Source organism: Scomber scombrus, chromosome 10 (assembly GCF_963691925.1).
Source record: "Scomber scombrus chromosome 10, fScoSco1.1, whole genome shotgun sequence".
Lineage (NCBI taxonomy): Eukaryota > Metazoa > Chordata > Actinopteri > Scombriformes > Scombridae > Scomber > Scomber scombrus.
Window position 1 is genome coordinate 5983145 of NC_084979.1, and position 144179 is coordinate 6127323.

The 144179-nt window shown below is 39.2% G+C and overlaps 3 protein-coding genes across 4 annotated transcripts; 2 read left to right on the top strand and 1 right to left on the bottom strand.

The window, feature by feature from the left end:
• The first annotated feature begins 3184 nt into the window (after positions 1-3184).
• LOC133987393 (Krueppel-like factor 15) lies at positions 3185-15850 on the top strand. Its single transcript, XM_062426744.1, has 3 exons — positions 3185-3341; positions 5419-7049; positions 12792-15850. The coding sequence occupies exons 2-3, from the start codon at positions 5515-5517 to the stop codon at positions 12958-12960; spliced, it is 1704 nt and encodes a 567-aa protein (XP_062282728.1). The 5' UTR covers positions 3185-3341; positions 5419-5514; the 3' UTR covers positions 12961-15850.
• Positions 15851-30547: 14697 nt separating this feature from the next.
• On the top strand, positions 30548-113026 carry LOC133987822 (solute carrier family 41 member 1-like). 2 transcript variants are annotated; one of them, XM_062427283.1, is made up of 11 exons: positions 30548-30608; positions 80499-80854; positions 92644-92751; positions 94487-94558; positions 95946-96090; positions 97831-97977; positions 98801-98945; positions 99337-99416; positions 104304-104438; positions 105864-106012; positions 108850-113026. In XM_062427283.1, the coding sequence occupies exons 2-11, from the start codon at positions 80543-80545 to the stop codon at positions 109021-109023; spliced, it is 1467 nt and encodes a 488-aa protein (XP_062283267.1). In that variant the 5' UTR covers positions 30548-30608; positions 80499-80542; the 3' UTR covers positions 109024-113026. The 2 variants fall into 2 exon arrangements, with proteins under 2 accessions (XP_062283267.1, XP_062283266.1); XM_062427282.1 differs by lacking the exon at positions 30548-30608 and adding an exon at positions 78695-78830.
• Positions 113027-116376: 3350 nt separating this feature from the next.
• On the bottom strand, positions 116377-134531 carry LOC133988049 (carbohydrate sulfotransferase 11-like). The gene is made up of 4 exons (XM_062427576.1): positions 133979-134531; positions 119013-119089; positions 117484-117648; positions 116377-117309 (listed from the first exon to the last, which is right to left on the bottom strand). The coding sequence occupies exons 1-4, from the start codon at positions 134070-134072 to the stop codon at positions 116629-116631; spliced, it is 1017 nt and encodes a 338-aa protein (XP_062283560.1). The 5' UTR covers positions 134073-134531; the 3' UTR covers positions 116377-116628.
• Between the last annotated feature and the right edge of the window lie 9648 nt (positions 134532-144179).

Here is a 144179-nt window from a genome sequence, read left to right on the forward strand (position 1 = left end):
TTACAAATATTTCACGTTGTTGTTGGTACTGTGAGTGTCCCAGGAGAGACTAAAAATAGATTTGTGTGTATCTTCGCTGGGTACTTGTGAAAAACAGTAACTTTAGGCAAAGGGTAAAGTGCACTGTAATTCATTTAATCCCCCAGAAAAACACTTTTCTTGGAAAACTTTTTTTAGCATCTCCGAGGCAAAAAAAGAAACACAACAGGTCAAAGATCTGCTTATTTTCTACTGCTGTGGCCAACTTCTGATCATTTCACAACTACCAACACATGAAAACCTGATTTACTGCTGTTTATATGTCAATATCAGGCGAGAGGAAATAACCAGCTCTGACACTACAGTGTTAATTAGGCCATAGACCTGCTCCAATCACCCAGTGAACGATGGTTCCCAGCTTCCTGTTTACATGAAAGGGTTTAAAGATGCAAGGGTGTGTATCAGCTGGTGGGGCCAAAGCTGGTTACAGCTCCATTGACGATACCAAACAGTTTTGAAAAGATAAACAAAATGTGTAATCCAAAATGTCCGGTCAGGGATGGGCCACAGTACCATCACCTCACCAAAATCTAAAAATGTACATATATGTTTACGTGGTTTTGATATAACATTTTCTCAAAATGGTTTTAGATACATACAGTATCACCTCCCCGGTGTTTCTAAGAGAGGCCTGCCAGCCTTGTTGAGGGTATCGTCTGTGATCATCCCAACATTGAAAAATGCACCCAAGAAGCACACATTTTCCCCATTTCACTTTTGGCGTGTTATATGCAATACAAGAGGAAATAAATCAGTTTGATTCATTAAGTCCATCTGGAGCTTACATAATATGCATATGAGTAGGTGTTTGTGAGTTTGAATAGAGCAGCCGAAACCAATTAGTTTATGGGGCAAGGAAAAAAAGCCTCTGAAGATTTCTCATGACTATATTACTGAGTAAACATTTTAAGCGCTGCATTTCCTCAAATATATCATCAAATTGGACTTGAAAATATGTCTTCGGAGCTCAAATTGGTCAGCAAGATACCGGGACTTCCCAATATATATTTTAACAAGCCGACTGTTGATATGAACAAAGATAGAATCTGTGTGGGAAAACAAAGAGGTGTTTACTGGATCCAGCTAACAGCGGCGGCCCTGCTTCTCTTTAAGCACTTTCTAACCTAATAGGGCCTCTGTCCAATTTCAGAGTGAGGTATCAACTGAGAAGGGCTGCGACTGTAGTAAATGAGCCATGGTCCATTTCATTTGGGGAGTAATTTAAACTCAAAATGTTCTCACCGACAGAATCGTGTTAGACATTTATGTAGTAGCTGCAGTGGGAATGATTTTATAAACCTTTCTCACAGCAGACAGTTCATATCATAGCAGAAGCACAGGTGTTCCTAATAACATTAATGATGTCTCTCTTCAAGTAAGTCCGAAGCTGAAGCAGTCAAATGGAATTCACCAATCATTTGTCTTAAATAAGTATTTGCACCTGTGTTGTGCCTAATGTAACACATCAAAACGTTTTCTGGGGAAAAAAGCCTACTTGTGGTAGGAAGTGGTTATACCTGCAGTCTTTGTGGCTTTGGCAATATTGTATTTTTTTAGCAGTAGCAGAAGTGTTGTTAGTAATAGCAATATGTACGTAGCAATTTTGGGAACAGTAGCTGTATTGGCAGCAGTAGTTGTACCAATATTAGTAGCAGTGGTATATCGGGCCTGGTAATGGTAGCATAAGAAGTAATAGCAGTAAAGCAATAGGAGCAGTAGCAGTAGCTTCAGTATCATTAGTAGCAGTAGTAGTACCAGTGTCAGTAGTTGTAGCAGTAGTAGTGGCAGTGTTAGCAGCAGTTGTATTAGGAATAGCAGTATCGGCTAATATTCAATGGGTCTTATATATGCAAAACAGACCTCCTCAGTGTGATCTATGTGTATCCTTTTACACACCATAATAGCCACTGACTCAGTACTGTATACAAATACACATTGAAGCACTCCTAGTGTTTACAAGCAGGCTGAAAGTGGATCATTTATCCAAACACACCGAAGGTAATCTTAACCTACGCAAGCAAATCAAATTAGCTTGGAGCCAGTAAAGTTACTTCGGCCCAGCGGAGGTGTTTATATGAGGTCTGCTCAGTTGGAGTGAAAGCAAAAGTTCTATTACTGATGTTATTAGGCAGCATGTAAACACACTCACTTACTCACTCAATAGCCCCCTCAGTCACTCAGTCACTCAGACTCTTATTCAGTCATGGTCATCTGCAACAGGCTAAAGCTCAGTGTGCTTTCTAGGCAGCAGAGAGGACGCCTGTGAACTAAAAGGCGGATATGTGTGCCTTTATTTGTTCCTCCAGATCCTAGCAGATAAAATATCGTAATGCGTGATGAATATAAGTTGAGATACTAATTGTAAGTGTCAAATACAGTAACATATGGTAATAATATGGGCTTATTATGGTGAATTTTCTGAAAGAGGGCAAACCTTTAACTTATTTCCCCCGGATAAAAACTCTCATCCCACAGAGCTATTACATGACTCAGTCACACTACAACAGAAACAACTGGAAGCCTTACAGACAATATTATTATATGATGTCACAATGCATTGCAATACTGTGTGACACATAAAACAGGTGTAACACAGTCAAAAAGCCCTCTTGGGAATAGTGTAACAATGTAAATAAAGCATGACAACACACTATATAAGTCCCCTGTTGTCATTATATGTACTTATATGTACATTATATATGTGGCCCACATACACACACACACACACACACACACACACACACACACACACACACACACACACACACACACACACACACACACACACACACACACAAACAATCCCTCTCTCCATTGACGGCCGGCCTCCTTACGACGACAGCCAATGCAGGCGCACCAAGCAGGCGAGCCTTCATAAGCCGACCCCCTATTTTAACTGGTATAACATACCCAGCTCTGATCATGTGACGGTTAAGCGAACTACCAGCCCTCTGGAGAGAGAGAGAGAGAGAGAGAGAGAGAGAGAGAGAGAGAGAGAGAGAGAGAGATAGGGGGAGAGAGATTTTGAGAGAGAGAGAGAGAGAGAGAGAGAGATTGTGTGCATGTGTGTGCATGTGTGTATTTGTATGAGAGAGAGAGAGAGAGAGAGAGAGAGAGAGAGAGAGAGAGAGAGAGAGAGAGAGAGAGAGAGAGAGAGAGAGAGAGCGTGGTGGAGTAAAGCTATGCAAAGACCGTGTCTTGGAGTTATATTGCCATTACGCACGATTACGCACTGACAGCTACTTTCAGGTGGAGAGCGCTTAGCGGTAAGAAGCGCAATCTTGGATTCCTCACATATACAGGTGAGTGCAGAAGCAGTCGGCAGGCTTGGTGTGATTTGAACAGTGGACTGAAAAGCGCTTGTTTATATATATATGTGTGTGTGTGTGTGTGTGTGTGCGTGTGTTTCTGTCTGTCGCTGTCAAGTACAGTCAAGCATGGCTTCGCTGGAGGCATCTGCTCGCTATACTGCATGTGAAGCTTTCAAGCTTATGGCGATGCAGTGATATTATACTGTATGTGCAGCTGCTGTTTTCACACTAATAACTCATATAAATCGAAAATGCAGCGCATGACATATCTGATTGAATATTTTATTTTTAATTCATCTTTTATTTGTATTTTTCTTACTTGATATCGGGGTTTATTTTCTCCCTGTGGCTTGACAGTCACTGTCACGGTCCGCAGTGTTAAATAGGCCATAAATAAGTTCCGAGCTTAACCTTAACTTAACCTCGTACAGCGTGGAGGAGCGCATCATGCTGTCGAACTCTTCAGATATTTCGGTGCGACAGGGTTACTGTGATCAAATGACTTAAGACTTGGCCAAGCTGATGTGTTTCCAAAACTTTTTTTCCATGATCTATCGCGTAGGTACAGCAGCAAAACACCTCAGCCGCTCGATGTCATATGACTTTATCACATAAATCATATCTGAGTCGCATATTGGATTTACATCTCTAAATAACAAAGAAGGTGAGAAACAACAGCTTCTAAAGCATCATAAGAAGGATAATCTTTAACCTTGTGTGATTGCGATCACATAACTCAAAGTTTCTAAAATTATGATGACATTAAACTATTTACTGAGGCACCTGGAATCTGTTTGAGGACCCCTGGAGGTCCCTAGACTGACTTTGGAAAAAACTGACTGCTTTTTCGCTCTACAGAAGAGGGCGCACATTCATTTTGTTGAGTGCATTCAATACACATGTAGCCTTTTAAAGCTTTAAAAAGGGGATTTTAACGTCATGTTTAATCATCATAAGCTACTCATTGCATTTAAAGCCATTTGATAATGTTTTGCATTTTAATCCATGTAAATGTAGACATGGTGCATTGTTTGAACTATTTGGATAAAAATAGATATTAAATCCTTCACTCATCATTTCAGTGAAATCTGCTGATCTTACACTCATGAAATATCACCACGGGCATGTCAACCGCCTGGACTGCATTATTTTGCTGTAACTGGTGGAACTTTGCGGTTTTATTGTATTCCAAGTGCATATAGCCCCCCTATATGTCATTTTAGCATTGCAATTGTTTTTCTTTAAGTGATAAATACTTACCTTGTGGCCCTTAGCAAGCAATGATAAGGGCCACAAGGGAGAAATAAATAGAAGCACACCATTAAATGACAGGAGAACTGTGCGGCTTTATCTTAGAAGGTGAGATGGTGAGAAATGGGAACCCCTGATTCTACATGGTCAGCTTGTAGCACCAGCAGCTGCAGCACACACACACACACACATACACACACACACACACACACACACACACACACACACACACACACACACACACACACACACACACACACACACACACACACACACACACAGAGAGTCTTCAAATTCCACTTCTTTCACACGTGGTTGACTTTCCTTTTGGAGCGCCATCAGACCTCTTGAACAAGCAACAGGTAGTGCATAGAAACCAAATGGTAAAATTCCATCTGTATACTGGTTTACACATTTTTATATAAACCTGCAGAACTATCTTGTAAAACATTAACCTCACAGTTTAAAGTCAGACTGGCCACATAGTGCAGTCAGTCTGTCTAAACTGAGCAGGCTGAGTCAAGACAGTCTGCTGGACCCCCTTCTCTCAGCAGGTCTTCCTCACCACCTCATGAAGCTATAACACCAGTTATCTTCCTCTCTGTCCCCATCCTCCTCCTCATCCTTTTCTGACTAACTGTGTTGTCGTGCTAGTTTGTAGAATTGGATGGGTTACATTAGTGCACAAAACTGTTGACTGTAAAGTAAAATTTAACTTTGATTCAGATTTACTTAAAAGTGGTTTTAGACTCATGTACAATATCAAAGACATTTTTTTCATTGTTATAACTGATGAACAATCATTTGTCTTCTGCAGGAGGAAGAACACAGTTTTTTATCAACATTCAGCCAATCTTCAGCAGAACAGCTTGATCTTCACAGCAGAGTCCAGCTGCCATTCATCCGCACAGGAATGGTGGATCACTTGCCGCTTGGTGAGGAGACCTTCCTGTATTACACCCGCTCCCCGGGGTCTGACTATAAATGCCCATGCTGCCACGCCAATGGTAGCGTGTCACCGGGTATCATGGTAACTGATGCATGTATCTACCACCACCACCACCACCACCACCACCCCTACCAAGGGGTGACACTCTCGTCTTCGCCTCACCAGTCTGAGGATGACCTCAGCGACTCCTCCAGCCCTCGTTCCTCCCTCTGCTCCAGCCCCGAGTCCTCGTCGCAGACATCGCAGCACCTTCTCAGCTCAAGCTACGAGAGCAGGAGCAGCAGGAGCAGTGGGAGCTCTTCAGGAGGAGAGAGTCAAGACAGCCTGCTGGACCTCCTTCTCTCACAGGCATCCCTCACCACCTCAATAAACTATAATGCCAGCAGCAGCTCTCTCTCCTCTCCTGCATCTTCATCTCTGTCCCTATCCTCCCCACCTTCCTCTTCCTCCTCGTCTCCCACTGCTCCCCTTTTACCCATGGGCCTGGCCTGGGAGTCCAAGAGGGAGCAACGGCTGAGTGTCCTCCAGCAGCAGGCCAAAGACGACAGCTACGAGTTCCCCGTCTTCTTAGACGAGCTGCAGGATCCTGCAGCGCTCCTCTTTCAGCCCACCCTGGAGGAGATTGAGGAGTTCCTGGAGGAGAACATGGTGGTGGCGATGGAGAAAGAAGAGGAGGGGAGTGATGAAGAGATGTCACAGATGCCAGAGGACGTTGAGGCGGAAAGTACAAGGACAATAGCGGGAGAAGTCATATCAGCGTTGCAGAACTCAGATCAGACTGTGCCTGTGGCTCATTCTCCACTGTCCTCCTACACAGAGACCAAACATACACCATGTGCCTCTGACATGGACAGCTCACCATCAACAGTGGATGCTAGTTGTATAGCTGGCACTAGTTCTTCTTTTAGTGGAGTTGATGGGATCAAACAGGAGGACTGTGGATCACCGTCAGCCTCATCAGATGGTACCAATGCTGCCTCCAGTGTGCCTGTCATCTTACAAATCCAGCCCATACAGATCAAACAAGAGCCCAGCCCCAGTGCCATATCAGATGCTGTCACCCAGCAAGCCCAACCCCAGAAAACCCAATCCCAGGCAACACAGGCCCAATCGGATATCAAAATCGCCCAGCTCCTGGTTAACATCCAGGGGCAAACCTTTGCCTTGGTGCCTCAGCTGCTTTCCCCAGCAAACATTGCTAATGCAGGCAAAAATGGAGGCGCTTGTTCGTCCAAATTTGTCCGTATCGCGCCGGTTCCCATTGCCGCCAAACCCATGGGGCTCGGGGAAGGCGGGTTGGGCGGAGGTTCGGCTGCGGGTGTGCTCGCCGGCGGCCAGAGGTACCAGAAGAGTGCTGTAGCAGACCTTATTAAAATGCACAAGTGCTCTTTTCCCGGCTGCAACAAGATGTACACCAAGAGCAGCCACCTTAAAGCTCACCTGAGGAGGCACACGGGGGAGAAGCCCTTCGCCTGCACATGGCCCGGCTGTGGATGGAGGTGAGCGGGACCAGATATCATAGAAAGCATATATACACATTTGCAGCTTGAAGTGATCAAAGATTGGATGAGTGGATGGAGATGACTGATTGATAGATGGGTGGATAAATTGTACAGTGTAACGCAACTGCAGTGTGGACTGATCTATATGTTTATCTACACTACACAGATTACAGTAACCAGGGTTATCAACTTCCGCTGTTGATAATTGACATTTCCCAATCTGTGTTGACTTTGAAGAGACCTAGAAAGTGTTGCACATTAGAGACGAGAGCAGTCATGGATATACTCTTTACTCTGGGGTTGTTACAACTAAGAAGAGAATGTGACACTCTTTAAGAAAGTACAGATCTTAATCCATCAAGTGCAGTAGCAGGAAGATGGTTTATTATCTTGTTTTAGTGCTTTCTGGGGGATGAAACATGATGGAAGGTTTTCATCCTTTTTACAGAAACAGGCAATGGTTCAAAGTCCCCATTTTGTTTAAAAAAAACAAGATATTGTTTTACACTAGAGATAATGGTTTTATGGGGGAATAAATACTATATTATAAGGATTCAGGAGGAGGAGGAAGGAAAGTAGAAGGGGAAATGGCCTGTCTTCGGCATATATGACTTCAAATGTGTTTAAGAGAGTTATAATTTGTTAGATTCTACATGCTGGCTGTGTGTTCTCGCTATCTGTGTGTTTTTGTACCATGGTAAAGTTGTAGATTAGATAACAGTACCTTTTGAAGTTGTCTGCATGCAGACTTTGCCCTCTGCTAGTTATTGCACTTGTTTGCTTACTGTCTGCAACCACTTCACACACGCATATTCATGCATCAGAGATGTACTGAATTATTGCAGAATTAAAAGTTCAAAGTTTTTCATTCAGACAGACTCTCATGGTGCAAGCAATTCATTTTCAATCCATTGTGCATTCTTTAAAAGACTCCAAGACAGCAAACTGCCCCATGTCTCCTTTCTGTCTTTTAATCATTGCCTTCATCTGAGTAAGAATAAAAATTAAACTCTTCTATCCAAAGTTATCAGTGACCAGGCTTCACCCTGCAACAGCACACTGTGCAGAGTCTGTACTGCACTTGCAGCCATTTCAAATCCTCCAGATCTGACACTTTGTTTACACAATATCCATCATGTCTGGGTTATTCAAGTATTTAAAAAAGAAGGATATTATGTAATATCAAGATATCCTGGACAAAATAGAAAATGTTCTTGCATCTTGAAAAGATTTGTCAACTTGGCAACTCACAGTCCAGAATTGCAGCAAGATGTTCCGCTTAAAAGATATTTATACAATAATTTAGAAACTTTGATACACGTGACATCAGTACAAGTCAAGAACAGTATTTGGCAAACATGGTGAACCATGTCTTGTACTCTGGACAATGAGGATTTTCTATTTTCTAATGTAACATCGCTTATTGTTTGGCTGACACATGGACACACTGCTGTTTCCAGTTTGAAATTTGCTTTACAGATGGAAGCACAAAAAACATGGAATGATGAAATATAATACATAGCATTAGCTGCACTGCGGTGGTCTAATTTTAGTTTCGAGTCCAGGATATGACAATAGTAATAGAAACTGTTTAACTAGTGGCTTATCTCTCTAAGGCAGCAGTTATATTTTCTACATAATCGTATGAAGCAATCATATAGTTTAGAGCTTCTGTCTGTCTCTTACAGTGCATAGGTACCACTGGAAATATATCCCTAAAGCTGTACTATATCCTAAACATACTGCTCAAATGATACTGTAACTTTAGGTAAAGTTTAACATAAATTTGCAGATGTTTTCCAGCTGTCAGGTAGGAAACCAGCACATAAGACATTTGTTTTAACCTTAAGGAATGTGTATTTTTCAGAGTTTGAAAGGGTTTCACTGCTTCTTTAATGCACTGTAGGCACTCAGACTCAGGACGATGCATATCTTTATCTGACCTTAAAACATAATACCCCCAGCGCTCCCAAAACTACATTTCCAAAATATTTTACATGACAGCAGCAATATACTGTATTATACAGTTGCCCTTTCCCTGCTCCTCTCCCTCTGGGCCAGGAAATGGAAACGAATTGGGGAGTCAGGCACCTTTTCCCCTTTGTAACCTTCGAATAGATCCATGTGTTGGATCCTCTGAAGTAGGGAGAAGTGGTATTTCATCAGTCGGACAACTACATATACCAAGTCGTATTTTATCTTTGCAGAGTTTCTTTTCTCCCTCTCTTTCTCTCTGGCTGTTAGGTTTATGTTATGTTCATGTGCAGATCCGGATGTATAGGGAGAGTCACATGTCAACACTTAAAAAAACACATGCAGGCAATGCATACAGGAGCATGAAGTATGCTCAACTCAGACCTGCATGGAGACTCTAATGTGAGGTTTGTGTTGGATGGCTGGGCTCAAAACCAAACAGTTTGCTGTAATAACACTTTGACGTGTGTGTGTGTGTGTGTGTGTGTGTGTGTGTGTGTGTGTGTGTGTATGTGTGTGTGTGTGTGTGTGTGTTTGCATGCGTGCATGCTCGACATCTGTCATCGGGGCAGCGGCTTGTTGTCCTTGTCAGCTGATGCATACATCCTTACAACGAAACAATGTTGTCAGGCGGTGACACACTTTGATTTATCTTTAGATGTATTTATTTTTGCACAATGAAGAGGCATTAAGAGAGGAAAGAGAGGCATATCTTACTATCTGTCAGGAAGATGGTGATTTCTATCTATCTATACATATCATAGCTATCCTGCTGACCTCTGCAGGGAGGTCGGTGAGGTTGAAAGACTTTGCAGCTTTGCAAAAAAGGAGGAATTGAATCTGGCTTTTCTGGTTAAAAGATAAAATCCGCTCAGGAAAAGCAGTCAAAAGAGTTTTCATGGTTGGCTGTATATACGATTGCATGTAGGAGGCGGACTTCTGTCATTGATTAGTGCAGTCATGCATTAATGCGATATCCCTTTGAGTTTACATTGACTTTAAACTGACTTTCACAATGACAAGAGACACAAAGAACTATAAGCTGACCGGATAAAATAAACAAAAGGGACAGAAGAAACACAAAGATGACAAATAAAAATTTTGTATTGTATGTCTGCATGCCTGTATCTTTGTTACTGTAATTTTCCAGGTGTGTAACAAACCTGACTGCCCCACCTGTTTTCACTACGCTCTGTTGGCTGCAAAGCTGAGTGTAGGGACAAGCTAGAACAAAGCCTGCGAACGTGTTTCCCACAGCGCCCACGCTAATATGTATACTATGTTTTGCTGGGACCGTGCCAAGCCGCCCGGAGGACTTAAGGTGCAAAAACCATGCACCTCCACCCTTGGAGTTAAGAGTTCAATGAACTCCCATCCCAGGATCATGTTGAGCTGAAAAACCTTACACAATGTAGCTTAGGAAAGAAAGAGTGGAAGATATATCAAGAGAGGGAATGAGTTTGAGAGAGAGAGAGACAGATGGTATGGCTGCAAGAGACAGAGAGAGAACGAGAGTGTGAGAGAGAGAGAGAGAACTGGCACATAATCAGTCGTCCCAAAAAAACATGGATTTAAAGAACAATCAGGCTGTCTATTTGCATAAGTCTTAAATGCATGTTCTGTTGAAAGATCCTCCCCGGTACAGTATGTTATAGTTGGGCTCAGGCCCAGTTTGAGTCAGGAAATACATGGTTTCTATCATGCCCCAGCTTGAAGTTGATATAGTACAGCTTTATAGAGTGTAATGTGTGTGCCCGTCACATTACTTTAAGCAACAAATGTCCAGCCACATTTAAGTACAGAGACTGATCTCATTTCAGATTTTTATCTTAATAATGCTATGCCTCTTGGTGCTCTGGATTAAGAGGCCCAGTTAATCTCTTTAACATCTGCGAAAGCTGTCAAATGGCAGATGAGTCATCACAGTCATTTTAGCCTCGAGGTCTTTGTCACCTGCAGTAGTTTGCATTTCTTTATCAAAAATAAATCAAACATAGTGCTCATAGAGCTCATAGTGACGAAACTAAGGAGAATTATCGCTTGGCTGCACATCAATAGGCATTGGAGTGTCTCTCAAGCTCTGATAAAAGCACTGTATGCTACCTGAACAGCAAAGTTAGCAGCTAGTTGGTGAACATAGTGGAGGAGAGGCAGTAGTGGATTTATATTTGACAGGCTCCAAACATGGCTCCAAATGAATGCTAATGGTAACAGGACTGTATTTGTATGGGGTCTTTCTAGTTTTCCGACCACTCAAAGTGTGTGAGTGGTCACATTCAAGCCACATTCACCTATTCACACACATGTTCATACACTGATGGCAGGCTGCCATGCAATGTGCCTGCTCATCAGGAGGAGCTAATCTTTCCCACACACCGATAGCACAGTGTTCAGGAGCAATTTGGGGTTCAGTATCTTGTCTAAGGGAACCTCGACATGTGGACTGAAGGAGCCTGGAATCAAACTGCTGATCTTCAGATTAGTGTCACATTTAAGCCACAGATGCTAATGTTACCATGAGTCTGCTGGATGTGATAATAGGCAACTGTGTGCTAACACATCCACCCTAACAACTTAATAAGGTGATAATATGGCAATGGTTTGGGTGGGTAAGGGTTTTTTCAGTAGCTGTGCTGCTCCCCCCAGTGCCCAAAAATGATTAAATAATGCAGATTTAACTTAACACCATCATAAAGTTTGTTGTTAATTATTTATTCACTATACATTGCAGAGTGTATCATCTCCCTACACTGTTTTTGTGCTTTTGTGCGTCTACAAGGTTGAGTTTCATCTCAATGACTTGAAGTTTTTCGAAGACCTTTTTAGGAATCTCAAAACCACGTGGCATCCTTGAAGCCAGTACAATACATTTAACCATCAATTAAAATCTATGCCAAATATTCCAAGCTAGATAGGCCAAGCCAACACTCAATGCAGACTTTTAGGTGAAATACCACATCAGTCCACAGGTTTGATGATTTGTCTCGCGGTTATTGGCTTTTGAAACATCCACAGCTTAACTTTATAAGCTCTGTCAGTTATCTTCTTTTTACTGCTGGGCCATTAAAATGATGAATAGACTGGTTGTGTAATCCATGTCTAGGGTGGAAATGGTTTGTAATAACTGTGAGGGATGTCTTTACATCTCTAAGTTATCGCCTGCTGCTACTGGAAACACGCCGGGAAATCAATCCGTGTTACAGATTAATCTGATTTTAACAGCTTTGCTAATACATACAGTTACACACAAAGACATATACAAGAGGCACTACGCTATCATCCACTTAAACCTTCACTGTCACGGTATCCAAGCTGTCCGGGGCCCATAGAGACCACAGCGGAGCAAGCCAGGAATAGACCAGCTCATGTGTTGAGCTAAATATGGGACACCTCTTAAACTTCACAGAGAAGATGCAGGGCAACGCACATGTGTAGCGTCACACTTCTCAGATTACCCTCATATAAAACAGCTTGACATAGCTTTTATGTTATTTGGCAGCTTGAAGCTTGACTGGGTCCATTATTTCTACATAGGAGATTCTGTATACAAACAGATTGGTTCATTTATTTTAAAAAGTTGGACAATTTAAAAAGAACAGACGTATTTTCCTTAGACATGTCAGTTTTTTAAACTACTGACTCTTCATTTGCAATTGTGATTAAAGAATAAAACACAAAATTGGAGCTTTTTAGTGGAGAATTTTGGTTTAAAAGATATTCGGAAAACATATTTCATAAATCACATCCTGGGTTTCCTTCCGGCAGGTTCTCCCGATCGGATGAGCTGTCCCGACACCGGCGCTCCCACTCCGGAGTGAAACCATACCAGTGCATCGTCTGCGAGAAGAAGTTTGCCCGCAGTGATCACCTGTCGAAACACCTCAAAGTCCACCGCTTTCCACGAAGCAGCAGGACAGGACGCTCTGCAAACTGACCCCCCTAACCCCGCTCTGACAGACTGACGTTAAGCAGAGGAGGGTGGAGGAGGGGGGGCAATGGAGGGCTGGAGAGAGAGAGTTCGGGGTGGGGGGGGGTTCCTGTATGTGTGCGTGTTTGTGACGAAAGACAGAGAGGGAGGGGGGTGAAAGTCCAAACACCCTTTAAAAGGAGTCCGTGCAGGACTCTTTTGCTCGTGTGTGTTTATGTTCAAATATGTACGCGTGACGTACATTCATGGTACTGTGATAATTTATTGGGTGGCGAGGAAAAGACTGTAAAAAAACTAAACTAAAAACAGAAAACTGTTACTTGACACAACAGCCTCACAGGTGGAATAAGCTTCTTGTATACTTTTTTTGTCTCACTCAAATCTATTCTAATTTGAAGAAAGAGTATTTTTTCACTTTGAGGTGTGTGGTATTGTTCATGTTGGAGTCAAAAGCCTTATATCAGTAAAAGGGGTCTGCTACTATTTAAAACCCCCAGTGATTTTTTTTTACCTTCCTGGAGCCAAATGTTGTTGAAAGATAATGCTGTTAGCAAAAACTAATTTCTTAATGTCTTGAAATGTATTTGTTGCCCAGCAACAAGAACTTACTGGACATTGTATTAAGAAGTATTGGGAACTATCGAGGGGCCTTGGTTTAATTCTTTCTTCATAGACGATGTGTCAACATTCCTTTAGCTTTGAATGAATCTCTTTGTTTCCTTTGAGTTTAATTACAGGGAATAAACACACTGTAGTAATCTCAAACTGAAAAACAAAGCTCAAATTCATGTTGAATTACTGCTCACCACCAAGATCATATCACGACGTAATTTACACTGACACAAATTTCTGGTCATCTGCCCATACTGCGTAGAATTTTACAACATTGTGAATTATTGTTCTTCAAAAAACACCTTGTTTGTATCAACTGGTCAAAAGACTTCATCCAATAATGAAGCACAACTATTTTCAACTCATGATATGGTGCTACTTTGCATCATATCATGAAAGTATAGATAGAGACAAACATTTGTCTCTTGGTTTTGTCATGTTCTCTTAAGATGTTAACCATATCATTTGTTACTTCATACCACTGCTGTCAAAGTAATATTAAAATAATAGAGCATGGTAAACTACAAAGAGAAACAAGAAAAAGCTTCAAATCACTCTTCTTCCCACATAGTAATTTCAATACAGACTGACATTTTATACATCATGGGAAATGAATGAAAAGATGAACATCTGGAATTTTTGTGCTTGTTGCTCTTTAGTTGAAACTGGAATTGTGTACAGCAACATCATCAATAACAAATTCACCCAGACCATAAAAATAAATGTCTTGTGCGAGGTTATGTAACTTCATAATCTTAAAATTAAGATTATGCAATGGTGTCCACTGTTTCCACAAGTGGCAATTATAGGATAATGATAACTAATAAATTTGACTTAGTGATGTCAGCTACGCAGCAATATCTATGTAAAGTTTGTTAACCTTAGCCAATGTTAGCCCCAATAAGCTACTTGTCATACCAGAGGTTGCAGCGGGAAAACCTCTGAGTGTATTGGATTAAGAAAGGGAGTGTCTGAATTAAACTTTTCATTTGTAAGATAATGAATGTGCTATGTCTTCTTTCAAAAGTTACATAGACTCGCTTAAATATTTGGAATGTTTTAGGTGTCAGTTGAGAAAAAAAGAGTTTTCAGTTTGCGCCCATAAGAGCCTCTTCTCTTACCAAATCAAGTTTTAGCTTTTTCTGCTTCTCCCAACACATTAATTTCAATAGAGATTAAAATATTTACATATCAGATGAAATGAAAAGATTTACATATCAAATTTAACAGTTTTTTTGTTTGTTTTTTTGTACTTGTTACTCTAGAAAAGAAATGTATGCAGCTACAGCATCAAATAACAAATTCATAGGAAATCTTTAGCAATCTCTTTCATTTACTCTGGTCTACTTGTTAGCAGTGAAAAGCACCCAGAAAACACTATTATCTGTCATTTTGAACATATGAAATCTCTTGCCTTTGTCTTTGTACTGTAAGGGAACAGTGACTCTTTTGCTTTTCATTACATTACATGTACATGTATAGATTTCTTTATTCTGTTTTTTGCATCTCAGTTGAATTAAACCAAATGAATCATGGGGGGGAAGGGGGGGAACACAAAATGCCTACTGCACAGAGTCCAGAGATGGATTGTTGTGCCATAAGGTCGAAGCTAAGGATCAGTTGACAACATTAAGTATTGAAATGGTTTGAAGATAGGAATGTATCAGTTTAAACCGGCTGTTTTTGGATATGTTTGATTCGCTGAAACCTACAATGTTTGACAAACCCTTTGGGTGTTTAGTGCACAGCACGTGAATAAGACGCTGTATGGGGAAAGTGTATTATCTCTGCCAGGCATTCCTTCCATAGCTACAATCAGAAAAGACACTTTTCTGAGTGGGTGTTTTATGTGAACCCATGAATGTATGTAAATACTGAATGTGCATTTGGAAGGAGAACGGAAATATTCTTCTAATGATTTCTGTGATTGTGAACATTTTTTAAAAATATGTAAAGAAAGTGTACATAACATGATAATTCAAATATATATAGTGTAAAAAAAATATGGCAACTTTTTTGTCAGGTGTTTACGTGACACATTATTAAAACAGCTCATAAAATGTTTCATGATTCATCCATGGATCCGCATTTGAATGCATTTATGTAACAGTTTTGTGACTTGCACATATTTTGACAGGTGCAAAATGCAGTACAATATAATGTATTGTGACAGTCTGTTTTAAATGTGCTTGATTAACACTTAAATACAAAAAGAGTTGCTACAAATGTTATATTTTTGCTTTTGTTCTTCTATGTAAAACACATTTACAATAAAAATCCCAAAACCAAAGACCAGTCTCAATTTTTATCTTGGTCTCTTTCTTTACATCGCTGTCCTGATGTTTCCTTTAGTAGAATTCAATGACTTGGTTTGCCCAGTAAATAAGTCAAATTGAGGCTTAAGTTTGGGCAATTTATCTAAGCGCTAGAAATTATAACTAGCAACATATAATTAGCTTTTACTGAGTCTGAATATGATGTTACCATAAAAAGGTGACTGCTGCCACAAGTAGGATAATGCTAACTGCTAAAAGTGACACAGTAATCTTAGTTACACTGCTAAAGTTTGCTATTGTCAGCTTACATTGGCCACCATAAGCTACCTGTCCAAGTAAAGCGTTAGCAGTAGCATTGGCTTACTTAGTCTTGAAAAGAACAAGGGTGTGTTTTATTGCTTATAAAATACATGTATCACTTGTAAGATAATGAATGTGTCTTTTTTCAAAAGTTACTTGATTTAATATGATATTTGGTATTTTTATTAAAAGAGACATGCCGTGAAATATGACTTTCAATTAGCTCTCATTGGAACTGAATGATACTGACAGATCTCTGGCCCCACAAATAATAATGAGGACATTTCACAATAGGGAGGGACAATTAGATAATTAGAAGAGAGATTTACATAAACCACAATGATTCATGACCATGATCTGTTTCTTACCAGGCAAGCACAAACCAACTAAGCCACAGTGGCAAAATGTAGTGTAGACTGCATTTTGATTTATGTGTCAGTGCTAATTATATGGTGAACACTGACTGCAAAGAGAGTCTCCTTTTGAAATTGAGAAATACAAAATGTTTTAATTATTATGTTTGGAATACATATCTAAACCACTGACTGCAATTTACTTAAATTTAAGTGAGCTGGAGAGACGTTCGCACCGATTAAATGAGCAATAATATGTTAACGCAGCAGTAGAAGTGCTGGTATATAGATGTTGTTATCTTTGGACAAAGTTAGATTAGCTAAGCAAACTAGCTGCTGGCTGTAACTTCATATGTTGCAGTCAGATATGAACATCTTATCATCTAACTCTAGAAATAAAGTGAATACGTTTTCCTCCCAAAATGTTATACTATTCTTTAGAGCTAAGTGTTTTGGTTTTATGGCCCATATCTGTTAGACTGCTATAAAACCCGCTGTATGCTACCTGCTAGCCACAGACAAAAACCTAGCACTTAGCTGGTGAACACAGTGGGGCTTTCAACAGCTAAAGAGTCACAAATTTTCCATAAGAGTTGGAGTGAATATTTGGCATTTATCAGGTTGCCAGAAATAAACTCCAAATGAATGCTAATGTTTGTCTGTATCTACTGGATGTTGCAACAATTTTGTAACAACTTAGCAATATCCACTTCATAAGGTGATAATACATCAGTGTTGCCAGCTTATTGCACTGCCTCCAAGTCAAACAAATTATTGCAGATTTCATCTTCCATGGCAGATATTACTTTTTGGCTTTCAACACATTACCATCTTTCATTTACACAAGTCAGGAAACTGTATTCATTCTCATAAATGTAGAGATGTTTATTCCTAAAATCTCATAACATCCTGTGCTGCCATTTCAACAGCTATCAAGTGCCACTCCAAGTCATATTTCTTCTGCTTTTTACCCACATGTAGCTCAGGGAGAAAGACCAAAAAAAAGTGTTTCCCGTAAAGTTGCATAAGGAACATAAAGCTGGGAAACGTGAGGAATGTCAATGTAAGATTTGTACCACATGGCCAATTTGCATGGAAATTATACCCCCATTCTCTGCTCTTCATCCAGACTCTCCCCACCACTTATCGTAACCGTCTTCCCTCCGCCTCCTTGCAACATTTTAAATAACGCCTGGCTGTTTTCTGGCGCTGAGCGTGTTTGCTGAGTCATTGTGTATAAAGCACAGAGGTTGCAAGCTAAGAAAGTGGTAGCAGCTAACAGCGAAAGCAAGCTGTGTCTGTCTGTGTGATGTCTGTTCTGGATATAGATCATGTTGATTTATGAGCCAGTGCAGTCTGAGAGGCATTCTGGGAGGCAATGGGAGGATTTAATTCAACACATCTGGATCTGAACTACACTCTACTGGCTTCTCGTCTCAGGTTTAGCATTGAGGCTCCCTTTTCTGTTGATGTCCGTGAGTCTAAGTTTTTCTGAAAGGGAAAAAAGTCACCGGTTACTTATGTTACTGGACACCAAATACCTAAGCATACTCAAACACTGATTGCTTGGAAATGCCAAAGTCAGCATGTATGAACACGCAACAGGAGAATTAAATCAGTCTAATACCATTCTATTAACTTACATGCATGTTAACACAATATCCTATATCTTATACTTTTTAAATTCCATTGGCCCTGAAACAACTTGACTTAATTTAACTTAAAAAATAGATGAGCTTGTGACAGACATATTTAACCCCACTTTTATTGGCATGTCAATTTATTTCAGTTAGTGCTCAATGAGAAGTGGAGGTACATGGCAGCAGTTCAAAGAAAAGTATAGGGTTGACCTGAAAGGATATACATTAGGTGATACAGTCATGTAACACAAATGACTTGACGTGTTTTGACTTGAAATAAGTTGAATGACTGCTGAGAGTTCACTCAACTCATCAGTGATCTAAATGACCTTTCCAAAAAAAAAAGGTCACTGAGATCAACATTGTACAGCACATTATTTTTGTACTGACTCTATAGCAGCAACTAAAGTTCTAAGTCACTATCTAAATCCAGAAAAAACAAGGGGGTTATATTAAGTCAAGATAACATTTGGTTGTGTTAGAACTGTTTGTATTTGTTGACTTTACTTAAAATTTTAAGGCAGACCTTTCACTCACATTAGTAACAGACTGCCTGAGGATCTGAGAACAGCTGAAAGTGTTGAAATATTTATAAGTAAAGTCAAAACCTACCTGTTAAGCCTGGCTTTTGATTAAGAATTGTTTATAGTCTTTTTATTCTATTTTTCTTTTATTTGTTTTGTAATTTTTGCAAGTTTGTCCTACTTAATTTTATGTTGTTTTATTATTAGTTTGATTTTTTTTATCAATTTTATTTGTCTTTCTTTCGTCTTTTTAATCTCTTTTTTAGCCTAGTTTTAGTCTAACTTTGCTTAAACTTTCTATTTCATTTAACAATTTCTATTTTAACCTAGTTTATTTACTCTAATTTAACTTTTAATAAACCTTTTCTCTTGTTCTTATTTTTTATTTCCTCCTATTTATTTTACTTTATTTAAACATTCTTATTTTCTCTCATGTGCATTGGTCTAAATTTTTTATTATTTTATCATTATTTCCTTCATCGTTTTTTGTTACTTTTCTTAATGTTGTCCTTTGTCTACACTTGTTCTGTCTTATCGGCTTGTCAATTACCTGTGCACTTTGAACTACATCAACCTGTATGAAAGCTGCTATATAAATCAAGTTAAATTGCTTGATTTATGAGTTGAAACAAGTTTAATAGTGGCTTTTCCTAGTTTCCTGCTATGTTTGTTTACAGAGCCAGAGAGTGAAACTGTGGTTGCATCTCAGCCAATTCCATCATGCCCTATAGGCATTTACAGAAAAGAAACTCAAATTAACCCTTTAAGATCCTCTTGCTTGGTTTTCACTCCCTTCAATTACAGGTTTATGTCTGAGCCAGGCAAGTCATATATGTCATTATATTTTCACGATGAGTTAGGCTTCTCCAAAATGCTGACATTTTGCATGTCAGTGGTATTGCATGTGCACCAAGACAGTTTTTTGTTTTGTTTTGTGTTTTTTTGCATGGATAGGGTGTCAGTGTCCCAGGTATATAAAACCATGTTGATGAGAAATTCTATGCCATGTTGCCGTAGTAATGTATTGATTATGTAATAAAATAAAACATATGCATTACAAATTAATTTGAAAAAATTAACAGCACAGGAGTGGTGAAAGGTATAGCTGAGTTTTGGCACTTCAATTCCCATCATGCAAACAGAAAGCACTGTATAATGTTGCCATGGACACCACAGGTCTGTGCTTATAGCTTTAAGTTGATTATATTTGAGCTGATCTGCACTAATCTACTGTTTGCTCTGTAACCAATATGCAGACAACACTCAACTGTATACTAAAGTATAAATTTGATTAAAAGGCAAGATCTAAAGTTATAAAGAGCATATATTATTTCTCAACAGTTTAATAGATAGTTATCCTTATCGGGCATTAGAGGAACAACTAGTACTGTAAAAAGAAGGTCTCAGTGATTCCAGCAACATGTGTAGCACCAAAACGTGACAAAGCAAACAAGTGGCTGCTGAAAATGGGGCATCTAGCAGCTGAATAATCAGGCATTTTTCTCAGGGGTTATTGGAGACTAAACAGGTAGAGGCGTCAATGTTCATCTGATGGGATGATTATGTCTCTCTCTGTGTCTGCTGAAGTAAAAAGTGGTGTTGTTTACTGGCATATTAACCATAATAACTGCATAATGTTTTTGTTTATTTGTTCATTTATTGCAGGTAAAGAAAAAAAACACATAATACAAGAAAAGTAAAACATACACTGCTTTTGAGATGTGAAAAGAAAACAATAACTAACAAAATATAAATTTGCAGAAGGAGACAACCAAACCCATAATGGCTTGTTGGGTGGACCTCCTATGATGAGACATACAACATAAAAACTTAAGAGTAAAGAAATACAGACAAATACAAACAAAAGCCAAACAATAACATAAAGAACTATGGTAAAATAACTGAATAAACTGTGAAATAGTCATACTTTTGTATCTATATGATTGATTTGGTGATATTATGCCCCCTAGTGGCCAAAACTTTATTTAAGCAGCTTTAATGCCTAACATTTAAAAAAATAAATAAATAAATATATATTTTTTAATGTGAACAGGCATATTTCTTTATATATATACATAGAACGTTTTTATTTAGCATTTTAAAACAACTTTTTAAATCTATAGCGTGGGGATATGGTAAATAAAAAACATAGGAAAAGGGTTTTCCAGTTCCTGAAAAGTTGCAGACAGCTGTGTGTACTCTTCACAGCATGTCAGTGTTTGAGGGAGCAGGAGAAACAGATACTGTACACAAATCTGAAGGTCAGAGGCAAGTTACCCTGCAGCAAACTACAACAGCCCATGTGCTGATTTGACATGTGGGATCAGATGATAACTGTTATGCAATTGCCTGTAACCCTCAGCCAAGTTCAGAACTCTGTGTGTGTGTGTGTGTGTGTGTGTGTGTGTGTGTGTGTGTGTGTGTGTGTGTGTGTGTGTGTGTGTGTGTGTGTGTGTGCGTGTGTGCGTGTGTGTGTGTGGGTGGGTGTGAGCTCTTGAGTGTGTGTTTTAGACAGGGAAAGAATGGAGAAATATGCTAATGAAAGAACCCAAGCAAATACACATCTAACATGTTGCAACATCAGAAAAATCAGACTGTGTGTGTGTGTGTGTGTGTGTGTGTGTGTGTGTGTGTGTGTGTGTGTGTGTGTGTGTGTGTGCATGCGTGTGTGCATATGAGTTGGAGTGTGTTACCTTTACAGTAATGTACTTTCACATGTTGTGACAGGTTTCCCTTCAAGACAATTATGACTTATTGCATGTGTTGTCTGCACTACAACGCTTTTTTGTAGCAGTGCAGTACTGAGACTGAGTTGTGCATGTGGGTTTTAAATTAGTTTATTTAACATCACATTTAGTGATGTCACCTAATGGATCCTGTCATTACGTAATGTGCACAAATGATAGAGAGTCAGGCTAGTCGTCAGTCTCTGTTTCCTTCAGCTTAGTTTCATTATTGTTTTTCTTATAATTTTTTTATGGTGAACTATGTACTACAATATATACCACATACAGATGTTACATTACGTATCATCTGTCTCAACGCTGAAAATGGGAACCATCTTTATTATTGTTGTACTTGTTTCAGCTTCTCCAATGAGAGGTGGGTGTAGCATGCTAATAAAGGCTTATAGATATTACCCCAAATATGGATTTAATTCAATATATAATGTAGATCTGTCTCTTTTTTTAAATATCCACTTTCGGCACCATTTCCCACATTATTTAACTAGGGAGGCCGTTGTTCAACATTTGGGGCACATTTTTAAGAAACATTTTTTTAGACTGCTCAACAAACAAGATACAACGTATTAATTAGTTAATTAATTAATAGTGAGATTTAGTGAGTAGTCACCTTTATGTATGTGTAAGTACATGTAAGTCACCTGGTTGTAGCCTCATATTTAAAGGTAAGATAGAAGAATGGTGTGGATTTTCTCAGCTTATTTAAAAGATGTAAGCATATTTCTTTGTAGCATAAAATGTTCTATGCCCTTTAATATTTGTTTTTAGCATATTTGTCCTTTTTACAGCTCAATCATGTCTGATGTGTTCCTTTTGTTGTTTTAAACTGAAGCAGAAATGCAAAAAGCACACAATGTTCTTCTCCTCTGCTTGGCTAGGCAGCTCATTAAAAAGGTCCAAACTGAACTGATACAACCATACAGTGTGCTGAGATGGGTCTCTAGAGTCCAACGAAATGCCAGCACAGTTCTTTTCATCTGACTAATACAATATGGATTGGTAAACAGTACATCAGTTAGACACAGTGAGTAGGAGCAGGAGAAACCACTTTGACACACACGACACATCCATATGTGAAAAAACACTGATTGCACACCAGGCGTACAAAATAGACATGTCGGCACTCACATGTAGGAGAGAGGAATTCTCCTGTATGTCAACAACTGTAGGCTACGCAGCCAACTGAGAGCCAAGTTTATGACAACAAGACAGGATGGAGTCCTCTCTCTGGCAATTGTATTTCAGAGAGCCCACATGTCTTAAATAACTCCCACAGGACACTATGCAATTGGGTGCACGCAAAGTAGCTTCCAGAGGATGGAGTCACTGTACAGTAGCCTCAAACGAGCCACTATGTTTATCCTCCTCACTAAAGGAAAACTTTCCTGCACACGGGTTTGGCTCGGTTGGTAAAGCACAGGTTTGCCCTAGTGAATCAATTTAGCATCAAACTAGTCACAGTTTATCACACGTGTTTGTTTATGTACAAAATGATCTCAATCAGAAACATGCCTGTGTATTACTGCATTACAATTCATGCAGTTAAGACATGGAAAATTGCCTGAGGGGAGAGTGTTTGAGCCATTTTCAGGAGCCACATAACCATCAGTAAAAGTTTTGGCTCGCTTCCTTGAGGGAAAAAATAATATAAAGTTTCCATTGGGACTATTGGCAACTTCAATAGAAAGTAGTCTCAAATGAAAACTGTTGACAGAATTCACATCCTTTAAAAAAAAGAAGCAATACCACAATGTGAAAATACTTTATTAAAAATGAAAGCCCCACTTTCTAACTGTTACTAAAGTAGAAGTATGGTAGTGTTGCATCACAAGTAAGAGTATATGTCATCATGTCGTGTGTGTGAGGAGGCTTAGCCAAGGAAGGTGATGGGAGGCAGACTCAGACTGGTTCAATGACTTAAGAAACAGGATTTATAAACACCAGGGGTGTCAAACATATGGCCCGTGGGCCAGAACTGGCCTGACAACGGGTCCAATCTGGCCCACTGGATACTTACTAATTCCTTACTTAATTACTTGCTATTCTTGCTTATTTTTGCTCGCCATTCACAGTTAGGAACTCTGGTCTTCCAACGAACGTCCAACTTGAGACAACTGACTTGCAATGTGATTCAGATATGAAGGACAAATTTGCCTTGTGGACTTGGACACATATTATCAGTTTCTCATACCAGGATATCCCCAAAATTGAAAGGCGTGGCTGCAAAACATTTGTGCATGTTTGGGATGACTTGTCTTTGTGAACAAGCTTTTTCTGTGATAAGCATCAAAAAAATAAGACTGTGACCCAGACTGAGACATAATATTGTTGAAATTTGTTTTTGAATCGTTTATTATAGTACGTTTATTATTTATAGGTTATTATGCCATGGTTATAGTGTTCTGGCCCACATAAGATCATATTGGGCTGTAGCCTATGTGGCCCTTGAACCAAAAATGAGTTTGACACCCCTGATGTATGATAAGTAACACAACAAGCTAATAACTCACAAAAGACCAGACTTAATAACAAAACAGTAAGTGGACAGTAAGTACAGTATTTGAGTAAATTGATTTAGTTAAGTACTTCCACCGCTGTTTTAAATATCATTATTCAGTCCTGATAGCAATACAAATTCAATTCCATCCCTCAACTGTATTGATGGGGCAGCAAAAGTTTCATGGTAGACATAAAAAATCAGTAAATCAACAGAAACAGCATCTCTTGATACCACTTGAGACATTAAAGATGCGTCACTGAAAGATATTTCAGTTATAAACTCTGAAAATGATTTTATTTCCAGGCCCTTTGCCTCCTTTTCAATACAAGAGCTTACTGTCTAAACAATAAAAGCATGGCAGAATCTGTGTTGATTTTGGACTACATGCAGTTTATCTACAGTCGTCCCCTTCAGTCTAGGCAGCAGTGTTTTTGCGTACAACCCAAAAGTATTGGAACTATCAGTCACTTGTGTATTTTCCTAAGCAAAAGAGAAAGAAGGACATTCCTACTCCCTTTCATCCCCTTCTTATTCACTTTCCATCTCATAATTCTTTCAGGGCTGCAGTGACAAGCTTAAAAAAACCCTGCAAATTCATGTTTTTTGCCTGACTGATCCAACATAAACTCTTGGTGAATAGTGACGATCTGTCTGAGATGACTGACGCCAACCTGCTGGCAGAGAAGTGAAGTGAGTGAAACTTACGGTTAAACGTCAAAGGAGTAGAAAACAGTGTGGTATGCAAAAGAGGGGGGCTCTGACTTTATCATCGCCCTCAGGTCACATGCTGCACCCTCAACTCACCTTGTAGATATGCTGTCTTCCATCCCTTAAACCATCATGTCATACAAACTAAGAAACCCATGTAGACTAAGGTTACTAAAACTATACAAACACCAACTAAATGGTAAATTCTTAGTTATAATGTACAGTATCATGGCCTCAACTTAATATTCTATCATTTTAATAACATCTGTCACTACTATCACTCTCTCCTTTATATTTCCCTGTCCTTCCCTCTCCTCTCTGTCCACATCAACATATGTTTTACATTTTAGGCATTTACCAGTGACTTACAATGAAGGCAGAGTACAGAGGAGAAATCAATCATTTTTCTTCCTTCCCTTCTTTTCCCATTTCTCTCTCTTACAGACTAGAGGTGATTTTAATGAAGCAGAACAAACTGGCAAAGAGTTGGTGGGCAGAGGGCCAGAGAGGCCAGGCACTCATGGGGTTGGGATTGGAGCGTGACCGCCAGACCCAAGCTAAAGACTTTCAAAGCATTTTTAACTGGTGTGACATACTCGAGTGGTATCACTTGGGAGCATAAATCGTAGATTTGCTTTAAACTGGTGAAAGGTAGCCCAAAGCTGGTAACCTGCTTAGCAGCTGTTAGTGTGAAATGATGAAAAATGCCAAAAGTGAAAGCTGAAAAAACTGATTTGGCCACTTAGGGGCAGAGGAAACAATCTGTAAACACAACACTGACATAGAAAACTTGTTACTGTAGCAAACATAGACTGTATATAAGAAATGGAAGTAACATCCGTGACGTCACCCATTGGTTTGTGGACTGCTGCTCGGAGGCCAATAGTTTCGGATCAGAGCAATCTTGAATCAATCAACCTGTCAATCACGACGTAGCCACGCCCTAATGCATACCCTGCTTTATCGTCAAATATAAAATCAGGGAGGCCAAAATTTCACAAATGAACATCATACTGCATTGAAGAAGGCTTTAAACTAGCGATTGAGACTATAAACACATTTTGAAAACGTTTACTGATGTTAGAAATCAAGTGAGATGTAGGTGAATTCTCCATTGACTTGTATAGAGACAGAAGTCCTTTTGACACCAAAACTGTTGCCCCCTGGTGGCCTTTTGATAGAATGCAGTTTTAAGTTACTTCCACGTTGGCCTCATTTCAGAAGACCGGAACTCCCCGCCTGGTAGCAAACAGCTAAGGGCTTAGTAATTACCTGCTTTATTAGCGTCTGTGTTTATAGTCAAACCGCACCTACCAGTAACTATTTTGAGCTATGAATGAATGACACCCAACACTTTACTGCAGTAATAGCAATATTGTGCAAGAAAATATTAGTGAAAAAGCTTTAAATTTAGGCTAACATTGGCTAGCTAGTTAGCAAGACAGCTAACTAGCACTGTGTTAATGATTAAACCAAACTCTTACCAGTAACTATCTTGAACTATAAATGAATGACCCCCAACACTATGTTGCATTTAATAGCAATAATGAGCAAGAAAATCAGTCTGTCTAATAAGCAGCAACACAGAGCTATAAGGACGCTTTGCTCTCACATGCGCTGCATTGATAGTCACACAAACACACGCGCGCGCAGTCACTCTGTAGCGCGCACTCTTGCTCGTTCGCTCCAGATTCTGTGAAACTGGATCTCATTTACGGGCGTCAGGGAGTCGCTATCAATATAAGGGAAAGTTGGGATGTATGGATTACATTCTGTATATAATATATTAATTTCTGTGCAGTGGGATCTATCACTTCTCAGCGTGAGAAATGATAGGTGTGGCGTGTAAGCGTGTGAACTGCTTGAAATGTGTGTGTCTCACGGTCAATGCGTGAGACTTGAGAGGTCTGGGTTATTCATTCCTCTGCAACATTACTAGCCTTGCTACTACTACTACTATACTGCTTTCCAGGAGAAGAGTCGCATTTGTTATTTATAAATTTATATTATTAATTAAAAACACTTATTGTCAAAATAGAATTTAGCTATTTCAATTATTTGAGGGGACATGTGCCATTGCTTCTATACATCCAGCAGATATGGAGCAACATTAGCATTCATCTGTCACATTTATGTTGACCTAGCATGTCTGTCCAATATTCTTTTAGCTCGGTTTTTGGTCACCGGTAATTTCTGAGGGAAATATCTGAATCTTTAGTTCCTAAAAGCTCAACTATGTGCTAACTAATCATAAACTTTGCCTGTCTACTGTTTGTGTCTGAGCAGGTAGCGTGCAGTGGGCTTCACAAAAACCCAAACACTGAAAAACCCACTGCTTAGAAATCCCACTGTATAAAAACAGCTTCCTGCTGCGGCTGTAATCAATGATATGACAGTGGTAAGAATGATTGTAATTAAAGACAGAGAGGCAAAGAACCTTGGGGAAGGATTCAATCAGTTATGAGAGCAACATGTTGGAACACATATGTCTAAAGTTACAGTAGCAAGTTGCTGTGCAGGTTAGTGGTTTGACAGGAGCGGTGTAAACCGGTTTCATGATCCTTCCTCACCGGCTATTATCCTTGACTTTTACGCTAAGCCTGTTGTTATTCTAAGACTCTGAAAGAATGTGTTATTTAAAAAATGACACAGCTTATCCTGTGATGTTGATGAACAACGGAAATGCAGAAATGTCAAAAACATTTTCAGGAGATCACAAAAAATATGAAATGGGTAAATGTTATTTTATTTTATTTACAGCAAAAAGAAAAAAGAATCAGATGTTCTTTATTTTCCATGTTTGACTTTCTTTAGGTCTCAATCATAAGCATGGATCAGAGCCAGTTCAGTGTCAAGTGTAAGTGTTTGAAGTACAGTCAGAGTTTGGTCCATATCAGTCTTCAGAACACACAGCTGTCTAGTGTAACAGGCTGTGATGTAAAGTGTTAATGTGAGCGTTGGCTTCATTATGTGTTTATCTAGTGAGTCATGTTCCCTGGGGAGAGGCGATGAAGACCATAATCTACCCTCAACAGCAACTGCAAAAGATACACATTATGCCTGGGAGCAATGTGTGTCTTTGTGCACTTGAGTGTGTATTTCGTCATCTTTCTTTGAGATCTTTTGAGTGTCCTTAAATGTAAATGTAAATTTAAAGGCCTATAAAGTATCATCAGTTCTTGTGTAAAACACACACACACAGACACACACACACACACACACATAAAGCGTCACTATCACCAGCGGAGCAGATATCCTCACCTCCAATCTGAACCTCTTTTAAAACATTACGTATGTGTCTGCAGTAATTAAGCCTCAATTGGCACTTTAACACTGGCACTTTTTAATGAGTTTCTGATCCAGTGTGTTTTTAACAGTCTCCCTCTCTTTGCTTTTCCACTTATTCATACACATAAATCTAGCGAAGCAGTTTTATATAAAAGTACTCCTGAGGATTCTAATTCAGGAGTTCCAAACGTGCAAATTTCATGGTCATCGCAGCATACAGAAATGGTGAGGAAAAGAAGAAGTGAGAATACCCATCCTGTTCCTCCTTCTCAAGCAGGAGTTACATTCTTATTGGATGATTCTGCAGCTTACAATTTACCCCCCCCCCCCCCCCCCCCCCCCCCCCCCCCCATGCCAAGGTTCAGTGCCAGGGGAGGAAATAGCCTGGCCTTTATTTACCATAGCGTGAGAATGTAGTGAGTGTATGGAAGTCAAAGTTGTGCAAATTTCACATCACAGATCTTTTTTTTTTTTTTTAAACCTTAAATCACCCTTAACCATACTGTAGTTACCATTTGAGAATATTGTAGAGTTTTATGTTTTTTTTTTTTTTTTTTTTTAAATACATTGGCTTTGAATGTAATCTGTGTTTTTCCAAAAAGATAGGTTATTTCTGTCTTGCAATATAGTTGGCCAACCCAGTATCCATAGGAACTATTGAATCTTCTCTAGTTCCAATGCTCAGTGCCAATACAGGAGGTAGTGTGGCCACAACTATGCTCTCTGTCCAACCCTCACCACAATACAGACACCATGTGCAAATATTGCATGGACGTATAGTTATATATCTCCTTGATATAAGCAATAAATCACATATAACTACAGTATAGGAAAAAGTCATTACATGTGAGCAAGCAGGCACAAACTTTACAAGTCTAATGTTTAAAGTTAAATATTATAAATGATTCTCCTTAATGGAGGCAGAAATATGAAAAAATATTATTTTAGAATTGAAGCTGAGTGATTGCTCATAAGAAGACAATAAATCACTATTGGTTCTTATGAATGGAACAGTTAGAAAATGACGTTTCTGGAAAACAAACTCTCCACTGAACAAATGAAAGGCTGTTAACTGGCAGCACATCAGGGGAACCAGGTGAATGCACAGACACAGCAGAGACAGGTGTAAAGTTCCCTAGAGCTAGTTCAGTGTCCCTTTTTATTAGCTTCATTTTGACTTACAACACACTTACATATTGTCTAATTTTATTTTTTATTTGTTTATTTGCTGTTGTTTTATTGTATTGAACTTTTCTTTTTCTATGTAAAGCACTTTGAGCTACATCCCCTGTATGAAAGGTGCTCTATAAATAAAGTTTCTTCTAAAGTATTCTTATTCTTATTCTTAGCAAGCATCAGACCAGAGGAAGCTTGGGAAAGGGCCAGGAAGGTCCAGAGGATGGGAGCTGTGAGGAGGTGTGGGTAGAATCAGAATCCTGGACAGAGGAGTGTCCGTGCAGGTCAAACAGGGCAGAGCTGAGCAAATGAGTACAGGCTAAGTCCAGGGAGACAGGGGTTGGACAGCAGAGCAGAACAAGGTTAACAAAAGCACAAGGTTACGAATAGCAAAAATCTGGTGGCTGGAAGCATAACCTAGTACTGGCTGAAGAGTGGCTACAGTGTGGCAGTGCTGAGGTTCAGTAAGCAGGGTTGCAGGAGAGGATGCAGCTGCTGGAACGTCGTTCTGCTCCAGCACACCTGTCTCAAATCAGATAATCACACACAGGGAGAGGGAGAGTGATAACCGTTATGCTGTGGTAGTGGAAGGTGTGTCAGAAGTAGGGGCTGATGTAACAGAATGATCCTTTCTCCTGATTTAAGGTGAAATATTACTTTTAAAGTTGGTATTCATTTAGAAGAATCTATCTAAAAAGCACAGAGCCTTCCTGGGGTCACAGGGTAGAAAAAAAACACTTGATGTGCAAATGTGGTCGCACAGATTTCTAAACCATGCTGTCAGAGTCACAGTCCATGCACACATACTCCACGGTTCAAAACCAGAAAAACTGACATTTATTTCTGACTTATAGACTTTGACTGGTTCCTCTTTTGGACTTTCTGTTTTGGGAGGAGCAATCTGCTGTTAAATCTACATAAAATTGAATGTACTGGGCGGATGAGGTCACCGCAAGGCAGGTCCACAGTTTACAAATATGTTTGCACAGATTTACACATGCAATTTTTTTCCCTTAACCAAACCCCCCCCCCCCCCCCCCCCACATAGTATTCAAAGTCGAAGGAATAAAAACAAAAGCTACTGAGTATCAGGATATATAATGCCATGCTGGTATCTAATATCATTCTTCTGATACGCAATTTACATTTTTCATAAACAGACCAAATGATCACTCATGAACCCTTCGAAGGAAAAAACTGAATTATTTGGAGAGCTGACTTTGACCTGAGGGCTATGGATTGAGGAGTGGAATTAAACCAGTGATGTGTAGAAAAGAATCTGATGCTAAATGTAAGTTGAAGCCTGGACCTGTTTCCAGAAGTAATTGGATGCCTTCAAATTTAGACTATCACAAAAAAAAAAAAAGCAGTGGGGAGAGAGAGAGAAAAATAGATTTTTGTATTTTAGTCACAGTCAATTAAACAAAACAAAATCATCTCTAACCATAGCATGTTTTCTCTGATGTCTCAACAGATGGATGTATGTATTTTCAAAGAATCACGACTGTTAACCGATTGGCCAGGTGTGCAGAGGTGAGAAAGTCTTAGTCTAACTCTCATTTTTTATTCTCCTCACAACTATTTCTGTCACTTTGTGTGTACAGCCAAGTGCAACACCATGAATTCCTTCAAGGAGAAACTGTCTCAAATGTCTCACTCCTTTTTTAACAGCAGGCTTTTTGCCCACTTTCAGGTTTGTCCATTTGGAACCTGTAGGTTGCACTCAGGCCAAAGGGACACTACATTGTCAAATTCTTTTTCTTTTTTTAAAATTTATTCCATCAAGTCGGCACTATAGTTTGCTCTAACTGTGTAATTAGGCTATTTTACCAGCGCATCAATCTTAAATACTTCGTACTCAATGTACACTCAATTTACTCTCAATGCTAAATTAATTTATGTTTAAGCACACAGATTTTTTGTTGTGCTCTATTTCATATCCAAACTGCCTAAGAGGAAGTGGGAGGGTCCAAAGGGTTTTATAGTCGGGGGAACCCAGAATGTACCATGTTGGTTGGACTACACAGGGGGGTAATTCATTATTTTATGGGAATTTGTCCTTTAAAGTACAGTTACAACACTTCATTTGGACATTTTGAATAACATGTAGATATTGTCCATCTGTCTTCTTTAAATTAGAAAGGTTATTCAGATTACTTTTTTAATAATTGGTTGTTGTCTAACTTTGTGTGAAAGGAGGGGTTAACATTATGAAAGGCAGGCATAGAAGCTCCTCAGGATGTTTTCCCAATTCAGGTGCAGACCTGCTGCAAACAGCATGTGGTAACTACCCTCAACCATGAACCCAGCTTAGGTTTTCTTTTGGTTTACTGATGAGTTTCCTCCACTTTTTGAAGCTTGAGCTTCTGTTTATCTAGTGTCTTCAAAAAAATAAAATGCATAAATAAATAAACATACACTGGGTGAACACTCCTGCCTCTACTTATCCTTCCTCCATCACTCGGCCAGGCCTTACACAACCACTAAGAACAACTTTGCATTCTAAACTGTTTGAATGATACTTTGTACAAAAAGAGTTAGAACATACTAAACCTGTTACTTCAGATCAGTTGTTGCTGCCTTAGCTGGGAAGTGAAATGACTTCAACCCAGTGGCAATTTTCACTTTGAAGATTCAGTGACGGACTTAAGTAGCATTTTTATTTGTTTGTTTTGTGTGTGCGGTGTGTGTGTGTGTGTGTGTGTGTGCGTGTGCGTGTTGTAGATACTTGGCAGTCAAAGAGAATACGCATCAGTGTAACATTAAAAACTGAGCTCATGACGACAGTGTTGTGAACCAAACAAACATGGAAACAGAAGTTTCAATTTCAAAGTTGGTTTTCATTTAAAGAGGGCAACAAAACATAACTACTGAAAAATGAGGCTAACATAACAGACGTTAACTAAAAGATCTAACAGAATGAGAGATGAGGCAAACATGCCAATAAACACACACAGGGGAGGACAACATGGACAATAACTAAAAGTCAACACAGAAACCCTGATAACCCCCCCCCCCCCCCCCCCCCCCCCCTGATAACCCCTCCCCCCTCCCTGCTGCTGTCTCATCTGTTCTTGAGGAATAACAACTGATTCTGCTCTGATACAGAGCAATTTACCAGCAGGAGGGTTGTTGTTTGTTTTTTTTTTACTTTAGGGATTAAGTGGATTTATCTTCGAACTTGCTTCTCAGCAAGATGAGTTAAGTTAACACTAAGTCACACCACCTCCGCTGCTCTCATAATAATGAACAACTTAAAGGTGCTACATGTAAGAATCAGAAATTCCCTCATTAGTGACACCGGTGGCTGTTAAGTGAGCTGCGGTCAGCATCCTGGTGCTTATGCATGTGCTTGCACTCATCAACACGTTTGAACAGCAGCCCGAGACTACTGTAGGCGATGACTTTTACCCAATTACACTTATCGTAATAACATAATATCTCTGTTTTTGCATTGTCAGGGTTTTGTGTGTGTGTGTGTGTGTGTGTGTGTGTGTGTGTGTTTTTGTGTGTGTGTGTGTGTGTGTGTGTGTGTGTGTGTGTGTGTGTGTGTGTGTGTGTGTGTGTGTGTGTTTTAATGTAGTTATTTTAGCATCCATTTGATCCACTTATTGCATTTGAAATCACAGCAAAATCAAAGTTTATTTTGGGTTCCTTCAGGGTGAACTTTAGTAACATCATTACCGCCGCTGGTTAGAGACTAGTCGGTGCCTGCCGTTGCTGGCTGGCTCTTTGGGGCAAATAAACACAAATTATCCCACGGTCAAAGTCAGGCAAGTAACGTGAAGTGTTTGGCCCAGCTATCTTTTCTCTGGCAGCCATGTTTCTCCAGGGTTCCAAGCTTGCCATGGTAGCGGCACACCACGCGGAACAGGGACTCAAACTGGCCGTTCTGAACAGGACTATTTAGACAGGGTGAGAAGGGCTGCTGTGGTGATTGATCCTTATGGTATTTTGACCAAAGCATGTCAGATATATTTTACTAAGACCCCAGGGAACTGTGTTAACTTGTGGAAAAGGGGGTATAATATGGCCCCTCTTGTGACAAACGAAAGTACCTGAACATGTGGTAATGGTGTGAGTGAAACTTTAGAACTCTTTAATTGTGCGGTTGCGGCTACAGCCTTCACACACGCAGGAGCATAAAATTGAAAGTCCACACACATGTTCCATCACCTGAGAATATGAAATGCACTGCAGAGTCAGTTACTTCTTAATAATAGAAATACACACACTGGCATACAGATGCACATGTGTGTCAGTGTCAATAATAGATCATCTCTTCAATAGAATGATCATTTAGGAAAGACTGGAGTAGAGACGCCAGGAGTCTGAGAGAGAAAGAGAGCGAAACAAACAAGTCGTGTGTTAGAAAAACTCGGAAACTTGTTTGAGCGGAGCGGGGGGGGGGGGGGGGGGGGGGGGGGTCATTTTGTCAGCATGTCCCTGCACTGACTCAAGTTGCTAAAATCTGCAGTGAGAGCAAGCACCCTGAATCTAAACACACACTCTGTCTTATGTAATCGTCTGTGTGTGTGTAGTGCAAGTGTGTGTGGCTTGGCTTACATGTACATGTGCATATTCCTGCACATGGGAGCCATATAAAAAGCAATACATTCACGGCCCTCCCACCCTCGCCACCTTTTACCACACATGATTTACAACAGCGGAGGAGCTCTGTGGCTACATTATGCTTATTTACACTCGCTCCAACAGCACTTTAAGAAAAGAAGCCATGAATTAGAGGCAGGCACACTTTTGAAAGGTGCAGGAGAGCGCTGTAAAAGGGAAAAAAAAGGAGTGCAGGGGATACATAACACACTCGGGCTGTGCGCTCTCATTCTGAGTTGCCCTCAGGTCTTGTGAATGTAAGGAATTCACAGCGAGGGGTGGAGAAAAAAGGCTGTTTGCCAAGCGCTGCGTCTTCTGTTGTACAGATCAACGTGTGACACACATTCAGTCACACACACACACACACACACACACATACACATACACATACACATACACATACATACATACATGCACCCACCAGGAGGATTTTTAACCAACTTCACACACAGGAACAAACATATTTATGATACGCACACATACACACAGACAAAACTGTGCACACACACCTCCACATGAGACCTTTAAAAAAACAAAAAACATAATAGCTTTCATTGTCTGGTTGTGTCTAACATGTTTTAACACTAACGTTTCACAGGCCAAGTGTACAATCTCCTCCTCGGGACAAAATCAGTCTGATAATGGCTTAAAGATGTAACAAGACTTGGACACTTTGGAAAAAAACAAACAAACATTTATTTAATTATCATATTAAAAACAAAAAAATCCCACTCTCTTAAATTTGGGATATTAAATGGTCCCCTTTAAAAAACGGTATGTTTGCAGTGTTGACCCATAACCACATTTTATGCCTTTTTAATGAGTTTGTACATTCGGGTCAGGAGTTGCAACATCCTTTACCTCACCTGAGTTGCAAAAGCATGTTGTTGTTTTTTTTTTAAATCTCACTTTAACCACATTAAAGAGGTAATGTATCCTGAAGGGGAATAGCAGATTTATTTCCTATTAAACCGCTTTATCTCCAGATTAATTAAACTACAGATGACAAGACACAGTGTGTGAGATTCTGACCTTTTTTCAAACTGGAATGACATGAAAAACCTCAAACAAGCCTGAAATGAGTCAACTTCCCATCCACTGGCAATGGTGCAACATCAAAAGATTGTCGCCAGTGTAGCTTTAACTGCTCCATATCTTCCTTCGTGAGACTTGTGAATGAGATTGAGCGGTCACAGAGTCTGAGTCGATGCGCAAGACACTTCCCCAACAAACGTCTGCGGCTGACCTCTGATGTCTGTTTGGAGGGGGACAAGAGAGAAGATCATTTTCCTCCGAGGATCAATAAAAGTATTGCGAAATCAGGTTTTTGGGGGAGTTGAATTTTCAATTTCAAGTTTTGTGGCGTACATGTTTCCATGAGTGCTGGCTTGTGTTCACTGCGCAAGAGAGTGGTGGAAAATAAAGTCAAAACACAAGCCTCTTTCATAGAACACCTTGGGAAGTTTACTTTTCTTGTGTGTGTGTGTGTGTGTGTGTGTGTGTGTGTGTGTGTGTGTGTGTGTGTGTGTGTGTGTGTGTGTTCGTGTGTGTGTGTGTGTGTGTGTGTTCATGTGTGTGTGTGTGTGTGTGTGTGTGTGTGTGTTCATGTGTGTTTGTGTGTGCGGGACAAAAAGTGAGAGCTGTGTCTGTGGTGGTGGTGGGGGGAAATTCTCAGTAGGCAGTACACACACACATAGGGGGTAATAGGAAGGGAACATTTTACCTAATAAATCTCATCTGGTTGACTTTGTTACACTGTTTAAATTACCTCGCAGTCATTAACTGTAACTCTGTGTTACATTTGAAATCTAGCACAGGTTTCCTGATCAGAATCAAAGGAGAGCTAACCAGCTACATACACTTGAGACCACTCAGCTAGCTCTTTTGTGTAGAGGATACAAGAGCTAAATATGTTATTGCCTAAATCTGCAATATATGACTTCATTTATTCTGGTGTATCATAGAGAGCTGCTGCTGCTTACAGTGATTCCCACTGATGCCCCACGCCAAATTCAGCAAAGCACTAAGAGATGAAAGAAATGGAAACTCTGCGAAATGGTCCGCCGCTATGTAATGTAATGTTCTGTAATGTTCTGGCTCCAAATGATGCCATTTGGGAAGCAGCATGAAGCTAATTGAAGCGCTTAAATGAAGACTGTCTTATATCACTGATGCTCTCTTCTTCCTTCTCTGTGAAAGCATTGCAAAAAACACTTTTTCATGTCTTAACTCTAAAGGAAGAATTACATGCATCACTGCGGATTGGAGGGGGGGGTGGGTGAATACAGTGTGGATGCTTTCATAGTTCCCGACTAAGTTGACATTTAAGATTTGGTTCTACCCAGCAGCCACAATATAATAACTAGCATGGCAGAAGAGACAGAAAAAGCTACCAAAGCAAAATACCATGCTGACTTGTACATTATTATACACGCTAACAGATGCTTGGCAATTAATAAAGTCTGCTCGCTTTTTGTAAAGACACGTGTGAAACAGCCTGTGGCGACAACAACATATGAGTGAGTCACGCTGATGAGCAGAAGCAAAGCTGCCTCTGACCAAACACATTCTAACATCTCATTCCTATCAATCCAACATTATCACCACCTCAACATCAAAGACATATCATCTTTTGAAAGCCTCTTTCATACTTTTAATTACTTGTGCGTTTATCATTTTATTTCAATCTTGCTGTCTCCTCTGGATGGGGCTCAAATTCTTGACTTAAAAAAAAAAAAGTGTTCTTCATACTGTTACTGAATTCCCATTGCTGTGGTTTTGGAACTGCATATTGTAGATATTACTGCTCCAAAATGATTCAAGTTTGAATTTCTGTAGCTGCTTGCTGCTAACCACATCCATGTATTCACAAACTGCTGCAGAAACAAATCATCTCTTACACAGTATAGCTTGGTATAGGTTGAATTGCTACATGAAATGTGTTAAACCTGCAGTAACTGGAAGAGGGGGGGGGGTCATCATTTGAGCACAGTGGAAACAAGCTATAATACAGTATTTTATCATCTTTCGCAAACCTGTTACCTATCTATGCTTCCAGCAGATACAGAGCAACGTTAGTATTCATTTGGAGTCCTTTTCTTGTCACATGGTGAATGTAAGTCTATATCTGTTTTTTAGCTGCTAAATGTCTAAATGTGTCACTATGTTCACTAACTACTGTAATTGTTGGCTTGGTCTGTATACTGTTTGGTGCTGGTCAGGAAGTACAGCTTTTTCTTTTTAGAGCTTTTCTTAAACAGCTGTCTTCATTGGATTTGAAAGAAAATAAAACCTGATGAGGTGCAGTAAAAGATTTCAGACCTAATAACCAACATGATGAGCTGAAAGAGGCTAACAAGCTCAACAAAACTTAAGGTAACTGCAGAGTCAAGTAACAGTTCTCTTGAGGTTCGTTAGCTACTCATATGATCCAGTGATAAAATAGAAATATTTATTGTAGAATCTTTAAATGATTCATTTTTGAACATCCCTGGTATGGAGAAAGTTCCACAAACACCTCACTAAAATTCAACACTTGTTTTTCTAAAGTACATTTCCCCTGGCATGCCCTCCTCCTACAGAAAAGTAAGGATGAGATCAAATGTTCCTATCAGCGATAATCCTACAATATCTCTCTACATTCCAAATAGTTGACTGTTACATGACACAGCTTCAACTTTCTGAGATTTCAACCAATAGAAAGTGAAAGAAGTTAAGGCTTCAATCTGTCTCTGAACCACCTTGTAAAGTGCCCGACCACACCCGAAGAACCAACGACAGAATTGTATTGAGTTTGCTGTGCCCATGGGTGGAAAAGCCATAATTGAGGTGTTTATTGGTAGTCATTTGGCCCAAAATGGAGGAGAATTATTTCAAATTACAATAATGGTGCTCATTATTCGGATATCCAGTTCGGTCAGTTTTCATAACCTTGAGCTGGCTGAAAGCACACATACAGTAGTAATCTAAATATACAGACTTGGTACAGTATATATGTTCAAATCCATGCAGCAAAACACAGTGTGACTGTGGAAGGCACATTAATGCTAGCACGTGCCTCTAATATTTGAAGTGAATAAATGAGGAAGTCATTCATCTCTGGTAGACTGAGTCAATACACCCCACCCTCACCACAGGAATCAGTGTAATTACTCAGAAACTAATTTCTTTGACCAGTAAGCTACTGTAAGATCTATATATTCCTGTTCCGGACATCATGAATCCACCCATCCATCTATTTTAGGGGGTTGCAGTGAGAGCATGTCCAAGACACCTCCTTGTCCAAGGCCATGTCCTCCAGCTGTTCCCGGGGGATCCAGAGGCATTCCTTGACGGCATGGGATATGAAATCCTGGTATACTTGGAATACCTCTAGGAGGGATGCAGGAGGAGGAACAGTGGTTTTACCCCAAGCTCTTTGGTAAATGGTAAATGAACTGTGCTTATATAGCACTTGTCTAGTCTTATGACCACTCAAACTTAAACTATATGTCACATTCACACATTCTCGCACACATTCATAAACTGATGGCAGGGGCTACCACGCAGGGTTCCAACCTGTTCATCAGGGGGTAGCTAACACACATTCATACACCACGGGAGCAATTTGGGGTTAAGTATCTTGCCCAAGGACACATTGACATGTGGCTGGAGGAGCCAGGAACCGAATTGCTGATCTGCCAAATAGTGGATGACCCACTTTACCTCCTGAGCCACAGCCACCCCATCTTTCAGGATGTTTGAGCCCCTCACCCTATCTGAAGGTGAATCCAACATTGTTTTGAAAGAATCTCATTCTAGTTGCTAGTATAGTTGAAATGAGGCTGAGGTACTTGCCAGAAAAATCTGTGGTCACAATCCAGAGTGACCACCTGTTTTCTGAGTTTCTGCCCTAAGTGAAGCAACTCAAGTACTTCTAGGTACTTCTTGATCACGAGTGGGAGTGAAATGGAGCATGAGTTTATCAAGTGGATTGGTGCGGCATCTGCAATTATGTGGGCATTGTCTCAAACTGTCATGGGCCTGAGCATGCAACTCCCGATCTACTGGTCTATCATTTGACATTCTAACCCTCACCTATCGTCATGACCTTCAGGTAGTGCCAAAAGACCAAGATTGTGCATCTGAAATGAGTTTCCTTTGTGAGACATGAGGGAAGGAGCTCAGACATTCCGTGGGGAGCTTGGAATAGAACCGCTGCTCCTTTCCATCAAAGGGGTCAGTTGAGATGGTTCAGGCATCTGATAAAGATGCTTCATGGATGCCTCCCTTAAGAGTTTTTCTGGGCAAGTATAACAGGAGGAGATCAAGAACATGCTGGATGGATTATGTATCCCTTTGGCATGCAAACATCTTCCCTCAGGAGGAGCTGTAGAAGGTGACTTCGGACACCCTGCTATGCCCGTTGCCACCCTGACCTAAATGAGGATGCTTATACGTATATTGCTTATTCATTTGTCTACTACCCAAGGCCTTGTTTCCTGATAAGGATCAATCTTAGAAGTTAAGAGTGTTTCTACAAATGTTCTTTAACTTTAAAAAAGACTCCCAAAGCGGTACTTAGGAGCAAGTGTATGCACATGCCATTAAGTGCTTCTTAGCGTTGGTTGTCTGTGGTGCTGAAGTTGATGACAAATTTTAGAGTAACTTTGCATATTTAACTGTCAGTACTGTTTGTAGGAGGAAGCTAGTTTAAAAAATTACATTTCAATTTATTAATGAATGATGTTACTCTAAAGATCAGATTCAAACTAAAATGAAACAGTGGCTCTTTCAAGTTTCATGAATATGCATCATTCTGTCATCTTTCTCATCCGCTTAAGAAGGTTTTGTAAAAATGGATTTCACAATCTTAGTGTTAAGATGCTTTTGGGAGATAAGGTCAGATCTCTGTAACATAGATTGACCAGTAAACCAACAGCTTCATTCGCAGGTTCATCTCAGTCTTCACCACAACATTCTGGTAAAAACACTGCATCACTCTGGCTGCTGCACCAATCTACCTGTCAATCTGACACTCCAGCTTAGTGTCACTCATGAGATGTTTTAACTCTTTCTCTCAGGACAGCAATTCGTTCTTATCCTGAAGAGGAAAATCCAAAATGTTCTCTGGCAGAGTACCAGGGCCTCAGACCTGACAGTTCAAATCATAAATCGAAATAAACATATTACTGTTCATCTTATTTTTCACATACATAGTGTACATGTAGACAGTATTTCAGCAGAAACTGATTTCTGTATCAGTAAGAGTATATTGATTGTATTCATTCTTCTTTTTTTTCTTCAGATTTCAGCCCATAACATTAAAATATTAAAATATGCATGCTTTGTAGTAAACGGGTTATAACAAGAAGAAACACATATGATCCTTTAATTGATCTGTGTGAATTCATTAGTAGTAAAAAAAACAAAAATAAATAAATACAATTCCAAAAATTGAATGGAATGGTTTACATAATAATTCATAATGTATTAGCTCATAATACTTAGCCTTAGGCAAAAGGGTCTTTTTAAAATTTTTGATTTAACAAAACAGTTGGCTTCATCGAACAGGAGGGTCTATTCCAGTGTGGAGTGTCCATCATGTAGTGTGTTGGATCGTTGAGTATGACCTGACAGAGCGCTGGCCAAGATACTGACAGTCATCTGATTAAACGTGATCTGTGTGCGTATGAGAGAGAGAGAGTGTGTGTGCTTGTGCAAACTGGGCATACAGTTGTGTCTTAGTATCTGTGTGCTGTGTGTGCATGATCTGTAATAGGCTACTTTTGGGGACGGCTTATCCAATTGTGTCCTCAATTTGTAAAGAGCTGACTTTTGGGTCAGAGGTTAGGGCTAAGCAAGTAGAGTGGTTAGGGTAAATCTCCAGGAAATGAATGTACGTCAATGTAATGTCCCCAAAAGTGACCATGATCTGATATGTGTGTGTGTGGTCTGGCTGGCAGGTTCAGCGGTGTTTTCCACTAGGTCAGTGACTTTGTCATCCAGCCAGGAACAGAGCAGGACTCGGGCCAGGGGAGATACAGCCAATGACTGATGAAACAAAGACAACACATTCACATTTCCATTATAAAAAGTGTTTCAATACTCACAACGAACATATTAATCCAATTTAAATATGTTACAGGAAGTTTCATGCCACATAAAAGTGAATGGTTTTTTTTTTTCATCACTTTTCAGATCTGCATCTTACCTCATCTAAATTCAAAAAATGATCCCAGTAAATCTCACTTTGCTTACGTCATAACATTTCCTTCATCTAAAAAAATGAATGAATCTAAATCAACTGCATTTAAATCATCACATTATTTTTGTATTCCTGATAAAACATCTCATCTCAGCAAATCATTTCATAAATATGCTCATTCTCTTTCTCCCCACTTTGACATTATTTCATCCACATTTTCTTCCCACTTTTGGCTTTCATGAGAATTTATATTCAACACCATAATTTGATTTAACAGTGCAATTTTAACTGTTTAGTCTGATAACTGAGCCTCAAAATAAATGAAAATGTTCTCTTCTGTGTTTCAATCACACTGCTTACATCCAAACAGGAAACCCAGTACAGCAGGAGCCTGGTGTTCAGTGACACAGTAGTTTAGTTTAGGAAGAAAACTGTCACGACACAAGGAGAACAATGAAATCTTTGAGTAACAAACAACAAATGTTTTAGGCTAATTAGCCTTGGGTTTTTTGTTGTTGTTCTACTTCTTTTTTGCCATGAGAGAACTCTGCTGTCATTGTTGGCATCTCATATAGGATATCTGAGCTCTGGTTAATGTGTGCATCTGTACTTCTTTAGTGTGTGCATGTGGAGTTATATATTCTATATGCACTGTGTACTGTCTTCAAACAGGGGCCTGACTAACAAACTAGCCTCACTGTATTTACAGTTCTAGTTTAACGGCATTATCTGACTGCTACAGTGAGTAATGCATGTGTGCTAAAGTGCAAGATTCCTATAAAAACAAGTTCTTGAGGAGAATATGGCCAACACAAGGTTAAGATGAATGAGACAGTAAATAGACAGCAGCACTGGATAACATTTTACACCGAGGCTCTGTAGCTTTGGGTCCATTATCATAGGTTTTATTACAGCTGGGGGAGACTCAAGGGTCTACTGGAAAACTCAAAGGTATACTCATTTATGATTAGTGTCAAGTCTTTTTTTTATCAAGCGGTTTGAACCGACAAGCATTGTGGCATGACCTTCAGAGATCTTAATTGTCTGTTTTAAACAAAATAATGTTCTGTTTACATACATTAAGTACCTTGCAACTGAGATGGATCATCTTGGTCTACAGTTCGGAAATTACTCTATGCATAAACAAGCCTGGAGAAATGGTGTAGAAAACAGTGGAAGCAATCGAGGTAGTTAGTTATCGGCGCCACAGTGTGTTCCACTGCGTTGTGGTTATTTGGCTGTATCTGTAAACACACAAAGCTACACACTGTATACAACATTACCTCCAACCATGTTATTGCACCCAAATCATTACAACACACACACAGCCTGTGGTATGTGGCACATTAAGTCGTAGTACTTTTTGGATTTCTGCAAGCTTGTAACATTGTGTGTGTGCTCAGGGTTATAGCCCGAATCATTTACCCCCTTGCAAGGGTCCAGCTCCCACAGTGTGTGTCGCCAATGTCCCGCCGTGTCCCATAAATCCCTAAACAGGATTTGGACTCTTTTCTCTACTTCAAGTTAATAGTTGACTTTTTTTCCGGTTTACAGCAGAGGGCCTCCTAGGTCCTTGAGGGCCCCTCTGATTTTAATAGATTGAATTTGATGTTTTAGGCCAACAGCTCCACCCTGTAGTGTGAGGTGTTAAAGCTGCCTTACCACACATCACGGCCTGAGGAAAGATGTGCACTTTTGTGGTTGGATGGTGCCTTTCCAAATAAAGTTAATTACACTTTACTTAGTCCATTATATGTGTTCTGTCATCACGGGTGCAATTTTCTCCACCAACCACTCCCTCTCCAACCACACTCATCATTAATCGTGAAGAAAACATCAAGAAAAAAGTTGTGGCAGCGTCTTGCTTTCCGGGTGCTAAGGTGACTGATATTAGATATAAAAGATTCCCAGCATCCTGGAAAAGCCACTCCCTTACCCAGAAGGTTGTCAGTTGCAATGACACTTCCAGTCAGACTTTGAAAACTCTTAACTTTAGCAACAAGACTCCCTCACGACTCCCCATAAGTCCCTCGTGGTCCACGGTAAGCAGATCTTTATCTCCGGTCTCACTCCTCCACTCAACCATGGTGTGGGTGGTTTTAGACGTTTTAGCCTCCACAACGGCTGCAGTCAACCTGTGCAGTCAACAACGTAGCTTTTATTGACAATTTTAACCTATTCTGGAAACACTTAGCCTTCCATCATGACAGTATCTACCTCAATGGCACAGTCTCACATTTTAACTGACAATTTATTCTACACAAATTGCAACTCTCACTAAATCTGACTATCTCTCGTTCTCATCTTCATCCACTCCCGGTCACCACAAGGAAACTTCTCCCTCCCCTAAAAAAACACACTAGCTCCCTTCTACTACCACCTCCCTAAGCTCATGTAACTCTTCACAACCTCACCAGTTCCTATACACAATCATTTGCAGAGAATTTTGCCAGAAAACTCATATACATACTTGCTATTCTGGCCTTTTTGCCTATGTACTCATCAACTCCAAGGAATCACTCTGTAGAATCAGTCGGCATTATCCATATTTAATACATGCTTTATTAACAACAAGGGCACGTTTGATGGTATCTTAGACAGCGCAGGAGTCCACAGTCCTACCCCAAGAAGCGCTCCTCCTGTAGCTCCTCGACCAATTCCTTCGCTTCAACTGTCATCGGCTGTCACCCAGTGTAGCCAAGCCAGTTACCACCTCAGCTGCTATCAGTTGGCCTCCAGCTGAAAGGATCACTGCTCTCTGTCAAGTGCCACTGCCTCGCTGAAGTCAACTACTTCCTACACCCTTCCAAACTTCCACTTTACACCGACAGGTGTAACTCTGTGACTGAAATCTTGATGTTGGGCAACTCAATCATAAGATTTGTTAAACTCCTGTACCATCAAATATTTTCTTGGCTTTGGAAAGGTTGAGGATGTCATTGAACTTGCTCCAATGATTATCGACCTTCACCCCTCAGTCCACACTGTAATAGTACAAGCTGGAACTAATTACATCATGTCTAGATGATCAGCCAAGTTGCACCAGGACACAGGGCATGATGGAGAGTCTGGGAATAAGCTGTGTCATGTCTGGTGCCATCCTTACTCTATCAAAGAGAGTTGAATGTTTTAGTCTTGTTTTTTCAGTCTCCCCCAGAGGCTGCCGAATTTCTGTTTGGCAGCAGGATATCATTTTAAAAGCCGTTTTGATTATGTGATCATTTCTGAACTATGCAAGGCTTCTACAAAATGGGCGGCCTATGGCTAAATAACAAAGGAACCAAGCCACTAGGTTCTAATTTTATCCTTTTTACAGCTTTTTAATTCCCTGTGACACACTCCTCAGCATGACCCTTTCCGCACTTTAACTTCCTCAGAAAAGGGTCCTGCTGGCCCATTCTGTGAAATTCAAAAGTATCGTTCCTGTTGTGACAATACAACAGAAAAAACAGGTGTTCAGCAAGCTATTTCTCTCCCTGCGTATGGTGCCACCATCTAATTCCATTCACATTCCCTGCCGTACTTTGTCTCCTCCACTGCCAAATACTTAAGTTTTTGTATCCTTGTCTGTTGGTGCTTTGGGTCAAAACAAGTGATTTCCAAATAAAATGCATTATTATTATTATACAGTTTAAAGCACTGAAAGGTGGATTAATAAAAATCATCTGGAGAGTTCCGTATCAGTTCTGTAATCTGATGAGTGTTATGTGTGGACTGTAATTTAAATGTGACCATCACGATCACCTTTAGGGCTGCATTAATCAATCAATATTTTTGAATTAACAAATTGATCAAATTGCTTGTGGTGTCATACCCACAGAGAATTATCACCACACTGTGCAGTTCCTCCCAGCTCTATAAGGCTTCTTTCGCATTTTTTCCTACAACATTATTGTTTTGGCTGATTCTCGTCTCTCTTATCAGCTTTGTTTCCACGTGCAGGCAGTTGTTTTCAGAGAAAACACTCTGATAAACACACAACATACAAGGGCAGCAGCTAGCTGGCAAACATAGTGGAACATTTAGCAACTCGAAATCCAGATTTCCCTCAAGAGAGTGAATATTGGCCATCATTTTTTGAAGTAGCCACAAGCAAGACTCTAAATGAATGCTGATGTTGCTTTGTCTGTTAAATGAGTATGTGAGCAATTGTATGCTAACAACTTTATAAGGAGATACTATGGCAATGATGTGTTTCAGGTATGGGGCACTGCCTCCAAAAAAAACAACAAAAAAACAAGAAAATCAGTTCATGCTTTACTGTATGGACAATACTATTCAATTACATTATATGCACTCTTCTCATGAGTGTACATTTAACATGTGGAATGATGCATTTCAGAACCAGCTTTTAAACTTGGCATCACAAGCAGTCTTTGACCCAATAGCAGCTGGAAATAAGAGTGCCGATGTCAGTAGTATGTTCCAGATGTCAGTTCATCCATCCGTCTAACACTTCCAGAGCTTCCAGAGCTTTCAGAACTTACAGATGATGATGATTGTTGCCGTCATACACTTGATTGCCGGATCTCCGTGTAGGTTGCTGTTGACCTCAAATGTTTTTTTTTCACCCTTGACATTTCTCTTAGTGCTGCCATGAATCAAAGAAATCCCTCTTGTGTGCAAGAAATATCACAATCTAATGGGCAGACTGCCATGAAACTCACTGAGTGTATTCCTGCTCCTCTTAGAATGAACTCTCTCAATGTTTGAAACTCTTGAGCTCTCCTCTTGTGCCATCTTCAAGCCAAAATTTCAATTTTACACACAATACATCTCATAATCTAGTAGGCCAAAAAATGGCTGTAACCTTTTTTTTAATTTCAGTAATCCCATGATCATTCCTCTTGAACCTCTTGCGGAACGAACTTTTCACTTTTAGCCTATTACCCGCAAGGCAGCGAAATGTCAAGCTGCAAAATTTTCTTACCACTAAACACTTTCATGTTGTTGGATGTGGTGAACACTGCATTGATTCAGCACATAATGTCTTGGTTCCTGCCTCAGTCCTGTGTCTCCATACCTGTTGCCACTTCTTCCGTGGCTCTCTCCTTTTCTTTCTTTGCATGTTTGATTGTGGGATTAGAGACAAGTGTGCTGGAGTCACAGTGGAGCCCCACCAGCTGCAACCCGTTCCATAATCAAGAACTCTACTTATACCCAACACAGCCAGATCTTAGCCTTTGCTCAGTTGATGCTTCAAGCCATTTCTTCTGCATTTATCCAGTTATTTTGTTGTGGTCTGTCTCCTGGAGTGCCATCTTCTCTGTGTCCTGTTCCTCATCTCACCAGCCCTGCTTCCCTACCCTGGACCCTTGATCTACTTTGCTTCCCCCACCATGGATTCAGCTGTGGACCTGCTTCCTTCAGCCCCAGGTTCTCATTTACCAGCCCAAGCCTCAGCCTCATGGTTTCCAGCTCTAGTTTCCCAGGCCTACATCCCATTCCATAACCTCCTTGAAATGAATACTTGTGTCCCTGTATCCTCACCTCTTAGTGTGTGCACTTCGGTTCACCTGTTCCACCTCCATGAAACGCATAAATATCCAGGCAGCAAACTCATATGCAGCTCGAATTAAAGTGCTGACTGGGACTGATTAGAATGTCATCACCTCCTTGTTCTAGGCACAGTTTGAGCTCAAAGGCGACCGCACACAAGCCCAGTTATTCCAGTCTTTTAAAAGAAAGCAACAGTAAATCACATCCTGAATAGCTGCAACAAACATTGCACTCTGTCTGTCTTTTTTTTTTTTATACAGAGCCATTATTATACCATATACATTCAGCATCTGGTTTCCATTTGTTTTGTATGGAGAAAATGGTGATTGTGGTTCTTGTCAGCCAAGTTTTTTTTCTCCCCCTCCTTTTGTTTCTGTATTTCTATTCAATCCACGACACAGCAGGATGAAGTGCGTGAGTCTATGTGTGTGTGAGTGTGTGTCTTGAACGGAAGAAAAATGACAACACTGTAATGCCTCTCTGCCTCTATCCTCTCTCTGTTGTATCCACCACAGAGAAGAAGAAGAAAAAGCTGAGGAAATTGTGGCTAATTAATTCAGCAGAGAACAAAAGCTACTTTTCATTATTAGGTTTCTCTGCTTTTCTGTCTCCATCTGCCGATCCGTGCCGCTCTGCTTTTGCCATATGAACCCTAACAGACACTCAGCTGTGAGAGCATATTTCAAGGCTCTAACACAAACATGAGAGAGAGAGAGAAACAAATAATAAAGCAAAACATGAATCGTGAAGGAAAAAGGGGGGAATAAAAGACAGGTTTGCTTAGAGATTTATACAATAATTATGTGTCTTATGTAACTGTCCCACCTTTAATTACCTGTCCATGGTCATTTTACCCCAAATTGTTTTGCAGAGGAAGCAGAGAAAGAAGATAACAGTCCAATAGTTGATCCCTTCTGGCCAACCTTGGATTATGAGGGCAGTCTGGTTGATTTCAACAGTCGCCTGTATCTGTTACAGTTTAACAGACCACGTGTGCAGTGAAGCATACAATCATATAGGTCTGCATGAGTAACTATACAAGGGTTAGGGTTACTGTTTCAGAGCTGCATTAGACTGATATTAAAATGACTGTTCTTCCAACCAGATAATGTACTTTTAAATACATTCGGAACATGCTGTCCTCACAGTTGAGGTTTTAATATCTGTTTTTTTTTAAGTGAAATGTTTCTCTGGGCAAGTGATCCATCCCAGTCAATGGATAATATTGTCCACCAGCGTTTGTCACATGTTCAAACAGCTGAAAATGACCCGTGTTTCCATTCAACCGTGTCCTTTTTTTAGAAGTTAATTTTTATATGCTTCAAATTTTCAGCAAATATGTTTTGTTTGAAACGTAATGTGGCCCAGATTAAGTTTTCCGTGGTGTTTTCATGCTTTTATTACATACTGTAGCTGTTATGTGAGGAGAAAATCAAGGGAGAGAGGGAGAGACGGGGAATGTCATGCAACTAACGGATGTTAGTTTATATTTAACTCCGTAGCCACCTTACCACTTATCTCAACATAATGAGATAAGTGTTATTAATTAACATATCTGCTGCAAAAGGGTTGATATCTGCTCTGTTCATTAACACTATATATTATTAGTTCTCCCTTGTCTTGCACTTACAGCATGAGTTCACATTTTATAGTTAGGTACTCAAAGTACTTGGTTAAGGTTTTGGAAAGATGATGGCATCTGTTAAAAAATTCAATAAAGGTAAATAGTGACTTGAAGTTTGAAATGGGTCAATGAGACAAGTTTCCTTTCACTTACATGTAATCAAAACAACATTTTTTTTCTATAATCTTTACCGAATTGCTTATGATGCCTTAATCAAATCACATGCAACACTCAGGATGGAAACACAGCCCTCTGATGTTAAAGTTCAACCCATCCATCCTGACCACCTCCCCATACCTTGAGTGGGGTACAAAAATGCACGTCTTCCTTTGCTGTGTAATGTAATCAATATGTAATTAGTTTATTATTTTGCTATAGTTATTACTAATATGCAATGTATTTCATCGACAGTGGAGATGCTGTTAAATTTTATGGTGAGGCATGTAGCAATAGCATTGTTGTGAAGTGAGTCTAACCCTCCTTTCACCTTATATTTTCAATATAGAGCTCGGTGGCATACTCACAACCTGCTAAGTAAGCCATAGCTGCACACACTCAAGTTTTCAAGAGGCAGCATATCATCCATTAATCACAGGATCATTGGTTCAATCCCAAGCTTTTGCTGTCCGTATATCAAAGTGTCCCTGGGCAAGATAATGAACCCCAAATTGAAACTGATGGACAGTTGTCTCTTGTTGTTCTGACTCCAGTGACGATATCAGTGTAAAATAATCCACACTGAGTCAGCTGTCACTCCAGGGATAAAATCAACTTTGCACAATTAAGATGCAGCTAAAATCATATTGATGTGTTTAGTGTCATAAATGATCTGGGTTTTTCTAGAAGCTCTGTTTTAAATAGAGTGTGGAAATAGAAAGCCTCATACAATCAAATGTTTCTACTGACCTATAAAAATATATATATATAAGTGGGGATGTTTGTCCATTGACCCTGTGGGAAATGACCCTGTGGGAATGATGACTCATTTTATCCAGTAATCTAATTGGTCAGTGTTCGGAGTGTTGACTGGTTGCTCCGGAGCAGGTTCAGCATCAGTTACCATGGTGTTGTACCCTGGTAAAAAAGTGAACCACAATCATAGGACTAAAAACCTGAAGTTACCTCACTAACCCTAAATCCTGCTTCATAGTACAGGCCCCTGGTGAATGAAGCTGACAATGTAATCACAACACCATGATTTCAATCCACCTGCAGACCTTTTTGTTATGTCATTCCACTTCGGTCTCTTTCCCCTCATTTCCTACTTATCAATATGCCTATCTTATAAAGGGCAAAACTCCCCCTAAAAATACTCTAAAAATACTGGAGATTGGTCAATTGGGGGATTAGATTAGAAAATATTATGCTTGTGTGCATTCTGATGTAGTGTGTAGTTTCCTTTATGCGGCTTTATGGGATAGTTATATATAATGCATCTCTTTCTACACTTTTTCGCATGTACATTCTAAACTCTTGTGCATTTGGGGTTAAAACAGCATTGCAAAAGAAGGTCAGGATGGACAAGTGGGGGAACAAAGTATCTTAGAGAGTAGTGTGTCTTTGTCACACTTCACTTCCCGCTTCTTTGTACCATATCTTACATAATAAAAGTGAAAAAAATGGCTCCCAAAATATTCCCATCAGTCAGCAAATCACTCATGTGGGCTGATTTTTAAATGCATGAAAAATAACTACTGCTCATCTATTGAACTTGTATATTTTGAGAGGGATTCCTTTGCTATTTTAATCAGCTGATTTACTGAAAACCTGTTTCTGCTTCCAATTTTCCCCAACAAACAATATAACTTCTTCCTCCTATTTATATAACTAAAGCTCAAATCCGTAAGCAGTATGTCATGTTGACAGTGTTTGTCTAGACACGGCCTATCCAGAATGCTCAGTGGCATTAATTGCTCTGAGCCATGTTTCGAAATGCAGTCCGTTGGTTACTTTCTTTTGGTTTGCTTTTGTTTGTTCATGCTGGGCCTGCGAGAATGAGATTTTATGCTTCACTTGTCGGGGTTTCATCAATCATTCATCAGCTCTGTATTTTGTAACAGACACCATAAACGCAATATCATGGCTGAGAGGAAATCAGAGTCAGAGAATCATTTGTCCGCCGTCCACCGATGACAGAGGAATGACGGTAACGACATGTTAACAAATAGTCTCCACATCCAATTTCTATTTGTCACATACACACACAGTTAAGTTTCAATTTAGGTTTTTCCTTTTCTAATCTTACCGAGCACTAGATCATTTGTGCTGGAATCTGAAAATTGGACCTCTGAACATGTCTGACTCCTCTGAAGAGTAAACAGGCTTTTATTGTGGCGGTGGAGGAATGGCCGGAGGAGGAGGAGGCTAAACAAACAAAAGAAACAGCAAAGGGGGAAAAAAAACAACCCATCGTCTTCAGAGCGAGTGCTCATAAAGAAGAGCTTATATCAAACTGCTGAGGAAACACTTTCATAAGGCTGGCTTCTGTTTGTTTTTTGTATTCTCTGTGTGTGTGATGTGCGTTTCTTTTTATGCATCTACCTTTTTTTATTATTATTTTGGTGGAAATGCTTTGGGCAGTGATGGCATCTGCAGAATGTCCTGCAGGAAGTGAGAGTGACTTCGGACAAGGGAAGGTCAATAAGTACCACAGAGACTCACAGGAATGAAATAAGGAATGAGAGAGTGTATTTCTACAGGTGCATTCACAATTATTATATTAGGTTACTGTTCATTGCACGTCTTTCTGTACTTAATATTATGATTATACCTCCTACGCATCCAGTGGAAATTATACATTTAGTTTCTTCCTCCCATTACTCCTGTCGTTTTTATGTGTAAAAACATTCATTTCATTCTGTGCATTTTCAATTAAAACGTATTACAACCAGGGGTTTATTTTTCTTTATTTCTTTTCTCATTTTACTATGTTTTCATTTTATCTTCCAAAGAAACCTTTTGTAGTTCCCCCATTGGACCTATTTTAAGCAATGTTGCCATGTTCTGCAATCTCAGTAATTACTTTACTTTGGACAGTATTATACTCCAATAAACAATGGTTTTCCTTTACTTTCAGATGTTATTTCATTCAGATGTTATTTCATACCCCCCCCTTTAAAAAAAAGAAAAAAAGAAGAAGTTTATCAGGAAATTTAACATAAGATGTTGAGAATTTATTAGAAGATAAATGTGGCAATATTTTACACTTTTCTTATTGAGAACATAAAACACCAAACACATACAGACAAATATTGTGTGTCTGAGTGTGTGTGTGTGTGTGTATTCAAAATCTGATGGTATTCCTTTGAGCCATAGAGCAGTGGCGGTTCTAGCTTGTACGGCACCCTGAGCGAACCCCCCTTCACCCCCCTTCAAATGTACACAAACAATCATAAATACCAAAGATAAAAGTAAATTGCACAAATCCTATATTCCACAAATACACAAATAGAACAGCACACTTACCCACTACCCATCCTCCAGCAGTGTCAACCAATCGTTTTATATTATCTTTAATGATTTCACACACAACCCCAAAAAAACAAGAATGTGTCTATGAAACTATATTCACAGTATGAATTGTGGTTTATTTAGTAGCATTTCATAGTGTGACTGGTTTTACTTTTTGCATCAGTAGGCTACAATAAAAAATGAGGTGCCCTAAATTCCCCCACTCCTTCTACCTCAGACTTTCAGTGGAGAGACCTGAAGTCAACCTACCAACCCCCACTGTCCCCATCTCCCACTTCTGACTATGAGATCTTAGGTTGCCCACTCCAACAAGGTTAATCGACCCACATGGTGACATTATATCATTGACGTGAAGTGCAAAAGCAAGTTCCAATTCATTTATTGGTTCCATACTTTATCTGTGCTGTACTGGTATGTACTGCCCCCTGGAAGTAACCGTATACTGGCACTCTAAAGTACAACACGAACAAAAACCCTCGCTTTCTCCCAAATACTTCATTTTATGTCACCAAACTGGTCGCCAGCGATAAAAATAGAGGCATTATAACCTTAAACCACCTTAAAAACTTGTGAAAGCAGCAGATGGTGACTGATTGACACTTTGTCACTCAGGTATTACATAGCTAAATGTGCTTGACTCACTGCTGTGCTGAGACTATTCAGTAAAAACCTTGAGTTCTATACTAGACTTGACTCAACAGCTGATAGTGATACCAGTGGTACCATCTTGTACAGTCTCGCTGCTCTCAACACATCCTGTACATGCAGATCTAATGCCCGAAGAATATAGGACACCTAAGGGACTCGCCGGATTCGTTTATGTCCCAAGAGACGTAGTTTGTTAGCTTATTAGTCTATAGACAGTAGACAGTATAGACTCAGCGCTTATCAGCCTGTCGATACTTGGCTGCTTTCAGGCTTTGGAGATATTCTCTGCTGCAGTTTGGTTGATACAATAGTTACACTACTTTACTTGGTCATGATACAAATACAAGTTGGTAATTTTCTTTATTTACTGTAAAAATCAAACATATGTTGCACCAACACAATTATCACTGTAAGTAAATAAGTAACATATTTGATTTAGCTCAGTATCAGCAGTATTTGAGAAAACATAAACTTGAAATATACAAAAAAATTTTTAAACACTTCCAAGTCGGCACTCAAGTTTACTGAGACAAATCAAACACTGGAACCTCCCAGCACTATAAAAAACACACTGATGAGCCATACTGCAAGGTATTATATTCTTTTTTTAAATGTTATGATTTAGTAAAGCATTGTTAGTTTCAAGTCTTTTCATGTGATTTGTGGACAATAAAAAAAAGGTCCCTGTTGTTCTTGGTCAATAAAGATAAAGTGTAGATAACATCATTATAAGTGAATACACATAAAATCACAAGCATGAGGTAGACGTAACCAAATCTAATCTAATAGAAACCTTTGCGTCATCATCGTCTCATTTGTCAGGAACATCTGTGGAAAATCTTGTTAGTGTCTATCTTTTTTTGTTGTTATTTCAGCGTGTTCCATAAAATAGCGGCCCTCAAACATACTGTACAATCAAATATAAAGTTTCTGATTGTTTCCACCATTTTGACATATATAAATTGCTTTATTATATCACTGAGATATATTTTCTCTCCGAGTAACAAGTTCTACGATGCCCTGCTGTGCTTTTCGGATTTACTTTTCACAGAACCTGCTCTCAGGATATTTTCAAACATATCTTATTATACATTTGTGATTGCCTCTGCTCTCTTGCTGGTAGAGGCACCCTGTAGGGTATGTCTGAGGGTGTCTGGGACCAAGTGGTTGACCACAGCAGAGTCCTGCCAAGCCATTGTAATGTTAAAACAACCACTGCATTCCTTGCACTGCAGTATAAGCACTGAGCCAGGCTTGGAAAGTTACCGACTTGGGGCCCAAAAGCTTCTTGGAACTCAGATAATAGCTGTTCTGTTGTAAGACTAATAGATAAAGATTATCTTTGAGTGAAAAGGACTTTGTGAACCCAGAGTTTTGTTTTGGTGCAGAAATAGTATATCATAACACTGGCATGCATCAGATTTAGATGTAAAATCCAGTTTTGACACTTGGATGTGACTCCGCACTGACTGATTTTTAGACATTGTTTGCCAAAATCTCCATGCATTCTAGGAATGAGCATGCACGTCCAAATACCTAGTGTTCAATCATCTACTGTGCCAGTGTGCCAAGGCTGGGAAATCAAAAACCAACAAGTCAGAGTTAGAAAAACCATCAGGTCAAAGCCATTTTCTAATTTTTCTCTAACCCAAGACTAGAAAAATGAAATGAATGCAGTCACATGGGGCAAAATTGGACATACAATGTGTGAAAAGAAGCCTGTACTTCATCATTCTCACAATTACTTTCAAGTGTAAGCAAAGTCTGTTAAGTTTGCGTGGCAGAATTTCACATCATTGCAATGTTACACTGGATCGTTCCCATCCATCCTGACTCCTGGTGTGTGTTTCAACAAAAATCAAGTTTTTGTCAGTGAGACAGCACTCTCTTCCCACGAGAAGTGATTTTGATGAGTTTCATTGTGACTTACGTCGGCCAACTCACGAGGAATAGATTATTATTGAGGGTAGAATATGTTCAGTTTCATTGTTTAACATCTAGGCACTGACCTCGTCACTCCCCACATGTAATCCCCAAGCTCAACACAGCAGGGAGTGGGGAGCGACGATAAATCTACAGGTGGATGCTTAAGCTACTTTATCATACTTTTATCATATGTCAACGTATCTGTAAAGAAAAATAATGGGGACTGTTACATCCACTGACTTTTCTCCTGGTCTCATTTTTTCCTTTTTGGAAGAGAGCTGTCTGTGTTTAAGGTCTGCTGGGATCACCACACCTCAATCTCATCTCGTCAGTTGACCTACATATCAACCCCTGAAACCAGTGCTCCCAGCCATTTGGCCACTGAGCTGCCAGTTGAGATGCTGTTGACACTTAGCTCAGATTAGTTTATAGAAAACCTTAAAGGAAGCCTTGTAGGGGTTCTCTGCCATTTTATTTTCTTCCCCTTTTTTCCTGTTTTGTGGTCAGTCAGGGAGTCCAGTATTCTCATTTTCTCTGTATTATTGGTGATCCATTTTTTTCTAGTTAGTGTAGGGTTTCTTCTTTACTTTGCCCCCCTTTCATTCTGTTAATCACTGTCTACTTATAAATGCAATATTGGTATATTTGAAGGTGTTACAGCTGGCTTATTTATTTAGAGGTCATTTTCCTTGTGATGTAGTGAACTTATCAAACTTAATATGTTACTCCCTGTGTTCCCCTAGACAGTAAAGGTTGAACAGGAACTATAAATTGAATATGACTGCTGTCATCAGTGTGTGACAGTCTATTACTGCCCAAATATTTTCTCACAGACTTGTTTACTCAAACTTTTCAAATCTTTTTCAAATGATATATATTTCAGTTATTATACATATGTACTCATTAGCTCTGGATACCAGATTATTCTGGTTTTTAATGAGAAAGTTGAAGAGATCTTGGAAATACTGAATGATCTGGTATTCATTTTGATGTTATTATGAAAACTATGCTGTTATTACATGAAAAAGATCTTGTCAGAATTATGCTGCTGTTTATATATGGGGCCACTAATGCTGTTTAGAGAACAAGAGAAAACTCAGTGCAAAATGGTTATTCCATCACAAAAATGGTCTGAAAATGATTTAAACGGGTTGGGAACCTTTTTTAAAGGAAGCTAAAGTTGATAAACTATGCTATTGAGCCAGATGGCTTCTGTACCTTTTGCCAGTGTGTCATTTTTAAATTGAAGGGGTGAAAAAACAGAAACACTGGCAGAGGAAAAACCTTCCTGGTTGGCTATGTAACTTTGTGTGCGTGTGTGTTCTCCATCATACAAGTACCTCATTAACCTGAGATCTGAACCTGTGACCTCTTCAGTCACATTTCCAACCAGCTCTGCCAACCCTCTCAGGTCAGTGCCCAGTTGACTAACAAACTCAAAGCCAATTCATTATTCCTGCTGTTGGCAGAGGCTCTGTACCACGCAGGACCTGGAAACTAAATATCTCAACCTGAAGCTGTTTTACGTATATAGCAGCATTTATAAGCCACTGGTGGAGCTTTTACTGTAGCTTTTCTATTCTGTTTTGAATCACATTTTCTGTAGTGGGCGATGTATTTTCCTGTAGTAAAAAAAAAAAGGTCTTTGTCAGGCCAGTGTGAATGTGCTCTGGTGTAATACTTTTTTATGTACATTTTATCTCCATATAGTCATATGCAAACACTCATAATCACACACATTTGATTTGCATATAGCATGATCTGTAAACACATGATTTGAATGACTTCCTTTGGATTTTTAGATTGCACCAATCTTAGACTGTAATTGGACTTAATTTCCTGCACGTTGTCCAAATCAGATACTGCAAGTTTGACATTACACACACAGTCAGAAATCTTGGCAAACACACAGTGGTACTTTGTGGCGGCTGTAAGCCTGGTACAAATCCCACTTCAGATATCAGTTTGGGGGCTCCTGCTGTGTCAAACAGTACATCTTTCAGGTGAACAGAAAAAAAAGAGGATAAACCTATCTGTATCTGATCTCCTGACACATAAACAGAACACGCAGTCATCCCTCTCTTATTTTATCTCATTTCCCCCCTTTTTTTTTTTTGCAGCCATTATCTTCCCATCTATCTGGCGTGTTTAGCCGAGCCCTTCAGACCGGCCACACACTCGCACACTCGGCCCATTCACCGGATCAAATTGAATCTTTTTCATGTAATTGCGGCAGCGTTGTGTACTGCCAAGTGTTTGTTTGAATTGGAGGGGCTTTTGGTGTGTTCACTGTAACAGATAGGAAATCTCATCATGTCTCCCCTTCTCCCATGAGCCTCCCTGCACCTCCTCCAAAAAGCTCCAATCCCCAACCCACTCTGATCTACAATGTAATATAAATAACAAAAATTACTTAAGTTGTGCCATTAAAAACAAACTGAAAAGTGAGCTTACCGATGAAAAAAATTTAAATTGTGTCATCAACTGCACAAACAGTCATTAATATCCATAAATACATGAAGGGGATTGGTGAAGATAAAAATACTGGGTGCTGAGTGTTAATAGAGGCTTTAGGGTTCTTTCCTCAGGGTGAAGTGACTGGTTGTTCTCTTGTAGGGTTTGGCTTTTGGGAAAATCAGCCTGATTAAAGGGAGCAGGAAAGAGTAGCCATACTGCCTCTCCTCCCTGCCTGCCTGCCTTCAAGCAGGGCTTTGAGAGCTTTGTCTGGACCATCAATCTGGGTCCATTAGCTGTTCCATCCTGCAGACAGACTGTTATTTAACTTTACTGGATGTCCATTTAAGAAAAAGAAAGAAAGAGTGTAGAGTTCTAAAACCTTTCCACAGCCTGGAGCCCGGATGAAAAATAGTCTATTTTCTTAGCCTTGGACTTAAATATTTCACTTCTCTTTTCATTGTTGGGTTTTCACCAGAAACAGGCCTGCAACCCATCTTGTATTCTGGGCAACAACAGCAAGGATTTCAGCTGGTTTGAAAGAGTGTCACTCAGCCAGAAAAGCTGGAGTCAAGCTGCAGTATCAGGAAACATTCACTCCGTTGACATTAGCATAATACTTCAAATTGCAGGGACATGTAAATTTGCACTGATTTTTGGAATCAAGTTTAATTTTGGTGAACTTTAATTTGTGATTTTGCGCCATTGACCAATAGTAAACAGTCCTGCCAGTGCTGACGTTTGACAGGATGGAGAGCCAAAGAATCCAAAATAGAAGAAGCTTTATTTCTTTTTTTCTCAACTTTAATTCTCAGTACTGACGATGCATTTTCCAAAACAACTCATTCTGTACGTGCAGCAAAACACTAACCCTGCAAAAGGCTGACTCACCCAAAACACCAATCAACAAGTACAGTTTAATTAATAAATTATAGTACAAATGTGTTAATGGTGACAAATGGTATGATCTCACCTACTTTGTCACACATATCATTGCAAAATCAAATCAATCAAACTGCTTGATGATATATGCTGGCAAAGACTCTCAAGAGTGGTTCCAACATGGTATGAGTGTCTTAGCACCATTCTTGGTGTATTTTGGGGGGCCAGGTGTTATCTTTTGTGTGGTGTTCATTTTGTAGCCTAAATGACTTTTTTGGTTTTTTTTATTACATCTTTACATTGAGCAGGTATAGAGAAGATGGTAACTGAGGTTAAAATGATAGGCCTATTTTTGTTTACTTTACATCATGGTTAGATAAAGTGGAACAGTTGCTTATCCCTTGCAAAATCTTTGGCCCCGTTGCTGCTTTCTTGGGTGTTAATTTGAAGTCATTTTTCGCCACTGGTAGACTTGATTCTATACCAGTATAGGATTCACTATTGAGTTCTGACAAAGATCAATATTTTTACCAAATGTTTGTCAGTCCATTTCAAAATTGCCTCCAGAATCAGCAAAAAATGTGGAAAGAGTGTCAAATAGTTCACTTTAAAAAAAAAAAAAAGTGTCAAATAGTTCACCTTTAAAAAAAAAAAAAAAAAAAAAAAAAAAAAACACATTGTAATTGAAAAAATGGTGCTAATGGCTTTTTAGACCATACTGTATAAAACGCCCTGTTCAAAGGGTTTGAAACTCTAGTAGCGGAGGGGACAGATTTGATACACAGAAGCAGGAGAGGAAGGTTTCAACACTTCTGCTCCTGTGTATCACAGAATGTGTTAGTTTGCATAAGTATTTGCCTGCCATGCAGACGGCTCTTGCATCTGGGTTTATGTGGCTTTTTTACTGGGAGCGGGTGCTTTAATATCGATGCCTGGGATAGTGTTTGTTATAAAACAGTACCTCTCCTGGGATATCTGCTTTCTCTGTTACACAGGAATGTACAGAAATTGAGACCTTGCGAAGACTTGCGGGGTAGGGCATCTAAGAGAGAAGAGAGAGGTTGAAACACACAGAGAAAGAGAGAGAGAGAGAGAGAGAGAGAGAGGGAGGGAGCTGTGTGAGTGTGCCTGAGCTTTGTCTCGAAGACAGAGCTTTAAACACTACCATATGCTACGAATCCTGCAGCGAGAGAGAGACACACTGTGTGTTTGTGTACCATGCACACCATGTACACACGGTTGCATCTGTGCATGGCAGAAGGTGTGTTTGTGTGTTTTATACTCACTTATCTGCGTGTGTGTGTGTTTGTGTGTGTATTAGAGAGTGAGAGAGAGAACGAAAGAGTGGACTGTAGTTTTATTATCCACTGTTGACAGCTCAGACCAATTATAAGACTGATTAGGTTGTACTTGGCAGAAGACCATGTGCTTGCAAAGCTTAAAGTCAATAAGAAATGCAGCCAAAGAGTTAAAGCGTTGTTTGACTCAGTCACTCGCACACTCAATATGATGCCTATTACAATGCACAATAGTTCTGTTGGTGAATTATGTAAGAGGATGCATGGCCAGTCAGAAAATGTGTTTTCCAGAAACTGTCATCATCGTCCCAACATTTCCTGGTTAGTGTTACAGTTTCTTCTGTGGTCAAACTATTTTTTGCCCCTCGTGTGCGTTTGTGTATGTGGGAGCGTGTATTATCCGCTTACATTTTACCCGCTTTTTATATGAAAGTCAGGCCAGCCCTGGACATTTCCAAGAGAAACTTTTCAATCAGTGAAACCATCTCACATCACGCTCCAGAACCACAATGAGATGAGACGATCGCATCCAGCACATCTCACAGGCAGATTTTGTCCAGTACAGTCAATAGAGAGTCCTTTATGTAAATGGGGTAAGAGTCTGTGTGTGTTTTATGTGTGTGTTTGTGTGTATGTGAAGGGTCCCTCATGTGTTGTATTTTACCCTTACAGAACCTCCTATTAAAACCAGCTGAAGATCTGATTTGTGGGGCAAGTTTACACACACCAACATACTTAAATCCTTTCTTGTAAACTGTATCATAAGGCCATTGTAGATTAGTTTTAAAGCAGCCTTTATATTTTTTATTATTATATCTTAGTCCAGTAAAAATCATTCTTTCAAATCTCAAAATGGTCCAGAATTATTTTCTCTCTACAGCCAAACTTGGCTTTATGCTTCTTGACCATGTGTTTCAGTCACGCAGCATGGAAGTAAATTTCAATTAAGAATATATGGCTTTTCTTTTTCTCCGTGCCTGGTCTATTTCGGCCGTAAGTGTAATGTGGAAGGGGTCGCTTGTGGTGTCAAAAACCACAGAGAGAATTATCACCCGACTCTGAAGTTCACCTCAGCTCTACGGAGCGTTTTAGTGCTGCGACTTTACTGCTTTTGGTTCATTCTCACCGCTCTGATAGGGTTGTTTCCAGATGTAGCAGGCAGCTGTTTTCAGCAGAAAAAAAGCTTAGTTAAACCCACTCTGCACTATCTGCCCACCACAACAGCAGACTGACAAAGTTAGCGATTAGCTCGTGAGCATAGTGGAACATTTAGCAGTTTAAAAGTCAGATAATCAGGAGTTGATGGTAGAGACCAAAAATAGAGCTATAAGGAGAGGGAATATTGCAAAATTAAATTGGTCAGGTGTCCACAAACACAGCTGTCAAACTTGGCCAATTTATAGCTTATTTTTCCGTTGCCCCAAAGTGGCCAAAAGATGGCCACTAGTTAGATATTGACAAATATTATAGTTGAACATTTATCAGTTCAAAGGCCAGATCATCAGGAGATGATGGTGGAGACCAGAAACAGAGCTAGAATGAGAGGGAATAAGGTGTCCAGAAACACAACTGTCAAACTCAACCAATTTTTCAGGTGTCACCAAGTGCCAAAAAGATAGGTATAGGTAGATACTGACAAATATTACTGTTGGATTAGCTTTGCAGTTAAGGGTACTAAGTTTGAAGGGTCAATTTTTGGTGGTAAATCTTAATCAGCAAACTTTAATGTGCTCCCACTGACTTGGTTTTAGTGGATATCAACCCAACCAATAATTCATGGTTAGCATTATTTTCATTATTTTATGACGTGAGCTTGAAACTAGATGAAAGAAGGCTCTTAGGGAGTTTTATGCATGCTGGTAAGTTTTACAATAAAAAAAAAGACAATTTGATTTCACGAAATCCCACAAAAATGTTTTACAGTGCAGTTAACATTTAAGTAGTCAGTTTGCATAAATTAGAAGAAAAAAAACAAACCAAACATTTCCCACATCTGGACAGTTTTAATTTCATGCTATGTTAATAGACCAATATTATAGTATTGAAAAACCAAATCGTACCACTGTTATACAGTATAGGTCATTGGCTGATGCAAGATGACAATTAGAAATGACATTTTTGTGAGTAAAGTATTTAATCTACTGCACAAATCTGGTTTTACTGTCTGAATAAGAGAAAGCATCTATGCAGCTTTTCTTTGTCGGTGATTATATCAAGCAAGCAGCCTTAAGGTCCTGCTGGCACTCTGAACGCTACTTGGCGAAGGAAAGAGGAAGTTTCTCTCTTTATACTCACAATAAATGGCTCTCTTTCTTTTCTCCACATCGGACACGTTCACTTTGATGGCTTCCCAACGTGTGAGTCACCGCAGACAGAAAATAAAAAGTGGTTCAGTGACAGTTCTTTTGCGTCATCTTGTGTACTTACGCTTGGACTCAAACATGCAGATTTCCAAACAGAAACACCAGACGTGGTCAGCAAACCTCATTCAAGGTTGCACACACAGGATACATTCACAAACAGCACTTATTCCTCACAGTTGGTAGTTTTTGGGCCCTTTAGAGAGCTGAGATATGCTGAAGCCAGGCCCCCCTCGGCTCACCCTACTTCCTGGTGGTCTGAGAGTTGGTGAGCTTGCTTGGCAAACTTGGTTTTGTCTATGTTTTGAATACACAAATGCTTCATGTAGTTGGTCAGACTTTATGGTGAGCTAATGTGGAAGTGAGTTCAAGATGATGGTGTTAGAAAGACCTCCAATAATATCAGTAAGTATGGGTAGTTAAATATTGTAATACTCACATTCCAACACACTACTAATTGATGTGCAGCTGTTGCACTGGATTGTTTTGTTAGGCCTCAGTTGACAGCACAGAGTCACAGAAGGCTGGTTGTAAATGTTTTTTCCTCTGGTCTGTTTTACAACCTTCCCTGCTCTCTGGCCTACGTCCCTTTGCTCACAGCAGGCCGTTGGGTCTGTGGGAGGAATCAAAGACTCTGCTCACTTCATTATATAAGAGCACTGCTGCTTGTTATCGTCATCTCTGAACTGTCTTTCGGTCTCATTAGACTCCACGAACTGTCAAGTGCCAGCTATAGTCAACAGCATACAGATTGACCTTTTTATTATAAGTATTATTAGTAGTGGTAGGAGTAGTAGTTGTGATGTTGTTAGCAGTGTTGGAAGTAGAAGTAGTAGCATTAGCTTCACTATTAGAAGCAAGGTTGTTGTATTAACACCAGTGTTAATTTTGAGCCTAAAAATGTTCACTCGTAACCTTTTTTTTGTGTTGAAAATGAAACTAAAACTACATTTTAACACTTAAAATCTAAATAACGTTAATACTGAAGAATGCACGAATGAACTAAGCGCTGTCTTATTTACCTCATGCATTTGCAAAATCGTGACCTGACTCCTGTCTGTTAAATCAGTATCCTCTGCCGCCTAAATCGCTTTCCAGAAATCGATTTAGCTGCTTGACCGGCTGCGCTATTAAGCAGCATCTTGCATATCAGAAACTTTACGTCTCTGCCAGCAATGTTCGCATAGTTCACAGTTCTTGGAGGAGAAAGTAATAGATTTATAGGCTAAACTTATGATCCCACTGACAGCAAACAAACAAAAAAAGACAGAAAAAACAGGCAGTCCAGCACCCAAAAAAATGAGAAGGTGAGCTAATATTAACCCTTACACACTGTTCGTATTTAGTCTATATACATATTTTGGGACCACAAATCATCATCAGTCTTTAATAAATGTGAATAAATGTGCACAAACATTTATAGAAAGTTGAAATATTTCCATTTGATGCATATTCTGGGTCACTTTAGTATAAGACATAACATTTCTGGCTAAAAGAAAAAGTTTTTGAAGTGATTTTTTTAATTCTCAGATGTGAAAATAAAAGTGTGTAAGGGTTAATGCAAATTATCAAGGGCTGGTATCAGAAGGAAGTGGTGCAGGATTAATGTAGGCTGGCAACCATCTGATGTTTGCTTATCACTGTGTAAATATCTATTTTAGCTGCCCATCTCAAGCTTAAACCCAGGCAGATTAATGGCAGTAGTAGTAATAATGGCACTAAACAGTGAAATCTAAAAACTAATATGAGCAACATGAGCTGGTGTCCCTGCAGCTGTGTGCTTATGGCAGAGTTAACATCTGGATGAGCTACTGATATTTACAGTGACAGTAGTGTAGAAACAAATGACTGAGACATTACTGCATAGTATGATCTCACTGTGTTATTCAAACAAGAGGCTTAAACACGATCTCCAATGAAACGTGATGACACAATACAATCAATACTGTCTTTTTTAAAGCGTGTTTTGGCCGTCGTCAAAACAAATGACAAACAGGAACCAGCAATTGGGGTGTTTTTAAGCGAACCTTTTTAGTTCCAGGAATATTCTGAGTAATGCTCATTAGACCTTTAGAAAGAACAGAAAAGGAACAAGTAAGATCCTTTATGTTTTGTTCATTGAGAGTAAAAGAGAAAAGGTGGTTATATATCTTGTGAAGAGGGCACTGGAGAAATGAAGTAAAAATAGTGGAGGACATAATGAGTCAATTTTTGGAAAGGTACAGAGAGGAAGCAAATGAGTAGCAAAAGAGGAGTGAGTCAGCAACTGAGTCAAACCTGTGTGTGTGTGTGTGTGTGTGTGTGTGTGTGTGTGTGTGTGTGTGTGTGTGTGTGTGTGTGTGTGTTTATGGGTGGGCAGAGTTACCCTGATAAACTACCCGACACCGGCCGCTTCCCAACAAGCAGGACAAGTCAGTTGACCCTTCTCATACAACCCGGCTGACCCCGACACTTTGAGCCTCTCCACAGATGTGGGTGCACCGAGCACCTCAAGACCCTTTTTACTCTTTCACGAGTTCCCAAAATGCCGAGCACAAGACACTTTGACCCTGACGCTTGAACCCAACAACTTTTAGAGTACAGAGTTACGTCACTTGAACCCCCTTTGCAGGAGAATAGTTTCGGGAGGGGGGTAGAATTATGTCTCTATTGCCATTAGCTCATTCAAATCAATTGGCCCTCCACTGTAAACTTTGAATCGTACAAACCTTTTGTTAAAAATTAAATGTCTTTCTTTTTGTTAACTGGGAAGTGATTCAATCTCTACGTGACTATTGAATTCTTACATATTTTTTGCTCCAAACTATCCAGGAAAAACTCACTAATAATTGTCTGAAATGAAAAGAGTGCTCAGGACAAAAACTAATTATTATATTATATAAATAAGTTATTTAATACTTATTAATAAGGAGTGCTTTGGTAGCCAAGTGGTTACTGCACATGCAGCATAATGGCAGCGTCCCTGGTTTGATTCTGGCAAGGGACATTTGCTGCAGGTCATTTCCCTCTGTCCTCTCTGCCACTTACTGTCAAATAAAGGCAAAAATGACCAAAATAAATCTTGAAAAAATGAAAAAGTATTAATAAACCCCATCAAGTAAAAGGTGAAAGATTGATTCTGTGTTCTGAGAGATATTTTCTTTTATTTAACATGACATTGACTTTTTTCTCAAATAACTATTTATAATAAACTTTATTTTTGCTCCAATCCGTGACAGTTTAAGTTTGAGCTTCCCTTGATTCTGAAGTACCAAAACTTCCAAAGCACATTTTGAGCTCCTCAGAAAATTGGAGGAGTGTGTGATGGAAGAATATTTTTGAGCAAAGGGTGTTGGCACATATAGCAACTGTGCAAGGCGCTCCAGTCATCCATCATACTGTAAACTTCAGACGCATTATGCAACATGTGCCTCCTAACAGCGTAGACCAACAGATGGTTCATCTCAACTCATTGAGTGAAAGCTGACATACACATGCCCACTACACATGCAAGTACATACTGATGCACCCTCAGGCAGCCACATTGAGACAAGGACTACTATGTCATGTCACTGATAGCCATGTGACAGCTGTTTCTAGGGGGGAGTTTGACAAAGTATAAATGAGTCTTGGAATAGTGGAAGAATGCTGAGGCAGTTACCAGGAATCAGCTTGTTTTGCTGATAATAAATGAATTGGCATCAAATACAGTGGCTGACAATGTCCCATTGGCCAAAATGGGGCATTTTTGGGGGCAAAAGTTTGTTCTTGATCCCCTATTGGCCCCCACTTTTACCTACCACCCTGTGTGCAGAGTGCATGAACCCTGTCACCCCCGAGTTCCTTTGGAAATAAGAAGTCAGAATCAGAAACAAGTTTATTACAAAGCAGGTTTGAACTTACAAAGAATTGGCCTTGTAAAATATAATCATGTAAAATATATTGAAAGTGAAACGAGCACACAACACATGCTGTTATATATGGCAGCTTTATTATGGGCCCATATACCAGCAGTACTCCTCTGCTGAAATAACACCATACCTTGCCCCAAGGTTTCAGTCTGTCAAAGTGTTTGCAGTAACCTGATTAAACTTTTCTATTCAGGAATGTGCACCATGTGAGAACAACTTCTACTACAGTAATAAAGGGGTTTAAATCTAAATTTTGACTCAGGGCTGCTCTAGAAGACTGGGCCACAAGATTGGCAAATGTTGAAGATCTTGCCTTATTGCACATTATATGGGGGTATTACTGTACCAATATTATATGCAAATGTGCATGGAGAGTTGTAAAACTGTGTCTCAGTCCATGTGTGAATAATCATATTTGTCAGTGTGTAAAAATTGGTACATTTGTGCTGAAATCTGTGAATGTGTACAAGATTATGCAAGTGTGTATTCAGATTTGGAAGTGTATTGAGACTTGTGAATGTGTATGCATTGTACCCATTCAACTATTATAATATTAGAGATTAGATGGCTTTAGACGTTTGTGTGACATAAGATAAAGGGGCACAGTCGCCATATTGAAATGAGCGCGTTCTATCAGCCTGTGTCTCTGCCCACAGAACCACCCGTCTGTCACGTCAATGGATGTTCAAAATGCTTGATCGCCACGTGAGTCACGTTGACATCAATATAACACACACACACACACACACACACATATATGTATGTAATTACATCAGTATGTTTTTTAAAAGAGGATTAGTGTGACATATTATTGACCTTTGTTAAAGAGTGTGTTCTTGTTTATTGATCTTACCTATTATGTTCTTCAACTTGTATGGAAGTCAAGTGCAATCACATCTTAATTGTAACTGATATTAAAAGGAGGTTAAGGGAAGGAATGTTTCAAAATGTAGATTAGTTTTCCAGCGTTTCTTTAATTCATGGTGGTTTCAGTAATACCATCTTAACTATGTAATCTTACTGATCTATACAGTCTTTATAACATTCAGACGGGACAGAAGGAGACCAACAGGTGACTATCAATGATTGTCGCCTTTCAGCACAATAGGTCCATGAACTAGCAGCTGCAGCAGCAGCACGATAGTCACATTAGCACACATGTCCAGACAGGATACATTAAAGCACATATATTTCATAGATGTTCAATCATATATTTAATATATCTTTTGTCTTTTTACTATGCACTTATTTACAAAAGAAAAAAAGTGGTTGGCTCAAGTCAACAGCAATATTACAATCAGTGAGATTACAATAACAAAAAACTATGAGAGGCATACATAATCAGACACTGTATTTGCACTTTTTCACAAATACACCATTTGGGAGCTTAATGTTTGGTTTATTAAAAATAATAAACCAGGAAAGGGCTTTCAGAAACCAGGGAGTTGAGACTGCGGGTGCAGGGTGCTGTCTTATTGCAGGGAGTCTTTAGGATCCCCCTGTGGTTCTTGTGCTGAAACAGAGAAAAAGAGAGATAGTGGGAGAAAAAGAAAGGGGGGAAAAGGGTTGGACACACCTATAGGCTTGGATGGGAAATTGCCCTCGGGAGATAAGGTGTGGTCTTTGTTCAATAGATTAATTTATGGAGCTTCATTAGTTGTCATCATCAACAGGTTTTACTGCTGACAGTATGTACAGTCTGACAAGTGGCATCAAGAAGATTACTTATATAATACATCAGTATAATACCTAACCGTACCTGAACTTACCTTGTGTTTTTTGTCTTAAAGGTACTTCCCTGTTTAATCCAAAATCAGCCATTAATCCAATATTAACTGCAACATAATGCTGACAGGTAATGTCAACAGATTCACATAGCCTGAAAAACCTCAACCCATGAGTAATGTTTTTTACCACTTTACAATCACACGCCTCAATGTTATTTTTGAATAATACTTAACTCACCCAACCCAGCAAAAGATCACGTTTGGAAGCATTTTCTCTAATTCCACAACACTGGATGAAATTGCATTAAGAGAAAGGAATTTACAATGAATACGTTTTTTGTTGCTAATGTTATGTGGTGCTAACAGTATTCACTATCCTATCCTAATCTGTTAACGTTACCTAAATCTACTAATTTAGCAGTTAATATTTTAATATGCTTTCATGTACACATTGATTCAGAAGTGCTGATAATATGCAGTCTAGATCTTTAAATGTCGTTCTTTTTTAAAGGTGCATCATAAACTATTCTACTCTAGTTTATTCTGCTTTCATTAACTCTACAGTGCTGCTAGAATGTTCTGCTAACTTCTGGGAGCTATTAAGATGCTCCACAATCTGCCTTTGCTGTTAAAAACAAAAAAAGGTAAATTGGAGAGAATGGATATTATTCTCGCTCTGCCTTAGCCATGCCTGAGATTTGTAAATGTGAGTGGCAATTTGTCTGTATCTCCAGGGTTTCTTTGCCCAGTGCCAAGATTCAGAATCTCACGCTAAAGAAAAGAAGTTCCCCTGACACAGGCAAGCGACCAAAACAACAAGGCAGGATACAATTGAGCTGCGGAAGTCACTGTACTTTACAAGAAGCAGAAACAGGTGTACCTACATTTCCACAAGATTCAGAACAGTGCAACTTGACGAGCTGCAATGTGTTTTAGCCCGGCTCGAAACTGCTAGCACAGGCTAATGTTAGCTAACAGACTGAGCAGAGTTGTCACAGTGTTTACCTTTAACTTCAACCGCAAGTACTGTAACTCTAATGTCATATATGAAATATTAATTTAATTTAATGTCTGGAGTTTATTGCAAGAAGTTTTCTACCATTAGCGTCTGGCATGTTTCTGTAAACAAATGGATGTCAACAGACTGTACAGGTTTTTATGTTAATGACAGCTGCCTACATGTTTATCTATATTTTTAGTGAGCAAACTGTTACAGACTAAAGACCGGGACACACAGGATATGTCAGCAGTGTGTGTGCATTGTGGAACCTCTTGTTTTTCATTTGGGCGCTAATGTTAACAGAGTAGAGCAGCCACATAGCCTGTGTAAGCCTAGCTTCACCTAAAGAGTCAGGCTCTCACCTATTTTAACTGTGAGACAGTGAAAATGAACTGTTGATAGTCATATTGTCAAAAAAAACTGCAATATTACACCTTTTTAAAGTTTCAATGTCTATATCTGTAGAATATGTGGGCCAGCCTGCATGGTGCAGCTGGGTCAGGGAGCCTCTCTGACGGGGAACTCCTTTTATCGACTCCTGCTTGCTTTCTGTGATATTAGTTCAAATCAGGACTCATGCCTGTTGTTTTACGTGCTTCCAGATGGTGATTTGGTGTTATTTTCTTTATTTGTTGAGTTTCCCTCCTAGTTTGGAGGTTTATTGTGTCTTTGGCTTGTTTGAGGAACTTGCTTTTGTCCGGAGGGATTTTCTTCACTTGGAGCGTTGACAGTGGGAGTTTAACTAGCGGATATAATCAATATAATCAAAAACACCCGTCCTGTGTGAGGTGTGTATGTGGCTGACACAGAAGTAGAAACTGACCACACCCTGCTTAGCCTTATTCTGTCTCAACTAAATATAAGTTAACTAATATTAACTACTAATTCAGTAGTTAATAATATTAATATTCAGTCAATGCTGAATAAGCCCAAAAGCCATACATAAGGTATGCTAGTGTGTATTGTGGTCCGTCAGGGCCTTTTGCAGAGTTTTTCGAGTTCCTCTTCTCTTACAACAATCATTTTGGCTTTGAGGGATTCTGTGTCTATGTGCTTAATGCAGCTTCTCAGCTCTTGTTTCCTTTTCTCTCTTGATTTACGTGTCATGGAGATCTTTTTGGGAAGCCAACTGTTTTCTTGCTTCATTCAGCTATTGGCCAAGTTGGATCTTGCCAGCTCTCTCAGTTAAATAGTTGGCCCTCTATCTATTCAATGGGTCATAGAGCATCAGAACTACTTGATGAAGTCCATCATGGTCCATCATAGCATGCATAGTCCTGTCTGGTACATGGGCTCTTAGTGCATTGATAGATAAATTGTTCAAGTTCTTTTTTTCCTGCATGTTTAGATTCAAGATTACAATATGTGATTGAATTGAAATAGAAAGGCTTGTACGAGAATCATGTATAAATTCAGCTAGCTAAATTCCTGGGGTCCCCACCGAACACCACAGTAAGGATGTCTGATAATGGATAGATCAACAGTGACCTGCTCCTGGAGTGGGGCAAACAGTTTCTTCTGCATCTCCCAAAAGGACCCATTACCCTATGTGCTGCTAGTGGACAAGTACAGCTCACATGTTTGCAAATTAGACTTTCTTAAGTTGACGAAGGACAACAATGTCTTTGTTTTTAGGCTGCCATCCCACACCACTCATTACCTGCAGCCAGCAGACATGGCTCTCTTTAAGAGCTTTTAACACCACTGGAGGCTAGAGGGGAGGATCATCACCAGGTAAAATAGAGGCAGCAGATTGGATAGGGCATTGTTTATGCCACTGTTCTTCAAGGCCTGGGTAAAATCAGCAACAGCATCAAATCCCTGGGCTGGCTTTCGAGGCATCGTTCCATTCAATCCAGCACAGATCTAGCTGAGCTTGTTTGCTCCTAGTAAGACAACAGAGCGACCCTTCCAGCTGACCAAAAAGAAGACAGAGAAGAGAGGTGCAGCTTTTCCAGGTATTAGGGTAAAAGTGGAAGCCCCTTGGAAGCTCACAGACCACTGTGCATAGCCAATCGTCTCACGTGACGCTAATCAGCAAATCAAATCCATGTATTCGGACATATGGAGAGAGTCCACTGTCACTGAAATACACACGGAGAAAAGAGGAGAGACAGAGAGGTGGCAGGTATGAGGTAGCTATTTCACATGGGGTGCTTGAAGAATGCACTTTATTTTAAAATGTCATCTTTATTTGATATAAGACGAGAAAGTTTCTTCATCTTCTTTTTTTATTCTTATTTATTTTATTATTTCTTTGAATCCCACAAGTTCAGTGTAAATACTAAAACATGTTGTTGCCATATTATAGAACTGTACTGTATTTATTTGACAGTCTACAATCTACCCACTAGACACAGATGCTGATGGAACTACAATGCTACTTCAAGTTACTGAAAATGATGATGTTCCAGACCTTAACTTGTGGAAATGTTCACAAATTGGAATTTTAATTGAATACCCCTGTTCTGTCTCATTTGGTTGAAAAGTGCTGTCTCAGTAACAGGATATGCTGTGATACTGTAAAAACTGTGAAATCTTTCGGAATAAAGCAGCCGTTCTCAGGATGAGCACTGAGCTCCATCAGATCTGTCAAAACATTTTTAATTTACTGTTGGTAAAAGTCCAAACTCTGTGTCACACCTTGCCCATTCGTTTCACTTAACTGTGAAATGAAACATGTTGAGGCTATTAGTTTGAAACATTACTAAAATGATCACTCCTGTATTTTCTTTAGTCCGCGGGTGATCCCAACACACACAAACTTTCATATATTCTACCCTTTTTACATGCATAATTTTCTGCATGAAGCTAAATCATTTCGTGCGTGAAACCAGAACTTACAGGTGGCAGGGTGTGAGAGTGTGACGTACAAACTACAGCTGTTTCCCTCTCTTCTTCACAGAAGTGAGCAGTGACTTTAACTATGTACAGAAAGTGATTATAGTGTCAAATCATATTTCCTGGTGCTCCCTTGCTCAGCTATCCTGGGGGAAACAGTTCCCTCTGAGCTTCCAGCCAACACTGTGTATTTATATATTCAAATTTGATGAATGGCTCTGTGCAATTTGGAAGTGTATACGATGATTTGATTGGAGAGTGCCTTCTACCGGTATGTGATGAAAGTCAATGCAATTGGAACTGACTGGAACCAGCTCCAAGTAGCTGGGTTACCTCTAAATGGGCTAGATTACAAGTTCTAAATGGGCAGGGCTTGAAATGAGTAAGCAAAATTACGGTGTCTCAATCTTGTGAATTTGTGAAACATCATGAGTGACAGCCCAAGTATCAAAGTCCACAACTGGCCAAGTACAGATGACCTGTTTTATTGAGGATACATAAGACATGGGACAGCCAAGCATCCCAGAATAGATTTTGCAGTAGTAGTTAGGCTAAAAGCAGTTTTTGTCCAAGGACAGAAAGGGTGTCACTTTAATATGTTTAGATATTTTTTTCCTACATTATAGATTGGATAACACTATTGACTGCATCTAACTGTCAATTAGGTTATCTTTTTCTTCCGAAAAAGTGGTGTAATGAATTGGTTGTTTAGATATTTTATTAAAGCGTAATCAAACCAAATAAAGAACTACATGTAAAACATGGGGTTGGGATAACAGTAGTATCGAGGGTGTATGATGTGCATGAGTGTAAGTGTTTTAAGGTGCAATACAAAGGCATGGGAATAACTTAAAACAGCATATAAAAACAAATAAAAAGTGCTTGAAGGGGAAAAGGAAAGACAGAACTATAGCAGAGTAGCAGACAGAGAGAGAGAGATGCACAGCAGCCAGGCTTAAATACCCTGGAAACACCCCAGGGCTCCCAGGGTACCCCAGCTATCCACCAGCAGGGTGAACAAAGAGACTGGTGAACCACACTGCAACGCAAGATAACTCAGCAGGGGTCACCACAGTGGACTTTTGAAGAGAGACTTTTTTTTTTATCACAGTACAATGACAAGTACAGTGTCAAGAGCACTGCAGTTCCAATGCTAATTATTGTACTGTGTCTTCTGTACTGAGTTTGGAATTCTCAGTTGAAAACCCTAGCACGCAAGTACAAACTTGGTGTATTTTACATTGAGAAAAGTCTCTAGTCTCAAATTCAGGTTGAGCATTGATGTGGACTATTTACACAACTGTCAGCAACAGACTGTTGCCAACAGTTATACTGATGTGTGCAGTATACCACCACCGTATACTGTAGATACGGTGGTGGTGGGGGGCAAAACTTTTTACAGTGCTTGCATATTGCATATGATAATTCATACTTAGAAAGTAGAACTGAAGTGACATTCATTATAAGATAGTCAACACATTCCAAAATGCACCTGCATTGTTTTGCACTTTGTGACTTTCGATCAAATAAAAGACTATTTTTCCAGTCACATATTTCATCATTTAAGTTCTCTTAAAAATAGTGTTAAACTTTTGTCTCATTCTTGTGAACCCAGTATTGTGTATTGTATCGTTTCGTCTTGTGGGCTGAGTGTATCGTCACACCCCTACACATTACACATTTAGACATTTGATATGATTTTTGCTAAATAAAAACAAGGTAAGTCTAAGTCACTGTCAAATGGGACTCATGCATTAACAACTGCATGATGTTGATGCAGCAGTTGGCTACAGCACACAAACAACACAACATATGGTTGCAATGACAATTAGTAAAGTTTACACTTCAAAACTTTCAATTTACATTAACTATGCCACAGTATAAATGTTGTTTTTATGGATAGAAACCCAGTCATTCATTTCCAAGTGGCTGGACCCTATTCCTGTTCGCTGCTTTTGCTTTTTATTCATTAATTTACTGTGTATTTTTAGACAGGTAGTTGATAATTGTCATAACTGTGGAACTCATCTTCACAATGCACATACACAAAATGCACAGTGAGGATAATATAAGGAGACCAAATATTAGCTGTAATAACACAAGGAGGTGTTGCAAGAGTGGGTGAAAGTTGTGTGTGTGGGGGGTTGTGGTTTGGGGGAGTGACTTAGTCTACTTTTAGGGATACACATTAGACCTAAGACCAGTTGATTGGAGATGGCTTGTCCGATTGGGGACAAGACGTGTCCTCAATTGGGAAAAAGCGTTTTTTTGTGTCAGTGGTTAAAGTTAGGTTTAGTTTAAGGTTAGGGTTAGGGTAAGTCTCCAGGAAATTAATGTAAGTCTGTGTAATGTCCCCAAAAGTGACCTAGGTAAACGTGTGTTTGTGTGTGTGTGTGTGTGTGTGTGTGTGTGTGTGTGTGTGTGTGTGTGTGTGTGTGTGTGTGTGTGTGTGTGTGTGTGTATAGATAGAGAGAGACAGGAAGATAAAGTGGGTGAAGTGAGAGTATCACAAGGCCAACAGCTGCTGGTGTGACCAGCAACAGGTGCTCCAAGGTAAACTAGAGTTATCCAAGACATATCTCTTTGCTCATAGACCTACACTGTATCTGCCTACTTCAGATAGAATGTGGGTCCCTACAAAACAACTGCGAATAAGTTCATCTTGGGTGGCACTCTATAAAACTATTTGAAAGATATCGGGCATTCGCGTAAAAACAATTTCAGCCTGGTGGACAGCAGCCAGACAAATGGATAGCCAGACTTGTAAATAGCAGGACAAGACAGGTGTTTTTACAATGCAAACAGATGTAAAGAAGACAGACAAGTAAGCAGTCAGATGAAAAGACAGAAACACAGACAGACCCCTGTCTGACTATAGCGCTGCCACGATAGCATGGCTGGCAACAGGGGACAGGGACATGTATTTATAGCAACATTACAAGTTTCCATGATAGTTTCCACCACGCAGGCCAGAGACTCTGGAAACACATGGCTATCTATCAACCACTGCGCTTATCATCACACAAGTACCAAAGCTACTCTGTCGGCAGCAGCTTATGAAACGCAGCGTGGACCGAGATACCCACCGCCCTTAGTGACTTGCCAATAATGAATTTTTACTGTATTTTGTTACACCACATCACTGATTCCATCAACTGGTAGAGCATGTAGAAGCATATATTGCAGATTAGTGAAGTCAAGCTTTTGGGAAATCATCCAGTTAGTAAATATTTCTGGTTGAATTACTGAAAATAAACATCAGATTTTTCCATATGTCACCTGTAGATCAACATTTGCTACTCCCAATTGCTTGATGCAGTATACTAAACAGGGATTACTCTCACTCCCATGGCACACCATAGTGTTGACATCCGGCCTATAGTATCACACAGTATAATATGTGGTGGCAAGTACCACTGGAGCCAGCAATCTACCAGGGACATATACTGTAGGTAAATGTTTGGCAAAAATGGTTACATTTGCACCCTAATGTAGCCTTTTGTATAATGTGCAATTGATTAAATGTATACAACATTTGACACATTGTAAGTATGGTTATCCTTGTGTTTTTTGTTTTTAATTTAATATAATAACTTTATGTGTATAGCACTTTTCATACAGGAAATGCAGCTCCAAGTGCTTTACAACAAAATAAATTACACACATCAAGTGCTTCACATTAACAGGGACTAAAAGGAGCATAGAGCAATGTTAAACCTTAATGTAATATAATATAGAATATAAAAATAGCTTGGGGTCATTTGACCACATATATCTACTAAAAGTGTATTAATGAATGAGGAAAACGCAGAACTTGTTAGATCTAGGATTGAAAGTTTACCTTCTATATACAATTAACCTGTGATCATGGTCATCCTAACAACAGAATCACTATAGTAACAGAATCACGGAAGCTGGTGTTGATAAAGTATGTAAGAAATATGTATTTTTAAATGGTTAAACTCACACATGAATTTCTGGCAAGTCTCTATTTTTTACCCACAGCACTTCATCACAGTTCAGAGCAGCTCTACAGTGCAAATAATGCCTTCTGTTGTGTGTGTGTGTGTGTGTGTGTGTGTGTGTGTGTGTGTGTGTGTGTGTGTGTGTGTGTGTGTGTGTGTGTGTGTGTGTGTGTGTGTGTTAAATATGTATATGTCTGTGCATGCGTGTGCACCATGTCTGCATGAAGGCGTTAATGAGGTGCTGAAAATGCCAGGGCTCATACAGCTATGGGGATCTGTCGCCAAAGAACACCACATAACACATACAGTACACATAAAAAAGAACATACAAAATAGAGAAATGTATAGGGAAACATATGGGAAGGCAATCTCAGCCTTTCCTGGTTTTGATTATAGTTAATGTGAGTTGAAAATAAACAGTGAGGGTCTGTAAAGCAGATTTCCATAACCTCCAGGGGCTTTCCACCTCTGAATAGAAGGATAAAGGAATCCTTAACTATAACAGGGATCGTGTTACTATAAACTTAAATAAGACCAGGACTTAAAGCTTGTTACAGAAAAATCATCCTAACAGACCACCATGTTGCTGATACCACCAAGACTCAAGTGCACCTGAAAGTTTCTTTTTTTCTTTACTTTAAGATCTTGGAAAATTGCTCTTTATAGTTATCGACTCAAATATCTTGAACATTTTTACAAGCCTCTTTGTTTTGATTGCAGCAGTTTGGAGCAAGTCTAAACTGTTCATGTGTGCTTAGAAAAATAAAGTCTCTCCACTGGGGTCTTTTTTCTTTAGCTTCAGTATTATGTTGCAAGTGGGTGAGAATTTTGCCAGGCATTTGCCTATTTTAAAAAGTCCTATAAGTAAAAAAAGACATGAGCTGAACCTTTTGGGAGGGTTTCTTTCTCTTTAGTCCATGCTACCACCTAGTGGCAAAAGTGTGAAATGTCATTGAGTTTAATGAAATTGAAGTAACTCAAGGTACTGTCAAATGTTGGAAGTGAGATAACTGTTAGATGATTCACATCCTTGCTTAAGGATGCTACTGCAGATTAACTAGAAAAGACTTGAAACCAGTTATTATGTAAGAGTGTCAGTGCAACACCAACAGAAACAATGGAATTTATAGTTGTGAGGAAACTGCAGCAATGGGGTCCAAATCATTACCATATGGTTTCCCCCACAAAACTATCTCTACTGGAAGTTGATTTATCTACAGCCAATGCTATATGTTGCACGATGCCAGTAATTCCAAGATATTTTGTTAATTGATTCAATGCATTTTGGAGAGCTGAACTTTCCATATGGTCAACTAACCGCGCTAAATTCACTTTACATCCAAGGGCATATTATGGCTTGGCAAGTTTCACCCTCAGTGTTGTCAAGTATGCAGCAATGAGTATGTTGACATCTAAACATCTTATTTTTGTACAGAGTTTGGTTTGGTAGTGTTTGATTTAACTTCTCCACCTGATGACCAGCACTAGATAACAAGAGTGACAATTCTTTTTTTTCTGCAGCTCTTTTTAGTTCTATGGAGCGTTTTACCATCTTTTAGCTCATAGTTTTGGTTTTACAGACTACATCTTTACTGTTTTTATTCACATTCACCATAGCTTCCAGACACATCAGCTGTTTTCAGCAAGAAGCTTTGATAAACTACTGTATCACTACCAAACATCAGAAGAAGTTATGGATCTTAGTGGACAATTTGACAGCTGAAGAGCCAGATATTTCCTTCAGGTGTTGACAGAGACCAAAATACTTCAAAAAGGAGAGTGAATATAGGACTTACATTCACCAGAGGGCCAAAAACATGACTCCAAATGAATGATAATGTTGCTCTGGGTCTTCTGGATGTGTAAGTAAGCCACTGTTTACCATAGTCACCATATCAACTTTATAGGGTGATAATACTGTATGTCAAAGTTGTCATTATGGCTTACTGCACTGCCCCCAAGTGGCCAAAATAATAAAATAAAGCAGGTTGGGGTTGAATGAGTCACAATACTGATCATATTTAGGATAGTAGAGTGCATGTTAACACACTAAATGATTAATGATAGCACATGTTGTAAAGCATAAATATATACACATATATATATATATATATATATATATATATATATATATATATATATATATATATATATATATATATATATATATATATATATATATATATATGGTTAGGGTGTGTTTATATATATATATTATAATTTTACATTATTCTTATTATTCTTATTATGATGATACACAATGAGTAGGAATGCTTAAAAAAAGGTATTAACTTGGATGTTGTGTACTGACAAGCAGATTGCATACCTATTATAATACACCCTGATATGTTTTGATATGAAACAATAATGGACAGGACACACTGGATGTTATATTATTACTTATGTATAAGCACATAACAAGAGGCTGAATACAACTACAGCATTTCACTGCAATAGCTGACACACTAACTACACTACAGTACATATTACTGCGACAGCAATGAGTTACAACCAGCGGTCAGAGCTGTAAAATGAGAAATTTTCACTACATGAATGAAATACACAAGTGATGATTGTATTTTGCTGCAGACCACTAATGTATTAACACAATCACCACTACATGTCTGTTAAATGTCACAGCATGCCCACAGTGTGGTGCCATATTACAAACAAGAGAGCTCCTGTAAAAATACCATCATGCCGTTCTATGTTTCACAAGCCGGTGAGCTGGCGACAACAAATCAGAAATGGGTAACAGTGTAGAAATCCCAAATAAAATATTATTACATTCTTGAGTCAATTCTACTTTTGGTATTTGAATCGACTTGTGAAACTAGTAAATGTAAGTTTGATAGAAAATAACTGCTTAAACCATTAATTTCATTTTTTGTTATATTTTGTATTATAAATCAAGACAAGGCAATGAGTCATTTCTGTGGCCTGATTTGGAAAAATTCAAATTTAGGCTGCATGAAGCTCATCTGCAATGAATGTAGCAGGCCTCTAGAACTAGAGATTAACAAACTGGCTGAAGTTTGTGTCTAAACTTAAGAAACCCTGAGTGTCTAATCAATAACTTTGAATTTGGCAGGAATTCTGTAAATGCCAACAAGCCTCCTGTGAATAGAAATGTAAAAGTGTTGTAGCTGCCTGCTGCTGTCACCAACCTTACAGAGATGGAAAAGGACAGGAGGAGGATATCCTTATCTGCCAATGCCATGAAATTCAAGACGGTGCCCTGTGATTCATGCGCACTAGCTCTTACATTGCAGACACACTCACACTCACAGTGATCTAAACGCACAGATACAAAAATGCATGAGCAAACACAAAGTGAAACATACACATAGTCTTAATATAGAAAGACATTTACACTTGAGCGCATACACACATACATACGTACACTGTTATTCTTGGGAGCTTCCGACTCAGTTGTGCACACACTCCACCTCACAAGCTCTGGAGACAAAGGTAAGGGCAATAAATCAAATGTCAGCCTCAGCTACAGTAACTTATCTCCACTGTGTTTATTATAGGGTTAATTCTGTTTGTGTGCAGTCAGAGGACGACAGCAGATAATGTGCTTTTTAACTTTAGTGAGTGCATGTTGACTGAGTGTGTGTCATCTTTATCTATTTCCTGCTAGAGTTACAGTCTAGCAAACACGACTGTGTAAAGCTACTTCATACACTATACACTATACTTTAGGGAGCTTAAAGTCACAGATTTCCCTCATGTGTGCTCCCAAATAGGAGACTTACATTTGTTAACAAAATTTTGCTCCAGGGACTCGCAGGTGGTCCCATTAAAAATGATAAAAAGCTGTTTTTTTAATATGTTTTTTCTGCTAGGACCTTGTTTCTTTTGATATGCACTAGTGTTACTGCAGTACAGTCATGTTGATCTCAGTATGTTAAGTTTTGGGGTCTTTGACCTGAAAGGATTTTGACCCCATGTTCCGTGATTTTCCATTATTCAAGATGAAAGTGAGAAAATGCATCTATCTGATACTAAATTGTAATAAAATAAGGTTTGTTTTACAGTATATACTTCGTGTAAAATAAGGAATCACAGAGAGTAAATGAAACCTGACACAGTTCCCCAAATTTAAGCAGCTGCTCACTTTCTCCTCAGAGGGGGGCGGGGCACAAATTCGCTCCAGTTTATATCCAATCAGAAAACGCCGAGTTGTGTCACCACGGTTACCGGAGCATTATTATTATGGGATGTACACATGGCAGCCTCCATAGAAGGAAGGCATGTCAACATTAGGATTTGACACTTCTACTTTGCATGTTTCTGTTACGCAACTAATGGACCTTCAGATGAAATCGGACATATTCGGAGATTTTCGGGAGTCTGTCGTCGATATTGTGTGTATTCACATTTTTATTGGAAGTGTTAGGCATGAGCAGTGATGTCAGAGTATATGGTTTGAATTGTAATGTGATTGATGGTTCATTAACGCTCCCCTGTGATGTAAACAGATGCGTGAGTGCTGGCTGTGCTGCTTTAAACAGCTACAGAGTTTTTACAGTCATTTACAAGAAGATTACGTTGACTCAGCAGAGCTCCATTGTGCAAAGTGCTGCACTTATGATGTCTGCTCTGAATCTTCTTTAATATACAGAAACACATACTGTCAACTGAGGCCATGCATCATCCATTACAGCTTCAATACACACCATAGATATGTTGTTTTTTTTTTATTTTTAGATCATATAAACAGCAATGAGAGATGTACTTACAGGATTACTTTTGATATCTGACTCAGTTTATTGAATATATTACTGTAGAAATAGACCACACTATATCTACAATAGTATGGATACTGCAGATATAATGTTGCATGGACATTATACAATTTGTGTTAGGTCTGGGCAGTATATCAATAATATATACAGTGCCAGTCAAAAGTTTGGACACACTTTCTTATTGATGTGAATGGGAAGGTGTGTCCACACTTTTGACTGGTACTGTATATTATATCAATATCATGATATGAGACTAGATATCGTCTTAGACTTTTTGATATCTTAATATCGTGATATGGCAGTGTTTACCTACCCGGTCATTATAGCCACATTACTGATGATTTCTTATCAAAAATCTCACTGTGTAAATATTTTGTGAACGCCACAGTAGATATGAAATACTGTACGAGGTTAAATATTATCAGAGAGAAAAATGTAACATGCAACATTGTTATACACCAAACACATAGGACAGGAGGATCATAAATGGTGATTTATTTTAGGGTTGGGTGCAGGGAAGGCTAAGCTTTCACTGGCACACTGTACATTTTACCTCTCATATATGGAACCCCTAAACAAAAGGCAGTTAAAGGTAATTATACAAGTCAAACTCATGTGAATTCAGTAATAGGTAAGTTAATTAAAATGGAATTTAAAAGATAATATGAAGCTTTAGATTTTTCTTCTAACCTTATTCAGTTTGTAGAATAAACAATTTATCCTAAGCTATCTTTCACTAGCTCTTTATTTTAGTTAGTTTTCTTTTATTCACACATTTATTCATTTATCTACTCCCCTTTTCACACACACATTGTATATGTGCAGGTTAAACATTAGTCGAACAACCAAGCTAACGAAAACACTGTTAGCTAAACTTTCTGCTAGCTACCTTGCTGCAGCTAACTTAAATCATAAAATTATATAATTATCGGTCATTTTAATCTCCCATTTACTGCATAAGCATCACTTCATAAAGCATTTTAAACTGCAAGCTAACGCTAACATCCTCAGCCCCAGCTAGGTAGCTAGTCATTGTAAATAGAAGAAAAGAAAAGAGTGAATTAAGTACTAATTTATTTCATCAGCTTATTGGAAGTGAAGGAAATAAAAATGTTTCTACATTTTTATCAGCTCTTTTGGGGTTAAAGGAAAAGTGTATAGCTTTATTTTTGACTCTGTTACTGCTTTTTGCCAGTTTATAGGCTCTGTCCTTAGATACAATAAATGAAACAAAAAAATGACCATCCAATTGTCCCATGTCCCTTTTCACTCTCCATATTTCCCCAGATTAAGCCACAACTGCCCCACTCATCACAGCCAACACCTTCATCATGCCCAGTGAGGAAAAAGCACCACAACAGGCCCGCCAGAGGAAAAAGAGCAAAAAGTCCCGCTCCAAGCGGAAGATTACTGGTGGGAGTCCCAGTGCCTGCTTAGGAGACACCATCGAAGGACAAGATGACCTTATCCTACCCCCTGTCCTCCAGCCACCTCCTAAAAAGCCAGTGGAGGAGAGGCCGAAATTGTCAGCGGCTAAAGTGGAGGAGGAGTCATCTATATCTATCTGTCTACAGGTGCTATTCCCCTACCTGCTGGCTGGGATGGGCATGGTGATGGCCGGCATGGTGCTGGATGACGTACAGGTGAGTGATTATACCATCCTGGGCTGGTTTTGAAACAGTGGCATCGCAGATTTCAAGGTTCATTCCTGAACTAAGTGTCAGCATGTTAGTAGATATGTGAATATCTGTTTTCACATCTTCAAAAACTTTAATGCAAAGTCATAATAGTTCATTTTCACCCTGTAGTAATGCTAAGTTGAAGTGTTTGTGTATGTTGTATCTGACTGCTGCATATAAGTTAACCCATCTATTCTTTTCCATTCCATTTCATTCCTGCTTTTGTCTCTTGTGCCCGCAGTGGTAAACACAAGTCAAATTCTCTGTCCTGATTGGTTCACATAGCCTAACACACATCCACATTCACGAGAAGGCTGTATGGCCTTACTTGAAATGTCAGTTGTATAATAAAATGAGTGTGAGTGTTGTGCTCAGTGATTGTTTTGATGTGTTTTATTTAGTGCACATTTTACAAAGTCATATGGCCTGATGCCACCACATCCACTGGTTCAAATAAGATGCCACAAAATTATCAATATTGGTATCTTACAATACAGTACAGCACTGATGCTTAACAATACAATAATGAATGTTATTAAGCTATTTATTCTTCACAAAGAATTGCAAAATTAGAAGATTTTCGCTTTGTTGGTCTGGAAGTTGATGTATATATACACTCACCATGATTATTAATTATATTTACATGACTAGCTGATCCTGGTGCTGTGTATAATCAGCCCCAGTATGACAACCAATAGTGGCCAATCTTTATGACCACAGAGGAAAGTCTCTCATTTTAGAATATTTGCTATAATGCATGGTTAAGATAATCACAAGCAGCAGATGTCAACCTACACAATGCGACACATTCCCTTTTCCAGTGTAGACAGATGAAAAGACATAATCTTGCAGTGAAGCACTTCCTTGTTGGTGGGACACATATGATATAGGTGAATAGGGTTTTGTGATTCCTGTGTTATTTGAAATATTGGCACTCACTAGAATGTTTGTCAGCCAATAACAATCCCTGGTAGGGACATTTGCAGCAGGGAATATATTTGAATAATGTTTGTTAAGTTAGAAAACCAGCTGATCTCAGCTATTGTTAAAGCAATCAAAGGTCTTTTGTTCTGTGCCACTGTAGAGCCCTCTCTCTTGTGCGAGTGTGTTTTGTGTGTCTAGTCGGCATTCTGCTCCCTCTCCTTTAATTGATCTGAAGTGGGTACCTGTGTGTGTGTGGTCCTGTTTTGTTTTTGTACCCTGCCAGTTCTCCCTCGTATTTGGTTTGCAGCCAGCTGGGGCTCGGGGAAATCAGACACACTGCTGTCTGCTTTATGATGAGCCGGTACCGCTGTCCTTCTTCGTCCCTGCCCTCCACTGATTAACACACGTCTATCCTCATGTGGCTTCCTCCCTTCACTCTTATCTGTTGCTAATCAGTATTACCCCCAACCTCTCCTCCACAGTATCTCTTCACCCTCTGTCTTTAATGGAGGAGTTATAGGTTTGGCTGGGCACTGTCTCAAAGCACAGGGGATCATAGAAAGAAGATGGAGAGTAGCCATGTAGGAGAGTAGTATCTGAATGGACAGGAGATGAAAAACAGGAACATTACACCATCTGCCATTAGGCTCGTTACTGTCGCCTGTGGTGGTTGTGTATCTTGTCTTAGCACTTCTTGTTGCCACTCTTATATCTTTAATTCTACGTGTTATGTCCTGCACCCAATTTCTGCCTTCAGGCTTTTTTCAGTTTTGGACCTAAGTGGTTTGTCATTGCTTTCCAAGCTGTGGCTCACTCAGCTTTACTGAGCCTGGGCTACCTCACTCAAATATTGAAATATATTTCTGACGCCTCCATAACGATATTTGTTGGCTCAAAATGGACACATGAGCCTTAAATCACTTGTTCCTGACTCTTTCAGACTGAACCACTAAATTATTGGTCATTGTCACTACCAATAGACAAATGCACCAATAATATGTTCTGAAAATTTGGGTTGTGGTGGTAAATTCAACTTAAAGGCGTCCATAAATGGTCAGCCTACCAGTAGTGTTACGACCTTTACTTGGTTTAGTGACGAGAACCAAAGTCTATATTCATGTCTATTTTATGTATGCATTCAAATGACACATGACGAGGTTGTGTAGGCAAGAAAAATTAATAATTTTGCATTTGTGGGCTTGTAACGTGCACAGCTATTTGCCGCTTTGGTTCAGCGTTTTACAACCTTCCCGCTGTGGCTCATCGTATGACCACGGCAACCTGAGAAGCTTAGAACATAAGAAACAGGACACAGGAGCTGATTTTACTGGTCTCTGAGTTGAATTATAGCCTACATCATTTCACAAGCAAACACACCATTAAGGAGAAACAGTCGTGGAGCAACAAGGCTGGGCAGCAGCTTGTTTCCCGCTGATTTATAATACAGAATGTTACATTACTGTGTGACAGCTGCCGTGGTAACTGCTCGCTGTCTAAAAGTACAACTACAGAGTCTTGAGTGGAAGTAGTGTTTTGTCAAACTACTATTTCTAAGGTCAAGAAGGACCATTTTAATGCTTTTAGAAGTTCTAAAATTGCAGCTACCGAGCTCACACGCCAACAGAACGCCATCACCATGACATGACAAAAGTGAAAGCATTAAAGATGCAAAAGGGGCACATGTGCTTTATCTCTCTGCTGTTAGTCCTTATGTTCGTCTATATTATTGATTTAGTACATCTTTTATCTTGTTATCTTTGTATGATCTGTTCTTTTGATGGCTGTTACATGTTGTGTGGTCTTTGTCGTGACTGATAGAAGCAGCTCTGCGTGCTTTCATGGTCCAAGACAAATTTTCCTTCGGGGACAATAAATGCTATTTTACCCTAAAAGAAATGTACTAGTGAATTTTAAATCAATGAAGTCTCAATAGTATGTGTTTGTTTGGTCTTACATGTAGAATTACAGAGTAAGGAAATATAGTATAAGGACCTGCGTCAGGATCACAGCACAAAAACAGCAGGTGGAACCGAGGTAGAGATGGAGGGAACGGATTGAGAAAAAAGAATGAGTCACGATACAGAGGAAGATTTTAAAAAGAGGGATGAGAGGGAGAAGAATGCAGAGAGACCTGCGACGTAGGAAGAGGGATGTCACATGGCAAGAAGGAGGGTAGGATGAGAGGCAGAAAAAAGCAACAGGGAAAGCGGTAGTGTGAGCCGGTAAGCCGGTCGTTTCCCTCATGAGTTTGCATGTCAGGCAGTGCAGACAGCCCTGCCTCTATCTATGCTACGTCACAGCAGAGCAGAGCGGAGGGAGCAGGACTACCCTGATGCTGACAGGAGGAAAGGAGCACTCCAGTCTGCCAGAAAGCCGGCTGCTGCATCTTGTCAGCAGACCTTTTTAAGATGTCTTATTGACATTACGGAGCTCTTTTTGATTTCATCTTTAACCTTGCGCGAGCCTTCCAAAAGAGAGGAGCTGGAGGGACAAAGAACACATTATCACAGCTAAAAGGATCCTGCTGCTTCTAACTCTCGAGACCTTTTGGACTATTCTACGTATTCTTGGTCATCCGGTTGTCACGACGAGTACCACTTTCATTTGGAAGATACAGCTATGCCCTTACGCAGGAGGTCAGATGGGATCAAATAGATTATTCCAACAAACATTAAACTTGATAAAAAGGACTGTGAACTACATCTAATGGATTCAGGAGTAAATCAAAGCAATTGGACTTGAAATCTGAACACTTCATTGTCAGGTTCACTGTCGTTAACCTCTGTGTTGATGTCAAATCTGTCTTACTAACCTTTGCTTAAAAAAACAGGTCAGTTAGAGATACTCTGGCACTTGCGCTAAAGACTTTAGTACCTGTTCACCTGACGACCGCAGACGTGGAGCATCTGTGTGTATACAGAACATCGTGACCTATGAATCAGAAATGGTGTTAATGATTGTGTTCTCCAGTGGTGCTGACAAATGGATACCTCATCACTGCTGACTCACCACTGAGCAAAAGATGCCAAGCTCCATTGCCCTCCAGTTTAAAGCCTTTAAATTTGATTTTCTCTGAGAAAGAAAAAAAATAATTAATTGGAACAGACACAACATTAAGTGATAGTCCTTTGCTTGTTTTACTTGATCTCACTTTTATTGAAGACATGGTAGTAGCTGATTACTTTCTTCCTTGGTTTTCCTCAGATGTCAAAAGGGTAAACGTAAGCTGATCGATTTACATCCGCGTCGTCAAGAATGATTCAAGAAAAGCAAGCCTTTGGGACTTGAACAATGACGCATTCATCAACTCTGTCTCTCAGTTTTTCAAGAAAGGCCTTAGTGACTGCTTGAAAACATTTGCCCTTGGCCTCTTTTTTAAAACCAAAAATATTGATTTGTTTCTTGTTCAGCATTCACCTGGCTCACTCCTCAGTCTTACAGACAGGTGAAAATCCAGCCAAGCTTTTTTGGACATATTGCTTCAACTAAACCCACATCTGTTACGTTTGCAATGCAGTTACAATTACCATGGGATAACTATACATCAAACTTAGTACTCAATTAACCCTTCATTCAACATGGTGGTGACTCGACTGGAAGTAGAGCTACGCTACCAGGGCAAGAAGTTACGTGGCGTGACATGGAAGTTGACACGCTCAGAACATGGTTTCCTACCAGAGAGCTCCTGGCTCATTGCTGCCCAGGTCATCGTGCCATACCTGGTGTCAGGTCTGGGAATGGTCTCCGCTGGTATCGTTATGGACCTCATACAAGTATGAAAAGCTAAGAAATACTATTGGTAAACCTTTTGAGAGATTGATAGATGGATGAAAAGGGTTAGGTGAAAAAGCTAGATAGCTATAGTATTGTAGTACCATACTTTAATTCAAATGTTATTTAAATACACGTTGTTTTAACATCAACCTTTTTGAATGCTTAATATATTATGTTTCGGTTAACAAGAGAAAAGGTTTTGAGGATGAAGACTATGGCTGTGTCCGAAATCACTCCCTCGTTCACTCATTCACTACTCCTTCTATAATAGTCACTCAATAGTGAGCTGTGAGATTTCACTAATTACCATTTTCGTCATCATTGTCGTCTGTGGAATAACACAAAGGTAATATTTGCGTCTATAGAATATATAGACCTTTTTTTTTTGTTCGATTGGGGAATTTTCAGGGTACTACATAGTGGATACATGTACACATACAAATAAAAAGGTGGAATGTAAATGTATAGTGCACCATTTAGCAAATACAAAGCTGTCTCTGAGTGTGATTGGATATGCTGGACTATAAACCTCATTTAATCCCAAAGCAGCGCAGAGCTGCTATTGTTGCTCTAAACTCTGATTTAGAAGCATCTTAGCTTCCACGCCATTAATGGTCCACTCCGGAATAGGGATTTGTAACATGTAACTCTGAAAAATAATAGTTAGTTAATGGTAAGCTTCTTGGCTTGGGAAGCAACACTAGGCCACTAATATAGCAATAATACAGCCTGGCATGCTAACGTTTGAAATTTACATTAGAGCAGATAAACATGCTGTTTAAATCAAACCTAATGTATTTCAGGTTTAGGAAAGGCGAAAGAAACACCCTCTAAAACTCTTGAGATACCATTTCTAGAGCCCATTTCACACCACTTCAAAATGTTGGGAAATACAACCCTTTACAGGTCCATCATGCCTAGTTTTGTTTTTCTAAGCTATGATTGGATGATCACTGTTTGAGGGAGAAGTTTAGTGAATGGTAATTTGACAGAAAGAGGACCATGAATCTGAGCAAGCATATGCCAACGTTCCATACTTTACAGTTTTTGATACTCAGTGCTATGGGCACATTTTGATCTGTGCTGAAAATGCACTGAGGTTCCATACCCAGCCGTATGGATGAGTGAATGGATGGATTGACCTTAACAAAAGAGTTTGGTATGAGTTTGGCATGTAAATGAATGCAAGGTTATGTCAGATATATAGAGGTGAGTGAGACACATATTAACTTTACCTGCTGCTGGGGTGAGATAGGCCAAAGTTAGCTTCGTTCCATAACCAAAAGAACAAATTAGGGTCAGACTGACATGGCCTTTTATTATATATAATACATTAGCCATCCATCTAACCCATCTTTATTAAAACTCTGGCTGCTCTCTGACCACATATGCATGAGTCTTCGTAATAAATGTAGCTGTGACTCAACAGGTAGAGTGAGCCATTGCCGTTGGTGTGCCAGTATAAATGGCTGGATAAAAATGTGATACAAATGGATAAAAACGCAATACAAATGCAGCCAATTTACTATTTAGATTTTATTTGCGGAAGGAGTGATGAGTAAATGGTTGATGCATGATTCGATGGAATTCAATAAATGCACAAATGGATGGAAGATGGAACACAACAGACAAATAACTGGATGAATAAATGGGTGTATGAGTGGATGGATAGATGGAAATATTGATTTCCCTACTGTATGGTACTATATAGTAGTTTTACCATCCCTGACTCATCCCCGTTGATAGTGTTGTATTCTGCTCAACAGATGGAGCCTCGCTTAACCCTTTGTAGGTCACACCAAGAAAGTGCTATTTTAAAAAAATCTTTTTTTTTTGTTGCTTTTCCTACCTCTTTGAGGCCATGACAACATAAAACATGGATTTGTTTTCTCATTGAGCCTAAATGTGATGTTTTACAGACCTCATTCAGATCTAATTTGTTCAAAACTCTTTAAAAAACACGTTAGAGACTCATTCTGTTCATGTACAAGATGAAAAAATGAAACTCATTTTCAAAAATGTCTCCAGCAGGATTTGTTATTCTTCGTTTATACACCTATACACTAGCACAACCTGTGTCTAGCAACCATAACACGATCTGATGGTCTTTTTGTGCATTACATACCTCATACAAGTGGTAAAGATTGCCCAAAAAGTTTGGGTTAAATAGATTTTGTTTTTAACTAGATATCATGAAACAAAGTGACCTCTACCAAACGATTGAGCAGACCTACAAAGGGTTAACATCCACCTCTCTAAGCTTCTCTGAGCTTTCTAAATCAGATTTAGACGTGTCAGGAGGACCTTGGAATTAAAGCGAGCAGTTGATTTAAAGGTATTTGGAGGATGAGTGATGACAGATATAGAAAGAGGTGAGGCTAGAGAAAGGGAGAGGTTCAAGAAACTAATTATTAAATGAATAATGTCTCAATATCATGTAATGTAGCTGCAAGTGCACAAAGATCAGCGAAAGATGGTCCACATTGCTTGCAGCTTTTCCAGTATTTCTTACATTGGTGGGAGTCTAACATTTTCCATAAACTGCTCTAAAAATAACTGACTACACATGCTGATGATAGAATAATAATGTCTTTAACGATGAGAAGCACTTAAAAATATTGACAATAAAAGCAAACACTTCATAAACATTGTTTTTTTCCCTCTCCTGAGAGATAGAGTAGCACTGTGTTTAGTTATCTTGGCTGCTAGCCCTTCAGACTCAGACAGCCGAAGCAGTATTACAGCAGAAGTGGGCCATGTCCCATGATAACCTTCCAATATGACAGCTGTTAGCTAGACCTACCAGTCCACAGCCGGAGAGTGATGTGTATAAATAGACCCACACAACCTCGACGGCTCACCATCCCCCCCTCAAACACCCCCCACCCCAGCACCAGCACTTGACATATTAAAGCTGGTGTTATAAAAATGGTTATCTCATTGGTTGAGATGGCTCTACCCTTGATTTGTCTCATTGTGCTCCGCTCTATTATGGGTGTTTAAGTCTCATGCAATATCTCATTAAGGGCTTCTTCAATGTCTCTCTGAAAAGGTAAAACATGTTCATGGGGTTTATTATCCATATTGTAAGATCAATGAGTATCTACAACAGTGGTTAGGGTTAGGGTCACCTGCATGATCTTAACAAAGCTAAGCAAACTATTGATATTACTAAGGAACCATTTTCACTTTATCAGCATGGGAACAAGCATACATCATCATAAAATGGTGTGTATGTTTGTTCAACTTGTTAGCTGTAATGTCCACTGGTCGCCCATGGACTTCAATATTTGACCTGGTGTCATTTAACCCAAGATATTTTCTGGGCTTATGGCCACCAAAAACTATCCGCGTTGAATAGACAAATTGATTGAACTGCATTGGGTTTATGTTGAAGGACTGGATTTCTGTCATCATCGACTAACAGACTCACATCATCGACTCTTAATAGAACCAATGACTGGTGAAGGACGAGCATGTACTGTATTCTCGCGCAGGCTAGCTAAGGAGCTTATCGAGTTATTTGCATACCTCGTCCTTTTTTAAAAGTGCTTTTCTCCAAATGCTGGCGTATTTACCGCTGAAATTAATCTTGTCAAGTTCACAGAAGGACACATTTGCAGACACAACAAAGCACTCTATGGGATTTGGGTTTTAAAGTGGGTCAAATGGGTACTTTTCTGCACACTAGCTCTTAAAATAATGCATCATGAGTAGTCATTGTAAGTTGCCTTGTAGCGAAGCTTGTCCTGGTCTGTGATGGTTAAATGAATTAATACTATAGGATATTACATATTCAAGGGTGTTTCTATGTAAGTGCTCACAGATCAATAGGCATGTTATTTATTGTAGGCAAGAATGAACAATACAATACAATATACTTTATTGTCCCGCTTAGGGAAATTTGTCTTGGACTCGGCAACTGCGCCATAAATGCCTTGACAGCCACAATGACAACAAACAGTACATCACCAGCCATACCATCCCAACAACAATTACATAACAGTATTGCAGATATCCCATAACATTGCACACAACCAGACATACACAAATGTGGAAAAACACATGCTAAAAGATCACCATAATAAAAGCACTATTACATTATTGCACAATCTTCGGCCTCAAGCAGCATTGTTTAGGAATTTGATGGAGGTTGGAACACGTCTCAGCTAGAAGCCATCATCAGAGTAATCTAAATGGCAGTTTATATAAAAAGCAAGTGAAGTTCAAATACCAATCAGCAAAACATAATTGCATAATAGGATCCATCTGTGAATGAACTGCTCTCCTAATGAAGGACCTATGACCACAATGATCAGAAAAACAATGACTTGAGTCATATATACATAACTTATAGCAAGAGACCATTTATTAAGAACTATACAAAAAAAAACCCCACAAAACATTATAAATAAATAACCTTCACAATTTACATTATCTATGACCTTGATTGAGGAAAAATAGTAACAAAATGAGTCTTTACTTAAAATTGTCCAAACTGCAATAATGAATAATCTATGGGTTCAAACGACTTAGTTAACAGAAACATCTCTGAAGCAAGAGTTGTCTATAATGGGGACATATAGCATGTAAAAGGAAATGAATAAATAAAATCAATAATAAGGAGCTATATGATCCTGTTAGTCCAGATAGTTTAAATTTATCAAGAGAACATAGAAAAAATACATCAAAATAAATATTTAAAAAAGTTAAAATATAGCAAAACAAATTAAGAGCAATATGACCACTAAGTAATCTGTACCATTTGAAGAGTATATAGAAACACATATAAAAAGTGTGTTTCTATCAGTCTGTTTTCTATAGACTCTAGTATTGAGATGTTCCTCTACAATGACACAGATTCTATCCTCTGTACTTAATGATAATTTTATAGTTGACATGCTAGAATTTAGGTGTATTCTGACATCCTCCAGTTCCATGAAACACATTCGTTTTTGCCCACAATAAATTAGAAGACTATTGATCTGTGAGTGCCGGCGTTCTGTTTGTTTTGATCCAAGCCAAAACTGTACATCCGTCGTCGGCTTCTTCCCTCTCCTTCCCTTGTTCCGGCCTTCTCTGCCACTCCCTCCTCTCATCTATTCCCTCCCTTCTTCCCTCTCCTTCCCTTGTTCCGGCCTTCTCTGCCACTCCCTCCTCTCATCTATTCCCTCCCTTCTTCCCTTCCCTTCCCTGCCTCTGCTCCACATCACTCCACTCTTGGCAGCCGCATTGTCCTTTTTACATGTGAATCTATTTACAGATCTAAAGCGTCTTGGACCTGCCAACTGGGAGTTGTAGTCAGAAAAATATGAGGCAGACTCTGTGAACTGTACGTCTTGTAAACCCAGTGAACCTGTGTGTTATGGCGTGGCGTCAAAGGCGATGCTCAGAGATGTGGAAAGAGGGAAAGTAGGCTACTGGGTTAGACTAGAATATGTGATGTACTTATTTCCTGGCCCTAGCACATAGGTGAGATTCACCCCCTCCTCACCCCATCCTCACCTCCTTGAAAAATGAAATAGATAAATAAATTAATACATGTGTTCTAAAGACACAAACATGCCTTTCATTTATTACAATATCAATATCTACAAATATAGTCTCAAAATGTGTAGATGCTTTTAAAACAAATACATGCGTAATAACTAAAACCTTTCACATCACATCATAAAATATATGTGTTATCTTTTATTTAAACTTGAAGAAAGTCATTGAGGGCTGGCACAAATTTACAATGATGTCAAGTATAAAAAAAGAAAGAAAATCAGTGGTATAAGTACAGTTAAATATACAAGATATAAAACAAATGAATTAAAACGTGCAAACAGAAGTCTAGTGGTTCGTGATCATAGATTTTAAATATCAAAGGATTATTAAATTATCAGCTTCAGGCAGTCGGAGCATACAACATAAAAGCAGATCTTCAGTACAAATTTAGGACTAAGTCAGAGTCAGTAATTATACTGAGTGTGATGTAATCCAGAGGACCAGTGGAGCATAGCTGTGATATAAGATGGTAGCTTCCCAGAAAGGTTGCAGCAGTTTTGATGAAATGTTAATTAATTGACTAGATGTCCAACACTGGTCTAATTATTTGCTCTAATGAAGATGATAGATCCCAGCAATCTTTTACTGTATTTAATGCTCAAGATTTTTTCTGGCTAGTGATGAACCAGAGTTGGAGCTAAGTCATTAATTCTGTGTTATTTCATTTATCATTCAACTTGTTGTTTATTTAATCTGTTTATTGAAGTAATTACTATTGTAGCCTACTCTGATTTTGTGTCAAACAGGTCATATCAGTTGTTAATAACAATAATAATAATAATGGAGAAACATCCAGTGTTTTTCATATATTGTTAATGATTAACTGATAATCAATTGTTTACACGTCTGACTATTGATTAAATATGTGAAAAATACCCTCTGTAGCAGTTCTCACCATAATGGCCCCTCTCATTCTCTCTCTCCCCACCTGAACTCTACCTTACATCTACATTGCACCCACTTTGGACCAATCAGACGTCCTTAATCTCCTGGATTAACCCTCACATAGCCTACTGTTCAGGGTCACATTTGACCCATTTTTATATTTGAGAGCAGTTAAAACACCCTAAATACTTTGTACTTTTTAGCCTGACATCTGATGACTTCTCTTAATGGGTTAGGATTAGGATTAGGGTGTTAAGAGTGTTTGACCCATATTTATTCAAAAATTCAAAAAGAATACTGTTACATTCGTCACATGTAATACAAAGAATTAAGAATAAACTTTCTCTGCTTTCTGAGAGCTTCATTAATGATGAATCTAGCTACTGTGTGTGAGGGTTAAAGACTTTTTCCCGGCATTCAGGACTTTATTGCTTTAAATTTGCATGGCTAACTCAGAGGGTATATCTGTTTTAGTGGAGATGACACTGATGTTTTTTCAAATTAAAATATATGCCATGATTAACAGGAGGACCTGGAAGATTGGTGACGATGGTGTCCGTTTGTGTTTTTTGAGCGATGGTCTGTATCTGTCTAAACAATGTTTCATTTTTGTGTTGCAGCACTGGGAGGTGTTTAAGGTGATCACAGAGGTGTTCATCCTGGTGCCTGCGCTGGTTGGACTGAAAGGAAACCTGGAGATGACCCTGGCTGCTCGACTCTCCACTGCTGTAAGAAGAGCTAGGTGTTAAATCATACTGTAGGTTCATTGTATTTCAAGTCAGTCTTAAAACAACATTCAGATATTAAGTTTACCAACTCTGTACAAAGATAGCTGTTTCTCTGTGATCCATTATGGATACGCATCAGTATATCAGTGATGTCATTGCCTGAATGAAAGCTGCTGCTGATATAAAACACGTTACATTCAGTAAAAAGTGATTAATGAAAATGACGTTTGGCATTATCAATACAGTTTCTGACTTTACGAAGGCTCTTGTTTTAAAACTTCCGGACATAAAGATAAAAAAAGAAAAAATAATAATTTAGTTCTCTTCTCTCTCTCCATGTATACTACTCACATGGCATTCCTGAATAGTCTAACTTGTCTTGAAAAATCAATGTATGGCATGCCTGGGTGAAACATATACAGTGCTGGGGAGTAACTAGTTACATGAAACGTTATGTAATTTAATTACAAAATAAATGTAACTGTCATCTGTTACAGTTACTAAGAAAAAAATATGTTATTAAATTACAGTTACTTTTTAATTCTTTGAAATCAATATTTTGTTTATACTTACCCCTTACCCTTATAAATCATGTCAGTAAACATGAAAAACAGCTGAACTTTTGCTGATTTTGGTACTGAATGGGAACACTTACCCTAACAGCTGAAAACATTAGTTAGAAAAGTAATCAAATGTAATAAGTTACAATTACAATTGAAGAACAAACTGAAATGCCACATTATCTTTGTGTTATTGTCACTCCACTGCAGCTCAGCACTTACTTGGGAAGATATCCACTGAATGTGTGTGTGAGATTTTGTCCCTCCATCACTTAAACTGGAATAATGTTAGGACAGCAACCCAAAAAGCGTCTCAGTCTATATATGAGCATGTGAATGTTGAATGAAGACACACTTGAAAAAATGTGAAACCACCCTCATGCAATATCATAGCTGTTACACAACACTGTCTTTTTTCCTACTTACTACATTACTCATATTAACTCACATAAGAGGAATGTATTATTTAAACCTGTTAATATCATCTAATACCATGGAAAACTAATGTTTGTTTTTCAGCTCAGTTTGAGCTGTATATCGGTCTAATTGCAACAGCGTAAAACGACTTGAACAATGAAATGGTTTCTAGAGGTGAGATCAAGCATGATCACCAGATGTTAAATCATGTAGAATGACACTGAGGTCCTATCCCATCACAGTGACCTACTCATAGGTTATGATAACATTTTACTCATCAACCTCATAGCTCAGATCTGAGAGCATGGTGACATTGGTACTGTAGAGTCCAGCAGGGCAAGAAATACAAGCGGTCAAACAATCAGAGACTCAGTGTTTCCTCCAAGATTTTTTTCCAGCAGTGAAATAAGTTTAAAGTAGTTTGGAACTGTTCCAGAGTTTTATTCATGTTTAAGAGGAGCTTTTGACACCAGAAAGACTCCGGAGGCACTTTGTGGACCTCCAGAAGGACTCTGGTTTGCAATCGGGTGTGCGTGGTTCGCATGTATAATGTAAAAATCTCAGCAGTGGCGTTCATCATTTAGCATTGCTTTTGACAGCATATAAGGGGAAACATATGTATTTATTCAGCTTCATGTTTGGAAATGAGGAATGTATTATCCAGATCAACATGTTTGTCATTTCTTTAAACTTATATAACTTGAATGATTGAAAGTTAAACATGATTAAATTAACTGGTGGTATCTGTTTGTCTTTAGGCCAACACGGGCCAAATGGACGACCCTGACAAACAGTGGACCATGGTGTGCAGCAATCTGGCTCTTATACAGGTAACATACTGAAGACTGGAAACTCAGTTACTCTATGTGTTCACCTTTTTGGGGCAAATGAGGAATCAAGTGAATCACTGAGCTACTTTATTTCTAGGTATCTGATGTCTAATGAATTGTGTAGTAGTTTAGTGTTATGGGTGTTAGTAGTGTCTCAGCTATACTCAAATTGTATATTTACAAGAAATCTATATATTACTATAGGGCTGCAATTAACAATTATTTTCAATTATCAATTTACCTGTTGATCATTTACTTGATGAATTGATGTTTGGTCTATAAAATGTCATTAAAATAAGAAACAATTAAAAAACTATTATAATAATTATAATAATAACTTTATTAATATAGAACTTTTCAAAAAGAATGTTACCAAGTGCTCTCCATAAAATCAAATAAAACAGAAAGAGCAATATTAATAGTTCTGATAAAAGTTCAGTCAGTTAAGATGATAAAACATCAAATCATAAAACTAAAACCAACACTAGTCAAAACCATGAAATAGTGATAAAATGTAGAATTAAAACATAAAAAGGATGAAGAATACAGTCAGTTAAACTATAAGAAGGCCTTTCATAAAATTGAGTTTTAAGAAGAGATTTAACTGACAGGCTCAGACAGAGAAGGCTTGGTCCCTCTTTGGAGAAAAATGTCCATCACTGTTTCCCAAAAGATGATGTCATCAAATGTATAGTTTTGTCCTGACCAACAGTCCACACTCCAAAGATATTCAGTTTACTTTCATAGAAGACTGAAGAAACCTGAAAATATTCACATTTAGTATGTTTGAATCAGAGAATTTGGACATTTTCATCTTTAAAAAATGACTTAAAACGATTTATCAATTATCAAAATAGTTGGTGATGAATTTAATATTATATTAAACAAAATATAAGAATTTTAATATGACTTCTTCTACTATTAATATAAGCTGCAGACAGGGATAAAGTTTTCACATTAGATATCTAATGGTAATTAAAAAATACAGGAAGGAACCAAATCATCACTGTGTTATCAGGTTCCATGTTTGGGAAAATAATGGTGACATTTAAATGGTGAAAATGTTCAGTAATGATGGATAGAAAATTAATCGGCAACTATTTAAATCAATGAATTTTTTCAGTCATTTTTCAAGCACAGCAGTAAATCGTCACAGTGGAGAAGCTGGAACTAAAGTATCCATTTCTCTGTTTTATATCATCATAAATGTGTACTGTTGCCTGGATAGCATAAGATGTCACTTTTGCCTCTTTTGTTTCAGGCATTTTTCATTGTTTTCTGATGTTTGTGAGACCAAATGATGAAGTGATTTAATCAATGTCACATTCATTGCGATATTGTACAATAGCTGAATCTTATGATAATGCCCTTTTTTCACATTCTGCAGGTTCAAGCCACAGTTGTGGGCTTCCTGGCTGCAGTGGCAGCGGTGTGTTTAGGGGCTATTTCCAGAGGGGGGGTTGAACTGGACCAGGCAGCTGTTCTGTGTGCCAGCAGCATCACCACGGCCTTTGTAGCTGCTCTCTCTTTAGGTCAGTGATCTGAGACTCTTTCACTGTTTTGCATCAGATTTTGAATGAAACTAAACATATATTACAGTATTTTATTTTCTCAACTGTCTTCACTATTTCCCAGTTTTCCAAGTTTTAGTCAGAAAAACTCCTAACACGAAATTCTGCAGGACAGCACACAAAGTGGAAACATCTTTATCAAATCACACAGAAGGTTCATCAGAGAAGCAGGGTTGGGAAGGTTACTTTAGAAATGTAATAGGTTACAGATTACTAGTTACTCTATTTAAAATGTAATAAGTAATGTTACTAATTCAATTACTTAATCAATGTAATGTAAATGTTATTACATTTGATGACTTTTCTCATTTTCTAACTAATGTTTTCAGCTGTTAGGGTAAATGTTCCCATTAAGCACCAAAATCTAAGTTCAGCTGTTTTTCATGATTTATAAGGGAGATCATTTCTTATAAAGCAAGATTTATCTCTCTTTTGAAAATGTATTCATTAGTTCATGTAGATTTTAGAATATAAAATAAAGATATTTGATGAAAAAAGTCTAAAGTCTAGCATGGTACTAATTGGTACTGTGACACCATTTAAGCCCATGTGTGCTCCAAATAAGCCCACATCATGATTTATTCACGGAATATTAAAAAATATTGATTTCAAAGAATTAAAAGCAGTAATATATGTATTCAGTAACATGTTAATTATTTTAAAAAGAGGAAAAAACCCTCCTGAGCAAAATCTTAAAGGTCTGACTTCAGATGTAACCTCCTTAGTTCATGAACATTTTCATCAGTAACTATAATTTAATGACACGGTTTTTTTCAGTAACTGTGTCGGATTACACTTACATTTATTTTGTAATTAAATTACATAACGCCGTTACATGTAACTAGTTACTTCCCAACACTGCAGAGAAGCACAACAATACATATGATGGTATTTACTTTTCCTGTCCTGTATTTCAACCAGCTGTTAGTTTCATCCTCTAAAATACAGAATGCTGGAAAGGATTTAACATGAAACCACAGTTTACACTAAAGTTAAAGACAGTACATTGCAATATGTTGACAGTAATCTAAAGGAAATGGGGTAATGTTAGAGGAAAATGAGGAGAAAAGTTTAATGAATTGCACATTTAGTAAAAAGCACTGAAACTGAGACTGAGTGTATATTTCAGTTTCAAGACTTCATTTTGTGTTTAAAGCTAAGAATTTAGTCAGCTTTGCTCTTTTCAATAAAAAAGCCAGAGTAAATGTACTATATGTACTATACTATTGATCCTCTTGCCAGTTGGCATTAATGCTCTGATTTATCAGGAAGGTGTAAATGCACTAAATACCCAGTGAGGATCCAAGGGTAGCATTACAGAACACACATTTGGCAGTGCTAATGGGTTCCAGTGCAGTGCTCAGAAAGTAAGAAAAGATAGTTACTGTCCTCGTTTCAGTTTTCCTCCTTTTCTCTATATATTTCTTAGTTTTCTTACATATCTTTATTTTATTTGCTTAATTCTATCCAGCTTGTTTGAGTTTCTCTTCTCCAGCAAGCTGTCACCATGTGAGTCTGGATAATATCCGAAAATCAATTGTCTTTATTGATATAGAAATAGAAAGCTTTTGTTTTTCTTCTCATACATGTTCGTTGGACAGTTAGTTTTTTCTCCATCATGTCTCTTAACTCATTGCTGTCTCGTTTCTTTCCGTCTTCACTCTGTCGCCCCCTCCGCTCCCCATCCCGTTCCCAATGTAGGTCTGGTGATGATTGGAGTGATTATCGGGTCCAGGAAGGTGGGGATCAACCCCGACAACGTGGCCACCCCTATCGCTGCCAGCCTGGGTGATTTGATCACCCTGTCCCTGCTGGCCGGGGTCAGCAGCACGCTCTATGAATACATAGGTGAGGAAATGCAGGAATGCTTGAAGTGGAGTCATGAGGAGGACGGAGATGAAGTTGGGAGTTGGCCTCAGCATGTTTGTATTAAAAACAATGTAATGGTGTGATATTATTATGGATATAGTGTCAAATAACAAGTATAGAGAGATTTTTTTTTTTTTTTAATTTTTTTTTAAACTTCTTGTGTGTTTTGTGATGTTGATGAATCAGAACACTAGATGGCAGCAAATCTCAGCTTTATTATTTTCTCCGGCAGCTCCATCCTGACGTGTGTGTGTGTGTGTGTGTGTGTGTGTGTGTGTGTGTGTGTGTGTGTGTGTGTGTGTGTGTGTGTGTGTGTTTGTGAGAAATGCTCTCGGCTATAATTTCACTGTTTGTGAAAGCATTTCTGCATTTGTGAGTGAGCGAATCATAAATGTTTATCTCGCAAGTAAACTGTTCTGTCCTGGGATAAAACTTCACCTAAATCCAGAGTTTATCCTCAATTTTAAGACGGTGTGAGGTTTTTATGTCTTGAAATTCATATAAACCGATGAAATACTCACAATGGAGACAATAAATATGATAACTATATGATTTGTTTGGTAGTGAATCAGAGAAGTGTTGATTTAATTTTATAGTGCTGTTTTAATATAATTATAGTATGCTGTGACATATTTTTAGTGAATCTGTTACACTTTATTGCTTTATCATCTGTTTCTGCTACTCCTTCTTGGTTTCTTCTTCAGCTGTTTTTTCCAACTTTAGTGATCATTAATGTAAATAGCATATAAGAGGAAGTCAGTTGATATCTTTACCACCTGTCATACCTGTCTCTGTCCTGCAGATGTATGGTACCTGTCCCCTGCGGTGTGTCTGGTCTTCCTGGCTCTTATCCCACTGTGGGTGGTGGTGGCCCGACAGAGCCCTCAAATCAAGGAGGTTCTTCGCTCAGGCTGGCAGCCTGTTATAGTAGCCATGTCCATTAGCAGGTATATACATACACACACTGACACACAACACAGATGTACAGATATAATAATGTTATTGTTGATTAATGATCATCACATGCATTTATTTAGGGAATTTGTGTTACAGATAAGAGGACTTCTAATCAAGTTGAGTGGAAAAAATTAGAAAACTGAGACTTGAGGATTACTGCTACATATTTGAAAGAAGTTATATGAAGCCTTTTGAGACTTCACAGGCTGCAAACATCTGATAAATGTATCTAAATCAAAACCTACGCTATAAATATATATCACAGGTCTCCTGTTAACCCTTTGCGTCGACCACAAATTCTTAATAAATCAGCAGTCACACTGGGAAACACTGGCAGCGGTCGCATGTTGTTCTGATTCCTTCTTTCTTTGTGCTTTCCAGTTTTGGAGGTCTTATACTGGACAAGACAGTGAGTGATCCCAACTTCGAGGGCATGGCTGTCTTTACACCCGTCATTAACGGTAAGCTGATTGGACGGTCTGGTCTACATGGCGCCAAGTAACAGCAAATAAAGTACTAATGGAAGATAACGTAATAATTTTGCCCCATGACTTTGTGTACCTAATCAATTCATCTCAGCTTTGTAGTGATTAACTGTGCCAAGTTTGATGAAGATCCATCAATGTGTTCTTACCAGGTAATGCTAATGGGTCAATTAGAACTGAACATTGTATTAAGTACATAAATGTGAGTGTGTTTTGGGGGGGGGGGGGGGTTACCAACTGCTCCAGTTATTACATTTGTAAAGGATTCTTTTTTACCTAGCCAATAACTTATTATATTATCGGCAAAAAGTTATTATGTTATTGAATCTGACATTTTATTACGTCATTGGCAAGTTATTACACTATCGACTTTATTACATTTAGAACGGGCAAAGTTATTACATTATCTGCCGTCATTACATTATCGACCGTTATTACGTTATCAGCTGCTACATGCCACTAGCCTCTTAGTAGATGTTGTTGTCCAGAGTGTGTATTAGTTTGCTAATTGTATGAATCCAAGCTAAATCTTAAAGATTCTGCAGTGAGCACAGTAACACCAGGTGAATCCAACAAACACAAATGTTGTTGTTTTTTCACTGATTGGATAATGTTTTGGTCAGCTGATGAACAAACAACATTCATTGCAGTTAGATACACCTGGCCGTAGAGAGAATCTTGTTCAAGAAGTCACAGATTTTGCTCTCTCTGGTTTTTCCTGTATGAACCTGAGCAGCATGTTAAATACTGAGCTCAGATTTGCAGCATTTAACACCAACAAGGTAGACTTCAAGAAATGACTTTTGTAATGAATTTCCTCTCCTGTAGGCAGCCACTGACAGCTGATACTTTTCATTTATTCCACAATGTTAAGAAAATCAGCCTTGTTAGAAAATCAATCCCAGAAGACGAACAATAATCCATGTTTATATTCCTTAGTTTGAGGCATAAAAACATGGATTTCTAAACACAGAAAAGCAGTGCAAGAACAGGCCAAAATAAATACAGTCTAAAACTGGCCAAATTAAACTTAAAAACGTAACTACAAGAGTAAGTAAACATGAAACATAATCGGACATTTGGTGCCAAGTCTCAGAAATTGATCTTTCTGCACAGACCCATTTCATTCAGTGCCAGAAAAGTATTATGATATTATATCCAGTCCTAGCAACAAGAAGAGTGATTAGAAAAATCATTTCTCAGAACTGAACGACAAAGCATGATTTCTTATCTCAAGAATTCAGAATTGTGCAAGTTCCATTGTGAAATGAAATGAAACCAGTGGCATTGTGGAAGGTAGGAAACCAGTCTAATAACATATGGGAAGCTTTGGAAAATGTTAGTATGTAATGGAAAGTATACATGATTTGAAGTTAATGTGCCAAAACGTCCTGCGAAAGAAGCCTTAAAAACCTCTGGAACATTCAAAGCAGCTATTTCAAATGCACCGAGGCCATAATGTGGAGCATCAAACCGCATTGATGCATCAACTCAAGTTCAGTTTCTACAGTCTCAACAGGAGAATTTCAGAGTAGTGATACATTTAAAACTGTAACAGTTGTGTTAACGCTGCGTGCAAATGCACCCGCTGCACTTCACCAGCTGAGCCAGTTTAATTTACAAGTTTAAGGACTTAATTGACTGATGCTTCCCTGAAGCGTTGGATCAATGTCAGCTTATCAAATCAATCTGTGGGGGGAACAATAAGGCTTTGTTGGCATTTTTTAAACATGCATAATACATCTTGATGTTTGTTTTTGGTAGAATTAAAGCTGAGTAACTAGCTCTACATTGAAATACCAGAACAATCCTGTTTCTTTATTCCTTTGTCTTCTATATTGACCATCAGCTTGTGAGGATACTGACTGTTTACATTGGACGTGCAGTTTTATTCTGATATTCCTTATGTAGCCATCAAATGTATATTTAAGATTATTTTAAATAGTTCAGATCATGGGTTAGCTCGCCAATAACAGCTGATAAAAATCTACCAGTGACCGTTCGCAAAATCGATGATCTCTAGCTAGAACTGAAAAACGTTTCACTATTTTTGTATAAAATCAAGAACCCAAAAATTACAATGAATTTAGAGACTTACACTGACCGTAATGATTTGTTGAAAGAATGTACTGATTTAGTATTTCATGAGAGGAGTAGACACTTATGGAATGGGAGAACCCAAAAATGGCAATGATTTAAATTTCAAGTTGTAAATCTGCCACCGTCATCATTGTAAACCGCATATGTGCCATGTGACAATTGAAAGCTTGAAAGATAAGCATAGCAATGGTAACTAAGGCTTAGCCAATGATTTAATTAATTTCATCACATTTATCACTCATCTCAGTGATGCAAATGCAACTCCAATACTGTGGTGGTGTTGCATAGTACTGTATAAGTTTTAAGATGATGCGTGTGAAAGGTCATATCAAATCCATTGAAGTACAGATCCTGGATGGAGAGATGGATAAAGTAGAAGAACTAATCAGGAACAGGGAAAAAGAGAGGAGAGGGAACAATGTTTCACATTGTGTACTTAATTTGTAAGCTGACCCACCTAATTCGCATGCTGCTCTTTTCTCCATGACAAAGTCCCAATCAACTGTGAATATCAGAGAGTGAATCTGTGTCGGTAGATTTAATTACTTTACACACATCGAAAACTGATTTTCACTCCGTAATGCTGTTAAAGAATGATGAAAAACGCATTGAGACATAGAGAAGTGGAGGCAAAAAAGAAGCAGCCTGCAGAATAAGTGGTTTGGCTGTGAGGTGATGCATGCAGGGATCCACTGAGGATAGGAGAAAAGTCGATACAAACCACTAATGGTGCACACCCAGAGTCCTGGCACACCGACAAGGCCTTTAATAATCATCGAGTCTCGCTGTCACTGTTTTTCATTTACTCTCTGCCCATCTTCCTGCTGTTTCTCAATCTCACTCCCTCTCTCTCTTCGTAAACCCCTCTCTGCTAAATTCTAAATTCGCCAATCTGGTTTGAATTTCCCCATTTTCCCCCACTGGCTTGCATATAAACCAGTATTATGTTATACTAAAATTTCCCTCAAGTCTTTTCCATCTCACAAAAGAACATCTGTGCCGGTTAATACTTGGATAGGTGTTTGATTTAACTGAATTAGGCACAGATAGCCTTGTCAACACCAAAATTAAAATGGACTTTGAAAACCGGTTTAATCTGGAAAAGTTGTTTTGGGTTTAGCAGAACTGTGGTTTATGAAGAAGCAAATAAAAAAAAAAAGTTCAACTCAAACCAGACTGAAAGGATGAAATTTTATCTTATAGCTCTGACATTTAACCCCGGTGAGCTTTTATTTGTTATGTGTAAGATCTGGGACAAGTTTAAAAAGAGTTATCACACAGATCAGACATTTTGACACAAAGAAAGTCAGAATTTTATTACCAGAATTGTATACATTTTTTTAAAGCACGTAATGGTTTCTGCACAACCGGAGTCAGATTTCACTGTTGAAATCATATGGCTGCATGCTGTTCATTTTCTTTCCATATGTACGTGTTGCAGCTCTAGTCTCTCGAAGTGTTGGGTGGAGCTTTTGTTTATTTTCATCTCTTCAATTTTGTCAAATGCCTCTGGCCAGGTTTTAGCTGTTCTTTGGCCAAACTTATCTCATTACCATATCCTTTATATCGAAGTGTGACATCACCCACTGATTTGCATTCAAGCCAGTTTGAAGCAGAGAGTTGCTAATTATCGTCGGCACCATCTTTTGGATTTGGAGCCAGGATTTTCCAAATAACACCACATCCTGACATACAGCGACGCGAGCGAGAACATGCCGAGAGTGACATCGCCCTGTCCAGCGATGATGCCCATCCCCCAAAAAAATCGCTCGCTCTATCTCTATCTGGACGAAATACCGCGGCCGTGTCCCGCCCCTAAACACTTCTTATTGGTTGAAATGTACATGCTGCTTCCTGTTGACAAGTTAGCTAGCCCCTCAACAATTTGATTGGTTATATTGATTGGAATATACCCGCGATAAAATCGTCACGCTGCATATCAGGACAGTTTAGCGCGAGATTTCGTCGCCGGTTCGCTCGCTCGCTGTATGTCAGGATGCGGTGTAAGGAGTGTGGGCTGTTTCATTTCATGCTCTGCTACCTCAAATTGCTAACTTACTACAAATACAGAGCAGTGCAGACTTATACTAAAATTAGCTAACTAACACGGCAGGTATCAGTATCAAGTAACATAAATTTGACCGAAATATTGCAATAACAGTCCAACTCAGTGCAAGTCCTGCAGCTAGGGAGCAAACGGACAATCACAGCAGCCAATCAACAGCCCTACAGCTTGATCGACAATTGACTTGTTGAAAACATTTATCGTCTTAGTATTTCATGAGAGGAGTGGACACTTTCTGAATGGGAGTGTATTGGAGCCAAAGCCTTTTCAGAGCCAGCACCAGCAGCTGTCAGTGGTATTGCACTTTAAGGGACTTGCATTGGCTTCAATTTCAAACCATGGTTGTCTCTGCTTGGCTTAATTTGTTCTCAAGCATGGTGAAAGATGAAGCGCTAGTGGTTGTAAAGATTAGCACACTGTCCCTTGTGGGAAAGAACTTTCTGTTTCAATTGATGATGATGATACAAAATCAATATCAGCTTTTCAAATCCCTCTGTTGGGGGAAACAATAAGGTTTTGTTGGCGTTTTTTGAGCACACACATAATACATCTTGATGTTTGCTTTGGGTCAAATTAAAGCTGCAACCACTGGATACAAGTGGTTGCCTGGTTAATAAAGTAAAGCTCTACACAGCATCATTTGAATCCTCCATTCATAGTTACTCAATCTGTCCTCTGTGCTTCCTTCCCCTGTGTAGGAGTGGGTGGGAACTTGGTGGCCATCCAGGCCAGCAGGATCTCAACCTACCTGCATTTCTGGAGCATCCCAGGGGTGCTGCCCTATAAGATGAGGCAGCACTGGCCTAATCCCTGCATCACCTTCTTTTCCTCAGGTAACACTGCCATGCTAGTTTGATAGTATAACATCCATATGTACTTAAAACCTTAGACATTTAACCCCAGGTTGACTTACAAGATTGGGTAAGTGGTTGGAATGTAACTGTACTGCAGTTTTCAGTCTGGGCTGACTCTTTAAAGCTGCTCTAATCAGTATTTTTTTGCATCTTTAAGTATATTGTTTTGGTTTTACTGCCCATAATCTTACTGTTTTGATTCACTCTAATTGCTCTCATGACTTTTTCAGCAGCAACACCCACAAACAGACAAAACTAGTAACTAGTCAAAGATGACTCTTGGACAAACTAATAGTTTATATAAGTTTTCTAACACATTTGCTATAACCATCTTTTTAGGTAATTATGTTTGAATCAGGATTTCTTGAAAAGTCTTAAATCATTGAATTTAGTTCCCTCAAAATGAAAAAGACATCCTACATCTATAAACTACAAATGAGACTGGTATGACAGTGAGTTGTGCTGCATTGAATCCTTTTTTGTGGAGTTTCAGTCAGCACCATCAGCCCTGTAGCAAACACCACCAATAATGCTAGCCACAGTAGTTAGGAACCTCATCCACGTGGCTATGTACAAGTCAAGATTTTAACAAAAAATGTGAATTAATTATTTTGTCAGTCCATCAGTTTGCTGTCACTTATCTGTGTTTGGGTTAATTGATTAACTACAGTAGCTCTTAGTTGCATCTTCAGCAGGAAACTACTGCCAAAACAGTTACATAAATGTCAATAAATTAATGCACTTAATAAATCATTTTAGGACTTATTGTTCCTATTGGTTTACTGTTGTTCAATTAGCAGTATGATTGTAAAGTTGTCAAATTACATCTCATGTGGTGTTAAAAAGGTCTTAAATGTCTTAAAAAGAGCAGAGAGGCCACAGCGGACAGCATGAAGCCCTGCATTCACACAAAATCTGGCACTGCAACACCTTCCCGCAGGGTTATGTGGAGGTGTGCCGAGGTGGTTAGAAAATAAAGTTTTATTTATCCGATTCACGGTTTTGTTCTCGCCAGCGCCACTCTCTTCATTCATTCTCTAGCTCGCTCGACCACTGCTTCTCTCTCTCGCTAGTTAAGCCAGGGAGGAAGGGCCAACTTTGAATGCTGTGTGTTTACAAACACCAACTGACAAATCCTGCGTAGTCTACCTTTAAGAAATGGATGGATTTGATCTAGAGTAGAACATCCTGAGGGTCTTATTAAACACAAGCTGTGCTGGCTCTCAGCAACATAAAACAACTGAAGATGAAACAATTTTTTAGCACCATCGCACAGCAGACAGGACTGAGTTAACAGTGAGAGAAATCCATAAACGCATAAATTGATCATGCTACCAATATAGTAGTAAGTAGCCTTCCTGTTTAGCCGACTGAATGAATGCTTCTCTTCTCTGTATCTCTCAGGGGTGAACTCAAAGTCAGCACGGGTGCTGCTGATGCTGGTCGTCCCCGGTCATCTGGTCTTCCTCTACGCCATCTCTCTGCTGCAGGGAGAGGAGGCGCCTATCACTGTAGCCTTCACCATCTGCTACCTGTGTGCTGCTGTGATACAGGTAAACCAATGCAGTTTCACACACACTTTGCGAGGTGTTTTCTCCAATAAAGTGTGGTCGTTTAACACTGAACACTTTCTCATAAACTCACTGGCCCCGGGGCAGAGAATTTTCACATGACACTCTGATTCAAACTGTGGAAAGCAGTCATCTGAAGGTACATTGTAAGGCTTTGTGCAGTGTGATAAAAATGACTGCTGCCACCTTATACCTAACTGTGAAATGATCCATGCCAGGTGTTGGTGTTTCAGCGGCATGGTGAGATCAAGATTTCATCCAGGATAGAACCAAAAGTATTTTGCAGTTCCTGCCAACGGTCACCTTTCCGACCTCCTCGACATAACATCATCCCAGCAGAAAATCTGAGACTCATTAAACATGCAGGGTTGGATGGCCTAGCTCATTTGATAAAATAACACGCAAAAATACATATGCAGTGTATTCATTATCAGCAGTTGAGTGTACTAGTCAAGTGTTTCTTCAGCCTTTTTTCTCTTGAAATACCCCATCATGTTCCAAATATGTTCTTTTTTCAATTGCCTTTAGATTGGATGTTGTTTATCATTAGTTTGTCACACAACTGAATTGCAAATGCTTTAATTGGTTTGCTTAGGTTTTCCTTGTACAGCCACTTGGAATGAAGCTGGATTTTTCAACCATTTATACATTACTTTTACTACTCCAACCATTAAATCTTTAGATTTAGCCATCCATTCCCACAATTTATCCACTACTTTTAGCTATCTCCAACTATTTATCCGTTTCATTTGGTTCTATGCTCTGACCATTTATCCCTTACTTTTCGCTGTCTATTCCAAACATATAATCATTACGTTCAGATAAATATTCCAACCATTTATCTTACTTTTGGTAACTATTCCAACCATTTATACATTACTTTCAGCAATGTATTCCAACCATTTTTCCATGACTTTCAGCCATATATCCCAACCGGTTATCCATTATTGTTAACAAGTCCAACCATTTGATCATTACTTTTAGCCATTCATTCCGCACAATTAATCCACTACTTTTAGCTATCTATTCCAACCATTTAGCCATTACTTTTAGCTGACTATTCCAAAAAAAATGTTCTATTCCTTTATCTAACTATTATCAAACCATTTCCAACTGCCCAACGTTTAGCCATCTATTCCAGCCATTTTCCCACTTCATTTAGTTCACTGTTATGACCATTTCTCCCTTACTTTTAGCTATCTTTTCCAACCATTTTTCCATTAGTCTGCTAGTTAGCTAACTATTCCAACTATTTATTATATTACTTTCTGTCATGGAAAGTGAAGCAGGTAAACCCACATGCAGAGACTGAAGGCAGGGCTGTAGAAAAAGCTTTTTTATTCCGGAACAGATGAAGACAAAAACTGAGCAAACTAGACAAGAATTGACAAAATTAGACAAGAATTGACCAAATAGACACGAACTGATGAAAACTACACAAGAACTGACCAAACTAGACAAGAATGTATGAAAACTAGACAAGAACTGATCAAACTAGATAAGAACTGACGAAGACTGACCAAACTAGACAATAACTGACGAAAATGAGACAAGAACTGACCAAACTAGACAAGAACTGACAAAAACTAGACAAGAACTGACGAAAACTAGACAAGAACTGACGAAAACTAGACAAGAACTGACATAAACTAGACAAGAACAGACAAAAACTAAACAATGAATGAGAAGACTGACCAAACTAGACCGGAACATGCAAAAACTAGTCAAAGGAACCAACAAAGACTAAACATAAAACCAAGACTTTCATACTAACAGAACTAACGATGGAATGGGGAACAGGTGACCAGACACAAGTGCAGGCTGGGAGTAATTGGCTGGGAAAGACACTGAGGACAGGGCAGGGCTAACAAACATGATGCTGGGCAGTTGTTAGGAGGAGCACATAAGGAAGGAACACACAAAGAAAACACAAACCAAAACAGAAAAAACACAAAAACCCAAGCCTACCAAGAATTCCACACAGCCAAAGAAAAGTCACATAACAAACGAGCTAAACCAAATTACCCAAAGGACCAAGCAACAAGTGTTCCATAATAAAACAACACAAAGAGTCCCATAATTATGAGTCCATGACAACTTTCAGCCAACTATTCCAATCATTACCATCTAATCCAGCCATTTTCCACTAATTTTAGCTAACTGTTCCAGTCATTTATCCATTATTTTTAGCTTCTCTTTAGAAATGGATAAACATCTTTTTCAGCTGTTTAATCATTACTTTTAGCCAACAACTGTAACTGTTTATCCATTAGTTACATTTTCTTTTTCAGCTGTCCAATCTTTACTTTTATGAGCTGTCTATTTCAACCATTGATCAATTTTTTAAAGCTAATGCTTTGAGTATTTCTCAACTATTTTAATATCGGTTTCAACTACTTTATCATTATTGTCACCTATCTATTTCAACCATTTATCCATTACTTTTAATAACCTGTTTAATCATTACTTTTACCTTAATATGTCAACCACATACTTATTTAAGCTGATTATTTATTGTCATGGACTTTTGGTTGCTTGATCCTTTGAGACATTTGGTTTGCACTGTGTTTTCCTTGTCTTTTCCTTCCTCCGTTGTTTATTTGCTCCTCCTCGGACCTGCCCTGCATCAGGTTAATTAGCCCAGCCTTTACACCTGTCATGTATCAGTCTTGTCAGCCCTACACTGTCTCCAGTGTCCTTCAAGCCAATCACTGCCAGCCTTCACCTGTGTCTCGTCACCTGTTCCCCATTCCCTTGTTAGTTCTATTAGTATTCAAGTCTTGGTTTTCTCTTATTGCTGCCTCTTCTTCTCCCTTCAGGTGGCTATCCTCCTTTACGTGGCCGACCTAATCGTCCGTTCAATGTGGCGACGGAGTCTGGACCCTGACAACTTCTCCATTCCCTACCTGACAGCTCTGGGGGACCTGCTGGGCACTGGCTTCCTGGCCCTCTGCTTCCGTTGCGTTGCACTGGTTGGAAGCCTGGGTCTCTGAGTTTTCCCCACCCCCTCTTTTGCCTCTGAACTCTTAGCCAGCCACTGTCTTGTTGCACCCATTTTGATACATTTACACAGAGATGCTTTTGATTGGACAATAAGGCATTTTCTGATCTTTTATCACTTGGCCAGTTCATACAGCACACCTGATACATTTACACCTATCCATCTGTGAGAAAAAAAGAACTCACAGTATTCAGATGTTTTAAGATTTCTGTTCCTCAGTGCAACTATTTTGAACTTAAGTTTAATATCATTCCTCTTCATCTCTGTCTGTCTTTTGGTTTTTTCCTGCACTAACTAAATTTGAAGTTGGAGGCTGTGTGTTCACCCTGTCTCTCAAATCATTTCTTTGGCTTCATCAGAGGAATATGTAGCAAATTAACATCATAGCAGCAAGACAACATAACAGCATATCAACTGTGTAGTCCAGTAGAAACTTTTGTTCAATGGCCTTGACTGTGAAAAATTGGTCTGTTTGTGGACATTTGTTTGAACAGACTGTACTATGCATTAATGCTAGAGGTGTTGGAGGTCTATATGTGTCATACTCTAACTGGAATCATTACTTATTTAGATAAATTATACAAATCAGGTTCAGTACTTGTAACACAGAGGAATGTTTTAACATCACATGAAAAAACTGTATTACTGTTATTACCCATATAATGTAATGTATTGAGTCTGGTAATCTAAAAGCTCCCCGTTTTCTGCAAATTCAGTCAGTCAGACAGAATAGGTTAATTGATACATTTTATGGACACAGGCAAATGGCATGGTTGCACAGTGGAAACAGTTGGATTAGGAGGATAACACTACCAGTAATGATCAGTATCAGTGAGGTTGGGGTTTGTGTAAATCACGAACAATGGAAATCCCTTCTGTTCTGACAGTTTTCATGATACAGACATCAGTGCAGAGCATCTGTTGGTATATTTCACATAAGAAAAACATGACAGGAGATAACATATTTAGCAGCCTGTTTGTTGGAGATCCATTAACCAGTGTTTCAGTGAAATCAATTGAGGAGCCAAACGTAATGGACCGTAATGACTGTAGGAGGGAGGTGTAGTCATCAGCAAGTTCTTGACTTGACGTCTGTAAATGATGAATTTTAGTCCAGAATCTCTACTCGTCACACACTGTGGCACAGAGTGGAATAAAATCTAAACTGTGAGGTTTAATGTACGATCTGGCCTAGACTGTTCATAAAACAGCCACAGTGCACAAATCCATGCAACCCCTGACTGCTATTCCTTCTCCTGCTCTTTTCCTTCCACTACAGAGGAGTCAAATTAACAGCAAGTCAACAAAACACCCCAAAAGGACACGTGGGAGAACCTGTGCCCAGCGAAAATACCACAAAATGAGCCCAGTGTCTCCATATTATTCAGTTTGCAGATGATATCATGCTGTTTGTTGTTCTTACAGTAGATATACACATGGCAATTAAACTGACACTGAGCAATATTTTTTTCTAAATCCTGCACCTTACAGGAATGTGTTCAATAAGCCCAAGTCATGTTCCAGTGCACTTTGATGTTCTGCAAAATATGTCTACACCTTTCACAAAGTCAGTATAGCAATCTCAGTATAAAAGAAAACTGATGTGGATGATCTCTATAAATAGGGGTATTTGTTTTCATCTGTCAGTCCAGGTTAAGTGTTTATATCTATTGTGTAGCAGTGGAGGATCTCACCACTTTCTACTAGCAGTCCCTTTAACAGAGGTTTCACAGAGCCTTACTGTTCGTTATGATGGTATTCTGTTTGAACCATAAAACCTCATTGTTACAGCAGTGAGTGCATATATACATGCACATTCAATACTTATAAGTCAACATTCAAAGTCACATGTAAGTGACCTCATATCGCAGTCATCCACATTTACATGACCAGTTGTACTATTAAAAACTTGCAAAACCATGCAGTATATGGGACTCAGAGGTTACAGTGTGATGTACACTGGCTATCTCTTGATCCTTGCTATTACACTTACAGTTCTTAATACGTATATGAGCTCCACATCAAAAGATACAATACATACAATATCTCAGTACAATACATGTGTGTGTAAATGCACTCATGAAGTCACATGGAGCAGTTTTGCTGTTTGCTGTATGCCTATTTTTTAGAGACAAACCTCGAAAACACTGAAGACATTTCTCAGAAACAACCTGTGGTGTCAGTAACTCATCTTCTGTGTGAGGTATTTCAGTGTTTATAGTGCTTTGCTGTAAGCTTTTATCGTGACACTGTTTCACGCAGTACTTTCTACACTAGAAAGTAATTAACTGTAGACATGTACCATTTTGAGTCACGGTTTGTCTCACTCAAGCTTACTGTATGAGATCTATATGTTAACTGTGATACTTTGAGACTTAGACCACAGCTCAGCTTGTGTTGTACCAGCACATAAGCCTGTCTTAATCAGTAGGGCTGGACGATACCACCTAGAATCTGTGTTATGATATATTGTCACATTCACAGAGAGTACAATGAATGTAGATGATGTATTGCTTTTTGTTGCATATACAGTATACAGTACATACAAACACCAGTGGGTGCTGTAACTATGTACTTTAAGAGTTTCATTCATTATTTATGTTTCATCCATTTTTATAGTTATTAAAAGGAATAGTTTGGTTTTGGGGATTGCGCTCACTTGCTTTGTTGAGCTGTATGGGAAGATTGATGTGAAGCTGGAGCCAGCAGACTATTAGCTTAGGTTAGCATACAAACTAAGCAGGGGGAAACAGCTAGCCTGACTCTGTCTGAAGTTTAAAAAAAGCCAGAAAGCTGACTAATTAACAACAAGTTGTGGTGTTATCGTGAGTTTCCTCCTGGGACTAGCCTATTTCTTGGATAGGCCAGTGACTTTTCGAGTCTTCACTGTTTTCCTAGCAACCTCACAGTTTCAACAAGATTCCGGTAAAAGCACAACTTGTTTTTAATTTTCGTTTTGTCTACAGATTAACCAAAAACAGCTAATGTGTTAAAAAAGTAAAAGTCAGAAATGCTTGGACAGAGCTATGCCAATCAATCATCTGCTGGCTCCGGCTTCAAATTTAGTTTACAGACATGAGTGGTGTAAGTGTATTTTATAAAATGTAACATTTTTGGTTTATCATCCAGCCCTATTAATCAGTGTGTAAAAGAGTGCAATGGCAAAATACCCAAATGCAAACTTGCACTTTTGTTTAGAAAGTAGTTTAAAGAGATAGTCCGGATTTTTTTAAGTGGGGTTGTGTGAGGCCCTAATACATAGTCAGTTTATAACCTGCAGTAGATTTGGGCCCACCTAAAAGAATCATTATCAGTTTAAGTGTGTGCTATATTTACAATATTTTAACAGCTTTACCTTGCCATAATAGAGCCCTTTCCTTTGGCACTACATTTTCTCAACCATAAAACTTCTGTATTCCTACGCCTGTCATGTACCATATTACACAGCAAACAGCTAATCTGTCGAGTAAGTTTTTTTTTCATTTTCAAGTAGCTAAAATATGATTTGATGCTGCCCCCATTCACAGCAGTACATTGCTTTACCCCCGAGCTGCTACTTCTGCCAAATCTACTATGGCTCTCATAGAACCCCACTTCAAAAAATCTAACTATTCCTTTAAAGTTGCCTTGAAAACAAAATAAACGTCAACTGTGTCTTATCTAAAAAATCTTCCCATGTACTACCATCTCAATGTTACAAAAAATAGTAGCTTTATTTCAATGTTGCAACAGTCCTTTTCTCTTTTGCTGTAGGCAAAACTTTGTACTGTACTTCAATGTTGACACTGCCACATTACGACTTTAGGAGCTGTTAAAAAAAAAAGCCTTTTTTTCCTAATCTTGCTGTTTTCACTTTCACCTGAGCTTCCACACCTGTGTTAATGTCTTATGTGTGCGCAAAGATGAAGTGTGGAGTCTAAAAAACGTGACAAATTGGTGAGTGTTTGTTTTTTTTGTGGCTATGAACGGTTATATTTTAATAAAAACCAAAATGTGTAATGATGTCTGTGTCACATTGGCGCCGTGACTACTGCCAAAACAAGCAAAAAAAGGTATTTCTGGGATTTTACATATTTATTGGATATCAGAATAATTTAAAAGATGCAGTGATGTTTTTTTGTAACTAGCATGTCTAAAAATCTAAATCTTTGTTAGTTGTTTTGTATTTTCCAGCGTCATGACTCTTGAAATACCATTTGGAAATGTTTGTTTGTTTACCAAGGCTGGCTTGTCCATCCATCACTGCAGCCACCCACAAGTACAGTAATGTGCTGAGAGGGTGAAAACATCTTTGTCCATTGTAACCTAATGGAAAAGTTCCCTTACTAACTTACAAAAAATAGCCTTCGAGAGAGGATCCGTGAGTTTTAATTTAACTTTAATTGTGTTTGTGATGAGAAACAAACACCAAAAAAAAGACCACACACACATTCAAGCGTTGCTGTTAAAGGATTGTATTTGTCAAGAACTTCAAGGTAACCATCCAACTCAACTATCACATAAGCAAGTGCACTTCAGTTAATCACATTCACAGTTTTGTGGCACTAGTAAACTGGTGCATTGAGAGAGAGAGATTCTTTCAGATTGTGCTTTGTTTACCTTTTTTTTTCTTTTTTTACAGCAACTCAGTCTGACAAGATGGCTGGAGGCGTCTGACTAGCCGTGTTCATACACAGCAGCGTCCAAGCAATTTTGAGATGAATATACAGCATGTTTGATCCGATCTGAAGAACGAGATACTTGTAAAACTTGGGGGGAAAAATTAAGATTTAAAAAAAAAGATGAATGATAAAGTGTGTGATTAGATTTTTTGGCAAGTCACAGCTTCTTGCAATATTATGGCTTCAAACACACACACACACACACACTGCTTCACAGGAGAGCATTAAAAAATGAAAAAACCCTGTAATCCACGGCTGCAAATCATAGCCGAAAGGACAAATAAAATAAAAAAAGAAGGTAAGCATGATGAAACATATTTAAGGCTTATAAAGATACAGCTTCTATCACATTACCGACACACACACACATAGATATTGCACTTTTAAAAGCATGTCTACAGGCATTAAAGATAAGAAGAAAAAAAGGTTTCAGCGAGATGAAATATTTGACAGAAGAAAATCTGGTAGATAAAGAGAGTAAATTAAAGACAGTTTCCTTTTTTTTATTTTTAAGTTTTACTGCCAGCCTGTCTTGACACGCGCTGGCAAAAGTGTGCACTTCAGCAGGACTGGAACTAATATCCTGAGACTGAAGGAGACAGACAGCTGTTTTAAAAAACGCTTTTTTGTTGTTTTTTGTGGTGAATTCTTGTTATTGTCAGAGACAACCGGCTAAAACGAAAACATGTCAAGTCCAGATGAGATGAATCCTGGCGCTTCATGTTTCCAATCCCGGCATCAGTTTTAATGGAAGTCTTGATAAACTGTTAGGTAATAAAACTGAGAGGCTGCGAGATGAGTCTGATTAAGAGATCTGTGCTTGGTTGCTATGAGAAACGTAGGGAATCACAAAAAAAGTGAATACTGCGCTTCCTCACACACACACCACAGAGCTATGATAATAACTGAGTATCCAAAGGTCTGACTTAGTTATTTTCTCATTATTTCATGCAAGATTAAATGGAAAGAACTATGTTATTTGCTTTTAACTGAAGTTCTGTATCTGTTATATTTTAGAGTTGAATGAGTTGTGTGTGTGTGTGTGTGTGTGTGTGTGTGTGTGTGTGTGTGTGTGTGTGTGTGTGTGTGTGTGTGTGTGTGTGTGTGTGTGTGTGTGTGTGTGTGTGTGTGTGTGTGTGTGTGTGTGTGTGTGTGTGTGTAAGAACTACTACATTTGAAACCTGAGTAAATATTTATTCATCTTTTATTTATAATGGGAAACTTTATTCTTCATGCTGTGTGTGTTGACTATATCTGTTGACTTAATGGCTGAAGTCTACTGAACACGGTCTCTGTTTCTCCTGTAACTGGTGTCAAATTCCAAATGTCTTTACTGGAAATTATCTTTACAAGTAAATTATCAGGAATTAAAGAAGGTGGAAAAATAAAGTTGTTGCATTATTACTTTAATAAATCATTTCCTGTAAGTCTCTTATTTTGAAAAAAATATTCTGCCATTCAGGGAAAGTGTTCTCAAACTACATAAAATTAGGTGCAAAAGATTACTAGTTTAAAAAAAATGCTGGTTTTGGCATTTGTTTCAACATGATGTCAGCCGAGTCAAAGATGCTGAGTCTAGTTTCAGACACAGACTTGATTTAATCCTGAATGAGGCATCTGTATCTATAAAACTAATATTTATTTGCAGTGTAAGCCACTCTTAAATGTTCCTACCTACCTTCTACTGCAACTTCAATCACATTTTCTGAGCAATGATGACTCCAGCTGGATTAACCCCTTCATGTGCCTGTGTGTTGGCCTTCATGTTAAAACAAGTGACGCTCTGACCAGACCCAGACCAGAGGGTGGGTGCTGGGCTGGACTTGGGCCCCAACCACAGCTATGTGGCTGTTTGTTCAGCGTACCTGCCCGCAGCTAAATACAGACAGCGATAGAGGAGAGAGGAGGGGATGCTTGCAAGCTTTTTACTGGAATTACAGAGTGACTGCAAGTTTCCCTGGAAGTGACTTTGGGATAGTGTGTGTGTGTGTGTGTGTGTGTGTGTGTGTGTGTGTGTGTGTGTGTGTGTGTGTGTGTGTGTGTGTGTGAGCGAGCGCTGTGACGAGTTAGATAAGATAAGAGAGAGAAGAAAAAAAGGAGGATATGATTGATAGATTACTATTTGGCATCAGTTAATGTGCAAAAGCTGAGACAGCAAGTAACTTGAAACTCCTCATTCTTCCATATAAAATCCATTTTCAGCCCCAAAATCCTTAACATACATGTTTCCATAACAATAAATACTTTATGCACTGACATACATAAATAAAAAGCCTCCCAGAGATACTGTACTGTAGGTGCTGTGTTCAGTTTCACAGTCAGCACATTCACCTGTACGCCTGTGTGAGAGAAGAACCCGCTCCTCTAAAGTGTGACTTTCATTTGTGGCTCGTTAGTTCTCAATTAAAAAAAAGCCAGGAGAGAACTTTTACTATAGTGGGCACCACAGGAATGCTGGTGAGGCGGATTTCACTCACACACAAAACGACAGAAATAAAGGAGTACAAAAAAAAGTGAGGGAGTGAAAGGTTTGCTCTGACAATGTTCTCAAAGAGGAAGTGAAACCAGATGAGTAAAATTAATAAATACTGAATTGTTACTGAAGTTATAAAAGCACACTGAAGTGAAGTGGGTGTCTAGACTTTTCATGGGAGAGTGACACTCTTTCACTGCGATCCTTCTCAGGAAGAGATTTGGTTTCATTTCAGTAACTTCCCTTCACACCAGTTGTTTTTGTTTTTAGTTGTAGTCGTGGCGACAAGTCTGAGCTTGCACACAGGAACGAAAAGTCCATGGCGACCGAAAAAAGTGCAAACGTACCGCCGCGTGTCCTACGAATCAAACGTGGACGACCGTAAAGAGCTTTCCTAGCTCGTGTGATTGGCCCGGTCGATCCGCAGGCGATGATGTCGACCCTCTTTTTCTCCAGCCACTCGTCAAGTCCTGAGATACTCTGGTGTGGAGTAGTTGAAAAGCAGGAAGTCCATCCGGTACAGGTTGAAGAGTTTCTTCTGGTAGAAAGGACTGATGTGTTTAAAGAAGCGTGCTGCCATGTTGCCGTCAGTTCTGGTGCTCTTACCTGACGTCGGAAACTGAAGCGTCCCGTCCACTCCGGCCAATTGGAGCACGGCCTGCGCGTCCGGCTCCAGAGTCTCGTACTTCCCCACCACGTCGTAGTGGATCAGACATGGGTGGCAGAGAGTGTGCACCCGCTCCCAGTGCTCGTTGAAAGGTTCCTCCCGTTGGGTCCGAGGGTCCACGAGATACTGGACAAACTCCTGGAAGGAGACGTCGCTCCCTTGCTCCAGTGCCTCGCGTGCCGGGTCGGCCCGGTGCCGGCGGATGATCTTGGTGCCGTAGCGCTTGTGGAAGGCGGTGTTGTAGCTGCGCGTGAACTTGTTCCGGTAGGCCGACACCAGGCGCTCGAAGGGCTCCCGCACGAAGATGAACTTGAGGTAGCTGCGGAGGCGTTGGTTGATCTCTTGGACTGAGAATTCGGAGAGTGTGCGCAGGTTGCCCGCCACGTGGGCCTCGTTGGCAGGGATGGAGAGGGGGTCTGTGTAGCGGCCTTCGCTGGTCAGGACCATGAGGACGCGCTTCCAGTTGGTGCAGGCGACCTGGACGTGATGAAGACAGATTTAAACCCTTTCAGACATATAAAAAAGTGAGAGCAACTGTTTTTACACACAGAAACAAACTATCATCACTATATAAATAAACCATCTGAATAAGATTATAATGTTTTGTGGTCTAGAACTCCAGCTGCGCTAATTGCTCTGGTGGTGACCAACCTTGGGTACGTAGCAGTAAATAAGACTGTGTTTATCATCCACAATGAGGTGTTTGAGATCCTCTGGTGAAAGCACCCGCCGCTTCCTGGTGTGGCTCAGACACTCCTGCTCCAACAGCTCCCTGCGGCCTGACAGGGACCTTTGAGCTGCCAGCAGCTCCAACTGCTTGTAGAGAGGACGGTGAGGACAATGAAAGAGAGAGGGAGCAAGAGCAGGGGATAGAGGGTTAAAGAGTAACAGACAGAGTTTACATATAAATCTATACATGGGTCAGTGACAAATAAGGGCTGGCAGGATGAGCAATTCAAAAATATCTTAAAAATAGTTTTAAAGCAGCATCAGGTTTATTAAAATGTACATTTAGTATTTGTGTTGCTTTTATGTCATTTGAAATGACATTTGCACCATTTTTTACCAAAAGTAAGACTGAATGCTCCTGAAAATGTCAAATGGTGTAACCACAAACGAATGATATATATTAAACATTTTATCCACCTACAGTGTATTTAAGTGGACTTATACAAATAATTACTTCATTTAAAAAAATGTTTCCTGATCTCCATGATTCCCCAGATTAAATGTAATATTTAGAACAACTGTATTCCTTTAACTTTATTTAATATAAAAAGTTATAATGTAAGATCATGCCAAACTACTGTACTTGATACAGTGTTTTATCGAGGATTTAGTGTTTTTAAGCAAGTTGAATTATTTGGTACAAAGTTTTTATGGTTACACCACTTAGACATTTTTGCCATAATCCTCTAATATATTCTCTAAAAATGGATTAAAAGCAGAAATTTGATGCTGGGTCCACAAAAAACAATGTGTGCAAGTTATTCATACGTTTATTTCCACATTTTAACCCCTTCAAATTTGACTAAACTACATGGACACAAAAAATATCACTGACCCACAAACATACTAATACTTTTTAAACACCTAAAATATTGTACAAAATTTAAAAAATCTGTTTAAAAAATGGACTTATCCACAAAAAGTTATGTTTATTTCAGTAGTGGAAAACTGTCAGCCTTCACATCATTTGCACTTATTGAATGAGACAAAGTCGGCTTCAGTGATTGCGGCGAGTTTACCAGCTAAACTCTTTAATCCTATCGTGTGGTTGTCGGACGTCTGGAGACTCTGCTGACTCGATGTTTGCTTCTCGTGCTGGGAAGTCGGTTACTGAGTGTGTCTGGAAACTGCGTGATGGCTACTTGCCTCTCTGTGATGTGAACTAAATGACGGCCTTGAATCAGTTCTAGAAATCGTTTCCAATCAGCCTAACGCTGTATGTGACAACAAACAGAGGACGGTCAGCCCAACATCCACTGTGATGCCAAAACTGTCATCAAATAACCTGTGCTAAGCCGAGAAGCAGTGCAGAACATTAATGTAAAACCACAAATTGTGGGTTTTGTACAGATTAAAATACAAATGTGTTGATCTTGTAGTCTCTGTGCTAAGCTGAGCCAGCTGCTGCCTGTAGCTTCATGTTGAGGAGTGTGGTTATTGTGTGTTCTCACCTGGTCTCCATTGTAGAGGCTCTGCAGTGGATTCCTCCTGCTTTTCCCTGGTCTGCTGTCGCTCTTCTCACCAGGCTCTGCAGTAAAAGAGAGGGAGAGAGAGGGGGACCAATCAGAAAGCGGCGTGATTACTACAACTCATCATTTCTACTTCTGTGTTATCTGAATGAGCTCATGTTCCAGCTCATTTCCTGCCCTACGTGAGACTCTGACATGGCTAACAGTACAGTGAATCTACACAGTGTTCTATATCAACAGGAGAACGTGTCCAGTGGATTTTCTTAAGTGTTATTTTTATATTAGCCTATGTGACACTTTGCCTGTAATAGCTTTAAATTACAGTGTAAAGACATCCGTAGAGAGTGTAGGGAAGCTCGGTTGGAGCCAACTTTCCAACCCTCCTCTGCTCTCTCTGTCATGACGTGATCCTTTCTTTAAAGAAAAAAAAAAACCTCCCTCTTTTGCTCAGTTTCATTCATAGATTTGATAGGAACAGCGTGTTCTTTTCTAAACGCTCTCTTTTTTTTCTTCCTTCATTTGAATTTTTTTACACTTAAGAAAAAGAGGTCATTTACCCACAGATGACAAACCGGATGTACTAACATTACACAACCAAACAATGCATTCATGATGAGGGACCTGCAGGCTCTGCTGGCTTTTTTTTTTTAAGAAGAAGATATCTGGATGGAGACCTTGTTATCCGTCTCCTCCCTCCTTCCTCAAAGTCTCTATAAACACATCTGTCTTCTCCTTTCCCATCCCCCCCTCCACTCTCCACTCTCTCCTCCTCCACCACCTCCTCCAGCTCTCATCCAGGCCCGGTGTCGGGGTCTGCGACTAATGGTGCCGAGCGAGAAGAAGTGATTTGCTTTGCACATGTGGCTAAACAAAGCCTCAGGTTGTTTTTACGCCGAGTTGGAATGAGAGAAGGGTTGGTGAGGAGAGAGATGTGGAGGGAAATGTGCTTTGTGTGTGTGTATAAGTGTGAGAGGAAGGGGGGGAGGGCCTGTTTGAGTGATGAGAAAACTCCACACCATCATATGGAAAGCATATCACCGAGCTGGCACGTGAAAGAGGTTTATGCTATGCAAGTATGTGGAAGGAGAAAAGTCTGCCTCTCGTGCTGTTTCTCCTCTTTCTTGATGACTTCACATCGGGTGTTTAAAGAAGTTCCACTGTTTTGAAAAAATATAATAAATCTCAGTGTCGGCTCGGAGGCCTCGAGACTCATGAGAAAACATATAAATCACTATTGTGTGTTTGCAGACTCATGTATGAGATTACAATCAGGCTCTTTGAGGAAGCAGAAAACACCCCGAATGGAGAACAAGCAGAGTTTGTGTGGTGACTCTGCAAATCTGAGTGAAGATGATGTGACATGCGGAGTGAAGCTTTCTCTGCTGTCCCTCCTCTCTGCGTGAGCTCACATGAATCATCATAAATCCTCCGCTTCCTCCAGGTGAATCCTGTCACATCATCTGGACATCCAATTCTTGGACTTTTAGAAACTTGCTGAGTGTGTTTTAAGTATGCTTTGAGGTATATTGTGAGTTAAAGGAGGTCTCTGCTAGGATGAGGTTTGGTCCTGAGGTTTTGAGACTTATAAAGCACTTTTGGAGCTTCCAGGTAGAAGTAAGTGTAGATGCTCTCAGCAGCTCTAAGGCGCTGGTCGCTCTCGTCTTAAGCCGCTGAGCCCTGCGCAAACTCGGGACGCTTCCTCAGGAAGCAGGAAAGTAGGTCAGCAGACACTTGTGGCGGCTGCTGAGCTCACATTAATGGCTTATTGTGTCTTTTTCGGAGGGTAAACACACAGCGCGGTGGAAAGGAAATATTTCATTAGGCCTTTTCGTTCAAGATGACATCACGGGTGGGGGAGAAAGGACGGGAAAATGGGAAAGTGAATGTCCAATGCAGAGCTTGTTTAAAAAATGGTCAGGAGGACACTTTTAAAACTCCACTGCACAGTCCAGCTGCAGCTTTTCAATTAATGAACTAATCTCCAACTATTCTGTCAAATCCATTAATTACAAATGATCTGATTCCTGCTTCTCACATGTGAATATTTTCTCTTTAGTCCTCTGTGTTAATAAACTCTAAAGTTTGGCTTGTGGACTAAACCAGAAGGGGTCAAACTCAGTTTAGGTCAAAGGCCACATCCAATCTGATCTCAAGTGGGCTGGACCAGTAAAACCGCATCATAATAACCTCTATAATAACTTTACTGTAATAAACCGTCTATTTAAAACACAGATGAACAGCCTCATGATGAAAAATGAGTGCAATTTCAGTCTTTAACAGATATTTAGCACATAAGCAGCTGATTGATGTTCAACATATGACTGGTTTAAATATGTATTCATTGTTTTTTAAGTGTAGAGTAATTGTATTCTGGTCATGGTGGAAAAAACCCTCTGAAGCAGCATTTTACATGAAGTAGGTTCCTCACAGTTTATCTTGCACCTCTTGGTCTTCACGAGTGCATTAATATTAGGTGTTAAATCCTGAGTAACTGTCAGTTTTAGAATGTCATTCAAGTGTTTGTGTGTGAGGCGGGAACGCAGTCTTGTTTTATTGATGCTTATCACAGAAAAAAAGCTTGTTCACAAAGATAAGTCGTCCCAAACATGCACGATATGTTTGCAGTCAGGTTTGTCAATTTGGGGTTACAATGGTAAAAGATATGGATAAAATGTGTCCAAACTAACCAAGGAAACCTTTTCCTTCAAATCTGAATCATACTGCAAGTCAGTTATCTCAAGTCGGATGTTCACGTGCAGATCAGAGGCCTTGATTGTGAATACTTTTCTCAGTTTTCAAACTTTGCAAAGTTATCCAGTGGGCCGGATTTGACTCCTTGGTGGGCCAGTTCTGGACCGCGTGCCATATGTTCGACACCCATGGACTAAATAGACGTATGAGGATATCACATGGAGCTTTGTTTGGTCCATCAAAATCAATCAATCATGTTGATTCATCAAGAAAATAACAGTCAGATTAATTGATAATGAAAAAATATCATTAGTTGTTGTTCTGAAAAGGTCATGTGATTTGATAGAATACACAATTCAAAACATCAAACATTATAATTGTGAATGTTTGAGCTTTTCTATGCTGTAAAATCTAACAGAGACGAGTTATCATTTTAACATGTCAGCGCTGGTTTGGATGAAATTAAAGAACAAATACCAAGTTGATTAACTAGTTTTAAAGCTGCTCCTGCTTCCAGTCTTCATACTCAACTAAAGCTCATATTTAACAGACAGACATCGATCGTCTCATCTAACTCTCAAGTCATCTAAACAGAGTGCTAATCAGTTTGAAGCTACTTTCATGATGAATTAAACAAAAACAGACTGAAAACAAGCCTGTATATTACCCTAAAATAGAAGGAAGTCACGTCATTTGTACTTCCCAAGCAGCTACAGTAGAATTTTGTACAACATAGTTCCCATCAACTCATGACCTAATCTGAGTATGACTGCACACTTGGAAATGTCAAAAAAGTCCTAAAATGTCTGACATAGACGATCACATGTGAACACGACCTCTACATGTGTAAGTGTGCATGGGTGTGAATGTATGAGCATGAAGTGATGAGGACACTAAAACCCCAATGAACTGCTTTCATATTCTATCTGACAGCTTGCACGTCTCTATAACACATCAGCCAGCCTCATGTCTAATGACGCTTTGTAGCAGCCGTTATCTTCTGTTGTATCAACAAACTTTATCTTGGGAAGGCTTTTCCTCACTCAGTGTTTTTCTTACACAGAAGCTTTCTCAGGCGTCATTATCACTTTTTCTCTTTATCGCGTGCTCGATCACACACACACACACACACACACACACACACACACACAAACCAGAAAACCACCGCTTCCTCTCAGATTCAGGAAGTGACACAATACAGAGGCGGTTGAAGAAGAGCAGAATAGAGGCCCTCCGGCTCTTACTCCACACTCCTCCACCTGACAGTCTGTCTGTTATATTAGCAGACAAACAAGCGTCCATTAGGCGTGTGTACCAGCCTGCAGCTTTCTAAACACAAGCCGCCTGCTTGTGACTAATCAGCTGACAGAGAAAAGGCAAACAAATTGAGTTAATGACTACATTAAGATACTTTCACTTTGTGTGGGCTCGACACATAACGGCCTCTTTTTTTTGTTGTTTTCTATCAAGACAAATCTCTGCGCTTGCTTTCCTTTTATTGTGAAAAACCTCTTCTCCTTGTCTCTGATTGTGATCAAAAACAGAGAGGATTCTGGAGCATCGATACAGTAAATATTTACTTAAAGAGGGAAAATTGCACTTAATTGCACTTGAAATGAAGGCCTGTCTTTACGAGGGTTGCATAATGGGAGATTCCACCAGCTGAGAGAGGAGGAAAAAAACGCCATGTAGGCTCATTTGCTTTGATTGAGGTCTATTAAAAAGGAAAAAAAAGTGTGTTTCAGCATGATACTGAAAGGGAAAATAGGATGTGACAAAGAGAAAACAAAGTGAAGGCAGGAAGAGACAGCAGCAGGGGTTTATCAGGAGTATTCAGGCTCTGTGTTAGTGTTTGTTTGGAGCGTGGTTTGATGGCGTCGCAAACGCAGAGAACTGCAGATGTTGGTGATTAAAGCGACGAGATGAGGCAACTTTACGATCACTGTTATTCTTTGTAGTGCAGAGCAGGCGCTTCCTTTTAATGTGTTTGACCTTCTCTATGTTCACCTTCATTCAAATAGGTCAAAAACAGGACTAAAGTACAACCAGAGCATTTGAAATGAAAAAATAATGATGTCAGAGTTCAGGTTGATTTGACATACTGTATATTATCGAGTACTGCTTACCCTCCTGTTGTCCTTGGGTGACCCGTTTTTAAAAAATGTTTTCAGAAATAGGGGTAGGAAATAGAGCGGTCGTCCACTAATCAGAAGATTAGTGGTTCAATTCCCGGCTCCTTCAGTCTACGTGTCCTTGGGCAAGATACTGAACCCCATATTACTCCCAATGGCTGTGCCAATGGTGTATGAATGTGTGTGAATGTTAGTCTCCATCTGATGAGCAGGTTGACACCATGCATGCTAGCCCCAGTCATCAGTGAATGGATGTTCGTTTGAATGAGTGAATGTGACATGTAGTGTAAAAGCACCTTGAGTGGTCAAAAAGACTAGAAAAGTGCCATATAAGTACAGTCCATTTACCATATATGGATTTATTTTATCTAATTGCCTGAAAAATCCCATGGATGGTTCTATACTGCATTCTTTGCAAGTATATTTCAGTCAGTCCAGACAAGTCAAACAATTTTGACCCTGAAGGAAAACAGGTGTGATTATGTGGTTAAATATTTGCAATGGTTTCAAAACTGAATCCTGACTAAACTTTTACACACACACACACACGTATACATATATACCTCTAATCTTAAATACAGTAAAAATAATTCCAAATTTCTGCTTTTTTTAAACTAAAAAATTAGGTATAATCTCATTCAATTTGCGTACCTATATTAACCATAATTTCCAAAACTTCCAAAAAATGTGTTAGCATGAAGTTACCAAAGTGCATAATACTCGTAGATTTAATGTTAAAGCTGGCTGACAGCATATTTTTCATATTGGTTGATAGAAATAAATCACCAAAAATCATCAAATAAATAACAGTAAAATAAACTATTTCAACCTTGCCAGTGTGAATCCTCATAAATCCCTCAGTGTGAAACGCTCACAGCTGGAGAACTCACACATTTTCCACTGAGTTTAGCGGCATTAAAAAGCAACAGCAGTGTTTAATAATGGTGGAAAAGCACTTATGGTTTGTTGTGAGGGTGTTTTTGGGGATGGGTCTAATTGCTGGTGAGAGCATACATGTAAATGCTTTGGCACTGTTTATAGGAAGGTAATGCTTTAAGTAATAAACTTCATTTATCTCCAGTAAAACGTCTGTTTTACGCTAAGACTTAAAGAAGCTCGGCGCCATTCGGTGGCCAAACAGGGTTTTAAGTAGTGTCACCATACTACCAAGGTTTTGTTATCTTATTTATCCACAACAGCTCTTCATGTCATGGACTCATCTGCTGTGTCTCAAATCTTCTGTATCTTCTTGCACTTAATATTTTGAGAGCTGAGAAGTATGGGAAAATGCAGTGCACTATAAGTACCTGAATGGTGCTCTCAAAATGGTCAAAAAGTTGAGTGTGCAACTATGGACACTTCTCGCCCTCAACAGTCACCATCTTGGCTTCGTAGAAGAAGGGGAAGGACCACTTTTCAAACTGGAAATGGTAGCTGAGGACACTGTAACTATGATGAACATTGATACATTAAACAAATGCATTATGCATGTGTTTTTTGCACTAAGCACCACTATACTGTTGTCACATATAAGCCATCAGGAGGTTTCTTGGGTTGATTTAGCATCTGTAATGATTTGGTACCGCAACAGTAGCGTGAATGGTCATTTTTGGGAAGTACGCAGACCGTCTTTGATTTCAGACAATACTAACCTGTCGAAATTTGAATGCAACACAAGTAAGTTCACAGTGTACTACACAGAAATGTACTAACAAAAGTGCGTAATTTAAAACACAGTGATGGTTTTTGGACTTTTTGTGTTTGTTCTCTTGGTTTCCTGTGTTGTACTTCTGTTCAGTCCTTTTAGTCATTTAGTTCTGCTTGTATTTGGTTGTGCAAGTGTGTTTTCTGGGTTTTGATTTTCAGTTCCCTCCACACCTGCTCTGCATCTGCTTATTCAGCCCTGCCCTCTCCAGTGTCCTCGCAGCCAATCAACTTCCCAGCCTAGGCCTACACTTGTGTCTTGTCACCTGTTGCCCATTCCCTGGTTAGTCCAGTTTGTACTTAAGTATTGGTTTTCTGTTCAGTTGTTGTTGGGTGTTTTGTCTAGTTTCACCAGGTTTCTTTGGGCAAGTCTGACTTTTGGTTTTTGGATACACGTCCAAGCAAATAAAGACAGTTTTCTGCAGCCCTGCTTTCCATGACATTTTAAGGTTGCTTTGACTGTTAAGCTGTATCTTTCAGTACCAACATGTAAACGTTTTCTCAGTAGGAGCGTTCATCTCTCCTGTCACACAACAGCATGTGATGTGTTCAACTAACTCAACCAAACCTCCTATGAGCTATCCCACTTAACTGATAACTTAATAACTACCATAGCTGGTTACAGCTGGCTAGAAATAGGTTTTTTTCTGTGATGTGATTGGTTGTTGGCACATTGACAGGCAATGTATGGTTGTATGGTTAAAAAGTTAAGTCTTCTTAATTTATTTTTTAAAATGTTCTACTTTGTTTTATCAGTTTGTTATCTTGATTTTATGCTTCTGTTTCTTTTTCCCCCATTTTTATTAGTTGTTTTCTCTCGTGTGCATTGGTCTATATTCTTTGTCATTTGTTTGTTTTTGTTCCTTCTCTTCATGTTGTCCTCAGTCTACAGTTGTTCTGTCTTTTTATCAGCTTGTCAATCAACTGTGAAGCACTTTAAACTACATTGACCTGTATAAACGCTGCTATATAAATAAAGTTTGATATTGAAGTTGTTTTCTTGTCAATGAAACTTGCTATCATGATCAGTTTCTAACATTTATATCACCACGCCCTATTTGATATTAATATTTAATAGAAATACTGTGTCACAAGTTTGAGTCTCCTTTCATGTAAGTGTCAGTGCATTATGGTCACTGAACTTCTAATATATTAATAATAAATCAAGTAGCAACAGGAGCTGTAGTTCATTCATCCCAAACCTAAACTAATACATCTCTTCACACCTGAAACAACAGAGAAGATAAAGAGCACAGACGACGTCACTAATGACTCACCTGTAACGGAAAACATGATAATCAGTGCCGAATACCAATGCAGCTGCTTTACAAAAAAGAAAGTAAGCTCTTAGACAGACAGAGAGGCTGAATCTCACCTTTAAGGCACTGAAACCACATCTTTGTCAAGTAGGTTCAACACAGGCCTCCAGCTCTTGTTTCTACACACAAATCCATTTGTGTCTTTTTTTAATGCTTTCTCTTTTCAAAACACTCCTTAATGATAGCAGTTTGGGGAAAAAAAGGGGAGAATGCTAAAAGGCAACGAGCTTAACGATTTTACAAGATGGAGCATGTTTGCAGTAATAACAAATAGACTTTTGATACAGCAGACAGAGCGAGGCGAAACAAAGCGTCCGCAAGTGTAGCATGTGGTGGTGCTGAGCTGTACTCTGTGTACAGCTGCTAGCAGTGTGGGGGACCTTTAAACGCATCAAACAATGCTTGTTTCACAACAGCCGCGCTGATATCGATGTCAGATGATAAAGTGGCACATAAAGCAGCGGTGATGTGTTCAATTATAGTACTGCACGATGTGTGTGTGTGTGTGCGTGTGTGTGTGAACGGGCGTGAACAAATGTGTTTGTGGGTAAATGCGTGTTCTGTGACAAAGATTCTAGTGTATGTTTGTGTCTTTGGTAGGTTTTTGGTAAATAATGAGTGTGTGTGTGTGTGTGTGTGTGTGTGTGTGTGTGTGTGTGTGTGTGTGTGTGTGTGTGTGTGTGTGTGTGTGTGTGTGTGTGTGTGTGTGTGTGTGTGACGCATCAGAGCAGACCTTCATGTGGACTCCGTTTAGATGAATCCATCACTGTCACAAGAACCAGCAGAGTGAATTCTGCTTTTTATGAGCTGGAGTGGTGAGAACCAGCGAGCAAGTTTCCAAATTAGTCAAAAATCTGTTTGAGTTTTTATTAATTGGGCTCAGAATTGATTGGTGTGTGTGATGACGCTATTGTCCCGCGACACTGGGAAAGACGGAGGAGAGTTTTCCCACCCTCGACTGTGTGAAGTCATGTACGAGCTGCCAGGCAAATGAAGTGGAAACGCTGTGGAGTGTGAATGAAGAGAGAAAAGCAACAGTGAATATGTTCAGGATCAGAAACACATCTATTAAAAACAACCCTTGGAACCATTTAAGTTGTGGTTTTACTCCAGGGCAACGTTACTTTGATTAGTGTGACTTTTATCATGTGACCATACCGTGATGTGATATCACCTGTTTGAAGAACGGCAGCCGTTGTACTCTAGGGTTGATTAACTCAGTCATAATTTAATCACCTTTTGATGCGCTGGGTATGTTTAGTTGCTTCTTGGGGACGACAGAAAAATCAAACGGCAGGGCTACTGACTCACAGCTGACGAGTGCTCACACTTTTTAAACTACCCTCCTACACTGAGCTACAATATAATCAAACTACACGCACACACGATACTGCTGAGTCAATCCACCACATAAGAGAAACTGGGTGTTCATCTCTATTTTAGTTCAAATTATGATGTTTCTAATAAGAGAGGCTGACTGGAAGAAGTTTCTCAGTACGTCAAAAAGCTTTTTACACAGTAGGAAGGTTCAGCTCATTAAGTTTGTATTTTTATATTTGGAAGACAAAATGTGAAGTACAGTATCTGAACAGGAAACGAGGTAGACAATCACTGTATCAAGTATCAACTGTTTTCACGGTCGAAACATTTTCCCACCAGCAATCGACTGTGTTTGATGGCAGTGATTACGAGAATTTGATTTTTTCTTATCAGTCAGCTACAAATTTGATGACTTTAAATCTATGCAGGGACAGACCATGCTTAGATAGGCCTGTCACAATAATTACTGACTTGAATTGATTTCAATTTGAAAGTTTGGTGGTTACTTTCAGGGGGAAAAGTTGCTCAAGTTTTAAATTAGTTGCTTTTTTAATTTTCTTTCTTTCCCCCACATTAACCCTCTTTGTTTGCCTATGTATTGTAGCCATGAGTGATGTTCTAAGCAGTGATAATTCACCTGTCATACTGTTTGTCGCTAGGCCTGTCACAATAATGATCCACTTATCGTACAATAACGTTATCAACATCATCATGTCTATATATGGACTTACTGTATGATACATGGACATGACCTTGATCATTTTTCTAACCCCCCTTGCATTATTAAGCTATTATATTATTATTATTATTATTATTATTATTATATCAGTGGTAGAAAATGAAATTCAAATGACAATATCATTTATCGTGATTATTTCTGAGACAATATATCGTCAAATAAAAGTAGTTACAGTGACAGGTTTGTGTTTAGATGCTGATAAATCTCTCGGTGGATGATGTGGTGTTAATTTTGATAGTGACACAACCCGAGTCTCCATGCTTCAGTACAGTCCTGCTGCAGCCATTGTTGGTTTGTGAAGTAGTTTTAATGCACAGCAGCAGCCAGCAGCAAAATCCAACAACTACTGAGCACATTTTTAAATAAATAACATAATAACAAAACATAAAGTGACATGAGGAATGCTGGGACTCAAAGCTGATTCACTATATTGGTGTTTTAATCATTTTGAACACGTGATTTCTGCTATTATACCAGACAAAATGTTCAAACAACTTGCAAATCTCTATTGGTGAGAACACCATATCGACAACTTCATCGGCATGTGCAGGATCTTCAAACACCGCTGATCTAATCTTTAACATTTGCACATTAATGAGGAAGTGATGTTTTTTATTTGAAAAACACCGTCCCAACCACAAAGCTAGATAAATGTGACATGACCTGACTGATGAGTTTTTAATAGCACCCTGGACTGAGTGCCAAACAGAGGGTGTTGGCACAGGAAATCAGACAATGGGAGCATGACAATAATATGCGCTGCACTTCCTGTCCGGTATTACAGAGTATGCTTAATTTGGAGATGTTCCTATGTAAGGCAAGTGTGTGTGTGTATGTGGGTGGGGGTATTTGTGTGTGACCTTTCATATACAGTACATGTCTATTTTAAAACTAATCGCAGATCTCCATCAACACAGTACATGACATTCTTCATAGTGTATGTTTTATAGTCACTGTCAGTTTTTAGAAGTACTTTTTGGAGAAGCTTTGAGAGAAATGAATTGAGCAGTGTGTGTCAACCTTACACTGAATTACAACATAGATGTAGAAAGTGCTTCTCCTGCAGAAAAATGTGTGTGAGTGCTGACAGCGGAAATAAATCAAAAAGCAGTGCTGATAATGATACAGACTTGTTGGGCATCCCCATGTGTATATACTGAATTTGGTTACCAGGGATACAAGATACGGCAGTTAATAAGAAATATGGTGGTGTTTTACTATTGACTACCATGTGGGACTATATTGGTGCCAGGGTTCAGTGTGCTGTGTACCTTTTCCAACATATCTTGTATACAGAGTTTCATTTTATTGAAGACAACAGAAAGACACAAACATTGCTCTCACAGACTTTCCATTATAAATCTTAATATTTTAAAAGCAATTATATAAAATCTGTGGAATATGGTACAATGTCTCCTTTACATTGACTGCTTTGGGATGGTTGTGGTTTCTGGGTAAGGGGGTAAGCAGCCACACATTTCTCCGTTTCTCTGTTTAGCATTGTCAGGTTAGGCTAGAGAGCTAACCTCCTTCACTTTTCCAGCAGTCAGGGAAACAGCAGACTTTTCGTTAATTTTGAGGAGCAGCAGCATTTATTAGCTGCCACACTGTAACCTGCACTGTACAATTTATACCAGACTAACAATTTACTGCTAATCTGCTCTGCTCGCATTCACCGTCACTTCTCTACCACTCACTAACACACTGCCAATGCTACCAAAAAATTAACATTTGGCATTATATTTGGCATTAAACAAATACTGTTTTTTGGCCTGGTGGGGGTTCCTGCCATGCCTATGTATTTACTGAAGAAACACAGTGGTAGAAAGAAGAAAAGTCATAGCATAAATGGCCTTAAGTTGCTGAACATTTTGATATTTGAAGGGTTTCACACTGTTGTGTATACTGTACAATTAATACCAGACTGACAACTTGCTGCTTATCTACTCTGCTCACATTCACCGTCACTTGCTACACATTACACACTTCCTTATTCCGTTTAAGAGCAACACTATTAAAAGTTTCCCGGTCAATGACACACGGGTTGACAGGTTTGGACTAACTGACGAATGAATGGACGTTTGGCAGTATTTTTAAAATACTGTTTTTTTGCCTAGCCCTTCCTGCCAACCCTTTATACTTACAGAGGGTTAGAATGTGGTAGAAAGAAGAAAAGTCACAGCATAAATTATGTTAAGTTGCTGGATATTCTGATATTTGAATGGTTTCTGTGACTCAAAGTGTGCAGAAGTAGCTATCTATCGACAAACATACAGAAGCATAATAATGTTAATAAAGACTTTGAAGAAGAAAGGTTTGAATGTGTCGGCACTCACACTACTTATTTGTAAATCAAGAGACTGGGATGGTTTCCACAGTAACGTAGTAACACTAAACATTATCAAACTCGTTACCAACAGCACTGTTTCTTCTTTCTTCCCCCAACCAGACGCCCTCCTCTTAATCAACAATCAGGCTTCATTATTACTGGAAGCAAACATACTTTTCTCATCTACTGATGCTGGGTAGGTTACAGGCTTTAATCACAGTTCTTTAACTTAGGCTGAGATAGAGAAACATTACTATTTTTTGCTTCTTTAATCAATAAAGCCTGATATAAATACTGTTCCACCCAAGTCACAAAACAATGAATCCGCTGTCATACCATAAACTGTTCTAACAGTTACATGAGTGTCATGTTCTAGCTTTAAAACTTTTGCTTTGATGCTGTTGTTCATCATTTGTGATGAGGAAAAAAATCAGATTTCCACACAGTCAGAGAAAGAAAGAGGAGAAAAAAAGTCCCTCTGTTTCCATTACACTTGTGTATTGAGGTCATTTAGAGACAAGAATCTTTAGAAGTGTACAGTCTGTCTTGCTATCACCCTGTGTCACTCTGTTTATAAAGATGTGGCTTTAAAAAAAATAAATGCAATTTGACTGACAACATGCACGTTGACTCAGTAACTTTTGGGGGGGCTCTAATCTGCAACTATTTTGATGCCATCTGTGATAATAAACTGATTATCTTTTAGATTTCAGACTGTTGGTTGGACATTTTTCACTATTCTGACATTTTATTGACCAAACTGGCAGATTAATAAATAATCAAAATAATCAGTAGTATTTTGCCCCCTTATAAAAAACTCAACACTCTCCCACATTTTCAATAACCACCCAGTTTTTGGTATAGTATTACCAGCAGGCCTACATAAAGTGTGACTATATAAGTCCTTGTCCGTAACATCAATTTCTTCTTTAAAAAGTCATGCTGGGATTTGAATGTTTTTTTACTGCTATGTGAAGCGTGTACAAATGAGGAATAAACTGTTAAATAGATTGAATAACTTCACTGATCCTCATACTGGATAAACAGTCACTTTATAAAAGGAGGCTTTAACAAAAACTGATTTGGATTAGATATTTGATGTAAAAAAAAAAAATGTATATAGGCATATATTTTCTATTATTTAAAGTCATAAAACATATATACTACAACACACTTGAACAAATTTACTTCAACCTGCTCTTGTAAGATCAAAACAGAGAAAACGGAAGCGAGAAACTGAAAGCGGTGGAGAAAGACAAGAGAGAATAAAACTAAACAAGAAATGTGGCGTCTGTTTTTAAACCGTCACAGACTAAGATACACACACATGCACACACGCACTCAGTCATTAAGGAAAACCCGTGCGTTGTTGACATCCTGTGAATTAGTCCTCTCTAATGTGGCTCCACCACGCTTTTCATGTGGCCTGCACGGTAACTGGTGGAGCTGTAAAGCAGACAAGCCCAGGCAGGGTAGACAGTATGGGTATCCACCTACAACCGTGAGGTGGAGGGAGGAGGGAGAAGGGAAGGGGGGTTGCTTGTAGGTTTTTGTTCAACAGGTGGTTTCGTGTGTCTGCTACTGACAGCTCGGCATATATTTATTGTGTTGTGGTCTATAAAAGTTGATTTATTTCTGTGGTTGTGAACCGTTTACTTGTGTAGAGGGCACTGGAGACAATTCAGCTGTGGGGTATCATTTGTTAAATGCACACAGGTTAATTTTAGGCAAAGATTTGAATTCGGTGTGATTATGCTTTTTAATCTTTTAACCTTTCACCATCATTATCTTTTATATTATGACGTGTGCAGAGTGACAGACGATGATGATTCAGTACATGTCTTGACAAGTGTTGCACCAAAGTTGCAGACTTCACTCAGAGCACACTGTGCAGACTTTATGACATACTTATTTCAGAGAAAGCCCACAGTGATTCATAAAGCTCCTCTTAACCTACAACATCACCAAAAACCGAGCACTGGCTTCTCCTCTCTGCCCCAATTATCCTCATTCTCTCTCTTCTTTACTATCCACGTAGAAAAACAGCTCTTTTGTATCAAATGACTCTTTCTACTTCTCTTCTTTTCCCCCTGTGCCATTTTTGGCTTCAGCATGTGTGGCAAGCGCAAATCAATCATGTCTACTTCTCCTTTTCTCTTTATCTGAGATCTGACTCCTCTCTCCCTGGATGTCTGCAGTCCCCTGGGGGCCAAAATCTGTCTTCCAATATCCAGGCTCAGCCAAAGAAACAAAAGGAGAAGCGAGAGAAGAGAGGAGGGTTGAAGTGGAGGAATGCAGGGGGTCTCTAGGAGGGGGGGGGGTCTCAAAACATTCCACTGTTCACAGTGAGCTTATTCATACTTCATGTCACTCACATTTCATTATGCCTCGGCACACTGCCTCTGCTTCACATATGCACACAGGTGTGTTCAATATGTTAAAAGTTATGTCAACCAAAGATGCACAACCTTTGTATCTAAGCTACACCTAAGCTAAGGTTGATGTAACTGCATTACGTGTATACTATATAGGCTAACGTATATGGTGAAATGTGAGACTGTTATTACTATAAGGTTAGAGTTTTCTTTTATAGCCACTGCATTACATTTAAAGCCGCATTTCTCTTTAATTTAAAGATACATGTTATTTAATAAATGCAGTAGGGTTAGTCTGGTTATTTTTTGCCGAACAGTACAGTATGTGCTCGGTCTTACCTGGCTTGGTGATGCTCTGGAAGTAAAGCACGAGTACGAAGAGCGAGCAGAGGCACGTCGCCAGGAACAGGCGTCCTCCTCTGGGCATCTTCATCCTGAAACCCGGCTCTTCTGGCGGAGCCCCCGACCCCTCGTCGCTGCCTCGACACTGTTCATACGAAACCACCCGGCGGAGGATAAAAATACTCACGGAAGAACGAAACTATTTTCTTAATTGAGGGAAACGGAGAGGAAAAAGAGACGCTGCCGTCCATCCAAGAGTAACGTTAGCTTGGCTACTGAACGACACCGTAATTAGCCGTTAATTCGGATGTGAGAGGGACGTGAGCCCCCAACTGCCCGCTATGTTTCTGCCGGTATTTGAGAGAAACGTTACCTTAATAACGCTGACAAATGAAGCAAGGTCAACTTAGATAAGACATTAAATAATTTTATGTTGATATTACAACACCTAGAGGAAAATGAGAAGTTGAATAAACAGTTTTGCTCCCTCCAGGGTCTAACTGTTACCAAAAAGCAAATGTGCCTGAACTTAGTCGAAGCTACAAAAACTTCTCCGCCAAACATGGACGGGGCACCATGCCATGACGTCACGCCCACCCCTCTCTCACCCGCTCTCCTCCTCCTCCATAGGTTGAATGCTGCCTTTACGTAGTGCCGGAAATACCAAAACTACACTGAGAAAGTCGAACTTTCCATATTATTAATGCTCAGCTGTCAGGTGTGGTGTATAGTATCTGTAGCGTAAGAAAGATGTGTCATCGCTTTGTGATAAAATAAAATAATAAAAAATACAGTCAACATTTTGGCCTATGATCAAAAGTTACCTTGCGTCCACCATATTTCCATTACGAGCAGTCTGCACAACACCGGTATGTCTGACTATAAATGTCAGAAAAGGGAACACTTGAAGGCAGCAGAATTGTCGCGCACAGAGATTTCAACATGGACAGAGTGTCCTGTCTCATACAGCAACTGACAGTTAAATTCATTGCAAGTGGCGCTGGCTGCAAAACGTTTTATTAAGTAAATTATATAAAAGTCAGAGAAACATGAAGCTTGTTGCAGAAAATAAACACACTGTATAGGAAGCTATTTAAATACATTGCCTGCAGTGAAATATGATTAAAATATCTGTAGTACAAGTTGTCAGACCCATTTCAAATTGATTGAAACCCAGAAGCTTCCATATTTATATCAAGTCAATGAAAGCCACATGCTTGTGCTACTGCAGTAGCCATTGACAGTTATTTCTTTCTTTGTGTATACATAATATGTTCTGTTTGAACTGCTGCGGATGAAGACTTTTAATTCCAACCAATATTATATATATTACATTATATAAAATAACTCAACAACTGTATTTTCCTTTATTCTTTGGCTGTTTAATGCAAGTCCCTTACTGCAATGTGTGTTCAAATTCCACTCATCTAGACCTTCTAAGCTTGTAATTAATGTCATAAATTGCATTTTTTTCCAGTCTTTTTCATACCAGAGTCAATACCCCTCTTTGATTGGGAGCACATTCCAATGCACGGCCTCACAGAGCAGTTAATAGAGGAGAAACTTTTTAACTAACCGAGACTAATGGCAAAAATAAAGTTAGAGGATGTTTGAAAACGCAGTTATGGCCTAAAATAATTCAGTATGTAGATCAAGTCTCTCGGAGCAAGATCTGCTGTGTGTGCAATGCCCCACAATAGAGTATCACACAGCATTCAGTATCAGTCAGATTTATTTACTTTATAAAGTATATTTCAATCAGAGATCGACTCAGCATGCCTCACTTGAAAAATGCAGTAACGCATGAGAACTGCTTTTTACACGCATATCCAGATAGTAGACTTTGCATGTACGTACTGTTGCTTTCACAAAAAATGCTAATCAGAGTCCAAGGACGTGGCAGAAAGTGAGCTGCTAAGGAAGTGCCAGGTCAGCGTGTGAGCAACATATCCATTCGTGCTGCCATAACTAAGAATGGTGTAATTACCACATGCCCATCATTAGACCTACAACACGCAATGCCTCCCGGTTTCTTGGAGACACTTTACAGATTTCAGACTTGAGAATGAGAGAGGCATGGTTAGGGTTGACTTGGCAAATGTTAGCTTTTACCACAGAACTCTCACCAAGATATGGTTGTTTGACCACCCACACGGATCAACCCAGACGTATTGGACTATCACCACCAGCCCACTGACTAGCACTGTGGGCAATGGCTGCTGCTTGTGGAAAATGGATGTGAGTGATTAATTCTTATACATTAATTTGTATTACAAATACATTAATTCACTAAGCTGCATGTGTTTGGACTGTAAGAAGAAAAGTGTCTGAATCTGTGTAATTTAGCTTTTGATTTATAATCACTGACTGTAAAATAGTAGTCAGGCTGTGGAGATTTGTCTTCTGTAAGTTACTGTATCAAACCTGCCATGAAATGACAAATGATTATCAGACACGCTGATGCAAACAGCTAAGTTGACATTAGGTCTATGCTTGTTAAGGCTTCAGCAGAGATCAGGGGAACTTCATTTTGATTAGATTTGTAATCATTCCTCATGTTCATACTGGGTATTAATTCCCCTTCTAATGTGCTTTCAGTGTTAAGTGATGGGGGCCAAAATCCACAGTGTGTCCACAAAGTCATTTAGTGCATTTACAAGTTGATGTGAAGCTAATATGAGTCTTCAGCTGTCTGAGTTAGTCATATCAAGTGGATATCTGCTCAGTCTTTAGCAGTGAATTCCTTCTTTGTGTTTCCCAACAGACAGTGTTTCCCCGTTGAGTTGCATAGGAAGTAGGCCTAGTAACAAAAACAAGGACTTTGGCACTAAAAAGACTGTAACGTTGAAAGATATCTACTTAATTTGACTCATCTGGACAGCTAAAGTTTCATATTAGCTTCAGATAAACTTTTAAATGCATTTTTGCACAGGAGGAGGACTATATATTTTGTCCCCCATCGCTTACAGTGCATTATGAAGGATATTCTAATGGCCAGTATGAACAGGAATAAGGATTATGGCAAGAAAAAAGTATATTAACATTAATTTGGGCTCTTGACTGTTGTTTTAAGACAGACTTGAAAAATAGTGAACCCATCTTTTAAGTTTGCAGCTACAGCCAGGAGTCTATTAACCTAGCTTGGTGTAAAGGCTGGAGGCAGTGGAAAACAGCTAGCCTGGCACTATCAAAAGATTTTAAAAAATAACAACTTTAATGTTTATAAGTGAGCTTTAGACATGTTGCATGATAATTTTTAGCACTGGATTAAAAAGTGTCAGTGTATCTGTTTCACCAGACTCCAGTCTTTATGCTAAGCTAAGCTGATTAGCTCCTGGCTTTAACTAATGTGCAAACATGAGTGTGGTGCTTTACTCTTGGCATAATAGCAAATGAGTTTTGAGAATTGTTGCCAAAATGTTGAACTATTCCTTAAAGAAAATGTCATGGCTTGATTGTTTTTTGTTACTCAGTTATTTGCTTTTGCTTGCTTCTGGGTTTTGATTTGCGGTTTGCTCTGTATTTCCCCTCCATGTTACTGCACTCCTCCTCAGCTCATTTCTCTCTCCACACTTGCCCTGCATCAAGTTCGTGAGTCCTGCCTTGCCCTTTTCCTCCAGCCTTCACACCTGTCCTGTATCCGTCTCGTCAGCCCTGCCCTGTCTACAGTCCAGTGTCCTACCAGCCAATCAACTCCCAGCCTGCAATTGTCTAGTCGCCTGTTCCATATCAACGTATTAGTTCTGTCTGTACTTAAGTCTGGGTTTGCAGTTTGGTTCTGTTGATTCCTTTGTTTAGTTTGTTCAGCTGTGCTCTTTGGTTTGCACATCCCAGAAATAAAGACCATTTCCTGCGCCCCTGCTTTTCTCCTTCAGTCTTTTGCATTTTGGCCCACCTGATCCACTGTTCCATGACAGAAACGCTAAAATATGTATATATTCAACAGACTGAGGGAAAAAATGGATTACTTGAGTGTAAAAAAAGTTGAGTAGTTCATTAATATCTGCTGTCCTGCAGGACATTTATCTGGCACTGAACAAATGGGGAAAAATGTTAGGTTGAATTGAGCTTTTTCACAGCAGACATTTCAACCTGTCAAACCCAGGTGTGACCAATAACATTATTAAATGCTGCTTTCCACCGCAGTAATTGCTGAAATGAAGCCATAATTCAGAGCAGTGGTCAACAACCCTGCTCCTGGATAGCTACTGCCCTGCATGCTTTAGGCATCTCTCACTTTGACACACCTGATTCTAATTGTGAACTAGTTATCAAGACCTTGACAAGCTACAGCTGCTTGATAACGATCCAATAATTAGAACCAGGTGTGTTAGAGTGGGGCGATACCTAAAACATGCAGATCTCCAGGAGCAGGGTTAGTGACCACTGCTTTAGACAAATCCAAATGTCCACTGTGAAAAAGATCCATGAATGTAATACAATTGGGAATAATAAAGTGACAACAGTCCTCCTGACTCTGGCGGGGTAGCAAGATTTATTTTTGGCCTCCAAAGGAAGGCATGCCAGGCTTGCAATTATCTTGTCAGCATGCAACTAAACACACATTATACTAACACTAATGATTATTCATTTTGATTGAATTTAGTGTTTTTCAATTTGTTTTATTTGAAAAGGGAAAATGTACATTAATCATCAATCAACAAATGTAAATGCCTGAAAGCTAGTTCTCATCAGCCGTCTGCAGATTGCAGTGTTGATGTGTTTTTATAAGTGCTCTGGGGAGATTTTGTCAACACAGTCCATTTTTATTCTCTTTGGATTTTGAATTTTCCATAATCCTGTCCACATGTGAATTATAATGTGAATAAATCTCTCAAACAACCAGTAACTTCCACCAAACCAACTATGACACAGGTTGTTTTGGCACACATGTCTAATCAATACAACTCATTTAAAAAAGAAGAAATCAAAGGATTTGTGGCTGATGGAACTGTAGGAAAGTAAATGTTTGCAGTTTTCCATCTAGCATGTGCAGGTCTTGCACTGCAGTTAGCGGTTAGCTTCATTACAACCCTTTGATCTCATATGGTTTTCTGTTTGTGGTCCTGGGATGGGCCGGGATGGCTGGCCTAGTGTGGAGACATCCCCTGTAAAACTAAAAGACAATAATAGGGCCTTTAAAACATGCTGTACGACATGAAGGGCTATTTTCCTGGACATGAACTAAACGTCCGTTTTTAAGTCTTAGAAAAGATTTAATCATAAGCCTGTGATTCCAGCCTGTAATACACCGACTGTATAATATCAGCTTGTTTCAGACAACCATGCACAAATGAGCTGGGGCCAGGTCGCAGGAAATGTGTAGATTTGTCATCATACTGTACACTGTCTGCTGACCATGCCTCTACATCTACATAGATGCTTTAATTTGATACATGCTCACAAATGAGACCAAATCAGGTTTTTCTAATCACACTTACAGCCACAAAGGTTTTAAAATCATTAAAACAATACCTAAAAATGACCTTCCATCTACTAATCCTTCGACCCTTTTACTGAAAGTGTGAACAAGGGAAAAAAACTCCCACAATGACCTCATGACATGAACAACTTCGCTTTTACTTTAATGTTCCCTGTATAATGACTATGTGCTTTTTTAAAATGCATGCAACCCACTAATCTAGACAACATCAATACAACCAAATGATCCTGCCTGTGTAAATATGTTACATGTAGGAGCACTCTGCTGCACATGTGATCATAATGACCTGGGTTCAAACCCAACCATGATCTTGTACATCATGTGCCCCACTCTTTTCCAATGGAATTTGTTTATACTGTCCAAGAAGGGTTACAATCCTACAAAGACTTACGTATCTATGTCAAGCATATGTGTTTTTAATGTCTACTGAGATGACACTTACAGTATGTTTTTGTAGCCCCATTTGTGACTTAGCACTCTGTATATTACTCTGTAATTTGGTTGCATATTTAGTTTTGCCCCATTCAAACATTTTACAATTATGGGCAGAAAGCAGACATCTGTGAAATAGCAAATACTGTGCCTCTGAGGACTCAACCTGTGGCTGGATAACAGGTTTGCACAGGGAACGCTTTGTGAGCAAATCATGGAGTAACGTAGGGAGTGCTGAGTTATAAAAATGGAGGTAATGTTTAGGGTAGATAACTGAACTGACAAATGTGACATAAGCTTGCTAATATCTTACCTGTTTAGATAAAAAAAGTAAAAAAGGTCATATAGAATATAATCAGCACTTCTGACCTAACACTTAATCAAAATGCTGTTTAAAAATGACTAAAACTTGAAATATTTTGAATTACAATGTACAAATATAGCACAACCTACTTCAAATACAATACAAATCATTAAGTCAATAACATCAGACTGAATGACTCAATGAGGTTGGTTACTTTAGCGTAATCAGATACTTTCCATTAATTTTAAACTGCATTTAAACTCTGAAACACACTTACAGTATTGCACTCATGTATAGCAGGCATGGAGCACAGTTATAGTTATATTTAGACATCAGTCAAGACATTCTTTAAGTTTTAATATCACACCCAATTAAAAAAAATTGCTAGTGGGAAATAGTTGCAAAGAACACACATAAACATTTTATGAATACTTGGGATTCAATTCTGAACAGGTAAATCATTTTGCAAGAAAGAAAGAAAAAAAGTCTGTATTTGGTTGCTATTGCTGTAGTTCACACTGCTGAGACATTTGATCTCTCCCCCTCTCTCTGCTCTATGTGATGAGGCTGTTTAGTCACCCTATAGGAGATATTTGGGCTGAGAAAAAAACTTTTATTGAACCATTACCAGCACCATGGAAAGCTTGAATCACACTGTGTGTGTGTGTGTGTGTGTGTGTGTGTGTGTGTGTGTGTGTGTGTGTGTGTGTGTGTGTGTGTGTGTGTGTGTGTGTGTGTGTGTGTGTGTGTGTGTGTGTGTGTGTGTGTGTGTGTGTGTGTGTGTGTGTGTGTGTGTGTGTGTGTGTGTGTGTGTGTGTGTGTGTGTGTGTGTGTGTGTGTGTGTGTGTGTGTGTGTGTGTGTGTGTGTGTGTGTGTGTGTGTGTGTGTGTGTGTGTGTGTGTGTGTGTGTGTGTGTGTGTGTGTGTGTGTGTGTGTGTGTGTGTGTGTGTGTGTGTGTGTGTGTGCATGTTAAGTGCTGAAGCAGAAGAAATTTAAGCAAACAGATCCCTGTGCACTGTTTCTAAAAATGCTAAGGGACTCGCTCTCGAAAGTCTCGTAAACTTGCGTGTTTATAACTTTCAGAAATCTTCCAAAATAAAACTGACCAGCATTACATGTCTTTTAATAGGGTGTTGTATAATCAAAAGACGCCAAAACACCTTCACTTTCCTTAACTGTCTGAAACGCCATCCCTCCATCCACAAGGAATGACATCATCTGATGATTGGTTGATGATTCTGGAAAATACCATCTCTCACATGGAGTACTAAACTCTCTGAAGAGTTCAGCTGGGCCATATGGGTTAGCTTTTTTGTTTTTCATGGTCTTCAAACCATTTGGTGACCATTTGTGGTTCCTGCAGATTAGGGGGAGTAGTTGGCAACCATTAAGGCTCACATCTCTTCTGAAGGTGTTTGGTGAGAGCACAGACTGATCCTTTGTATTCTTGCCCTTTGAAGAACAGACAAAATGCATGTACTGGGGTTGTGTAGCAGCAGTTTTGGTCAAGTAGAACCTGACTGCATATTTATTGTTTACATGTTTAATACCAGATACAATACAAACAAGTTTTAGAGGCAAATTATCACATGAAAGAAGTGATTTTAGAAGGTTTATTGAGGCTATTTGGAAAAGGGAATAAAGCAAGATAGTGTGGATGAATACATTTTACTCCCCCTTGTAATATCTGGCTCTGTAGCTGCAAAATGCTTCACTACAAAGACCAAGTTACAATACACTACCTGCTCAGGATCAACTTGGGACAAGCTGGTGAACATAATGAAGCATTTAGCAGCTAAAGAGCCAATTATTTCCCTCAGGAGTAGAGAGCAAAAACAGAGCTAAAGCAGAGTGAATATGGCCTTACATTCAAGGTGTTCAGAAATACAACTTTGATTGAATGATAATTGTTGCTCCATAACTAGCTAGTTTGCCATATCAATTTGAAAATTCATCATATATCCACTTTGTGTTTCCAAATTATGCCCTCGGATCCAGAATCTGTGTGTGAATGGACCTTCCTTGGATGGACTGCGGTGACCACATCCGCCCAGTAAACTGAATTTTATCTAGATATAACCACAGAATGTTGCTTGACTGCTCAATCTCAGTGTTGGTTTTAGATGAAAGCACAATGGATGCGAAATTACTCATAAAAGCTGTGAAACTCCAAAAACACAAAGCTAAAACAATTAAACTGATTTGGCTATCGTTAAATCTGCTGTTACATCTACATAAAATGGAATTTACTAGGCGCATGTGGTCACCATGTCCAGTTTACACATTGAGGGTTTTTCTACCATGTGACCCCCCTGGGGGTGCTGTTGGTGCCCCCAGGTGGCCAAAAAAAAAATAAAAAAATGAATGCAAGTTTAAAACAGCTGCAGGTCTGACATGGAACCAAAACAGTGAACAGCAGAGGGATACTGGTTTATAATTCTCTGTGGATTCATCACTGAGTGACACCGTCCAGATTACACAGCTGCTTTAAGTCAAAATAAAAAGTGTTTAAACATTACTGAGTCACTCATGTTAGTCGGGATAAAGAAATGTTGGCAAGAGGAAACAATTACACTTAATTTAAACATCAATCCAATATGTCAATGAAAATCAATTTTTAAGTGTCTGACAGAGCTTAGATATATGAACACATGACAGAAAGATTGTCTCCCAAGCTGATTAGCAAAAAGCATAGGCTATACTGTATACACTCTGGTGTGCTACTCCTGTTCTAACATGATCCTCTCCAAAGCCACATGCTGCCACTGAATTTGATTATGCCAAAAGAATTGGAGTGTACAACCCCATCAGCAGACAGGAATGTCAATACTGGACACTTTCTCAAAACTCCAGATTATGTTCGGTGACATCATTTTTTAAACTCTAACCACAGCAGTTGTCATGTGCAGATATTGTGGAGAGCAAAAGTCAGGGAAACATTATTGTTACTGTTAATAAAAAGGCAAACATTACAGGTTTGTGATGGGAAGCAAACCCCAGACAGCAAACACTCTCACTTTCTGTGTCACGACTTTGAATGTTGCCACTAGATGGAAATCATGAGGGGCAAAATCATCCAATATGAACGTAATCACTTGGGATACTGGGCAGCCATTGATGTAGGCAGGCAAGGCAGCATCATTTGTATATTGTTGTTCCCCTGTACATGACCAGCATCTGCTACCGCCAAACTGAAATCACATTTAGTCATCTGTTTTGCTGTCAGAACTGATCAAAATGTGCATCTTTATAGATTACCGTCAATATTCTTTTATTAGAAGTAAGAGAAAAAAAATGTCTGTGGGGAAAAATAAGAAAGCTCCTTTTCTTCTTGTTCATATCCTGTCTATGTTTGATAGCTGCTTGCAGGCTAAGCCCGAATGGGAACGAGAGACAAATTTAGCAAATTTGCACTGCAGCTTACTAGTCAGTGTGTTGTAGCAGTGGTATTTAGGCATAAGGACCACACCCGCATCTTAACAAACTAAAGTGACATTTACAGGTACTTGTACATGCTGTTTTATGTGCCGCAGCTGAGCAGCCTGCAAACTGACATCAGCAGTGTGCTATTCAAATGTGTTCATGTTTGTTTGTTAGATAAGAAGAAAATTTAGCAGGGAAGTTCATGTGGCTTGATGCTTGAAATCTTAAGCTCTTGCAGGCTGCTGTCTGGCTGTTGAATGTCAGTTGATGATTAAATGCTGACATTACTGTCAAATGCTAATATTCTTTCCAATGAGGCGATTTGTGGAAACAGGCTATTCATCCAACTAGATGGAGATTTGAAGTATTCTGACAGATTAATGCAAAAAGGGGCCCCATCATGAAACCAAAAAATAGAAGACATACAAGGGGTCCAAATGTCTGAGACCACTTTCCCATGAGATACCACCATATGTTTTCCCCTTCTGGCCTTGAGAGTTGGTCTGGCATTAACCTTGCATTAAAAAGTCAACATACTGTATCTTCTCCAACACAAATGAAGTCAATCATAAACTTTCCCACTGTGGTCTTTTCTA

What these genes read in the sequence shown, in the direction of transcription:
- LOC133987393 (XM_062426744.1), top strand. Translation starts at nt 5,515, where the DNA reads ATGGTGGATCACTTGCCGCTTGGTGAGGAGACCTTCCTGTATTACACC. An exon ending in TGGCCCGGCTGTGGATGGAG is followed by an intron (nt 7,050 to 12,791) that starts GTGAGCGGGACC and finishes TCCTTCCGGCAG; the next exon opens with GTTCTCCCGATCGGATGAGC.
- LOC133987822 (XM_062427283.1), top strand. Translation starts at nt 80,543, where the DNA reads ATGCCCAGTGAGGAAAAAGCACCACAACAGGCCCGCCAGAGGAAAAAG. An exon ending in TGTAGCTGCTCTCTCTTTAG is followed by an intron (nt 96,091 to 97,830) that starts GTCAGTGATCTG and finishes TTCCCAATGTAG; the next exon opens with GTCTGGTGATGATTGGAGTG. An exon ending in GTAGCCATGTCCATTAGCAG is followed by an intron (nt 98,946 to 99,336) that starts GTATATACATAC and finishes TGTGCTTTCCAG; the next exon opens with TTTTGGAGGTCTTATACTGG.
- LOC133988049 (XM_062427576.1), bottom strand. Translation starts at nt 134,072, where the DNA reads ATGAAGATGCCCAGAGGAGGACGCCTGTTCCTGGCGACGTGCCTCTGC. An exon ending in CCAGAGCATCACCAAGCCAG is followed by an intron (nt 119,090 to 133,978) that starts GTAAGACCGAGC and finishes CTTTTACTGCAG; the next exon opens with AGCCTGGTGAGAAGAGCGAC. An exon ending in GCCTCTACAATGGAGACCAG is followed by an intron (nt 117,649 to 119,012) that starts GTGAGAACACAC and finishes CCTCTCTACAAG; the next exon opens with CAGTTGGAGCTGCTGGCAGC.